The sequence below is a fragment of the Buteo buteo genome, chromosome 6 (assembly GCF_964188355.1).
Source record: "Buteo buteo chromosome 6, bButBut1.hap1.1, whole genome shotgun sequence".
Lineage (NCBI taxonomy): Eukaryota > Metazoa > Chordata > Aves > Accipitriformes > Accipitridae > Buteo > Buteo buteo.
In genome coordinates, this window is record NC_134176.1 from 35,255,721 (window position 1) to 35,388,410 (window position 132,690).

General features: G+C 38.4%; 1 protein-coding gene across 2 annotated transcripts; it reads left to right on the plus strand.

Annotated features, from left to right (window-relative positions):
* The first annotated feature begins 42,826 nt into the window (after positions 1-42,826).
* On the plus strand, positions 42,827-104,435 carry SPRED1 (sprouty related EVH1 domain containing 1). 2 transcript variants are annotated; one of them, XM_075030379.1, is made up of 6 exons: positions 42,827-44,708; positions 79,040-79,214; positions 87,178-87,346; positions 88,661-88,710; positions 97,220-97,378; positions 102,264-104,435. In XM_075030379.1, exons 1-6 carry the CDS (start codon positions 44,677-44,679, stop codon positions 102,921-102,923), a joined length of 1,245 nt encoding a protein of 414 aa, XP_074886480.1. In that variant the 5' UTR covers positions 42,827-44,676; the 3' UTR covers positions 102,924-104,435. The 2 variants fall into 2 exon arrangements, with proteins under 2 accessions (XP_074886480.1, XP_074886481.1); XM_075030380.1 differs by lacking the exon at positions 42,827-44,708 and adding an exon at positions 76,946-77,518.
* Positions 104,436-132,690: the final 28,255 nt, after the last annotated feature.

Consider the following 132,690-nt stretch of genomic DNA (forward strand, 5'->3'; position numbering starts at 1 on the left):
AATATTGGTGAAAACATTTTTAATCATCTAACTGAGCTGATACGTGTGGTCTCCAGCTCTTAGCTATGGCAAACAACATTCCAAGTCTTAGTTCTGAGTCTAGTGCTACAGGTCACTATTTAGCTGAAATCTATTGTCAGAACCCAGGCTAACAGGTGTCAAACCAAACTGATTAAAAGAAAACACCAGTTTGAACTTTCATCCAGAACTTTGACAGACCTGAAGCACTAGCTGTAGGATTAGAGCCCTCAATACATAAAAATAGTAAGTTCAGAGGAAACAGATCAAAAGTGATCCTACATGCAGGAATGTTTTGATGAAAGGTGGTTAAAAAGATGTCAGCATGAAAAGAGGACTGAAATTTCAATCCTTACATTTAGAGCCAAGTATCTGTATTTATATTATATTGCTGTTTGAAATGAAGGTTTGTCCTCTCCATGAATCTTCAACATTTTCCTTCCAGAATTTAAACAAATAGAGACGAAGAGAAACTGTTGTTAGGGCCATTTCTTTTCAGGGCTAGCCATTCTAAAAACAGTTATCTCCACAAGGACCTCAGAAATTAACAATTACTGCTTTAACTGCATCTTCAAAGTAATTATTTTTTATTGTTTTTAAATGTACTTTTTGTCAAGGACACGGCACTCTTGACTAGTTTCCTGACTGCAGTTGACACAGCAGAGATCTAGAACAATATTAGCATGACAAACAAAAATAACATCAAGGGGCCTGATATACAAAATAAATTACTTGCTTTCACCTCGCTGACTGCCCAGAATGTCTTAATAAGTAATAATCTGGCTCCCATTCAACTCCCTACTTGTGGCCCTAATAATACCAGAGACTGTGTTACAATGTATATACTGAAAAAGATAGATACACACTCAAAAAAAAAAAAAAAAAAAAAAAAAGAAGTTGGAGATCAGTATTTAGACAGCTAAACAGAAATAATTTCATTTCTAATCTGGCCTTGGAAAAGAGGTGCAAAAATATCCCTCATCTGGTGTGTACAACACAGTTTAAAAGTAGTATACTCCAGAGGATCAAATTATTCAGGCAGCAGAAAGAGAGGCAAAACAAGCAGCCAAGGATTTTGCATAAATACTACAGCTGTGGGAAATGAGTTGCAGAAATAAAAGGAGGAGGGACCAGCTAGTTTTGAGGGTAATAAGCATATGAAATCTAAAGGAAACAGAGCAAAACTGACTCTGATTTATACCCTAAATAGCTTCATTGAATTCATTTGAGTTCCGTAGGATAGTGAATACATCATCTCAGAAATTGGTTAGTATATGATGGCTGTGAATAAGAAAAGGGAATTCTGCAGAAATACCACTCCTTTTGTCGTAAGATTTTTATATTATACTTTTTTAGAAAACTTGGAAAGTGACAGTCTCAGAGTGGTAGCTAGCGCCAGCAGTATTGCAAGCAGGTGTTACACAACTCCCCAGCTCCCCCAGCTCTAGTGCTTTGCCTTCGTCCACAATTCCTCTAATGCTCTCATTTTGCATCGTTCATGAATAGCTCTAGGCTGTTAATTCTGTGATGAACTGGGTAGTGCTTTTGCTATGCATACAGATGTGGAGCGCTGACTAGAAATAGATCTCAAGATTGTTTCCACTTTAGGTATGTTGACCTTCTTTTGTCTGAGCCTTTCTGCACTTCCATGCTTTCTCGTCCTCTGCGTTTGTAAGGTGAAAACCAAAATGGGCTGAGCCACCCAAAAGTGATTCTTACCTGGGGACTGTTTCTGCTTCTGCAATTCTCTTTTATGCACCCTTCCTTCCAGTTGACTTTGCTGCTTTGGATCTCCCAAGGTAGTTCTCTTATTGCCAGGGAGAGGATTTTGTTGCCCTCCATAATTCTTCCCCCCCCCCCCCATCTCCATATAAGTATATGTTTGGGCATGACTAGGAGATGAGTATTGCTTCACACAGAATCTTGCCTCCTGTCTGTCACAAAAAGAATTCATTTCTCTCTTCAGCCAAAAAGCAGAGAAACAAATAGTTAATCCTGATTCACAAGGAAAGCATGGTTTTTTAAGATATTTTTTGTCTGAAAATATACACACAGCAGCAATTGTGACTTCCTACAGCAGACGTAAATGTCTCTGTGCCTGAGCCATCCATCTGAAGTGGTCCTTTAAAGTTATAATTATTTTAATTATTTCCTATGAGCTTCTACAATTTTTCCTAGCTTTAATGGAGACTGGAAATGGAAATCTGACATAATCCCAAAGAAGAAGGCGCACCTTTCAGAAAGATCAAGAACTGCATAGGCTTATTTTCAGGTGTTCTTTTACCTGATTGTTAAACCAAAAAGGTGGAATCTATGCCAACCTTCCCTCCGCCCCACCCCTGGCCCTTTCTTGTTCAAAGCATCTCTTGGTGCAGCTTCATCACAATCCTGAAGTTCTTAGTAACATTTTATTTGCTTTTTGGTCTTTGTATACAACTCGAGCCAGGTCCAACTCTCCAAGGTTGGTTAAAAACTAAAAATACTTCAGGATAGGACTGTATAGAAATAAAGCTTGTCACTTTTTCAGCCCTTGTCCTAAAGGTTAGGAAATGTTATACAGTTTATTTGAAAGCAACAGTCTTCTAATTAATATTGTAATCTTCAGACTATCTCAGACCAGATACCCACAGAAGTTCCTGTGTTTAGAAATATAAGGCTACTTCAGCCTTATGGTATATATCATTTCAAAGCTCCAGGCAAATTTACAGGGGTATTTTACCAAAACTGAGAACATAAACTTTTTTTTTAAAAAAAAAAAAAGGAATCACTAACAGGGAGCTAATCACTGGGACAACAGACATAATACCTGAAGCATATCCCAATCTGCCTGGATATGGTAAGTCTCCATTGTCATTTGTATTACGAATAGGCTATAAAAATAAAATGTTGAGCTGGAAAGCAGGGACAGGGAGGAAATACAGTGGGAGACATTGTATTGTTGATGAAAGATATAGAAAAAACCCCACGCTAGGTTTGCAGTCCTACTGCTATTCAGTGGCAAAACATTGCTTTTGCTAATTCCCTTGAATTTCAAAAAACATTCAATATTTGCAAAGCAGACATGGGAAGTACATACCTAGGATGCTTTGTTAATGCTGGTGGTCCAGGCATTTTGGCCAAAATCCACTATTGATAAGTCTAAGAAAGGCTTGAAATCAGACATTTATTACTGATTCATGCTGTGGTTGTATTTACCACTTGCTGAATACGACATTTATGAATAGTGCTAGTTGTAAAAATCCTCTTTTCTGTTAGTCTGGCTTTACAACACGTGTAGTAATCAGTGGGGGCAGTAGGAATGGGCTAGTGCATGGAGGGAGACTTCACCACTAACATCAGGCAGTCCTGATAGTCTGCTGAAGCTGTTATTGTTCAGAGTACAGCTAGTCTGTGCAGAAGACTGACTCAGCTTTAAGTACCGAATGTACTGCAAAGAGAACCTAAGTCATGTAATAATGTGCTGACTTTTGCATGCAGTTTCTTCAGAATGGGAATTAACTCCATTTATGACACTCCAGTCCCAGCCATAAACACTCAGAGTCCAATTTGTTTGACACTCAGGGGAAGGGTTAGCACTGTGATGGGTTGACCCTGGCTGGATGCCAGGTGCCCACCAAAGCCACTCTATCACTCCTCTCCTCAGCTGGACAGGGGAGAGAAAATATAACAAAAATGCTCGTGGGTCAAGATAAGGACAGGGAGAGATCACTCAGCAATTACTGTCACAGGCAAAGCAGACTTGACTTGGGGAAATTAGTTTAATTTATTACCAATCAAATCAGAGCAGGGTAACGAGAAATAAAAACTAAAACACCTTCTCCGCACCCCTCCTTCTTCCCAGCCTTAACTTTACTCCTGATTTTCTCTACCTCCTCTCCCCTCAGCAGCACAGGGGGACAGGGAACGGGGCTTTTGGTCAGTTCATCACATGTTGTCTCTGCCGCTTCTTCCTCCTCAGGGGCAGAACTTCTCACTCTTCCCCTGCTCCAGCGTGGGGTCCCTCCCACGGGAGAAGTCATTCACAAAGTTCTCCAGCACGAGTCCTTCTCACGGGCTGCAGTTCTTCACAAATTGCTCCGGCGTGGGTCCCTCCCCCGGGCTGCAGTCCTTCAGGCACAGACTGCTCCAGTGTGGGTCCCCCAAGGGGCCACAAGTCCTGCCAGAAAACCTGCTCCTGCCACAGGTCCTGCCAGGAACTTGCTCCAGCACAGGCTTCCCACAGGGTCACAGCCTCCTTCACATGCAGCCACCTGCTCTGGTGTGGGGTCGTCCGCGGGCTGCAGGTGGATATCTGCTCCACCGTGGACCTCCCTGGGCTGCAGGGGGACAGCCTGCCTCACCGTGGTCTTCCCCACGGGCTGCAGGGGAATCTCTGCTCTGGTGCCTGGAGCATCTCCTCTCCCTCCTTCACTGACCTGGGGGTCTGCAGGGGAATCTCTGCTCTGGTGCCTGGAGCATCTCCTCTCCCTCCTTCACTGACCTGGGGGTCTGCAGGGTTGTTTCTCTCACATATTCTCACTCCTCACAGCTGGCTGCCATTTCTGTGCCCCAGCAACTTTTTTTCCCTTCTTAAATATGTTATCCCAGAGGTGCTACCACTGTTGCTGATGGGCTCAGCCTTGGCCGGCGGCAGGTCCGTCTTAGAGCTGCCTGGTATGGGCTCTGTTGAACACAGGGGAAGCTTCTAGCAGCTTCTCACAGAAGCCACATCTGTAGTCCCCCTGCTACCAAAACCTTGCCACGCAAACCCAATACAAGCACAAAGAACAAATGAAAACAGAGGAAAAGATAAAGCAATAAATGTTTTCTACTTATCACCCACATTTATAGAAGATGAGATTTCAATAAAATGCAGTGAGAACATGATCTGGAAGGAACTTTTTTCCTCACTTGCACTATTTATTTTCTGCAATAAACTGCTGGAGGCAGTATCAGTAGCATTAGGATCCTAGACAGTAGGCAAAAGAAGCAGGTGTAAAGTGAGCTGTTTAGGTGGGAAGATCTTTTCAAGAAGAACCAGCAATCCAAGACTTTTGTCATAAAGGGCAGAAATCAACTTAAGGGCAGGAAAACAGTATTTGGTGAAGTATCCTTGCAAAGCATGTCATTGCAGTGACCTACTCTCATGAAATCAAGATTAAATCCATAGGAACAATGAATATGCAGGACTTTTAGGCCCTTACTTAGATGCTTAAATGCAGAAATACAGCTTTGAATTCTTCATGGTTTTTTACTGTGATTCATTGAAAAATATTATGGATATACTTGGAAAGCTGATGGACGGCCTCATGCCACTGGATTCTTCCACACATCTTGTGACGTGTATCATCTTTAACTAAAGGTCTCTTTATACAGCATTCCATCATGACTTTGGGAGAAGGCCAAGATACCAGTTTTATCTTCTGTTTCTTCCAGGGGCTTTTCTCCCAAAGCTGGATGTGGTCAGTATTTTGGTAGAAGTTGCCAGTTTCTGCCTGGCAGGAAGGAAAGAGGAGCCTGTATCACATGTGTGAAAGGACGTTATAAGAACTTTATTTTTTTAAGAGCAATAAATGTAGGGTTTCTTTTGTTGTTCTTTCTTATGTTGCCATTTTAAATATCTTCTATAGAATTATTCTTAAAGTATATACACATACATACACTGAGAAAATTTACAGTCCACACATGAGAAATTGTTCATGGACCTCAAAAAAAAGGAGAAAAGACTACTCTCACATCTGGCAGTCATTTGTTCATCACAGAACTGTGCATCTGAAAGTATTGCATAATAGATATGCAGGGCCAAAATCATCCTGGGTGTAACAGTACTGACGTCAATGCCCTTACACCACGAATGAATTTTTTGTGCAGAATGCAAACTGTTTTCATGAAAGACAGAGAAACGGTTTAGTATGGACACTTCTTCTCTTTATTTTCTTTAAACAGCTGGCAGCTGGTAGACACTGACATGCTGGCCAAGTGTAATAAATGAGATGGACCATGAAAAAGAACAACTACAAGGAAAAATGAAGAAGGTTGCTCAGATAGGAATGGGACTGTATTGAGTTTTCCTACTTGGAGGGAAAAGGAGAAAAGGGAGGATGGTGTAGAAAAATTATAGCATCTCATCTTTTTTAGGAAGCAATTATAAAATCATGTTTTTCACCATGAACAGAAGCAGATTGTTATAATCCATTGCAGCCCCTTCCAGACTGATCTTTGTCATAGTGTGGTCATACAAATTAGTGCTAATCCCCCATATTGTTTAACATCTTCATTAATGATCTGGATGATGGGGCAGAATGTACCCTCAGAAACTTTGCAGATGATACACCAGATGGCTGTGCTGCCATTAGGAGAGATCTCAGCAGACTGATGGGAATCTCATAAAGTTCAACAAAGGGAAGTGCAAACTCCTGCATCTGGGGAGAAATAACCCCATACACCAGTACAAGCTGGGGAGCAACTGGCTGGAAAGCAATTTAGCAGAAAAACACCTGGGCATGCTGGTGGACAAGAAGTTGAAGACAAGCCAGCAATGTGCCCTTGCAGCAAAGGCGGCCAACAACCAACATCCTGGGCTACATTAGGAAGGTAATTGCCAAAAGGCCAAAGGAGGTGATCCTTCTCTCTTCTAAGCATTTCTGAGGCCATATTTGGAGTGCCAGGTCCAGTTCTAGGCTCCCCAGTACAAGAGACATGGGCTTAGTAGAGCCAGTCCAGCAAAGGGCCATGATAACAATTAAGGGACTGGAGCATCTGCAATACAAGGAAGGGCTGAGAGAACTGGGATTTTTCAGCCTGGAGAAGAGAAGGCTCAAGGGGCATCTTATCAATGTGTATAAATACTTAGGGGCAAGGGGCAGTAAAGAAGACTGAGCTATATTTTTCTTTGTGGTGCTCAGTGAAAGGACAATAGGCAATGGGTAGGAATTGAAGTACAGGAAATTCCATCTACACATAAGAAAAAAAAAATTTTATCAGGGAGCAAGCAGGTTGCACAGAGAGGTCATGGAGTCTTCATCCTTGGAGATACTCAAAACTCACCTTGACAAAGCCCTGAGCAACTGTAATTGTTGCTGTAATTGACCCTGCTTGAGCAGGGAGTTGGACTGGATGATCTCCAGAGGTCTCTTCCCGCCTCAGCCATTCCGTGACTCTACGGGATTCTGCTAAGGTGTATATAAGCCACTGAACAGCACAGGGGATCATTACAAGGTCGTATGGGTATGACCAACACATAATATAGGAAGAAGATTTTATTTATCTTAGATTGAAATGTGGTACAGCTGGATCTGGATGGCTGAGAGGGTATGCATTTTAAGAAGGTCAAATGATACACAGAAGTCAAACGACCATGTTTTCTGATGCTGACATGCTTTGTATCTTCAAATAATCATTAAATCTTTCTGTGCCTTGGTTTACCCAAGTTGTATTATGAGGATAATAATAGCTACCTGTACTTTACAAAGCAGTTTAGGATGATTATTGCAGGTTTGTCTGAAAATACAGAGCACTCTTTTGTCTGGCATGTGGAAAGGTTTATGAATATCTCAGAAGGCAGATTTTTCTCATCTGTACATAATATGGGGTTGACATTTGACATTTTGACATTCAACAGCTGACAATTCTAGTCAATTTATCATCCTCAGTCCTCACTCCTGAGGCCTTGTCCCTCCATTTAATGTAGGTGACTGAGGAAGAGTAGCCCTACATATCCCTAAAGTCAAGATCTGTGAGCATGCCCCATAGTCTTTGCTAAACAGTTGACTGTTTTGATTAGGAGCAGAGATAGATATCCAAAGATCACAGGGTTCATGAGTACCTGAAAGAGGCTAGAGGCATATGGATGAGGAAGAAAAGGTTATGGCATAAATCTGAAACAAATGCAGTGGAACAGCTGTCTAAATTGCATTTTGAAAGAAAGCTGACAAAACAATTCTGATTTGTTTAGAGCTAAAGTTGCTACCAGTAAGTGGCGGGGCCAAAAAGGAGCAGGGATATGGAGAATACAACATTTGAAATACTGTGTGTATTTCAAGGGATACTGTTTCAGACTATCTCTAGACTGGTCCTTTGAATTGAGTACATACTATAAGCTGGAAAACACCAGGTGTGCTCCTGAAATGCCTAGGATCTTCCCATAATTAACATGCTCGGATCTCCTGGAAACATGGATCATTTCCTACTAACAAAGGGTAAAATTTTCAGGAGTACCTATGTGACTTAAACAGCAGACCTGTACTCTTTTGTACTCTTTTGAAAGGGACAGGAGCAATTTGCAATTCTTATGCTGTTAAGTAGATTTTATATCTCCAGATTTTATATCACCACTCTTGTTTTTAAGGTTGCTGGTTCTCACTGCTTGTCAGCGGAGAGGTTCCTTGGAGCACTCCCTAACTCACAATGTTAAAAACAGGCAGACTACTTTAGCTAACACTGGAATTTACCTCCTGGTTTTGCCTGACGTGGATTAGGAAGCATCCCTGTGAACCATTCTACTGGTAGAGAAGCAGAAAGGGGAATTACTTGCAGAGAGCTCATGACGAACTTGGGAAAAATAATACCTGGAAGCACTGACCGATGGCTGTAAAATTAATATTTCTCTAAGTTTTTTGATGTTGAATTCTGTTTTTGAAAGCCAGACGTTTTGTGGGTGATCCTTTGTGTCCTAAGAAAGGTACATGTTTTACACCTTACTAAGAGCAGCCATACTGTTTATCAAAAATCAAAAAAATTACAATAGAAACAAATAAGACATTATATAGGTGTAGGCTCCACACATATAACAAAACTATATAAACACTTATTCATCACACATCTCAGTAAACCTTAGTCACAAAATTTCAGAGTACTTTTGTGGCTTCAATGTAATAAAAGGAATCTTTGATAAAAACAGAACTTTAGCCTTAGCCCAAAATCAATTTAAATTGTTTCACAGCTCACCTCTGCTTTTTGCAAATAATGCCTGTAATTTACTAACTGTATTGTCCTGTGCAGAGGAAACAGCACAATTCAGCTTCCTTCCCTATCCCTCCGTGTCTCTGGGCTTCTGATCCTGTAGAAAAGGAATTCCTGATCTTCCCTGAACAGGGGCTGCAATTGCTGCTGTTACTTACAGTAGCCACAAAACTAAGAGGAGGTTATGGCAGTCACAGCTTAACCAAAATGCTAAATCAGGTTGCAGCTAGGAATACTTCCAATTTTAAAAGATTTTTTTTAAAGCTGTATAGGTCTTTTTTAAAGCCTTATCATTTTAAATGTACCTGCTGAATAACTTTTGTATATGTTTTTCTTAAACTTCTGTTCCTTTAGAGTGTTCTCTGATTCTATTTAGGGGGAACAAGATCAGGACACAGAATCTGAATCTGTATACATATATGTAAAGAATACATTAAGGATATATCCTTAATAAAGGTTATATTGGAGTCAGATGCGAATTTATATTTTTATATTGTTCAGCTAGTTTGCTTCAAGAGAAACTTAACTGAATTACATTGAGCTACAGCAACATAAACTAGTCACCAGAAAGTAAAGGGAAAAATCTGTGTGTGTGTGTGTGTGTGCATATGTACAGCTTTGAATTAAAACTGAGATTATTATTTCTGTAATTGAGCAATTTCAGACTGCAAAAATCAACGTTTGCAACTTCAAACACAAAACAAAAAATAACATCCTCAGTCTAGTCACAGTTAACCACATAGTGACTAAATATAGCATCAGCTAGTCTTCAGGATGTGTCCACAATAACAGATTACTCAAAATGTTCTGCTGCTATTCCCTACCTAATATTATGCCTACAACAAAATGTGGAAGTTTAAAATATCTCTGTAATTATGGTAAACAGACAACAATCACTAAAATTGCAGAGTACTGTCTGCTGTTCCTAACCTACACGCTGTATATAGAAAGCTAAATTAAACAATTCTGCCTACCACGGGTAGTCAAATACATGCTAGATTCCAGGTGTTGGTGAAGCATAGGGAAATCATATTTTGAGTGGGATATAAACTCTAACCCAGATTTTCATGAAGATTTTTAGACAATTTCTAATTCTGAACAATTAGTCTATGTTTCCTTACTGTGTCAAGAATTTTCACAGATATTTTAAAATGTAGGAGTCATTAGATATAACCACACTATTTCCTCTTACTTTCTTACTTTGGAATTGGGATATTACTCAGTGTCCAAAAACATTTATGCTGCACTCAAACTAAATTCTTCTTTGAATTGAATAGAAAAAGAAGCAGGTATCTTTAACTGTCTCTCTGCCTGTGTTTTGAGGAAAGCAGTACTTATTTCCGGGCATAGCTTCCACTCCTCCCTGCCTGTGACCCCACTGATGCCCTTCTGCTTACGTACAGCAGCCTTTGAGTGAGAACAGGAAGAGGCGAATCAAGGAAGCAGCTGTTCTCTGACTCACAATCCTCTCTGGATTTCTCTATAAAAAACTAATAGGAAGATAATGCAGAGCAGAAGTATAATATTCCTTGAAGCTACCTCTGCAGCTGCTACCAAGAAAACTCACCAGCATGGTGGTAAAGATGGATGCAAGTGTCCTCCAAGAAGTTTTGTCTTCACAGATTGAGGGTCTCTTTCACTTTGGCTTGCACAATCTACAGGTCTGGATGGTTACAAATTCATAGAGTCATCTCTATGAATGATCTATTAGAAACTGCCTTAGTTTGGCTCTAGAGGTTTCCCTTCTATCCTTCCCTGAATAAAGACTTTCCAATATGGATTGATGGGAAATTTAACCTAACAATAGATGGAGCAAAAATTCATTATGGATTTCTGCGTTCAGTGATCAAAGTGAAAGTCTGGTTTGGTAGCAATTCATATTCATCTTATATAGGAATAAATGGCCACACTTTACATAATAGAGAAATAAAATCTTGATTCTAGCAGCTTAAGACTGAGCATGCAACATAACGTTGGTAAGACTTTCATATTTACTGACATATTCTGTATTGCTCTGTCTAGCCATTGGTAGGCATTATCAAAAATTATTAGGGTAGGCTTTTATGTGGAGAGACAAATTCCTGGATGTTACATGTGCAGATAGCATCCTGTTTGTGCTTTCTTGTAAAATTTTTGGAATTCTTCAATGAAGTGGTAAACATATGTGACTAAAAGCTAAGTCACAACAATACTTGTTCTATGAAGAGCATATAGGAGACATCAAGGAGCACACAAGTCTGGTTCCCGGAAATCCTTGAGGTGTGTTACATACCCACTGTACTGCAGAATTTTCCCAATACTTCCTTAAGAGGCTCCACTTTTAATATTTTCAAAGTTGGTATTTAAGAACCACCTCTGTCTTAGCTATTCAAATACAAATCCATTCATCAGTCTACTTGCTTCCCTGTTTAAGTGAGCATGTAGAGGTCACAATCTAACATCAACAGCTGTGAACGGTTTTCTGTCAAGACACCTACGAAAAATGTATAGACTTGAATAATCATTCTTTTGCAAATTTAGGAAAATGTGTCCTTTTTCATTTTAGAAGAGACCTGCTTGCACTGTATTCTTCTGGAGGCAGATTATCTGTTTCTTAATTACTTCAGATTCAGAATTTCAGAGTGAACTTTCTTTTGTCTTTCATCTCACAGATGAACTAGACCATTTCTGTAGCAAATACTCTCAAGATATTTGTAAAATAGCCAAAAATCTGAGCCATACGTTCTGAAATGCTTAAAAACAGGACTGCAGCTGTAATCTACAAAAATGGCTCAAGTTTTCTGGCCTAAGACCTGACCTTCTACTCAGGTTTTACTTGGAATTTTATCATCAATTAGAGGTAGCTAGCAAGACCTAAGATAGCAAAATGAATGTAAGCACTCCTACATTATCAGAGTCATAAACAACTGTGTTTTTACATCTTCCTCTGCTAAGTTGTACCAAAAATTGACAAGTACAGTCATTCACAACTGATCAATTCCCATGCAAATTCCTGAAAGCTTCTTAGACTTAATTCCTTCTCTCAGCTGCCATTTCCCTTGTGCTATTTTGAGAAAAAAGCTATTAATGGCTCTCCTTCCTGGCTTATAGTTCCTTCCTTTCTTCCTGCCCTTACTGAGAAATTGTCTTCTGCATGATCCTCTTGAAAACTAGAAACTCAGTCTTTGTATCATTTATGTATAAAGTCAGATGCAGACTCACTTAGATTGAGGGATTTTAATGTTCCCTACCAGTGCCACTTGTTACGTACTTCCACAGCATAGCCCCGTGGTTCTGAAGTTTTACCTACACTCTCTCTCTTTCCCATTTAACTCAAGATTTTTTTTATGGTCTAATATGTTTTCAATAAAGGAATCCAGGAACTCCTTTCAGTGGGTCAATATGAGAAGAACTTCCAGAAAGCACGTACTCAAACTACAGGAGCAAGCTAGTGAACAAAGACATTTAGTATAATATATCCCTCCCACTTAATTTAGCAGCCTCTTCAGTAAAACTACATTTATTGTGCCTTCTTGCAAAATCTTTACATATATTCAATGAAATAATAAATGCATATGACTAATAAAAACAGTTACATTGCAGAGTACTTGCTGTTTTGAGCATACAGAATGGGATTCTTACATGTTGAGGACAAAGTTTGACACTCACATTTTAGTTTTACAGTGTCTGACATGAAACTAGAAAAATGCGACCACAACTTACTTGAAACATGTTCATGGACAGCATGTAAAATACATAGACCTCATTGGATCAGGGAAGTGCCATGTTCCACCATGACCCAGTGAATTAAAAAAGCAGTGATATGTAAAGGATGCTGAAATTGGACACTTGCTCCCTTGTTGCTTATAGTCATTAAAAGTCAGTATGGACCTTTGGAAACCTTTACTCCCAGTCACTGTAGTTTTAAGCATGGATGTTAATAAATTTCATAATATAGAGGACAGTGAAAAACTAAGTCTCTGTTCTGACATTTCTTAAATTGTGCTTTAAATTCCCATGCTGGTAATTTCTGTAGACTTTTTTCCATATATTTTGCATGCAGTACTAATATGGGTAGAAAAAAGTTTAGGTGGTGACCTTAGATGACACTTTACATTTCAGTGTGAAAACAGTCCTAGTTAATTACTTAAAACATTTATTTCCTTGATTAAACATCTTATGAATACATGACTAATTTTCATTGGAACTTAGGCTTCTGAATGGAAGAGTCACTTTTGAAAAAGAGCTTAGATGCCTGACTTGGATATTTTTTGAAAATCATCCTTTGTTAGCTTTAGCATTAAAAAAAAAGCAGCACACATTCCTGTAATATTTCATCAAGTTCTGACTAACAGAGAATCAGAAATGTTCTAAAATGTACAATTACAAACAGGCATAAACTTTGAGACATTTTTGTGGTTTCAGAGAAAACTGACTTGAGTACATACGTCTGGAAAGTCCCACCAAGAAGCCACTTCTGTATTTTCAGGAAATTAAGCAAAAGGCCCTACTGCAATTTTTCTATTGTCCTCTGTTTATTTATTTTAAGCCACATAATAAGCAGAAATTTGTGATCATAGGTGCAATATTTAGACCAAAAGACATTGTTTGAAGATAAAAGGGTTGTTTATATAAACAACTGTTCCTAAAATTTTTGAGACCAATTGTAATGGTCTTATATTCTGTGAGACTGTGAATAGTGGGGGGGGTTTCAAAGCTTTGCAGCTGTGGAACCAAGCCACGATCACAGTCATTCTCCTAAATACTCTGGTTTTACTTCCTTTTTCTGGAATTACCCACAGAGTTTACTTGACAGATGAAAAGTAGTAGGATATGCCAGAAGATGCCTCTGAACAGTCTCGATAGAAAAAGGTGACTGGAAGAGTAGTATCCTGAATTAGATTGCTGTTCTTGAGCATGAGAACAGCCATACTAGATCCGAAGGTCCGTGTAGCCCCACGTCCTGACTCCAGCACTGGTCAACAGCAGGGACCTACAGAAGAATGTAAGAACAGGATGAGTATATTGTCAGCATTCCCTGATACTTGGAAGATCCTGATAACTAGCAGTTTGTAATTCAGAGATTTCTTTACATGAGAACAGAAAAGCCTGGGGTTTGTCTAGCCCCATATTCTATCTCCAACAATGTCTGTAACTAGATGCATAAAATCCAGTAAAAACGCATCAAACGTGTACTCTCTAGCACTCTCCCAGCCTCTTGATTCTTTCAGATTCTTTCAGACTTCCTAAACCTGATACTGTTTGTTCAGTAATCCACCAACAGATCTCTCTCCCAGTTAGCCAACATTTCCCTGAAATCCTGTAAACTTCCTGCAGCCACAGTGTCCTCTGGTAACAAGTTCCACAGATCTACTATTCATTCTGCTTTGAACTTGGCTGCTTAATATCTTCATCTGACAGCCACTACTTGCATTTGAGAGAGACAGTAAACAGTTAGTCTTTGTTAATAAATGTTGGAAGGATTAAAATTACAGTCAGTTGGATTCTGATGTAGCTCAGAATCACATTTCCCCTTTTCAAAAAGCAAATGGCTCTACCAGGTCTACCTTCTGCATTGACAGAAAGAACAGCCTCTTTAAGCGGGCTTTCCAGATCCAAGACTCTTCCCATTCTCTCAGAGTTTCTGGATTTCAGCAGTGCTTTCTGTTTAATGCCCCTGGCAATCCAGAAGCCAGGCTGTCTGCTTGAAAGATTTCAAGCATGAGTAATGAATCTTCTGATCCTGAGAAAACAGATCTGGAAGACTTGGAAACAAGACTTTTTCTAATGATACTGATATCAGACAGAGACTTACCGCTGCCAAACTGAAGTCTGATCATTCAGGATATTTTGACTCTCTCCCAGCTGACCCCTCAGCAATATTGCAAAGCTGTGAGACTTTGAATGAGGCCTAAGTTGCACAATTTGTGATCACGATGGAGGGATCACAAGTTAAAGCATTAAATAGAAAGCATTTGTCTCATATCATTGCTGTGCAATCTTTGCTACTTTGTGGTGAGGAAAATGGGAGTTCTGTAGCACTGATAGAAAATGGAAGGAAACGAGAGTATTCTTCATATTGGCAACAAGTACCACTTTAGTTCTGCCATGTTTCTCCCGCTGAAAGAATGATGTGCTTACATACTTCATACAATCACATGATATGCATATTGTTGAATGTCCAGCAGCAGTTAATGACATTGTTCCTTTGTTCAGCTGGTGCTTTGGTGTTCTGAAAGCAGCTGTCTTCTGGTAATGTAGGATGCTTTTTCATATTAATGCCTTACACTTAGTTCTTACTTTCTGTTTTTAGGAAAAAGAGCCCAATGTCTTACCTTACTAAAGGTAAAAGGTTGCAAAGAGTAGGCATTTTTGTAAGGTTTTAATTCTGAAAAATGTAATCAGTGATGAGGTTTTACAGCAGAACCATCCTGTCATACTCTACCCTGCTACTCCCACATACAGCACAGTGCTGCGTGCAGTGTCATGTCCTCACCTCGCATAAGCCTCCAATCTGGTAAGATATGACAGCTGAGCTTGCACACACTATTATGCTTTACTGAAATATTAGGGTTTGTTGTGCATAGTGACATGCTGATAAACTCTTAATTAGCTGCTGTTTACGAGTGTCTGCTTTTACAGTAGATCCTAATTCATTGGCCTCTGCCTATACTATGTCTCTATATGCCAAATATGGATTATATTGCAACTGGTATCCTCTTGCGTATGCATATACAAAGGATGATTAGCTGTAAAGCCTTCTCTGCAACATTTTGTGTGGAAAACTACTTGCAAAATATATCGGGTTGCACCAGACAGCTGCTTAAATTCTGGACTGAATATCTGCTAACCATTTATATGCCAAGATTGTCATATCTGCTAACCATTTATATGCCAAGATTGTCATTCACAGTTACTTTGCAACTGTATCCAGACCACTAAAGCAAAAATATTATTTAGTAAGTAACATTTTTCTGATCCACAGTTGCGCTGGTACTAAATAGTATACCAGCCTAACACAAGCATGTTATTATGCTTTTTCCTCACTTTACCAATCTCGGTGGTCTACCATGCCCTCACTCGAAATTTCAGATGTCTGTTTCTAATTGGATGCTTCCTTTTGTGATAATAAAGATGATTCATACAGTTTTCTAAACATTATATAGTTTTTTCAGAACACACTGGACACTTCTGCTTTAAAGCCACTCGCTGCTGTTCCATAATTATACATGGTTTTCTCAAAAGGGGGTTGGGAAAGGCTGTACTTTCCTGAGAACTGTGGATAACATGATCTCTAAAGAGATCTATGTGAAAAAGATATAAATATAATTTTGTTCTCTTTGCAGTGGAATCAGTGAAAGCATTTCTGACACAATTCCTTTTGTGACAGTATGTAATATTCTATGGTGTCTTCCCTCTTTCAAAGAAACGTGACTTTCTTTTAGAACACATTCTTCTGTAAAGATGCTGAATAAAATTAGGCTGTACTTAGAAGCTCTTGGCGGCAGATACCTGTTACATTCTGTCTTTGAGCAGCAGTGAACACAGTGGGAGTCTGTGCTTCTGCTGGAGTCCCTTGTCACTCCCACAATAAAAATAACAGTGTCTGTGCTAAGTAGATGTGACCTCCACTTTTATTTATACTGCCTTGTTTTTATTTACACTCATGTTTAAATTTCTCTCTGCTTTAAATTTCTCTGCCTTAGGTCATAATTTATGTTTCCCCACCCTGTCTTTTAATTTGCATCCCAATCATAGCAAAGCTTGTGAAAGAGAACCCTGTAGAGAGAATTAAGAGAGAAACAGTGCACTATTTCACTAGAACAAGGGAATTTTTCCCTCTTCAAATACCAAGAGGCTTTGTCTGTGAAACTAATGGGTGGCCTTATCTCTAAAAATTCACAAAAAAATTCACAAACATTCAAATGAACTCCTAATTCCCTGACACTTTAGCCTTAACAAAGTAGAAAGAGTCACCAAATGATCTTTGTGGCTTGTGACTTAATTTATCTATCCAGTGATTCCTCTCAGCACTTGAAAGGACAGGTAAAAATAATACTCACCCCACCTTACCACCCACCTAAGTTGCCTTTTTTTACCTCTGTGCAGCTTTTCCTTGTCTAATGGACATGGGAGTGATTGCAGAACTTCCTTATTTTGGCTGCCAAACACCCTTTTCTTGTGGGAGTTGGGAGACCTGCTTGTAAAGGTACCTTCTGCATATTCAGATTTGAAGGTCTTTATCTGGCTTTGTGTTCAAGATGTGCAGTAAGCTTAGTGCTGCTAATATAGGATCCTTCTTTGAAGATTTAGCCCAAAAGGACACCATTTCCATTTGGCAGCAGTATCTGATTCACATGTTCACTGAAGTCAGGCTTCCTCTTTTGAGAACTGGAGGAAACTAGATTTGTCATTTGAAATGTCAGCAGCCTTTTACATAGCAAAAAGAAAAGAAAAAAAAAGCATGGGAAGTAAAGCCAGTAGTTTCTGCTGCTATCGTAACAGTGGCAAGATCTCTGAAAACAGGAACAAGAACAGGTCTTGGGATATTTTAAGTGTGGTGCCAACTTAGTTTCAACCTGTACCTATTAAAAACTACACATCATCAGAAACATAAAACACTGTTGATTACGTTCCTTATTCTCCTACCAGTGTCATATTATTCTTATTATACAGTTGGCTTTGCGAGCTCCAACATCAGACTGGCATCACCAAGGACTATGGAAGGCTCTGTATACACACACAAACACACAGAGAAAGGAATGTCTCCTCCCTAAAGAGCAACCTTACCTATTTCACTCAGTGTGAGATTGGAAACTGTAATGTACTCACCATTGCCAAAATATGCTTGAAAAAGAATCAAAATTCAACACAGAACTGTCTTCTATAAACTATTTTGCAAACAACCTGAGGACATCATTATCACGTGGACAGAAAATCAGTTTTTGTCAGAATAAAGTTAATTACAAAATGTAAAGCAGTATTTACATATTTACAAGCACAACTGCTTAATGGCAATGCAAAGAAGTTCTGTGGGGGACAAGCTGTGATCTATTGTCTATTAAAATAGGATTATTTGGCCTGTTCACAGAAAATCTACCTTGAATCAGGTCAGCAGTCTGGTGACTTCACCCATTACAATCACATTTTATCGTATCCACCGCAAGAGTCTGAACACGAGACAGACAGACGTGAAACTGAAGACTCAATAAAAATAAAATCTGTGGAAAATGTAGTCTGAGAGCAGCACTCAAAAAACAAAGGTGAATGAAATGTTTGTAGATATAAGAGTGCCACTTCTTTGACATGGATGGCAGACTGATAAAGGTGTGATTCACAAGCATTTACTGAACAGAGAATTAATCTCAATATTACAAGTGAATTTGTGCTGCAAAGGAAAGTCTGAGAGAGACCATATGGCTTTAAGTCATGAAAATAACAGGTTTGCTGCCTTATAAAAAACAAGTTCGCTTTGTGAGGTATGTGGTTTTGATGGCAGATTTAGAAAATGATTGGCACACTATAATAGATTGTAATTTTAAGAACCACTGAATTATCCTACATTGGTGGTACATGTCTTTTACTGTATGGGCTTAGGTCTCGGCCTGGCTTTAAATGTTTGTGTCTACTCTAAGTGCTCTTTTTTATATTCATTATTCACTTTTTTGTACAACGGATATTTTTGTTTGAAGAGATGTGTAAAATCTCATTCAATTTATCACTGAATTTATTTATTTGGGAGACATTCTCTAAAAACAATTTATTTCCATTTGGAAATGTGAATAGTTAACAGGAAAATTCTGATAGTTTTGCAATTAATTTCTTTTTATGGATGCATAAGTCAAAATTTGAAAAAAATATAAGTTGGACAAATTTTGTCCAATTTTGGAGGTGAGATCACTTTCCTTCACAATATTTGAAAAAAGAAGGTGAGAGAAATCAGTAGTGTGATTCTTCTAAATATGTTCAGTGTATACGTAAGAAAAAAGATCTAAATTGCATCCTGTTAAGTATTCATGGAAACTGGTGGTGACCGCTGTCAAACAGGAATTTTATGGTAGGGGACAGAACATGATGAAGTGGCTTCCAGGAGTCAAAGCTCAGCTGCCCAAGTGAATTTACACTGTGTTTTGACTAGAGAACTACCAGACAAGTGCATTTAGTCCTTTCCATGGAGAACACCCATGTTGCTTCCTTCTGCAGTAACAGTACCCAAAAACTGATGGAGCCCCAGTGGTGAAGGGGGCCCTGTGTCAGCTGGCTAACCCGTGGCGGACCCACAGACAGCAGCATTGTGTGGAAGAGGGGAGGTAGAAGGGTACAGCGTTCAGTGCTCCCCTCCCAGACAGCATTGCCGGTCCCCATGCTGCTACGTTTCCTGCTCAGCTAGGACCCCATCTTTCCTAACCATCCCTACACTAGCAAGACACCTGAGCAAATTACAGGTGTGAAGTCCACCTTTAAGCAGAATCCCTGCAGCGATAGAGACTTAACTTGTGACGCATCTTCTCCGTAATTCACCCGAAAGCAGACCGACCAGCTGAGGAAGAGAAGTGAGCAACAGTAATTCCCCTCAGAACATTTGCATCCTCTTCCCAGTACTTCCTCATGTTCCTCGTTGCCATCTTTTCTTTCTGAATATAGAACTTCAAATATATGCATGCACAACTCAATTCTTTATTACACAGCTTCTTCTGTGATTTTTCCTACTAACCTTTTTCTGCTTTAGCAAGAATCTTTCTGTGTTCCTCGAACATGGGACTAATCAGAGCCCCTTTTTCCAGGAGTATCAAGAAAAAATAAATCTGAAGTACTTCCCAGCAATTTTGGCATTTCCAGGATGATCTTCAGTCTTCTGTGTAGAAGAAGAACCTTTATCTAGTTTCTCAAAATCTCTTTTGACCACTTCTACAAATCTACTAGGGGTACCAACTTGAGCGCATAACAGCAGTCCTAAGTGCCCCTAAATTACCTTCAGAAAATACCTGAGATGCCTCTCTTCCATTTACATGCCTGATTAAGTGCTTATTTGCTATGTAGAGCAAAGCTCTTGCTTTGAAAGTTCTGTTTACTTAACAATTATCTTTTTGAACTAGAGCAATGCTAGAGGTTTCTACTCTGGTATTTCCAAATCCTTCCTTGGCATGGTTAATCAATCCAAAAGCCTTTTTCTTCTTTAAATAGAAGACTGGATTTATGAAGGCCACAAATCACGTTTCTTTACTTGATGTTATAGTTTGAGTAGTCTCTGAATTTCTCATCTGTGATATAAGGACACTGACCCTCAGGCCAGCTTAGCAGCTCTGCACTATTCTAGTGAGACAAAACAGTTTTAACTACTGCTAGGCTTTATGTAAAGAGAATTCCCAGGATGTCAGAGAGTAGCTTCAGTGGCTACAACATCTTCAGCTTTCCCTTTTCCAAAGACTTGGCATAAACAGCTCTCTGGCAGAAAGTGTGTATGTTCCTGTCAGACTCATCTCTGCCTGAAATGTGGTGTTCAAGTAGTGGTCCTTTAACTTCTCTGAATGAAAAGTTTTTTCTTTGTCTACCCTTTGTTCTTTTCCAGAACCACTTCATTTGAAGGAGAATGCAACCTGTCACTTTCTGGTAGGACTGGGTTGTATTCTAGCCCCAAAATTTAGTAAACACAAAGACTTTTTTGTAGCTGTGTTCACCTCCCTCTTAAGCTACCTTCTCTTCCTTGTGATTTCAGGCATGTTTCAGTGTTAGCCAATATATGAGACACAATATGTGTTTTCATTGTTCCAAAAATAGCCTAGTATTAAATAACCATAAATCAGTTAGAGACTGATCTCAGCTGAGATCGCAACTCAAAATTCCAAAACTCAGAGCAGAACCTAATGTTTTAATCTCTTCTATCCAGAATGATATAAATCCCTTGTGAATGTGGCTGAAGTACTGCAACATAGACAGCTTCAGTTGTTTTCTGTCTCTGCTTAGCTGTTTTCATGGCCTCAGTCTCATCACTTTGTCTTTCTCACACTCCAGCTATATTTCTCCAGCTATAAAATGGTGTTAAACTTTACTCCTCTGTAAAGTATTATGAGACAAACCAGTGAAATGTTTCTGTAGTACCTGAGTTTTCTTATAGTGAACGTGATCAGTACTTGATCTTGAAAACATACTACCCTAAAGATTGCACTGAATATAACCAAAAGACTTTTGTTCAGAGATGTTGGTTTAAAAAAACAACCTCCTTTAGACTCAGCCTAGTGACTATTCCAAGCTATTATTTAGGTAGTAAGGCAACAGATTTTTAAAGCTGGATATTTTGTAAGCTTGAGATATGTACGATATTTACTCATCAAGGTAAGTAGTAGGATGCCAACCGTACAAGAAAAGAAGAAACTTTTTTGATGTGCCATTCATCATAGGCACAAAAATAAAGCATTTTTGTGGGTGTCAAAACTGGCTGGACCGCATTTGTTGCCCTCCCAGAAATTACCCATGCATGAGTGACAGACATACTTGCTAGCTAATGTATGGCATAGAGGAGTAGTCTATCTGATGAGTTCCAGCAAAATGGATACCCTTGTTCACCTTTAGTCTGTGATCTGGCATATAAATGAAATGGCAGAGGAGTTAAAAGGTTTCCACATTTGGTATGAATGTTTGTAGGATTAAGACTGGAATTTGTCAAGTAAAGCATTTTTTAACCAAAAAGAACCTCCACTTTAAAAGGCAACATGCAGTTCTGGCAGATGCCTCTCAACACAGGACAGTGAATGAATCGTTTGTAGCTTTGCACAATCGGTCATTGCCAATTATGTGAATAGGGTAGATAAGAAACCAAAGAATCTTAGATTGGGCAGTGCTCTTTACTAGGATAAATAATTCAACAAATACAGAAATAACCAACCTTGGAAAATTAGGCTTACTTTTCAAAAAAAATACCATTTTTGCGGTGAACTCAGTTACCCAGTCCTTGCATCATCTTGCCTTACAAATTGGCCACACAGTCATGCTGACCTAAATTACTGGTTTGTAACTGGACAAAACCTTTGAAAAGTTTCTCATTTAGGACTGAACTTCTTATGACCTGCATAGAAAACTTCTATTTGAGAACAAAAGCCACAATTTCAACTGATGAGTTTTGCTCATATGGAGGCAACAATTGATTTGGGAATTCAATTTACATGGAGGTCATTCTGGAAAGTATTTTACAAATAGGACAATTATAGAATTGTCCTATTACAGAATATATATATAGAATATAGCTTTTCTGTAACTAAAGAGTTAAATTGTCAGGGGTCAGCAGTTAAATCTGGCCCTAAAAAGCATTTAAAACATTTTCTGATCTTCTTCTTTTGGATTTCCTGTCCTTTCATGCTATATGAGATGCATGCTATATGAGATGCATAAGAAGTCCTTTACCTGGCATTTCTGTGCAAAGACAAGATCACCAGCCTAATTACTCAAATTGGTTGATAAGAATAGGCTTTGTCCCAGTGATAAATTAGTGATTTGCTAAATAAAACCATTCTGTGCTGCAGGTTTACTTGCCAATGCTGGGTTTATGTATGTGGACAACAAACCTGAAAATACAGATTTTGTTGTAGCAAGACAAATCTGGATTTGAACATGTCCAGTTTATAACCTGCCAGCTAGGTCCAGACAAGCTGACTGTAGGTAATACGTACTCTCTTCCTGTAAAGTAGGGGTGCAATGGGTGGGAGTTACTTTCCTTACAGCTTTTCTTCAGGATGCTTTCTCAGGATGGCACAGAGAGTCATTAAGATCACAAATCTGCTCAGCAGAGTAAAGGTGACTCATATAAGCAACAGTTTGCTGAATCTTCCATTTTTAAAGTTGAAGGGCTTCACTCATTCTTCTTGCATAGCAATTGCACAAATGCCAGCCTAAACTGGGTACAAAATGCTCCTAAATGTGGAGATGTTATTTCATGCTCTCTGCACCTAGTTAGTTCAAGTGTAAATCATTACTCAAGATAAAGAGCAATGGCAAACCAGACTTCAAGAAGAAAAGTCAGGGGAAGTATTATTCTGCTTATATTACATGCTCTGTGGGATAAAATGTGCAAATTCACACACAAACAAGGGGTTTTTTACTGTTACTTATTTTGCAGCTTCATGATTTGTCATGTTGCTTTGGGTCAAAGATTCTATTAATTAGGGTTTAGAAAGAATTTTATGTTTATGAAAAAAAGAAAATGAATTTATTTGAAATCAGTTACTAGTGCTAATTTTACTTTAGGAAGATCCTGTTTTGAAAAAATTTGAACATGTTTGCTTCATTAATTTTTTGTTAGTAGCAACATTTCTGAGTTGTAAGTGCTCCTGGTAGTCAGTACACAAGTCAGAACTTGGCTTCTTCTTTTTAATTGACTTACAATATAGGTAGAAGGAAATCATGTTTCAAAGTATCAAAGGATCATCATAAAAGTTTCATTACTGAAAGTAACTTCTATCTCCACTATGCCTTTTGCCTAAAAACTTCAAGGGAATTCTAAGAGACTGTACAAATATTCTAAATCAGATCTTACAAGCCTAGCATGAAATACTGATAATAGCGTGGGTACAGGGGTACAGAAAGAACACTGTGAGACACTAGGTTCACTGCTCATTGTTGTCACCAAAGCACCCAGGACTGAGAAGAAAATCGTTTGAAGAGTGCCTTGTATCTGGATGTCAACAAGGAAAACATCAAGGAAGGTGCTGAGTCCAGCTTGGCTGGATTCAAGCTTCCAGCCTTTTCAGAGTTGTAACTCCATGCATCTCAGGAACCATTTTCAGTGCTGGAAATCTTTTGTCATAGGTCAGTGATGCATGTTTGCATTTGTCTATTATGATTATTATTATTATCCACTGTTATTTCCTTCATGTGCAAAATACCAGTTTCTGAGTACCAAGAATACCCAAATGTTTGTGGTCCTAGACCTGAGAAAAGTTGCGTTACTGGACAAAAGCTAACCTGTACTGACTTACAGCAGTGTGGAATCTCACTGGTTACTGTGGTTACAGAATTACCAAAACCTAGCTTGGTTCTTTGACTTTTGCCAGAGGAAAGTACCGTTGCGAGTTTCTGTTTAGAACTAAGCCTGTTACCAGCAGCAGTTTTTGTAGGATGTATTTCTGAACTCTTAAAAATAAAGTTAAGTGCTAATACATTAGCAGCCAAATGCTGCTCTTCAGGAAAGAAGAGTGACTAAGCTGGAGACTCCGGCAGGTATCAGAGTAAGAAAAACTTTTCTCTCTGTATTTATTTTCTTGTGGGGCAATGTAATTGTAAAGCTCCATTTCAGAAATACATAATTGTCCAGGCAATAGCTGACAATATATTTGCGTTCAGTTATAAAATATGACTGTTTGTACTGTGAAACTCCAAAATGGCTTTTGTTTTTTTGATATATTACCGGCCTGAAATTGTTTTCATTCATGAATAAATAAAATCAGTTAACCTATTTTCCATCCTTTAACCAAAACTAAGCACTTCCTGAAACTCTTGGTAACTGGGCTACCTTCAGTGCTTTATTACCTGTGCCTAAGTGGGGAAGGCTGCTATTCCAAACTTGATAAAATTACATTGATTCTCTTTTCCTCAGCACTAAAAATAGCTAATTCAGGTTAACAGTGAGCATAAAATCTCCACAGCATACAAACTCCATCAATGACCTTGCCTAAATCTACCTTAAGGGGGCTTATTTGAACATACCTATCCTCATTGTAAAAAATATAGTCAACACAGCCTCCTCCATTATGGCAAACCTATAGATAAAGCTTTTGCAGTGTCCTTAAGGTAATATTCTCTTTGTATGCACATGTCTTATGAAGTTACTTACAACATTCCTCTCCATCTTCTACTGTGTATAGATGCATGTGTGTATGTGTACAGAAACACATGCATACATTAAGATGAAAACTGGTAAATATGCACAGATATGCAATCTGCAAATGGCTCCCTAAATTTCTAACACTTCAGTCTTAACAGTACAACCAGTCTGACTGATCCGTGCTAGTAATCAGAAGTTCCAGATTAATAGTATGACACACAAGCAGAGTTATTCCCTGCTTGCTGCATGAAATGTGGATTTAAAACTTAGGAAATCTTTACTCTATATTTTAATATACTCAAATGTAGTTAAAGTCTTTTATACAGCAAGATAATTGTTAATTAAATGATTGGGTTTCAGTTCATTTAACATGTAATATTTGCTTGATAAGGTGTTACGCATTTCATTGACATTCTTATACTTAGCCAGAGAATATGCCATGCAGAATTAATGAAAGAAATTACATTATTTTCTTTGTAGTGTTTATTCACTGTATTACCACCATATGATTTAATTATTCTCATCAATGTAGATCTGATTCTCATTACACTCATGCAGAGGAAGGGCAAACTTTCAGAACTATAATGGTAATACTTGAACCACTTTCCATGAAGTTATAGACAATATTTAAATTTCCCCGCAAACTTAGAATATTTTCAGCCTGGCAACACATTTGTTACTTCAGGTTTTCATGGCTTGTGGTTTGCTTATTTTCCTAGTAAGCAAAGTTATTTCTAAGTTATTTGAGTTCCTTAAAAAAATAGACTTTTGCATGCATATAGATTTGTTCTTGAATGTCTAATAAACAGTTTTAATTCGAAAACTAAAAATTGGCAATTTATTAGACTGTTCTAGAGCACAGGATAGCTCCCTGCACTGATCAGAGCTATTCATATTGTTTTTTACTGAAGTAAGGAGGTGCAAATTCCAGCTTGTATACAAGCACCTTTCTTAGAGGGCTAAATGACAGACACTTGCCCTTTCATGGACTTGAACTTATCTGCAACCAGTAACACAGAAGAGATAAAAATCTGGGTAGTAAAAGTGTATTTGCTTAGATTTCCAAGGGGTTGTTTGAGAGCTAATTTGGATCTTGTTGAATTTGCTGGTAAAATCCATGTAAACTTCAGCTGGATGTTTAATCCTTTTGTGGACTAAAATGTTCTTGCCCATAAGTGGAGATGTCAGCTATTGGCCCACCTAAAAAAAATTCCATATAACAATACATTAACAACCTGAGTATGAATTAGATGGCTCCTTTGATACTCATACTTGTAGCTTAGCAGAGGGGGAGGCTGTCTGTCACAAGACACAGTAGCCAATTATTGCTTTATACTTACTAAATAATTTACTAAAAAATTAATAGTGGAAGTGTGCTTAATGCTTTACTCAGTTCTGAAAGTTTGATTAAAATGTGTGACTGAACCAAGCAGAAGCTTGGCACTGAATCTGCTTATTAGCACTGGTAGTAGATATGGCTCTTCTAAGAGGAAGAAGCTCAGAAGAGCAGGAGTATTTTGATTTGAAAATTGGCAATTGTGATTGCCTGGGGGGGTGGACAGAGGTAGAAACTGTTTTATTGAGCAGATGAGAATTCTGAACACAGCAGGAAACATAACCTACAAAGTTTTCAAAAAATGCCAGCGCTGATATTAAACATGCATGCCTCACCCCATTTGAGTAATAAGAGTACTGCGAGTTAAATTTACTTCTCGTAGTGGGGAAAAACACGTCCCACGCAGATGTGACAAAGTACCAGAAGAACAATGAGACAACCTGGAGGGCAAACACTTTGCTGTTCACAGTGCAGCTGGCCCGTGCTGTGCTACCAGGCAGTCAGGTCCCATGGCCCCTCCATCCTCCATCCCCCACTCCTGTGCCAAATTAGAATCCCAAGGAAAAGACTGGCGGTAATGTCTCCGGGCTGCACGACTCTCAAGCTGAAGTTGTAGCTCGTGAGAACTAATCGCAATGGTATCAACTATTTAAGCACTATTTGAAAGCTAAAACCACAAAATCTAGGTTGTTTCGTACCTCCTGCTCACTTTTCCTTCCTACTCCCAGGGGAACTGTATCAAAGGGGCTGCCCCTGTGTTTCACAATCCTTATTTCATAATCCAAGAGAATTTGGGATACTGTAAACAGTTACAGTCAGTGGAAAAATATCTCATCAGTCCCTCCGTAACTGCAAGGTCCATTTTCTAGAGCTCACCTGGCCCAGCTCCCTAAACACGGGAACTCCTACCACTTCCCCAGGGCAAGCTCAGCACAGCCCTGTGCGTGTGTCCCGTCAGCAGGAAGCTTACCCTGACCCAAGGGCTCTCGCAAGGACAATGTGGTTTTATTACTGAATCTTTGCCAGGATCAAAAGAAGAATTATGTTGCTTAAAGCACCCCTCTAGGTCCCACAGGCAAGCAGACCATCCTGCACAGTAAGAAACACCCCATGCTCTCTTGTCCTTCTCTCCATAGACTCTATATTAAGCTATAATTGGAGGGGACTGGAGGCACAGCCTTTCCTTGAGTAAGAAGAAAACATTTTTATGCAGTAGTCCTTGGTGATTTATCACTCTTTAAACAGAAATATGGGCAAAGCAACCATCAGAAAGTTCAGCCAGGACAACATACTTCCAGTTGCATTTCCCTGTGCTTGGCCGATGACAAAGGCATTGAACATCAATAATTAGACCATATGGACTAAATTTTTTACCGACTCCACTCCCAGCTCCATACTTTTTCTTGTGGCAAAGTACAGTTTTGGCATTTGATCTGTTCTAGTCGCCCCTCCCATCCCTTTGATTAAATTAGTTGCATATGTAGATTTGGTTTTGTGTGTTTTCTAACCTCAGATAGCATCTAATACTGCATTTTAAATGAGAAAGAAGAATGGGCACACATTACTTTTTATCAGTGTGTTTCACTGCTAACTTCTCACAGACTGGTCTCCTCAGACTTCTCGGGTTTTTGCCACTTTTTCATATATCTTGAATAGCTTTTTGTGTGTTGGTTTCTGGTAGCTCACCCTCCTCTATGGAAAATACAAGGATTGTAAATGAAAAAAAAAAAACCAAACCCTGAAAAAAAACCCCAAACGACATTAAGAAAATAGCAACAGGCAAATATGATCCCACACCATTTCCTAACTTGTGGTGTATGAGGAGGCAGTGATGGACTTCATGCTGTGAGTGTTTTATAACTACACTAAAAAAATAGCATTTTATTGTAGGGTTGTTTCAGACCTCAAAAGCCTAATGATGGTCATGCCAAAATAGCGCAACATGGAAGTGGTAAAATAAACCCCCGGCAGATGCCTCATAGGAATATTTTGCACTGTATGATTGCATGGCTTTACTGGAGACGGTTTTCTCATGCAAATAGTCTGATAGAAGTCTAAGGGACCATCAGTGTACCTGCCAGTCTTACTGGACATTTCTGTTCTCTGTGAAGATATAATTCCTCTTTCTAATTGCTAGGAACTTGTTCATTCATGTATTTTTTCATTACAAAACCTGACAGATTTATATATCATACTTAATATACTAAATCACTAATATATTGCAAAGGAAGTGTGTCTAAAGTAGAAATTAAGATCTTCAGTGAAACCATTAAGAAAATGACAAAAATTTGTAGCTTTTTCAGGAGCATTACTCCAATTTTCACCAATTCTAGTTTTCATGTAAGAGTTAGCGGCCACATTTGTTTGGATGAAAGGATGTGTAGTATACATGGAAGAATGATTCACAGAAGAAAAGGGCAGAACAAGAAGAGAGAAAAAACTAAAACTGCGAAATGGATGAGATGGGAAGAACAGAATACAAAATCAGAAAAGTATGAAGCCAAGTCAGGGACAGTTTTGAAATCTAGAAAGAGAGCTTTCAAGTGGATACAAAGAGGAGTAGAAGAAGTCATATCCTGTATAGGGGATCTCTCCTTAAAATAATTTTTGCAGACAAGCCGATGAGGAAAGGGATTTTACTTTAAATGCTGATCACACTTTGTAAGGTGCAGCCTGAGAACCGTGATTTATGTAAGGATCCTCCACATGAATAACTAACTTTACACTTACTCAGTCTCATGTTAAAAATGTAATATTAAAAATAAAGATAATTATTTGAAGCTAGAGAAAAATATTGCAGCTCAGTTCTTCATCACATTGGCTGATGAATATTGACTCTCCTGCCTTTTGTGTATTGCCTGATACCAGCTACTGTTTTTTCCAGCTGGTGATTATTCAGTTAGCAATAAGAAGAGAGAACATCATTTCTATTATCTGGGTGGTAGTTATGTGATAGTAACAATCTTGCTCAAAAAGATACAGTGATTCATCCAAAATCATGGAATGGGGTATCCTGATCAATCTGAAGGTGGCACAGAAAAGGCTTCTGAGTTTCCGTGGGTTTTCAGATGAAGTAAGATTTATTTGTGATCATACAGCAAAAGAAATGTTCTCAGAACTGTTTCTAAGAATAGCAGGATGACTTCTTTAGCAATCCTGTGAGTAACTTGAGAGCAGCATATATTCTGTGTTTCTGTATACCATGAGACCATTTTAATCATAAACATATATAATTTTACATCAGCTTTTTTTGCATCTGATTTTTTTTCATTTACAATAGCTTGACTTGCCTAAGAAATTTGCTGTGGTCTACAGCGTTTGAAGAATCTTTGTGGGATTTGGAAAGCAACAACATGTACCAGCTCTCGGACTTCACATTTCCTTGCCTTATCTTTGAGCAAATGACAAAAGTCTGTGGAAAACTAAGTGGTAGATTTGAAAATGAAAGATCCGGGAGCTACAGCAAGGCAGCTGAACCACAAGCGAATCACTCTCAGCAGATTCATTAAGATGCTGGCAAAGCTCCTTCCATGTGTTTCATTTAATATAAGTAATCACCATACAGTAGCTAGCAAATATATAAGCAGTGAAATATGGTCATGGCCAACATAGGAGACAGTAATGGTCTGACAGTTTGGGGTAATCCCAAAGCAAATGTCAGCTGCTCACCAATCCTGAAAGCCATTGATTATGACTCTGTTACTAATAGAAAATAAAATAAAAAACAACAGCATTGACATTATTTGAGGAAAAAGAATTGTGGAAAGATTGAAGGACAACGGAAAAACACTCTGATCTAGCTGAGCCTAGCTGAATGCAGTTTTTAATGTTCAGAGGATTAGTAGTGGCAAGATGCTGCTCCTTTTACATTCCCCAAGTCTTGAAGTTGTTGGTCCCAAGGTCAGATCTCTTCAGGGCTGCCTTAACTTATAACTCAATCACAAGATCAAGAGAGTGTTTTGCTAGAAAATTATTGCAAAACTATACATTCCCAGTAACAACCTCTTTCCTCCGGAAATGTCCCTTGCACTGCTGGACTGGCAGAAGAAGATATCAAAGGGCATATTTTCTGTAATCTAGAAGAATATGTTTTCTTTACATTTCACATACACTTACGGTTGCCATAAGCTAATGTTTGTCCAGTAATATAATTTTACATTCTCACACCAGGCAGAAATTTAATGCCAAACCTGTTGCAAGCCGTACAAATCACAATAACATTTCTAAAAGTGAAATTAAAAATGTACATGTAAACATATGCATATTTGGCAGTCTGAATATTTGTATTATTTGTTAGAAAAGTAATACAGTGGAGGACAGAAAATTCCTGCCAGTAGGAGTCATACGACATAGCACTTGAAAACACATACAGGAATAGTAGGCCATACACAATTATTGCCTGAAAGTCTAGCTGACTGTTACAGTCCATGTTAACTACATAAATGCTAAACTAATAAAAACCAGCAAAAACTGATTGCTAGGTATTGTATCCAAGTCCTCCACTGCAAAATACAGAAGCTGATCTTTGAAGGCTTGTAAGTACTAAGAGATTTAGCTCCAGACCAAGAAAAATGCCCTCCTTGGTTCTTTCTACTATGTCTTTGTCCCAGTTTGTCTATTCCTGGGCTTCTGAAAACTTTTTAACAAATACCATTTATCCTATTGGACTGTTAACATCATGAAACACACCACAGCAAAATCTTTCTGATGGTTTCAGAAGATCAGGGGCCATAAAAAGAGACACATGTGCTGAATGACTGTTTTGCTTGATGACTCCTCATTCCTGAAGATAAATGTACTTCCTTTTTCTGTTTTGAAACCTGGACTGTGGTTATAGGAGTGCTGCTCAGATGGTATTTGCTGTTTTAGTAGAGGTAATTACTACATTTATTCAGCAGGGCATATCAGCAAAGAGATGATACCTTGAGACTTCACTGACAGGAATCTAAAAAGATAAAGAGTCCAAAGAACATCCTCAGAATGTATTTTCTGCTGGATGACCCTTTGCAGCTCTCCCTGTAGTCTGTGTCCTGTGAACAGCAAGTTTCTTTCTAGTCAAGTGACTGAAAAAACAAAGATTATTTGCTTTTACATTAACAATTGCTGTTGCACACTAGGTGGATTTGAGTTCTCTATAAAATACACGTCAATCAGCTGCTCTCTCCATTGACTTCCAAGAAAGTTTTGCTCTTCGATTCTGTCTTGGGGCTTTTAAAATTTCTTAATTTCCCAAAATGCTTTACTAGTCCACTTTTAGTATGCCCACTCTTATTGTTCTAAACTGATTCATAGCCAGTCAAGCCAAATAACAGTTCCCAGCAATCTTAGATACACAGCATTTTCAGGTATGTATTTTCTAGTAACAGTGGGACAATAATGTGTGGTTAACATATTAGACCGAAATCAAGAGATCTGGAATCAATTCATGCTCTTACCACAGAGACTCAGTACAACCTTGGGCAAATCACGGCAGAAAAAATATACAACACACATAAACAGGCATATGATCTAGGTGCCTCGCTTACAGTCTAGTCTCCATTTCCATCTCCAGGCAATGGACAGATAACAGTTGTAGGTGCCCCCCATTTCTGTCTGCAAACACTATTGGGCTTCCACTCTTTACTGGATTATTCTTCTCTGTGTGCACACTCAACGGCTAGTGCAATGAAGCCCAGATCATTGAGCCCCGTAGACACACTGACACCAGCAGCATCAAAGCCTGCCGAGTAGGTATAATATCATGGAAGAAAAATAGCTGAAAAGGTTTATTAATTTATAAATGCTTCATTTTTCAGGAACAACTGAGATATGTGTTGACGCATATGTATGCATATCTGTGCACACACATGTATGTGTGCATGGCTATACATGCATGTGTGTCTGAATGTGTTTGTGTATAAAAGACAGCTTAAAAACAAGCGCACTTCACAGACATTTAGGAGAAGATTGATTTAGCGATGGAAGAATTCTACCAAAAACCCAGAGCACATTTCCAACCATGTGTTCTGCATTGTACTTGTCTGCATTTCCCATCTAGAATGAATAACTGGAAACACTCCGTCAGTACCCCAGATCACAAGAGGAGCAGGATGCTTCTTGACTACCACACATTTCATAAAGGAGAAAAGGCTGTTTGCTGCAGTGTAAGTCAGATCAGGCTGAAGAGAAGCAATTCTGTCTCTTCCTCCCACACACAGACAATTTACACCTGCACAATTCAGCTGTGCTGAAGCATTTTAATCAATCTCAGAAAATCAAGAATAGGGTTTAAAATCCCTTTCTCCTCTTATACAGATCAGAGATGTAGGAATATCATATCATGTGTGTTGCAGCTTGTGTGTACAGTGGAAAGAATTAAAAATAGTTTCTAAAACCTGACTAAATGTTTTGTATATTTGTGAATTGGATTTAGTCATTACATTAACCAAACACTGCTCTTTGTACAGCAAATATATGTACTTTGTTATTTACAGTGGAAGCTTTTTGTGTTGGTTTTTTTTTTTTAATCTTTACAGAATGTGGAGGCTAAGAGGAAATATGTAAAGCATTACTATTATCCATGATTCATTGACAACAGGGCAGTTTTTGTCCATACTTCTTCAGAAATCGTGTTTCCTACAATAGTGCCAACTAAGAATAAGAGCCCATTTTTCTAAGCACTATGGAAACAGAATAATCTTAAAACTAGCCCTACCTCAAACAGTTTACAATCTAAGAAATGAGAGAAAGCAGATAGTAGGTGGTAGTTTACTCTTTATGTCTTGCCTTGTATATCGAAACTGTAAAGAATTATATAAATTGTTGCTAGTTCTGATGCAGCTTTGTGATTTGCAGATTAAACTGAAGCAGTTAGTATGGTTTCTGCCTTACTGTTCCAAGATGCATTTGAATTTCTGGATCTGAATGAACCTGACAACCTTCTTTCTCACAAAGGCTTTTAGTTTTACTGTCATAGTCTTTATTCAAAGTTGGATGAAAGGGGAGACAAGCTGTAGGCTTTCTGATGCCTTCTAATCTGAGTTCTAAATCAGATGAAGCATCAACATTAGATTATACTTCTTTATACTTAATCTGAATATTAATATTGTTTATTTGCCCTTAATTGTTCTGAAGGAACTGCAGGAGCAGTGGTCTCCATGTCACCTTACAAAGCGCAGATGTTTCTCATCAAATGTTGAAAGAAAAGCATCAAGCTAGAGAGAGGCAGCTAGTGGACTTCAAGCACTGCTCTTGGGATCAGTCTTATTTGCATCTGGATTAATGTAGATGTCACAGAAAACATCTGTGGTTACGAGATGGACTGACAAAGCAAAGTGATCACAACAGAGGAGGACATGGCACTAGAAAAAAATGGATAACTTTGAGGACTGGAGTAACAGAAATGAACTGAAATTCAAAGGCCAAAATCAAGCATTTAGAAACTAAGAACAAAAGTTTTACTATAAAATCTGAGCTCCTCAGCTAGAGACAACTCAGGAGGAGAATGACATGTATACATTAACTGGACACAAAACTATTTGAGCTACCAATCTGCTATAAACAAAGAAAAAGAGTAATGCATTCATAGGCTATATCAGACATGGAAGGATTAATACCATTAGTGCAGAGCCCTGGCAATACCTCATATAAACTGTTCTGCACAATTCCTGTCTTTCATGTTCAAGAAGGATGAATTCAAGATAAAGCAGTTGCAGAGATGGGCTATTCAACTGGTCATGGAAATGGAGAGCCTGGCACGTGAGAAAATTGAAGATCGTGGTCTGGTTCATCCAGAGTATGGGGACTGATATTGTGATGGACTATAAATGTATCAAGGGAGAAAATAACTGTTTAAGCTAGCAGACAGTGTTGTCATGAGAATATGTGGATATAATCTGATCATGAATAAATTTAGGCTGGAAATTATGATGTTTTCTCCCAGTTAGGGAATGAAGACAGAGATCAGCTTCCCACTGTGAGTACGGAGGAGAAACAAGTTGGGTTGTTCTAAACGTTTGGTCACTACAGAAGAAAAATTATGTAACATAGATTAAATTAATGTCTTGCTCCTTATTACTTTATAGAATACTTTTAGCTTATCTAGTGCAAAACTCCATTTTTAAATTGAAGTGGTGTTTCCCCAGATAGACTGAAACCTTTAAAAGTTATCAATACACCCAACCCCCATTGAATTCATGCAATTAAAATATATGGGTTAAAACATTGAGAACTCAAGTACTTTTTTCCCAAAATGATTTATGTGAGCCACGCTATGCTGTGGAAGATAGGAAGAAAACTTTTTAGTCAGTCATCCAAAAAAGTTGTGATATTATTTTTAATGATAGTGCTTTCCAGGGCCTCCCAAAGGACAACAGCTTAGTTCTTTCCTACTTGGTATGTTCACCATCCATTGTATAAAGATCATCCATGTAAATGCTACTGAATAAAGAAATTTGTTAGTTTTACTGTTTACACCCTGGAGATGTCACATATTCCTAGACAGCTGGTGAGCAGTCCTTTTACTGAGAAATAAATAACACTGAAATACACTGAAAGTAACGAAGAAATAATTTTAGCCCATTTGCCCCTAAACCCATGTATCTGTGATCTTTGCACTGACAGGTACTGCCTTACCATCTGATAGTCTACAGCCAGTTTCAATATCTTTTTCATTTGTAGCTGCCTGCGACATCTCAAAATAATTAATTTCATCACTGATAACTAATTTCTTTCTTGAGAAAGTAGTGAGAATGATGCAAAAATACTTTTTGAGTCTGCTCTTTTTCAGATGGATTTAGTGTGTCCTTTTTCTTTATAATTCAGCACTCTGAGATCTGAAACTACCTTTTTATGGTTCACAAGTTGTTGTTGTAATCAACTTGGCTGCAGGCCCAAAGCAAGCTGTGTGACTCAGTGACAGTTGCAATCAGTGCAACCAGGAAAAAGACAAAGAGCCGATACATTTGGAACCCACAGAGATGGATGAAAATGTTTGGAGAGCTTTTCATGAAGTCTATTGGTTGGAGAGCTTCAGATTAATCTGATGTGTAAAATATTAAATATCATTACCAATGAACATGTATACAGCATCTAATGCTGCCAATTTTTTATTTAGAGCATTACATTTCAGTTAGATACGGCATTGTTAATGTCCCACAATAAAATGTTTCACTGTGTTGCTGTGCACTACAAGACTTTTGTTTAGGAAACGCTTAGATCTGTTTTAATACAGGCAGCAAGTTACACTATACTACAGCCGCAAAGCGGTCAAGAATGTGCTTAGCTTTATGTACGTGTTTAATTCTCAGAAACATCAGTGAGATTTAAATATGGGCTAGAAAGAAAATACTTTGATTTAAACATAACCTTTTACCATCCCAGAGCCTAATACACTCTCATGAAAAATAACAGGTTTCCTATCTAGGGTTTGAAGAATGCTTTGAAATCAAAGATGTTACTTCAATAGAAGGTATCTAAAATTTTTCTTCCTACAAATGATAAAATCCCCTGATACAGGTCTCTTGTGTAAATTCTTTCACAAGCATTTTGGTAGCATTTGTGTGATCTGCTTGTGAGAGCAATCACGAATCCATACTGACTAAACTCTGTAGGGAGGAGCTGAATCTAGGGTGAGATATGGCCGATGTTAAATAGTTACACCTGTTCTGCCCATTCTGAGAAGAAAGGAAAAATGCACAAAGCATATGAGAATGAGTTAAAGATATCCTGGATAGCTCCAACTTATGTAATAGTACTCCCACTTTCTCTGCTAGCAATTCATTGCTTCTTCATGAACAGAAATGTACTTAAAAGTCACCCACAATCACACATATGAATACAGTCCCACTCGTTTGCACATTTGTATAGCGATTCCTACAATATTACCTTGTATCAAGCAGCTTAAAAATGAACTTTTAAGGAAGAACATACAATACACATTTTAAATAGCCCTGGGAACTCGGCAGATACATCAGTGAGAACTATGACTCGTCCTCCTGTCACAAAGAGCCTTCGGTTACATAAAAATTGCCAGATTGGCTCAGATTAGTTGTCCATCGAGTCTTGAATCCTGTTTTTGAAGGTGACAAGTACCAGATGCTTCAGAGGCAGGTGCAAGAAACCCCCATACTGAACAGTTATGTAATAGAGAGGGTTCTTCCTAAAATCAGGCAGTTGGTGGGTGGCTTATGCTTCACAGCAGGAGAGTTTATAATGCCGTGAAATGTTTATCTTCGTTATGTAACCGTGGATGTGATTACCCATCTATAGTCAGCTCGGGCAAAAAGTGCCACAGGGTTTTTAATAATGCTACTGCTAATCAGAACCTTGTTTTATTTCTCAGCTGAGAGACATCAGAGCAATTCAGGATCTGAAAGACCCTAAAGTATTATACCAATTTGCTAGACTGATCATTTTTTAAAGTATAGAAAGCGCTCGTATGTAGGGTTCGTTTAACGATCTACAAGTTGGGTGTCTGGTCTACGCTAGTCACTAAACCAGAGCTACATCCTAGTCCGCGTGCTGATACCTAGAAGCAGTGAGTTTCTAGAGTTACACATCATAAGCTTGAATTGGGGAAGTAAGCAAGAGGACTTTTTGCTTCCAGACCTTCTTGGGCAAAAGAAAAATCTCTTAGGCAATCGGAATTAAAAATAGCTCAGATCTCAAGTACACTACAATTCTAAAATAATATTCATAATCTCCATTACTTAAGAAGAAAGACAGCGATTTTTTTTAAATAAAGGATGAATTTGCTTCATTGTAAAGAAGGAGGAATGGAAACATGCAGTATAAATACCAAAAAACCTTTTATACTGGATGCTTGACTTTTAAATTAGTTTATATTGCTGTTTTAAATGTTTGTTCTCCTTCCCTGAGTTAAAGCTTTTCTACAAGAGGCAGCACGCACGTATAACAATTTAATTGAATCTGTTTGATGGTATAATCATGCCATTAGTTAATTTAGCACAACTCTGTGTGGCTCCTAGAAATAATGGCACATGCAGCTTAGGTGTCACACCGGCTTGCGGCACAAGCCCATTTGTAGGAAAAGAAACAAGCACAACACAGAAAGTCTCAGGTTTTAACATTCTTTTAAATTAAACAATTTCAATAAAATGGCAATAATAAGCATAGTGGAAGAAGATATTGGAGTAACTGGGCACCCAAAGTGGTGCAAGGCAAGTTCTCTCCTTGCAATCCTGGTACTGCGCAGTCTATTTTCTAAAGCAAAGACTATGGGCAACGTTGACTTGTGCTTGAGCTAACACTCCTTTCAGACCTTGCCCATCCATTTCTGATTCCTTTCTGCTTCTATTGGAATGGAAAAGCTTGAGAGTTATGTATCCATTTGAATCTCTGAGGCACCTTTAAAAATATAGTGGATATTTCCATTCTCATTTCTAGAAGTGAGGGAAACCAGGGTGGAGTAAGAATTGTCCTCCCATGGAAGCTGAGTGATGTAGGAACCTACTTCCTCATGGCTGAACATATTAAACGGTTGTGTAAATGCTCCTTGTTCATTTTACTGCAGAAGAAACAGGTTTGCTTTAACTCCCTGCAGTGGTAGGTTAAAACTAATCTCCCAGCTGTGCCCTGAAATGAATTAAAAGTCTGCATGCAATTGACCACAGCGTCTCTGCTGAAATCTCTTCAAGTACGTTGCAAGCTCCTGTTCAATCCTGCCATACCCCACAGATTTTTAAATGAATTGCCAAAGATCGCACAACACAGAGGTGGCAAGGCTGGGAGGAGAATCAGAATTGCTGACGGGTCATTCTGTGTTCGGTGCATTAGACCACAGTTTCCCCTAGACAATACATTTCTGCATATGGAACAGAACTGTGTCTCCGGTTCCTATTTTATATAGACTGAAATGACTGCAATGAATCTGTCCCAGTTGCTGGCCAGCAGGCACCACTGTAATTTCCGAATATATTTGGGACTTTCCCTTTGGAGGATCCTGGGGCCTGATTTTCTAGGTGACTATTGATACTAACAGGCCAAAAAGTCCAAAAAAAGAAACATATGAAAGATTAAATAAGATTTTTGCATGTTCTTCACAGAATATTCACTTCTTAACATAACCATTAGCAAACAAATGGGATTTTAGTCACTTTCAGTGTACTTAGATTGTCTGTTTTCTTCCTTTTATTTGCTCAAATTTTGCAGTATTTTACCAAGCCACACTTCAGGTTGGCACAAATCACCATGCCCCCATAAAGAGCCGTTTTGCACTGCCACCATTTTCTTGCTCCACCCTCCATGTTATCCATTCTTGGGCAAGCATGGGTTTTTATCTAGTTGCATGGTTAACTGGTAATACTGAAAGACTACTCAGTTTTTATTTCCCACACTAGTTTCAATCTGGGTGAATTTCCCAGTGCAGTTCATTGCTCAACACACAAATATTTGGGCCACCTAAGGTGCAAGATAGGGAAGGGAGCAGAGTAGGAGGAAGGTGAGGCTGCTTCTTTCAGTGTCAATGCTGTCCCAGCTGGCTGTACCTTAAAGCATATAAGGAAGGTATGACAAAAACCGAACATATGCTTAACCCAAAACATCCTGTAAGCATGCTCAAAAAGGACAGAATAAAGTTACTGAACAACTGATATCACAGATCACCACTGCAACTGCTGTGCACGCCAGCCACATCGGCCACATCAAAGGTGCAACAGCTGATACATCTGAAAACACACAAGATGTCCCCCCATCCTCCCACCTGGGTCTCCATTTTTCCAACACGTAGCAGCAATCGCTAGCATTTTTCTATCTAGTATAAATACTACTAGGTTTTTACAAATCAGTAACTGGAATAATTTATGAAACTCTGATATTCTGATGAGTTAGAGCCATCTCAAATACATTAGAATTGGTACAGATTTGACTCTAACATGGTTATCTTGCTGGAAAACATTTTTTGAGACAGTAGCATCAAGAACAAACAACTTTTTTATCCTGCATGCAATAACAGGATTCCTGGTTAGAACTTAACAAAATCTGACTTTGCTGAAATACTAATATAGATTTAATCAGCTCAGTTTAGCTAAATCCTTATTAAGATATGTGTAATGACCACCCAGTGTTTAACTCACACTAGGATTCTGAATGAAGGCTATTACAGAAGAAATTCCCAAATGACCTCTAGTAATTTTCCTCAAAATGGCAGAACATCTATCCAACCTCCATTTTTTGTAAATTTATCATTAGCATCTGGATATGAATATAAGCATCACTCTGTTTTGTGGAGGCAGAGTTCAAAACTTTCATATTTAGGAGTTAAAACCTCAACTAAGAATTGGTCACAAGTTCTGCAACGACTGACTAATCTGGATGGTGTTACTTAACTTCCACTGATCCTATTATGGATTTTAAGATGTGAATGCCATGCCGACCAGAATTATGCAACCTAACCCCCCTAATACATGTTCTATGTATAATTCTTCTGCCACAGACTCAGAGTCCTGCTACGCTCCACGGCCACTCCTGACCTCCTCTTTCATCAGAGACCTTCAGACACATATGGAACCATTTCAAGGAATGGTGAATAAGCATATTGGGCCAAATGTACACTGGCTCTACATTCAGTAGTAGTATATGAGAAATGCTTTAGTCCCACTTAGTCAAGTAAGTATGTTTTGTAACATAGAGCAGACTGCCACCCCATCATAATTACTCCTGATTAACTAAGCATTTTTAAGAATAGCCTTAGTCACAGAAGGACCAACACTGATGAGTTTGGGATGCATACATGCGTGAAAATTATATAAATTATATAAAAATACAGAAAATCAGAATACAGATTATTATTTTGCTTACATAGATTTCTCCTTGTATGTTATGTGGCTTCCTAATTACAACCATTGCCTTCATTTTCCCTCAGCAGTAACTATCGCCTCCCCATTTCTCATTTAAAAGGGTCTCTGGAAGCAAGACCAGAGAATACTTGCACCTCAGAGATCCACAGCTATCAAAATGCTACAGCAGAGCAATGGCATTGAGGTGTAAGTTAGTTTTTGTAAAGTGCAACTAAAGTAGGCATTGGGTGTAGGAAAACATCAAAAGCAATGTAAAAAAATCACAGTTTTTGACCACATTTGTCCCATTCCATACTGGGCATATCTTGTCTCTAGCTAGGGAGTCATCCCTGTATTTACACCAAAGATCGAGTGAGTACATCTCAGCAGCTCTAGTGAAAAGCACTAGAAGCTTTCCTTTTTAGAGATATCTTTTCCAGGACACACACAGGAAGGCCAGATTTCAACTCAGGATATTTAAATTGTAAAGTCTGGAACACCACAAAGCAAAGAGGCACAGAACGTACAAAGAAAGACAAGACCCCAAAACATGTGGTGCTTGGGACATGAAGTGGCCGTTTGAGGTTTCCGAACGGCGTCGCCCGTGCCCAGCCCGCTTCTGCCTTGTTTGCACAGGGAGGGCTCACACATACTTCCGAAATAAGCCACTTATATTGAAAACACCTGATCTCTTATTTCTCTCCAAAAAAACGAACCTGGAAGGCCCTGAAACCAACTGCTGTTCAGCAAAAGGACCCAATCCTCTGGGATTGTGTCCTCTGATCTTTCCAACCTGGGCAGAGGTAAACAAACAGGATTTCAAATTCAAGACACAGACTAGTGCAAATTTTCTGTCTTCTTTATAGTATTCAGGTAAAGGGAGAGAAACTGCTTGCAAGGCCTCTGCTACACAGACTGCAGCATGAGACTGCTTGCAGAAGCTGAAGAGCCGCCACAGGTGAAGAACCAGTGGGCCCTTCTCCCCTTACCTCCTCCACACAGACAACCACAGGTCACAGGACGAGTCTCTCATTTTCAGCTGACAACTGGATACATGTTTTATTCTTAATAAAAACACTCACAAAAACCTTCGGGAGACTGAAATGATTTGAAATTATCTCTGGTATATTACAAAACAGTTCCTTTTATTGAATCTCCGTGACGAAAATCATTTTTACATCAAACATATTTAAGGAATTTAAAATAAAACCCCAGATTAATGCTTGCTCTTGTCATCATCATGTCTTTTTCTTCAGGTGCATCTGAACAGCTATACCACCATCTGACAAACTGAGCTGATTCTTGAGTATTCTTGTACAGGATCAGATTAATCAAATTATCTTAATAAAACCAGTAGCTTACAGAACATTAAGTATTTCAACTTTGAAGCCAGTAGAAAATGAGAATTAAATTGGCAGGAAGTCACACTATCTGCCAGTCACAAGACAGGAAGTTCTCTGAAAGGATTCTTATTGCTAAGTAGAATAATACTACATCCCCACAGCTGAGTTTCAAAACACTTGAGGGGAGTCCCATCAAATAATCAATTTGACTCATGTGAATCGTAAAATTTTATAAAAAATGGGTTTGTAATGTATTTTTAGTATTTGGGTGAGGTTGTGCCATGAATAACTTATCCATTTTTGAGTGTACTCTTTTAGGAAAAAAAAAAAAAAAAAAAGCTTTTACAAAACGATTGGAAATTTGCCTCCGAAAACCTCCCAGATCCAAGGAAGCAAGCATATTACAGCAGGTTTGAGATGTGTGCTGCTTGAAACATGTTATAGGCCCTTTATCAGAGAGAGCATGACAGCAGTTTACTAGAATTGTTCCATTATGCTTATGGTAGAACCCTCTTACAGAAACATGGAATTTCGATCCATAGGAATATTGCAATGAACATAAACTATCTTTTGTTTTTGCCTGCCGTAAGATAAAAATACATTTATGTTTAAAATGCTTTAACTAACCATCCCTCAAAATAAAAACCTGACCGAAACTGTATACGCTTTTTCCCCGCTGCAACATTTTCTTATAGTTTTTAGTCACACAGAAAAAGGGAAAGTCTTGAAAAAAAAACTTTGGACATCGTTAAGACCCACAGACAAACTGTACTTTGAACCTTAAGTGAAAAGGAAGAATTTCCTTAACAAATACCCTTGATAAAGGCAATACTGCCCTGCTTCTGTGCATTCAAACAGATGCTGCAAGTTTGTAGTCTGGCCTATGATGGTGATGTGAGGCACTCCAGGTTCCCCTGAAACGGTGAAAACTCCTTCTCCCGATTTCCCATGTTCCAGTCTCTCCCTTCCTTGGGAACAGCAGCCAACCACTGGTAGTGTGGGAATCAGACTCGTTATTATCGCCAAGGGAGCTCGCCCCATCTTTTTCAAACAGGAAGAGAGAACAGCTCATCGCTGCTCCTATGACACCACCAGGGTTGGGAAGAAATCCCGCAGTTACAGGAAAAACTGAAACGGGACTAGAGTTGACAGCGAAGGCTCTCGGAGCGCTGCTGCGAAAAAGTGAGGAAGTACACGAGAAGCCACGGATAATGAACGTGCGTCAGGGAAGCGATGTCTCTTACAGTAGCACCACAGTATTTTACTCCCTAAATTTCGGGCAATGAGATGTATCGGTTGGCAGGCACGCACGCAAAGACTAGGCAGGAAGAGATCAAAATCCAGCCGGCAGACAAACCCACAACATAATCTTTTATTATAACCCAATTTACTTGATGGTCTGACTCATGGGTTTTGAGTCCTCGGGGTTTGCAGCGCTGCTCCACTTCTCCCTCAGACCAAGCGGCGCGCTCACCACCCAAGTTCCTGAGGAGGGACCTGGGCTCGGCCGCTGCTGCTTCCCGCTTTCACCGCTTACCTGGAGCAGCTCCAAGCGCTTCCATTTCAGCGGGCGTGGAGAAAGAGAGGGAGACGGGGGGGGAGAGAGGCCGAGCCGGCGCTCCGTGCGCCCTCCTCCCGCGTCTGCGGAGTCACGGAGCCCGTTACCGGCGGGCTCCCCCCGCAACGGCAGAGGGCAACCCCCGCGCCGCACCCCGGCGGCGGCCTCGGACGGCGTCACCTGAAGCGGAGCAGATCCAGGTGAACCTGACCGCGTTTCTCGGCTCGCCGGTCCGTCCTGCCGGCCGGCGCGTTGCTGTGGAACGCGGAGGCTAACGGCGGGCTGCGAGGCGGCCGGTACCGGCGCCGCCGGCGGGGAACGGGACGCCAGCCCCCCGCGCTCGCCAGAGGCGGGCTGCCGCGCACTTCGCGGTCACGTTCACTTCGGCCTAAGGGAGCAGGGAAGGAGCGGAAACCCAGCCCGCAGGCGGAGGCGCCCGGGCACAGCCCCGCGGGGACCCGACGGCGCTCAGCCGCGCCCGCCAGAGCCCCCCCGGACCGGACCGGGCCGGGCCGGGCCGGGCCGGGCCCCCTCTCTCCCGCCGCCCGCCCCGGGTCCTGCGCAGCCCCACGCCGAGCTGGGGCCGAGGGCAGGAGCGGCTCCCGCGGCGCCCCGCGAGCCGCCTGCCCCGCGCCCCCGGAGCAGGAAGGAGGGCGACGCCGGGGCCGCTCTCGTATCCCTCCGCGGCGGCGGCGGCGGCGCCGTGCGTGCGTGCGTGAGTGTGTGTGTGCGGCGGAGGCTCCTCGGGAAGCGCGTGAGGCAGCGCCGGGGGGGAGGGAACTACTTTCAGGAAACTCGAGCGCAGGGCGGCGGCGCGGGCCCGTCCGGCGGCGGGCGCGGGCCCGAGGGGATTGCTTTCTTCCCCTCGCTCTTCCCTCTCCTCCCTCCTCCCTCTCCCCCGCGGTTATTTTGGATCAAGCTGTGGCGGCGGAAGGAGCTTGAAGTCAACGCTTCCGCCCAGTTTTCCTGTGAGGAGGAGGCGGAGGCGGCGGCCGTGAGGAGCCGAGGCGGCGGCGGCGGCCGCTAATGGAGTTGCTGCCGGGCGGGGAGCGCTGCCGCTGAACTTCCCCGCGGGCTTTCTCCCTCCTCTCCCCCTCGTCCTGCGGCCGGGGGCTCGTCTCTCGCCCCGGCAGCTCCTCTTCCCCTCCCTCCGCGCTCCTCTCCTCACACAAACAGCCGTGACGCATCCTCTCTCTCCTCCGTCCCCCCCCTTCCCACCCCCAGGCTGGTTTAAAACGCCTCCCTCCCCCCGTCACCAGCCTTCTCCTTGGGGCCGGCTCGTCCTCCCTCCGCAGTGCTCGGCGTCGCTTTGGAGGGGGTGGGAGAGCCCAGCCGAGCCGCTCTGCCCCCCTTACCCCCCCCTCTCCCGCCCCGGCCTGTGGCGGCTCCGGTGTCTGGAGGAATTTCTGCCGCCGCCGCCTGCCCCGGCTGGGCGCGGGAGGCGGGCGGGCAGGGAGGCGGCCGAGCAGGAGGAGGAGAAGGGCAGCAGCAGCGAAGGCGGCTGCAGCGGGAGATGAGCTGCAGCGGGAGGACGGTGCGGTGCAGCTTTTTGCGGCGGGGAGCCCTCCCTTGTCTCCGGCACTCTGTTCCCCTTTAACCGGGAGCAGCTCGAGAGCAGAAGACCTCTGGTTGTTGCCGCTGTTTCCACCGCTACCTTCATCATCATCTCTACAGGCACGGGAAATACGCTCCAGCGCCGGACAACGGGATTTCGTGTTTCCAGGATAAAGATCGCTCGCCACCCCCACCCCCCCCTTTCCCCTCCCTCTCCCTCACTTCACAGCGCTGCCCGTGCCCTGGCCGGGGGCGGCGGACCGGGGGGGTAACAATGGTGAAGTTTCTGGTGAGTTCTGGCTGCGCCCTGGCTGCGTCGGTGCTGCTCCGTCTCCCTGTCGGATCGCGGTGAGGAGAAAATGAGCGAAGAGACGGCGACTTCTAACAACGAGTAAGCGGCCGTTCTCCCCTCCGCCCCGGGGTCGGGCTGGGGCCGGGGCTTGGCGGGTCCGTGTCCGTCCGTCCGTCGTCGTGTCTCCCACCCCCCCCCGCCCCGGCTCCGCGCCCCGCGGGGGCCTCTGCCCGCGCACGTACGTGTCCTGGCCTCCCCGTCCGCGTACTGCGCATTTCTGCTCGCGTACATGGAAGCCCAGAAGCTCCCTCTTTGTGAAGGAGCTTGGTTCAGAAGGGCTGCGAGCCAGCGGCCAGAAAAGCGTGGTTTAATTACAGCCCGGTAGAAAACGGTGCAGGTAACGATGGTGTCTTGGAGGGGGAGGATGGGGTTTGAATGCCCAGAGAGGTATCGGCACGTACCACCTCTGATAATATCCTATTACTTGTAGATATTTCACATGGAAACTAATGTGTGGGAGCTTCATCCTGCAGGAAACTGCTCCTGAATTTTAATTGGATGAGTCAGTCAGTGTAAATACAGCTTAAACCTACCCTAGAGCCTTTTTTTTTTTCCTTTTAATGAGCACTTGAGACTTTTTTTTCTTCTTTTTTTTTTGAGAGAGAGAGAGAAAGAGAAAGGAAGGGGCCAGTTCAAGAATCTCTTAATATTTTTAATGTGACTGGTTTGGAGGAAATCCAGAGGAGGAGAATGTGCGTGTGTGCAGCTGTATCCCCCCTGCATGTAATCTGTCTTTGAAATACATTTTGGGTCGGAGGAGAAAAATATTTGTCAGAAAACATCCGGCTTCTTTACGGCATTGAAAGCCAAACATAAAGTATTTTGAAACTTTTTCTGTTGCCGGGAAGTTTAAGGTTGATGGCTCCAGCCTCCGAGCTTTAGCGTTACCGTCTGCGATGTCGGTATTTGCTGGGGCTGATTTTATGAATGATGCGGGCGCCGGCCGCGGCCATGGCGATGGGGAGGGAGCGTTGCGCCCATTGTACGGGTAGGCAGCGGTGGGTGGGTGAAGAGCAGCCCGGCTGGCGGGGTGCGGACGGGTCTCCTCCGGCAGGAAAGACCGATTTCCCATTTCGCTGCCTTCCCCTGAGCAAAGCCTGCGCACCTTCGCGTGCGCGCCCCAAAACACGGCGTTCCGGTCCCCGAGGAGCGGGGCGGGCAGAGCCCCGCGGGGGAGCGGAGCCCGGGTTGCTCCGCGGTGCCGGCCGCGGCGCTGAGCGCGGAGCGGAGCCGCCGGGCCGGGCCGGGCCGGGCGGGAGCCGCTGCGGCGCCCGCGGGGCCGGCAGCCGGGGCCGCCGCCATGTTTCCTTTTTTGTGAATCGCTCTCATTTGCATACCACAATCTCCATTCATAAAAAAAAAAAAAACCAACCAAAAAATTTGCTGTCATCACCGCTGACCTGCGGCAAAACCTGCCCTGCTGAGCGCCCAAAGCTGCTGCTCCTGTGATAAGGAGCAGGCTGCAGCCGGCGGCTGGCGGAGGAAGGTCTCCAGGACCTGCTGTATTAATATGTGCTGTTCGCTGCTTGTTGACACAGTTATGTGGGAAATATCAGCTCGGGGAGGTGCTGGGAGCACGTGATCCGCTCCATTCATAAAATACCTGGCTGTCCATTCACAGTGCAGTACAGTGTCTGCATTCAGCAGCCTCGCAGATCAGACCTGCATGGGAAGGGAGAGGCGGCCAGGCCGGCAGGTTTATCAGAGAGGGCAGCAGAAAGAGGGCTTATGGCTGCCAGCATGGGAAGTTACTGTAAAGATGGGGGGCGGGAGGGCGAGTTGTTTCTACGGTTTGTGTTTGTCCTTTTCCTGTAGAGGAACATTAGTTCAGAAGTACCTTCTGGCTGTACCACCCAACATTTAAGCAGGGAAGTGTTTTATTCAGAAAACGTTGAAATATTTTCCTCTCCAGAAATACTGACTCAAAAATAAAATACCGAAAATTAAATTCATTATTATGAGCGTGTTTTCAAGACAGTATGTTAATAAATTTTGGGTAATTTACATTTTATTGAACAATACTGTCTTACATCTGCAAGATAATCAGCCTAGCATAAAAGGAAGTCGGTCATACCTAATAAGACATCTGAAAATGTTGCCTATTATAAAATACAGGTAACAGCGAAGACAACTAAATTGATAGAAGCCAGCAGTGCAGTTCATTTTTTGTCTGTTTACTTTGAGAATTTTATAGCAGATTAGCTATCATCATTTCTCCTTAATCTATGCCATGGCTGGAGAGATCTCTGAAATAGCAGAATAACAGAGAAATATTTTTAATATGGCATAAACTGTTTAGAGGTCAGTGTATTAACTTTGATTTTTAAAAATTTTGAAATCTTTCAAAAAATAAAATCAAATGAAACTTAGTGATGAAGGATCCCTGAAGCAGACAATGTACTTGTTTGATGTAACTGTTTTGTGGTTGCCAGCGTTAAAATGGTGATGTTCACTGCTCATGAATACACTATTTCATTATCTTAACAAATTACACTTAAGTGATCCTTAATTATACATTTGTGGAGCAGTGGAGGCTTTGTTGTTAGTGCAACCTAAGAGAATACCTGAAAGATTACTAATCTTTACTTAAAATGAGAAAGAAAAGCTCACATACAGTATTTGGTTTGAGTTTATTCAGTGTTGTTACAGAGCTAAATGTGTATAACCTTACAAAGCACCATAAATGGTGTTTTTTCTCAAATGATAGATTTTTTTTTTTACGTTGGTTATTAGAATATCAGAAGAAAAATAAGAAAAAAATATTCCTCCTCTTGGTTTCATTTGCTTTTTTTTTTGACAGCATTTTTGGTGAGGCCAGAGTCATTGTTCCTCTTTGGTTGATTTTGCACATAACACAAGTGTGTCACTTTAAATGATTGGGAAATATGATTGAAGCTCCAAATAAACTGTTTGTGAAAATAGGGCAGATCTACAAATTGAAATTCATCATATATTAGAAGTACACTGTGTTTAATTTTATCAGTATAATTGATGACATCAGTGGCCTTGAATTCATTAACAAATTTCTTGGCATATAAGGGCGAATACGGGTACTTTGCAATGCATTTTGTGTCATTGTGGCTACCAGGAATATTCTGGTAATTGAGCATTATTCTTTGTTTATAAACCTTCATTTTATGGAATAAGATACAAATATTTGCAGTGTCTAGAGTTTGACCTCAGTTAATAATGTTAAATTCTCAGTGGTGGGGGGGAAGATTAATTAAAAAGCTGCATTAAGGACTACTAGGTTTCTTGTCAGTCATGAACATATGGTAGGCAGCCTTATAAAATTTTGATAGCCACGGATGAATCTTTGTTGGTGATTTTTACGTTGTTCTTGTAATGATGTTACTTTATTTGTCAGTTAGGTATTAGTTAAATGAAAGTATTTCTATAGCTCCAGATAATTTTATTCCCCCCCCCCCCCCCCCGGTGGTGTTTTGCAATCAGCGTGGTCAGCATGAACACAGTGTTCACAAATACTATCACTTTTTAAATGAAGGAATTAGTAGGATTTGTGGACTTGCGGGTCAATTTGCTGTTCATGCAACTTAACATAATAATGTCAAAGCAGGCAGGTCAGCAAGCACTGTACCAAATTCCTGTTTTGGTGGCAGATTTTATTGCTGTCTACAAATGCTACTGAATTTCAGTGTTGGGTAAAACAAAATAATTGTTACGTTATGTAGTCCCCATTCAGCAGGGATGAATGATGACAGGCTTAAGATGGAGTCTGAGTTGCTGCTATTGAAAAGTAGGAGCACTGCTTTATTGGCTTGTTTATTTTCCTCTGTATTGCAGGTAGTCTCTCAGGGAATGCTTGTGCTCTTGAATTATTTTCAGAGTTGGTTTACATACTGTATTTTTACAGATTCAGACTGTCATTTACTAATAGTTTTGCTACATAAATATAGGTAATCTTATACTCATTGTCCTAGATAATTCAAGAGAATATAAGTTAAAGAAACATGGAGTGTGTACTAATGCTGTGTGCTTAACAGCCTCTAGATTATGATGTTATAAACATCGTCAAGTGTTGATTTGGAACAGTAAAGCTGAACTAAATTTTTAAAATAAAATACTTACTTGGTATGTTCATGTCTTCAGTATTTATGGAAATACTGTCTATACTTCATTTGTGCTTCAGAACTCCTTGTATTACAAGCCCAAATACTGAAAGATGAACATGAAATTGTATCGCAGAAACCAAAGCCAATTAGTTTGGTTTTATTAGTTCTCGGAGGATTTTAACACTTTTCAGCAGGCTAGTTTTCTTTCTGCTATCTAAGGCATGTATAGACTTTGGAATTCTTCATCCCTTAATGTAAGGACTTTGTAAAAAGAAGTAAGAATTTTTAATTTATTTTTTTTTTTAGGAAAGCATCCTCTGAACCAATTGATTATATGAAATCATTGCAATTCTGATATATTTTCTTTTAGGGCAGTGGCTCTTTATAGAGTTCTGGGGAGGCTTTTCCAGTCTTACGAACTGCTTCTTGCTGTCTCTTCAGCTTTATGTTACATGACGCTATTTTGAAGGTGAAACTGAATTTGCATGTTACATAATCTGGGAATCAGGGGGGGTTGGTTTGTTTGTTTTATTATAAAAAAAAAAAAGGTTCACCTTAGCAACATTTCTTGATTACTGTGGTATTGCAGAAAAATGCTTTTTGGATGTTTCAGCATAACTGGAGCCAGTGATAATATTTGAATTAAAAAATGATGAGTGTTTCCCTTGTTTGTTCATTTAAAATTTAATGTTCTTGAAGTGTTAAAGTGGCAGTGAGGGCATCAGCGTATGTTTCGAAAGTAAAGACATTTCTCGAAAGGAATATATCTTGACAGGATCAGAAGTCACAGGATTAAAGCTGAGGGCATTTCTGGATTTTAGGCTAAACACTGGCACTTTTGTTTGTTATTTACCCATTCTTGTGTACATCTGAAGAAATCATATGCACTGGTGATGACTCAATGGGATATGACAAACACCAGAAACAAAAAATACTTTTCAGAATATTGACACAAGTTTAGAAAGGAGACAAAGGAAATACTTTTGTCTTTTTTTGGTTTCTACTTCCCTGATTCAAAAAAAGTAACTATGAAACAGTATACAGTGTATGTTGTCTTAAATGGTCGTGTTCTAATGTTTAACTCTCTGGTTTCTCCCTCTTACTCTTCTTTCTCTATTGGAACATATTGCAGTTTCCTTAAAGGAATTTGAAAGATGGCTGGGAGTTGCCATGTTGTTGAGGATCCCAGTTTCTTTATGGATATATTAAAAAAGGAACTATCTTTGTCATTTTCCTCTCTGTTTTAATGTGCAACAACAATTAAGCAAGCAAATTTTAACTATCACATTTTGCACAGTTACTGAATGGCTGGAATTGGTTGTAAAGAAAAATAGTTCTTGATAATAAAAAATTTGTTGCTTCTTTCTCTCCCTCGAAAATACACATTCTTCTTTCTGACAGCACTTCCAATTGTGAAGTATTTATTCAATTTTTGACGACTAATGTGGTACAAATATTCCAATTAAAATTCAATAAGATGTAAACATATTTGCAATATTTTTTTTTTTGTACTTTCTAATACTTTGTTAGGCGTGTCTTCTAACCAGTCTTGGTATTCAGCAGAAATAATCTTCAGTGATGCTTGGTTTTTGAGGGAAGGAAGGTGACTGGATGCTCTTTTGGTATGCTCTATTAACATACATTTCTAGGCTTAAGACAATAGCAATACTTACTTTCCTTGCACTTACTTTTCCTGTACACTGCAAGAGAAGAATTTTTTTTTGCTAGTGCTTAAGACTATGATCTGGTGAAATCTGTTGGCTGGCACTACTCCCTGTGGTTTGCCTCATACATGAGGTGGTATCATGTTGTATCTGGTAACATATTTTATGGTATATGGTATCAGGGTTAGCATGGTATCTCTCCTACTTTAAAAATATCTGTAATGGGAACCAGTCTCTAAGACTATGGTGGTATTGAACAGCACTTAACTTGTAGGAAGTCAGCAGACATTTTAAGTGCATGTTTTCACAACTTTTTCAAGCTTATCTTTTACATAGTGTTCATGCTGATATCTGTAATACCAGTTTGTTAAAAGAATATTCATTTGTTTATATTCACTGCTTTATAGTCACTGTTTTTCTCCTACATATGACACAAAAAGAATTAAAAAAAAGGGGGGACACACCGACAAATCTTTAGATATGCCAAGGGACAAAAAATGTGCATTTAAGTGCTTTGAGTACTAAAATTGTTCATAAATGTGGCTCTGATTAAATAATAGCTGACTTGCTACACACAGTTGCAGGCCCTAATTCCCGATGCTCCAAATAAGGTGGGGAAAATAAATAATAGTAATAAAGTACCAATATAATGATGATAAATGCATCTATATATGCAAGGAGATCACAAGCATTTTTTCTCGTAAGAAGTCATTGTCATATGACAGTAAATACTTAAATTCAAACAGGGAAAATAGGCCGTAGAAACTTCAGCAGTTACTGTGTTCCATTCTGCATTGCTGCCTGATACCAAACTTCCATTCAGAAGAAAATATTTTTCATGTGTGTGCTACAGAAGAATTCCCCAAATGTGTGCTGTTGAAAATGAGGTGGTGAAGATTTTTATTTTTTTCTTCTCCCCCCACCCCGATCTATTCATTCTTGTCTTTGAAGATTTTGACTATTGCTGTTTGTGATATTTTAGTTAGTTGAGGAAGTTTTGTAATCTGTACTTCTGCTACAGCAAGTCAAACACTCACCTGTTCAGAACCCCTAAAGAAATTCTGTGAGCCAATGTTTGGCTTGAATGGTTTGCAAGAGCAGGCGGCATTTAAGTCTATGGAAGAGTTGTCTTTTCTCCCCCCCCGCCTCCTCCCCCCCCCCCCCCCCCCCCAAAAAAAAGAAACTCCAGAAAAACAGTACCAAATAAATAGGGTTTCCCCAAGATGATCTGACAACTGTTGACAGTTACCCTTTTTCTGTGACTTGCACTGATGAGTTGCGACACTAACTGAAGTTTGTCAAAGCAAAAATGAAACTCATTTATTTCAGTTTTAGTAAAGTCTAATGCTGTGAGTGAACAAGCGTAGCAACAAGAAGCATCAAGAATTTCATTAATAAAACAAGTAATTACTGAAAACTGGTGTCAGGGTTATTAGAAATTGTTACTGGACTGACTGCCTTCCCTAAATAAACCCAGAACTGGTAAGATACAACTCTCAGTGAGGCTTCCTGCCTGGGATTTTTTTCTTTCAGAAATTGTGCAGACCTGTTCTGGTGAAGTGGTATAAACCTTGAGGGCAGAAGTGATTTCTCTCTCTTTACCCTTACTTAATCCTTTCAAAAGGTTAGTGAAAGGTGGGAGTACAGAGCCTGCTGTGATTTAGGAATTTTTATGTAGCTTCCTAGAAACTTTTCAGCCTCTCGGACATGAAGTACTCTATGCCCTACGTATTTCTTTCTGTGCATGGTGTGCTTACTCTGGATCCCAATACAGCATGCCTTAATATGAAGCCTGTGATTGAGGCCGATTCATCTTGAGCCTTGAACAGGAACATGTTTTTGAAAGGTGTAAAGAAGCCGATTCAGGATTTAGAGTTGAGGCCTATACATTTAAAATGGGAAATCCTGTTTTTTAATCTATGTAAGTGGCTGATCTTATGTACCAAACCTGTATGTTTTTAAGCACTAGTTACAGTTGCTAATCACTGGTCTTTGTTTCCTTTGGGACCAAGAATAGATTAGAAGTTTCTTAGTAGGGTAGACTTAGGATAGGTATGTTTGTGCCCACTTCAGGGGGCAATTATCTATCTCATTGAAAGTTCCACTTATAGTTCAAATGGTACTTATCTGTGCTACTGATGTTATGCAAAAAAATTTGGGGGTTGCTGCCTCTTACTTTAATTTTGCAAGATTTTAAGAAGAAAAAACTGTAGACGAAATTATGATTGCTGCTACCAGTGGTAGATAATGAGCGTGCCAAGGGAATGCAAAGTTGAAAATTAAATGCTTGAGAATTGTCAGACTTGAGAACTGAAATTGTTTGTGCAAATACAATCCATGTGGCCAGGGGGTATGAATTTTGATGATTTTGATAATGAGACAGAGCCAGGAATATAATCAGATTGCCTGGGTTCTGCTCTCAAACCTTCAATACTAGGAAATGCCCATTTTCTTTTTTTCAGCCCCTTGCTTCATTTGCTGCTCATCCTGTGCCAGAGAGGAGGACTGCACCTTCTGATCATGCAAAGGCCGTGCTGTAATAATTGAAGACTGCACCTTAAGCATTACAATTCTATAAATACTAATATTGAAAAGTAAAGCAGTGTTCTAACAAGTTTGTTAGGGGTTGGTTTGTTTCTGCAGTTTAGTCTGGTTTTAGTCTTTAATTTTCAGATTTCAACTATGAGAGTATTTCAGATGTTGGTAATATTGCTGTAATTCTATCCAGACTTGTAGCGTGCCATTTCTTATATTCTTTCTGCTGGCATTATTTTCTTAATCCTTATCTGAAACTTGGGGGTTTGGTGTTGGGGTTTCCCTTCACCTCACCCCAATTTGGAAGCTCTCTCTAGTGTTGTATGAGAAGTTATTTGAGGGAATAATACATTTGTTATGTTGAACTTGCTTTTGGTTTGGTTCTTTTAAGGTGATAATGACATCTGTTATGAGAAGTCATGCCACTACGGGATATCTGCATCTAGCATGCTAGTCGCAGAGTTAGGCTGTTGACATGTGTGGGCATATTTGCTGTGGAGGCACCTAATGTATGGATTACCATTAAGCCGGGGTTTTGTGGTGTCACTCATGTATCCTACAGGAATAGTGTCATACTTCAGGCATGGAAGTGCAAAGTACTTGCAACTCTCATTGAAACGAAAATGCCAGTTGCTTGTCGTTTGTTAATTGGGAAATACGTTTTTCTAATTAGTTTTTTTATACCGGTTTTTTTTCTGGCAATGGGTAGGTAAAGTGTATTGTTCTTAAGATTTTTTTACTGTATTCTGCTCTGTGGTTCCTGAAGAAGTTAGAGAGAGTGTCTAAAATCAGGCTGTTATTGCACAGCTGGTTTTATGCATTAAGGCCCATAAATGTCCTGACAGAATCTTGCTTCATCATCTACTTCTTTCAGCCTCCAGAAGACTTTTTAATGGATGTGTAACCACTGCTTAAGCAGTCCTGTGAAGATATCTAGCACAGTACTTTCTTGCTTTCTGTATTTGTACTGAACGGGTCTAGCTTAAAATATCTTATATTGTCTTAGCTGTATTCAACTTGACACATCCTCTAGAAGAGCCCCCATATGCACCTTAAAATGTACGTGCTTTGTTACTATGGTGATGGAAAAGAATCGTGCATGTTAACAACCCCGCGTTAGGTAATGGAGGATTTGCAGAAATCAGTTAAGGATTTGCCTGGGGCACTGAAAATTGAGTCCGTGACCATACCTCCACCCCAGCCTCTTGGCTACAGGCAGGCTGATGGAATCTTGTTACGGGATTAGACACTCCTCTGTTTTCAGGTTGTTTAGGGGATGAAGAGGACTTTTTGGAAATGCTTTCAGGAGAAGCTGAAGTAGCGTTGTTTTATCACATGCTTTTAAGTATCTTACATCATATGCTTGGGGTGCTCTGCACAGTGCAAAGGAGATGCTTGTGCAAGCATGTTGTATGTTTGTCACTGATACAAAACCAGTTCTGGTTTTCTTTGAACTCCCTGGGTTGACAGTGCAGGAATTCACTACCTTTCATTTCTCTGTTATGGCTGCCTGCAAATCCTGCAAAGGGAGAATATGTCCACGTTTGTTCCCCTCAAGCAAGGTAGAAAACATGAGCTGCTCTTCATCTGTTAGTTGAATTCTGGATGAAGAACAGGTCTATTCAAGGAAGCTAGAACAAGACATGAATTTAGAGTGCTATAGTTTAGTATAGTGTAATTTCCTGTGGGGGCCTTTTATTCTCCTCCTTCTGAAGTAAGTTGTGGTTAACTAGGTGAAAACTGATAAGCTTAGCTGTCTAATTAGAGGAGTTTTTCAGGTTGTCCCCTCTCTTTCCTTCTCTGCTGTACCTTTTTAAAACTGTAGTTTTCTTGCATTAGTTATTTTGTTATTTGTTTGCTTTTTGTGGTTTGGGGTTTTTGGGGGTTTTTTTACTGTTGAAAGTGGCATATCTTTGTGTATTGAAGTATGTTGACTTTTAGAGATACCCATCCTTGTAGGTTTTGTTTTCATTTTAGCATTTTAGGAAGCATTTTTCTGAGCATCTCTGTATTAGTGTTCTCGTACAGCTTATCCTGAAAAGCTTCTCTGGAAAATAAGACACTGGTTAGAGTCTCTTTGAGACATTTTGACTGGCCCGCTGAGCACCCTTGCAGGTCTTAATACCAGGGTTTTACCCTTGAGCAATGCTAGCAAGAAGCCTGGTTTTTGCCACTCTGGGACAACAAAAACATAACCCAAATGAAAACATGTGTTTCCTTTGCTGTAGAAAGACAGAATGCTTCCCACAGGCTATGAGTTCATCCTTCTTTCAGCAGTGAAAGGAGAAGACATTACAGAAGTGTTGAAAATCAATGTTGAGTGACTTCTCCACTACAGAAAAGTCAACTTTTTTGAGGTTTGTGAACAAATCTTCCTGAAGTAGAACTACAATTATATGTATAGCTTCTTTTTTGAACAAAATAAAAATGTATGGATTAGACTTGTGAAAAAACTGGAAGTAAGTTTACCTCATCTGTTACTTCAGCTGTTTTTTTTAAGCCTGAGCAGCTACTGGGAGGTATAGGATTGGCTTTTCTATCTTTTGTCAAGCTATCTATCTGTGCTGTGTGAGCTTGATCCCCACAACTGAAGCTCAATGGATGAAGTAAAACCTTTAAGTAAGCTTTAAGGTCCTCATGCTTCTTTCAGCTGGAGAGTGCAAACGATAAGCTTTGATCAATGTATCATCCCAAGTAAGGCATGATGATCCGAATCTCTGCCATGTGCTTCAGGAAAAGATCGTTTCAGTGGAGAGTAAGAGATATCCTAATTAACTTTCACATGTCAAAGGAAGGAACAAGTGTCACTTTTCAAAGGCAAGAGTAATTTTGGCCAGCTTTTCTGAGGTTGCTTCACGGTTTGTTTCCAAGGCAGTTACAATCAGATAGTGCAGAAATCATAGTAACCTACAATAGAAAGGATCTGCTTTCTGTATTTTTTGTTTCTTGTCTAACTTATAGTTAGGTATTTTACAGTGGAGAAGGCATAACTGTCATTTCCCAGTTACAGCATTAATATCTATGATCTAGGGTGTATTTGGTGAGGGGATTTTTTGCAGTTCTGGTATTCCTTGGCTGAGACAAATATTCCCTTATTTTGTCTATATAATTAAATGGTACATTTGATTCCTGAGAAATGCAGTCTTAACAATTAAGTTGAAAGATGCTGTTCAAGCTTTTATCGTTAACCAAGAAAATCAGTTTGGTTGTATCATGTTTTCAGTAGGATGCAATTTCTGTTGTCTTTATTTACACTGGAAAATGGTGTTCTCCAAAGGACTATTTTTGCACTCCTCCACAATGAGTTCTTATTACAGCTCAGCAAATAATTTTGTCAGGAATTGCTTCTGTTTGACTTTGGGATATGTCCTTTGGCAATAACAGAGCTGGTCAATAAGTAGGAAGTTCTCTTGGTCTAACCCCTTCTTTGTCCATTATTCTAGTAGATTACAAGAAGCTCAGATTGATACTTCCCAAGGTTTAAATAGCCAGGTAGTATTTGTATGCCTTTAACTTCCATAGGGAGCATGATCAGAAATCAATCTAATATCTGACAGTAGAAGTAGGGAGGATTATGCATTACTTCTGTCTATCATTTTTTTAAGGTTTGTTTTTTCTAATGATAAAACTTCTGTTCGTTCATCTTCAGTCTCTTGAGCTCCATTATACCACTTCCTTAACAAAGGAAAATGTTTTGTGTGTGGTTTATTCATTTCAATACATAGCCTTGCAGCAGCAGTTACCCAGTCTGGTGGTTAAGGCTGCTACCAAGCGAGGTTCCAAGATCCACAGGAATTAAGTTGAATTTGGAATTAATGATACTGTTTGGGATTGCATGAAATTATCTGTCTGTAGCTCTGAAGGTCTGGAAGTTGATGCTCCTTTGTAAAACTATGCAGAAAAGGGTACTTACAAGCAAATCTTTATAATTCTGTGGGTGTTTTTAAGAGATGTAAATCTGAACTTCTTTTCGAATGCCCCCTCCCCCAAATGGTATGAAGTTTTGTAGTGGTAGTGCTATGGGTGCATTTGTTTTAATGGTTTTTGGTAGACTATTTACTTAATTTGAAATACTTAACTCTTCAGAATGGGGTTGGGGTTGGGGTTTTTTTCAGATCCTGTCTGTTAACCTGTGAAGTATTTCAGAATAAGCTGAAGTTGCATAAGTACACAAGCCATTTAAAATACAAGTGAAAAGAATTCCATTAATGGCCTGCATTTTACCAACACTGACAAATCCAGTTTCACTAAATAAATAGCACTGGTGCTGTCATTTTGACACACAAAATAACTTTGTCTCTATGTAGTTAATAGCCACCTCTTAAAGCATCTAAAGCAAATTTACAGTCGAGATCAGTTAATGAGGGAGAGTGGGAGTAGATTTATTTAAAATCCACTGAACTTAACTGCTCACTTGTTTGCTTTTTAATGGTAAAGCAGATCTGTGGTTTGAAATCATTTGGGGAAGCTTTTGTGACAAGGCAGATGATGGCTCAGAACGGCTTGAAAACTACAGAGGGGTCAGCTACAGTTTCTCCTTTCTGGGAGATTGGAAATCTCTCTGAAAATGTTCAAGAAACTTGATACCTGAGATACTGAAGATCTTCAGAGATGCAGTTAATATCTGCACAAAGTGTTCCAAGGGCATCACAAATTAATAATGATTTAGTACTATATTTTATTATCTTAAGGTGTTAATGGTGCTATTACTTTAAGATATTAATGCTTTACATAAAAACATAAGAATTGCCATAAAGGATTTGGCAAAAATTCTTGTTGACATCCTTTCTCTGACTTTTCCACTTGCTATCCTTGGTTAAATTCCATATGCATCTGTTTCCTCATCAGGAAGTTTGAGCTGAAATATATTATTTGTTTCTTTGGTTGAAAACTTTACCATGTGGTTGTTTCATAGGACTTCATTTTAGTTTAGTTTTGGATGGCTTATCTGTTATTAATACAAGTGTTGTGTTTTCAGGCATTCAGAAGTTGAAGCAAACTGAAATTGCTATGCCAGATTATTCAATTTTAATCTTTTGGTATAGTTAGCTGTTCATGTTTGCATTTTAGAATGTGAAATTAGTCTTGGTATCTAAACGGAGTATTTCAGAGCATTGTGTATTGTATGGGTATTTCTTTTCTTGAAATGGTTTGTCTCACAAGAACTATGTGAATAAGGTGATGAGATCAAACGGTAAGCATGATGTTTTAGGGAAAAACTTAGCACTTCAGTTTTGTTGGGAAATGCATTGAATTTATGGTCATGTCAACTGCTTGCTTTCTGATGCTGAAGCAATGTTTTAGCAGAAGGATAAAGGGGACTGGGAAGTGCTGGTGCTCTTGGGCTTTGGCCTTGAACAAGGACCTCATGAAGTGGGGAGGGGATGGCCTGTGTCACCTTCCTTTAGTCTCCGTTCAGTCAGGGCAGGCTCATTAATACTTAGAAACTGCTTTTTTTTTTTTTTAAAGAACACTGCTTTACACTAGATACATCTGAGGTGCAAACAAAGGATTTATTGATTAAAAGTTAGGTAAATACTTAAAAAATCATCCGTCTGTTCCATTTACCTGTAGGTCTATCTTGTAATTTTTGTACACAAAACAAAATGGGCTTAGTAGAAACTAATTGAATGCAGGAAATTTCTAACTGGTTATTTGGGCCAAGGCAATACAAACTGTAAATGTGAAATCATGTGAGTATGAGAGCTGCTGAGTATTTTAAATTACTTTTTTTCCCCTCATTGCTGTTCATGTTGTTGGACTTCTTGTAGACAATTTCTTAGAAGTAAATTATACCAGGGCTGTTCTTGTTGCATGCAACACTTTGTCAGCTGTAAAATCTTGATGATGTACCATCAGTGAAACTGTCTTATTTTTTCAAGGTGGGATTAGAGAAATGAAGGTATCAAATGAAAATAAGGGGGAGTGGGGAATGGAACAGCAAAAGTAATCCTGCTGTAAGAGCTTCCTATGTCTACAAAATACATTAATTCTTTTCTCCTTATTGGACCTGGGCCTTCTGCCAAGAGAGATCTGCTGTTCCAGCTGGGGCTCGCAGAAGCAGTAGTGACTGCAGGAGGTGATACACACCATTCTTTTAATTCTCAATGGCATTGATAGTTACCAAAGTTCCCTTTCTTCGCTCAAGAGTATCCTTGCTAGAAGTTAAAGTGAAAGGCAATAGAGCCAGTAAGAATATTAAAAAGATAAGGACGACTGACAAGGAGAGAAATCTAAGGCCCAGTTTTAGGTATGCATTTAAAAGTCAATTAGGCAAACTACTGGCATTAAGTTTCTAAAATTATTTCAGATGCTTGTCTTGCTATTTGAGAGCTCTTCTTGTAGCAGAGTTTTAAGCCTTTTCATTGTAGTATAGTACAGTGAACATTAGAGTCCTTCATTAAGACTGCTTCTCATATTGAGTTATTGCCCTGTCACCCAGTGCGTTGAGTTCTGCAAAAATACCTAGTAAACTCCACAGCCTAATTGATGTACTGTTTGGAAGTGTTGGAAGCTATAGATAGTTTGTCTAAGAATTGCTTCCAGTCCTGCCAGTGGTATCTATGGCACTAGTAGGAAAGCATTTCTAGGCAATTTTTATTGGCTTCACTTGTTAGCTTTCTTGCTACTTTTAAAGAATGCCTAAACACTATTCTGCAACTTTAAAGAAAATGCAAAGAGAAGTTTAAATGTCTCTGTGGGCTATGCAGCTGCCACTCTTTACATGAAGAATGACAGGCTTCACCAGAATGCCTGGTTCTCAAGGCAGGAGACCATGATGCTGAAACACATTAGAGCAATGTTATTTATATTCTGCCAAAAGCAATTATCCTGCAAGACTTATAAATATGTGTTAGCTTTTATGTGTGTGATAAACTCTACAGACTTCCACAGAGATCTGTAGGTCTACTCAGAGTGATATATTTAAATTTTTGCAGGACTGAAGCCCAAGTGCTTGCATAAAAAGATGTTTCTAGTTGCAGGCATATGCTGATTATTCAGTAGTGTGGCAGAAGTGTTTCTTTGGGATTGGTCTGTTATGATTAGGATTGTTTTATGCCAAGGTAGAGTTTTTACATTTAATAGTATTTGATAAGAGTTGTTTTAAGAAACCTGTTTTGATCCACCAGTGTTTCTTTCCAACAACTTCTTATAAGCTCCCAATGGCTCTTAGCTGTCCAAGAACCCTACTTTTAATTTCTGTGAATCCTTTACTTTTCCTCCCCATGAAGATTTATTACTCCTTAGAAGTATCTTCAGTTAGCTACTTTAAGCCCTAAAAGTAGCCTTGTTCTGTGCTGTGTCTTTTCGTCACCATGTGACAGAAAATGAGCTCCACTGTTTGAGGGGAAAGGCCTGTACTTTGGATCTTGGCTACCAAATAGAGCAGCTTTTCTGTTCGCCCCACAGCTGCTGTTAATGTTTCATTCTGCAACTGCTAGAGGATGGGCAAGTAACCATCCTCATATGAGACAAAAATATAACTCCATTAGTCAGCTGGCGTGGGTTGTTGAAGCAGAAATACAGGCAGTATTTTCTCCTGGTGGAGAAAAATCCATCACATCCTATTAAAGTTGCCATTAGCTGACTATGGGGGAATGTACATTTCCTGAATCCATGATTGCCTGTTCTCCTTACTTTGATGGCTGTCTACTTTAAAACTTGTAATTTAGTCATAACTATTATAAGATCATGTTACATCTCTGGGGTTAAATCTATTTGACATATAATCTGTCTGAGAAAAGCCCTTAAGAAATAATGGTGCTTGACACTAACTGAACCTTAAATTATTGTGGCGTGAATTAGAAAACCTTGTTTCTAAAGAGGTTCTGTGAGCTTTCTGGAATCTGTATCGCCCTGTAGCACTTCTGAGATTTAGTATTTTAACTTTTAAGACTATTTAGTATTTTAACACGTTGTTAAACATGGATTTTGAAGTTTCTTTGAAAGGTGGGTTTATTTGTTTTTTTGTGATTTTTTTTCATTTTGTTTTTTTTTTTTTTACAGCTGTCTTCTGAAGGTTGAAAATGTCATGGGCTGCTGAAATCTTTGATATCCTCTTGTCAGTGTTCATTGTAAGGTTTAAGTGAGGGAGAGTTGTAACCCTTCAACTTTTTCATGCTAACATTTGAACCCTAAAGGTTTTTGGATGTTTAATCTTCATAACATGCAATTATGACATAAAGCAGAACCAAGAAAATACAAAGGTGCCTTCTTTTCATAGCTGCTTATCAATGAAAAGAAAATTGTTTTTCTTTGTTATTCTGTAAGTGGCAATTTTTAGTCATGTCTAGAGCAGTGTTTCAGTAAAGGATGAGTTTTTCTCTCTAAGGCAAATACAGATGTGGTCAGACTTCTGCTTAGCTTAGTTTAATTTAGTGCTTAGAGACTTTGTTAAAAATCTCTTGGCCATCTCATTCTTTATTTCTTTAATTGCTTATGTTTTGGGTTTGGCTTTTTTTTTTTATGAAGTGTGGACAGAGAAAAATGCTCAAATCTCTTAAATTGAGCAGGATGAATAATTAACCTTAACATGAGGACTAAATGGTTCTGTACAGTAACACTTCTGGTATAGGTATATCAAATGTCATGGATCTCTGATTGCATATTACAGGTGCATTAACACCTTTAAATCAAAGGGAGAATATTATTCAGTCTTACCCTGTATGGCCCATGTCTGTCTCCACATTGTGTACAATATTAAAGCTGAAGAAGAAATGATGCAGTGGCAAACTGTGGTCTAGTTTTGATTTTTATTGTAGTTACGTTTTAATATAGGCAGATCCTGGGTGTATCTCCAGCTAGCTGGCAGTTGTCTATCTCTGGTGATTTTCGTGTTTCGTTAGGGCAGGTAATGGGCAAGCCTTATGCTGCTTTCGGTTTGCTCCCTTCTTCCTCTGACATAGTTGCTGCTTGTTATTCTCAATAATAAGCTATCTATGTGGTAGTAAAGAACTTCAGATCATAGTAGTGAACAGTAAAGTTAAAATAATTAGGTTACTGTGTTATACAAATACAATTTAGTTACATACTTAATGACTCTACTAGTTGAATTAAACTGAAAGGTAAAAATTATGCAGCTCCAGCTGAGGGAGCTATTTTCTGTCAAGTCAGTTCCTTGCATATTCATTGAAGTTGTATTCCCTAAAACTTGGTATGGAAACGTAGACAAAATTTGTACTGTTTTACACAAGAACTTGGTTGCTGGCCTAAAAGCTGTTGTAAAATGCAATGATTATTTTGTAAGATTGGAAAATAAAGTCTCTTTAAAAACCTGTTTTAACTTTCCAGAAAAGGAAATGAGCAAGATCCTATTCCAGTGTATTTGATCAGACAATCCTAGTTTTACCAAAGAGCTAAATACAACTTCATGTATCCAAAGGTTGGGCCCTTGTGAGAAGCTTATCTGCTCTTTGCTGAGAGTGAGTAGTGGAATTTCTCCTGAGGTGCTGTGTCTGGGGGTTGTTTTCCTATTGGATTTTTGCACTTTGGTGTTCAATAAAACTTTAATGTTTTCCCCTCACGAAAGGAAAATCCATCTCTGCTACATTTCTGGTTGGCCTGCCTCTTCCTGGCAGCTTCCAGGCAGCTACGGAGGTTTCTTTTCAGCTTTCAACCTTTCTCCTTTTCAGTTTCACTCTCCTGCGAGTAGGCTTATCCTCTGTATGCGTTGCTTATTAAATGGGCACTGTTTTTCCTTCAATACAGTACTTTTCTTTATGTCAAAGCCTTCCTGCATGCTGAATAACACATCTAAGTCTTTGTTTTTTCTCCAAACTACTCAAAGTTGCATGTAGGCAGCTGGCTAGTTCTGTGTATGGTGCAGAGAGGAACTGGAACATGCTGTAAATGCTTGTGTGAGTATGGACAGGGCTGCTCTTACCCTTGAAGCAACATTTTCTATAGTTCCTACCTATTACTTTAATATATGGCAGAATTTAGTAACTGGTCTCTGTGAACACGGAGGTGTGAACACTGGTATCTGTAGGCTTTCTCTCTTACCTGGATCTCTTCGGATTGGGTTGGTAGGGAGCTTGTTTTGCCTCTTAAGAATTGAAAGAGATTGCCATATGGTCCGATATAGTTCATGTATACAACCGTGATCCAGTAGAGGAAAGGCAAAATCCCAACCCCCCTACTGCTGTTTCAGAAAGGAACAGACAGGAGGAAGTAGGAGTGAGAACAGATTTCTGGTTAGATTGGTAGGCAGTGGGGTGAATTCTTAGCACTTCCCACCAGAAGTTTATTCTAATAGGCATCGGGTTTTAACCATGTAACTGCTGCTCAGGAAGCTGGAACATGAGGATCAAGAATAAATGCATAAATAGACTTATAGGGCTAATTTCAAATTAAAATGATAAAAGTATTTATTTCATATCTGAAACAGGGCTGTGATGCTCTCAGCCTCTAGTTGTGTGAAGTTAATCATGCCTTGATTTTTTTTGTTTTTAATTTCTGTGGTTTTTCAAACTTTATGTACAACTGAATGTAAGCACTGCTGGCTGTATCTGGAAAACCCTACTGTAGCAGTATCCTGACTGAATGCGACTTTCCAAAGATTCACACCTGGTGGAGGAAGTGTGTGTATAATAGATCAGTGACTGAAATATGTCAAGTGCAACAGAAGATTTTTCTTGGTTTCTAGGTCTCTTAAAGCAAAGGGGCAATTTTGTCTATTTGTTCCTCCTGTACGGCATGGAAACAAGTGGAGTTTTATGTTGGACAAATGGCTACACTATTGGTCATCAGTTTCAGACTGATTTAAACCAGAGTTAAAGCAGTAAACAAAACAAACAAACAAAAAAGCAAACTATTTAGAATTAAAATTTGTGTATGGACTAGAGAACCTTTTATGGATTTCCTCTGGATTAAAGATGAAATTATATATAAATGCCCCATCCCCTTCACCCCCCCAATGAATAGTCTCTAAATAATTGTGAATGATGAAGTATAGTTTTGGACTGCCACTGAAAGGGATAGTTTACATTCATCTACACAGCCTTGGCCTTAGATCTAAGGGGCACATGACTGCAGGTGACTTGGGGTACTGGTCTGTCAGAATGATCTTTTGGGGATGATGGATTTTGTGTTTCAGTTGCACAACCAGCTCACTTCACAGTTGCATACTGATTTGAGTTAACTCAAAGGAAGTAGCAGAATTGTGCCCCAAGTCTGGAGGAGGAGAAGGGGGTAGGAATTCAGTCTGGATTTAGGTAAATAGATTTAGTTGCCTTCCCATTATCCCACAAAATCAAATCATTTTGCTGCAGACCTACAGATGCTGAATCACTGGTAGAACTCTACATGTATGACTGTTCAGACATCTCCTATAAATAAAGCCTTGCAATTAGTAAGGAGCTCACAAAATGAGAGATCTATGTAGCACTTATGTGCTATGCATAGTATACTGTACTCGTATAACTGTTCAATGGAGCATTGCCCTTTAATTTGTCTTGTGGAGATATATCGTCTGCCTGTGGCAAAATGCTTGCATGAGTGTAATCTGGAAGCTGTTTTTCTTCTGAGTGCCAGTGTACTGGAACCCAGTGTTTAAAGCTTGAAATTAATGGATTTTGCATTTCCTTGCATTCTCAACAAATACTGAATAACCTTCTGTAAATAATGATCCTTATTAAAGGATGAATAGCTGCAAAACTTGAAGGGTTTTAATGTAATTTTTTTTTCTTCTTCATCTTTTGAAGAGGGGAGATTTGTATTTCCTCTCACTTGTGTGCTTGGCATAATAATGCAGGAGCACAAACAAAAAAAAAAGTGGTAACAAGCAACAGTGGTTCATGATGCCAGTAGTACTGCAGTTTGGAAAATGTGTTGTACCAGTAAATTGACTAATCTCAATTAAAATTTAAAGAGTCTCCATTACAAGTAGTTAGTTAATGGTATGGTCATGTCATCAATTTTTGTTATTCCTTAAAATGAATAAATGTTTTCTAGCAGAAAAGGTTCAGTTGTCAAATGAATTTTTCTAGGTTGTTCTTAAAGGCTACTTTTCTATTTTAAAACTTTTTTTGCGTGATATTTCCTTGAATATTCGTGGCTGCATCAATGAAGATGAGCTGATGAATCACTTCAGACAAATCACATTTGTTTGGTATATATTAAACTTATTCCAAATACAGGTTGCTATAACTCCTTTCCAATAAAAAGATCCAGACTGAATACTCTTAACCCTTGCTGAGTCTTTGCATTCAGACTTCTAAATTCATACAGTTGGACTACAATCTTTAGCATTACTTTATTGTAAAATTACTGTTTTGTGAGTATAAAAGTTTGGCGAGATATGCTGTATCAATGTTTTAATCTGCAGCAATATAGTACTAATTTCTTTTATCTCCGTGTTGAAAATACTAGGTTTTATGTGGATTAATGATATCAAAATTAAAAGCTACGTGTAGGTTACATGTGCTTATAATTCATTCTCATATTGTGATGTATTTTCAGTTATATTTCTTGAAAACTGTGGTTTCTCTGCATCTCAGCTTTCACCACATTATGGGATAAACTTTTTGCAGTGTTCAGAATATCGGGTTTCTATGCAATCAGAGTTAATGTCCTTGCATCTTCTGGAATCGAAGGCTTTCCCTTTGTGTATTCAGTCATTACATAAAACAAATTCAGTTTGTTTTGTTAGTACATAAACTGGGCTTTACTAAATACAAAGAGGGCCAAAACCTATCACAGTAAGAATTAGAGAAAGAAAATGTATGTTTCTTGGGAGGAAGAAAACTATTCACAACTTCGTTACACATTTGGTGCTCATCATTCCACATGCATGAAGCAAAAAAAAAAAAAAAAGGGAAATTTAAGACTTAAGTTATGTTGATACTGCAGAAAGAGATCAAATGTGCCAAATTTTGTGACTTAAATTCTAGGTGCTCATACTGCTAATTGTGGCTTGATCTCAAGATACATATATAATGTGGAGAAGCAGTCAAGCTCAAGCTGGGCTGCAATGTGACTGACCCCTTTTTCTGGTACGTACAGACTTACGTGAATGAGAGTTTGGCAACAGTTGCTGACAGTGAAGCAAACACTCATACACGTGTTCAGACACTGCTCTGGAACTTGTGTTGAAGTATTGTACCTACAGAACCACTTGGAGCAGTTATGAGATAGCCATGTGACCAAAATCAATCATTTACTGATTTAGGTTGGATAATTGTTCTGGGTTGAAATTAACCTTTCTTCTGGATTACTCTTGATTCATATCAGCTTCCCAATGTTGACCACTGCAAAGTTGCAGAAGCAGTGGAGAGAGTGCATGGCAGGAATAAATGATGAGGGCAAGAGAAGGATGGAGAGTGCTTCTAGCAACAGTGCCAAATCACATTACTTTAAAGTGCTTATAACAATAATGCTAGTGCAGGTATGAAAGATACCTTGGACTTGTTAGTAGAAGATAGTGTAGAACTGTCAGTAGTTTTGTATTCTCTCACCAGTTTCCGTTAAAGGACCTCCTGAAATCAGGCTGCAGAAAGTGGTTACAGGCAAGATAAGAAGAAATCTGAGTGCTATGCATTTTCATCTGTCTCTGCTTACTCACTGTAGAAATGCTCCTTAGAACCTTTCTTTCCACTGCTTCGTGATCCATAGCAGTTTTCCACCTGTGTTACTTAAAACTATTAATATGATATAGATGTAATAGAATAGCTTGTATTTGTTGGAAATTACTTAATCCATATATAGTTAAAAATAAAAAAAAATCAGTATTTTACTGTGTTTGGTTTTTTTATTGGAACCAATCTAACCAAATCTTTACTAGTTTAGATTTAGCTGCAAGATTTTATACTTCCCTTTTAATGCAGAAAACAGTGTAGTATAGAAAGCCATAGCATAAGAATTGCATGCTGAACAGTGATATGGTTTGTGATTATGCTTCTGTCATACAGTTAAAACCAAATACTTTGTGTTTGTGCTGCACACATTGAAGAAGGGCACCCAGTTTTTCTTCATGTGCTGTATTGTTTGGGAAAAGGAGATGCTGTTTCTTCTCTCCTATTCCTCTCCCATCTCCTACCCCTCCCCTTTTTTTTTCTTTTTTTTTTTTATGTTATTTACTTGGTAGGGAAGAATTTATGCAAGCTGTATTCCCCCCGTCCCCTGTCCCCTCGCCCCGATCTTTTCATGTCACTGGCTTTTGAAACATCTATTACTTCATTTTTGTTACTTGAGTTCTGGCATTTTTAGCTCTCCTTTCTTCCCCTTAAATAACTCTTGGGCAATCTTTTCTTTTTTGTGTTTCCTAAAGAAACAACTGTGTCAGCTGTTTTTCTTCAAACATCAGCTTTTTATGCGGAATAGTCAATATCGGTTTTTTACTCAGTCTTTTGTGAAAATGCCTCAAATAGATGGTTGCATTGAGTACCGGTCATACAACACTTCCCAGTCAATAGATGGGTGAAGAAAACAAGGATAAGCTACTTTAGTCATCAAGTAGTTAAAATTGCAGAGTGATGGTTCTAGAATCATTGGACTCAATCATTTCTCTCTTGATTTTTCTTTTAGTCATAAAGTTTTTAAAAATAATAATAAGTCTTTAGTAACTGGGAGGAATGGATTAAAAACTACAGGCAAATGCATTCTGTCTAGGAATTACTGCATGACTAGGGAATGTTCTTTCTTCCCTTCAAACACAATAACTTTTTGATGTTTGAGCACCCAAATTCAAGAAGCAGAGCCCTCAAAAACACTATTGTACATCCTTTATGTAAAGCTATATGTGATGAATGCATTCCCAATGTTGGGTTGTGAACAAAGTCTACAGAATTCTGTCAGATGAACTTTTACGATACAGCCAGTACTTTAGGCTTAAATTCCTAAATAGTGAAAATTTTGGCTCAAAAATTAGAGATTATTTGTTAGCATCACTAAAGAAGTTACTTGTAATATGTTACTGGTCTTTAGACCTTGCTTGTCAGGATGCATAATAAAATGCTGATTGCTTTTCTTTAGCTAGTAAAGCAGTTAATGACTTCTGGGTTTGGGGGATTAGTTGGACAGTCTCATTGCAGATAAAAGTACTCAAAAATTAATTTTTATTTATCATAAGGGAAAATTATTTGTAATTCACACTCTTTTAATAGTAGACACTGTGCTTGGGATATGAATAGAGAAGGCCCTTCTATTACTGGAATAAGAGCAAAATTCCGTAACAAAACACATGGGTACAAATGAAACAGCCAAATTTAGATTCCTGTTTCTTAAGTTTGATCTTCACCATCTACACCTATTTGTCCATTCCACTAGTTTAATTTCTCCTTGTATTTCTGTCTGTCTAAGCAGAGATACTTAATTTTCTGTTTATATTTCTTCAATTATGCAGTAGGGATTCATTTTCAGTGCTGTTAAATAGAACACCACAAATATTTGTGGAACAGCTTAGTGTATATCTCATTGATTTAGTAAGATTTTTCAATTTTGTACTTTATATTTTATAAACTATTTTATTATACTATATTCTGTGTAGTAGAAGTGGTAAGTAGCCACTTAAAATATTTGTAGGGTGGATAGCAATCTGTTTTGTCTAGTAAAACTGTGCAACATAGGTGTCAGAGCTGCACCAAAACAAAATCTGCCTAATTGTTCCTACATGACATTTTTGTCTTGACTGGGGCAGAAAGACCTTTCTTTTAGTCCTTGCTTAGATTCAACTATCTAAAAACTGTTTTGAGCTTGCATTGTGTCATGTTGCACTTGCTTTCTTGATACTCTAATAATGTATTTTGTGTAGTTTGACTTAGCTGTCTCCAGCACCCTTTTCAGAACTTCATCCTTATGGTGAGGTCCCAGCCCAGACCCATAACTTCTAATGGTATTAATGGTTTTGAAAAGTCCAAAGAGGAAGCAACGAGATATAATCATAACACTAAATCATCTCATGATTTCAGTGTTGTAACCCTTTGTTTAGGACTTTGTCATTTCCAAAACAAGGAAAATAGTTTTGTTACATATTGGGGGGGGTGGGAGTGGTGCATGTATACTTTTTGTTCTTTTTCTGTGCAGTTGGCTACAAGTTTCTAAACATCTCTGGAACAGCAGCAAATAGTACAACTTAAATAATCTTACTTTTGAACTGAGAGGCCTTTCAGTGTGCTGTTTTGCTCTATGTTATGTTCATGCATGACCCATGTACTCATTACATACAGCTTTTTGTAAGAACTTGTGAAAAGTATTACTTTAGCAGTAGTTGGAGCAGGGAATGTAGTTACACAAGGCTGAGTTACAGTTTTTTGATGCACTGTTAACATTGCTGTGTTCTCTGACCTTAGGACTTGTGAATCACTTATTTCTATGCTTGGGACTGCTGGCTAGGATGCTAATTATTACTGAGATTGTCAAACATAGATCATAGAGTTATATATTGGCTATGTAAGTCACATTGTTCGTGCTGACATATAGCAAATATGAAGGGCATACCATTAAAACAGTTTGTATAATCTTGTGTAATCTTTTGTTTCTTCTCCTTTGGTGGATTATTGCAATAGAAGTCTTTGCATTTGTCTCTCACGTGTCTGTCTCAGTTTATTTCCTCTATCCCAAATATACATGGTTTGTTAAAACTACAAAAAGACTGATTCAAACCACAAAGGGTGGTGCTGCATAGCAAGGGAATGGTAGCTTCCTTTTGGTCACTGAACACAGACCTTTAAGTTCACAAGCTGTCTTTAAGGCTTGTTCAGATTTTCTTTTTACTCTGATTTTGGTGCTATTTGTTAAGCAATTTGCAGTTTGGCTTGTAGGCTTTCCCTTTTGTTAGTGTGGACATTTATGATTTGTCCATTCGTGTGTGTTTGAAACATCCTTTTGGATGTTTGTTGTTTTGTTATTACATTAAAAAGAGCAATTTAGCATTAGGGATTTTCTTAGAATATAATTTACTTTGCAAGATCACTTTTGTATGGGCAGGTTAAAGTCCCTGAAAAGCCACATCAACGTAAATGTTGAGACATGCTTTAGATTTAACAGTATCAACAAATGATACTACAGTTTTAATTCACATAGTTTTAAAACACTATTTCTTACACAACTTTCATTAGCAATCTCACAGCTCGGCAAGACAGTTAAAGGAAGGTTATTTTTGTAAGTGTGGATATGCTTTATTTGGTTTCAGGTTCTGTTCCTTTTCTATGCAGGCTGAGTGGGAAATGCATGCCAGGAATGATCTGGACCTTTTATAAATTTGTTTTAATGTGACAAGATAAAAATTTAAATTTTGTGGTTGCCTACCTAATATCAAGCATTGCTTGAGGTGAGTAAACTCAGTGGAGCCGATGCTTTTTTCTTCTATAAATCTATTGCCAAAAGATTAGGAGTATGTAGCAGCCCACCAGCTAAGCTCTGTACACTGTATAACACATACACTCAGGTCATTATTGAATTATGCTCATTACAGATGGTCCCTGTGCCAAAGGGTGTATAGTCCAGGACAAGCTGAAAGAAATTCAGATGTAGTAAACATAAAATCTAAGACAATGTTTTCTGATGTGTTAGAGAAAGTATAGCAGGGTCAACTTGGTTTGTCCTTTATTTTTGCTAAATAAGTTCTTAGGTGTGTTAGGAGGAGAATAATAGCTTTATGGACATTTCTGGAGCACTATTCTTAAGTGCAAGGAGCAGTGGAATAAAAAGTACACAGGTGCTTGTTTGAAAATAACACGCTCAGTACAGTCTGTCATACCTTCTTAGAGTAGCTAAAATTGTTCATAAGGAATCTTACTGTGGTCTTCTTTCAATGTATTAGTTACCCTCATCTTATTTTAGTGGTCAAGAACTTTATTACAAAATGACTTGTTGATTAATGCATTCACGTCTCCTGCTAACAGGGTCTCCAGAGTCCTGCCATCTTTAATCTTGATGGCTTAGATGACTAATAGCTTTGACCATGAGGGTGATCTAATTGTACTTGCATACTTGAGTGAAGCTCAGAGACCAGTATGTAAGACTGGGGGAAAATGGCCCTGAGAGAAGAGAGAATTCTGACATGTTCAGATGTAACTATTACGTGGAAAACTTTCCTTAAATTACATATCATAAACTGTAATAATCATTGCTATTCCAAGGAAACTAAAAGGCATAACAAACTGTAAGCTTCATTTAAAAAAAAAAAAAATTCCTTCTAGACTAGATGGATGTTGTCTGACGACATTTACTGGAAGTGTCAAGTTTTCTTAGTTTCAGTGGAATCTGCCCTAGGCTACAAACTTGAGCTTGTCCTAAGTTTGCTGAAGTGCCGGAGCAAATTAAAAGCTTGTCTTCCATGGTTTCTTTACATGTTCCTCTTTTTTTGCAAGGTTGGAAAGAAATGGTAACTTTTCTTATCTAAAAAATTAACTTTCTCTTGTTTTATTTGTGGGCTTTTTCATCTTTTTCTGTATGTTTCCATTGTAAGCAAGTCACAGTTAATACATGGCATCAGTACCCAACAGCTTGATTGCTACTTGATAAGAAACAAGTAGTGATTTTGCAAAATTAGAAGAGGTACAGACAGTTCTGTGCTATAAATGGAGTGAAGAGATTTCTCTGGATCTTCAGAAATTCTGGGGTAAGGAAGGAAAAAAACCTATGAGAATAGAGAGAGAGGAGAAGCCAGGCTGGCATGAAGAGTGGATATTTCTGGAGTTCATGGCTGTCAGCTTGTAAAAATTAGGCAAATTTAGTGTTTTCTGGATGAAGCCCATTAAACTTGGGGGGCATATGAGTAGCAGGATCTGACGACTCAAGTTCTGTTATCCCATCCGCCTAAAACTGGATGGAATTTAATCCCAGAGTCCCTGGTACCAGCAGTCCTCTGTTGTTAAGCAGGCAGGTGTGGAAGTCATTAAAAAGCATCTTCTATGTCCAGCTCATCTCAGCAACTCTTACAAAGGGGAACTACATACTATGTACTATTCTTTTAGTTCTGCTACATGTGTCCAAAACCTGTGGACCCATCTTTGAATGTTACTTCCGTTCTTTTTAACTTCAGTGGGGAAGAGTAGAAAGAAAAATAAGTTTGTTTGGGTTTTTTATTTGCTTGCATTTGATATCGGATACAGTTTTCTAAGTAATATGCTTTGACCAGACAATGTTACAGAATCTATACTATTATGAAAACTTAGGCCTCTGGAAGGCAGTTTCTTTAAAAGAGGTGGAACCCAAGTATGTGTTGTGGTCTCCTTTAATCTGCTAAGATACTACTTCATTTAACCAATCCTCATGGATGACAAATAGTAATAGAAACTAACTACAATTATTAAACAAGAGGAGGTGCCGGGGAGCTGGTCTAAAATGTTATTCACGGAAATGTCAAATATCTACTTTGTACGTAGTTGTCATGGTTTTCAAATCTTTTTAACAGCTTCTCCATTCTTCATGTGCTTTTGTGCTTTGCAAGAGTTCTTTTGGTAGTAGCCATTCTTCCTTGCAGAATCGGTTACTTTACAGGGTCACAAATCTTAAGTTGTCTGTATTCAAATGGGAATGTGCTTCTAGTGCTGCTATTTTGTAATTTTTTTTTTTTTTTTTTCTGACATTATGTCCAAGAGAGCACTTCATAACAGCAATATACTGTTTTGACAGTTTCCCGTTCTGGACACTTGTTCATTTGTGTCTCACTTTCCCTTTTATATTGTAGGTACACCTTCAAACACCTTGCTTTACAAGCCTCTCCTGCTAAATATGAATTGTGTAATCAAGTATTTTTGACTCTTTCAGGTTACCAGTTATCCCCTCCTTATGTAATACAGTTTCCCACATAGCTTTTTCCTTCTGCCATTTTGAGTTCAAGCCATTTTGCTTGGTAGTTCAGGTTTCTGTAGGTAGATTTTTGTTGTTACTGTTGTTTGAGCAGGAATGTCCCATTCAGGTTTTTTTGGCAAAGTCCAAAGCTCTTCAGTAAATCAGTGTGGCTACCAGTATCCTAAATGTAACAGCATTTGTCTATAGTTCCTTCTGGAAATCCATGTCTTTTCTTGCTAAGCTCCTAACAAAAATAAATTTCCTAGGCATAGTAACCACACACGGTTGCTGTACCTCCTGTCTTTACTGTGAAGAATACCTTTTGCCTCTCTCAAAGGAGAATAAAGTTTTGACTTCTACCAGCATAATAGTTTGGTGTATATTCTGATTTGCTGGTATAATTTTGAGAGGAGAAAGGTAAATCATGTCAGGCAGAGCCTCATATAGTAGTTGTTATTAAGGCAAAAAATATATATACAGCAGTTTCCTTCTCATAAAAATTAATAGGATATGCTGTCATATGTTTTCTTGATGTAAATTATGTCATCTTTAGTATTCGTGCTGCATTTGCATCTCCTTCTGTTGTAGATAAGTCATTAATGTTTTCTGCCAGTGGCAGTCATTCTCTAAACCTTTAGTAACAAAGGGCTTTATATCCTCAGCAGTGTACTGATATGTTCATGTGATACTGGTGAAATTAATTTTTTTTTTCTAAATTGAGTCAATACTCAACAAATGTTATCTGCAAGTAAAATAAACTTTAGCTCAGTACCTTTTGGTACTCTGGGCATGCACGTACTCATGAGCGCTTCTCTAGCTGGGAATCATAAAATCTTCTGCTAAGCTGTTTGGATAATAAGAACCATAAAAAGCCAAGTGTGGTTCATGTATGCTCTTTGGGTGAGGCTACAAACACAAAAGTATATTGCACCAGAAGTTGGAGGGGTTAAAGTACATGTGTGAAGTGCCAGTCAAAGGTAAAGAGCCTTGATCCATGACCAGTTCACTTTGGAGATCAGCCTGGAGCTGTTACCTGGGTGCCAGCAAAGATAGTGTAATTTCATAACAGAGTGTGTCACGATTTTTCAGAATGCCTTTTTTTTTTCCCTTAGCCTTGTCAGAAGTGTTTAAATAGCAGTTGTGCACAATGTCAACTCTTACTTCAAAGTATCATGAATTCTCATAAATTAACCCATATTAGTTATATTTCTAAAGTTGTGTTTTATTGAAATTGCTGTGCTTTGAAATATGACATTAAATAAAAGAAAGAATCACAGAATAATTGAGGTTGGAAGGGACCTCTGGAGGTCGTCTTGTCCACCCCCCCCTGCTCAAGGAGGGCCACCTAAAGCAGGTTACCCAGGACTATGTCCAGGCAGCTTTTGAGTATCTCCAAGGATGGAGACTGCACAACTTCTCTGGGCAACCTGTGCCAGCGCTCAGGCACCCTCACAGTGAAAAAGTATTTCCTAATGTTCAAGTGGAACCTCCTGTGCTTCAGTTTGTGCCCATTGCCTCTGGTCCTGTCACTGGGCGTCACTGAAAAGAACCTGGCTCCATCCTTATGTACGTTGATAAGATACCCCTGAGTCTTCTACAGGCTGAACAGCCCCAGCTCTCTCAGCCTTCCTTCATATGATATGCTCCGGTCCCATAATCATCTTGGTGGCCTTCGCTGGACTCCTTCCAGCAGCTCCATATCGCTCTTGTCCTGAGGAGCCCAGCACCGGACCCAGCACTCCAGCTGTGGCCTCACCAGTGCTGAGTAGAGGGGAAGGATCACCTCCCTCAGCCTACTGGCAATGCTTCTCCTAATGCAGGCCAGGACACCGTTGGCTGCCTTTGTCCCAAGGGCACATTTCTGGATTATGTTCAACTTGGTGTCCACCTGAAACCCAAGGTCATTTTCTGCAAATCCACCTTCCTGCTTTGAAAGAAACCATAATGCTAAATATTTTTACTGAAGCTAAGAGGGTCAGGTTCTCATATGGTTCAGTTTATAACTCCATTTGAAGATCCAGGTTTCTTGATGGTGATGGTACTAGCTTTATAGTATTAAAAACCAATTTGCAATTGCAGTTCAATTGTCTTAACAACATTTCTGAGATCACTTATTATCTTTCAGTCCTATATTAAAATAGAACTGTGCAAGATGCAACACAAATAAAAGAATGGTAATGCTTAATATGAATCTAGGAGAGGGAAGATTTGCATACCGTTGAAACTGGGTTAAAATAAATGTAATGCAACAAGGTAGCTGTTTTTTGGTTTTGGTTCTCTTTCCTCCTTCAACATCTCTTCCCTTCTTTCTTTGGGAAAAATATTTTGGCAGAAAATTCTTAACCTTCATTCTCTTTTGGATTACTAATGGAAGAAAGGACAAATGTTGTAATAACATTTGGTATCTTTAATTGGCTTGATATTACACATAAGAAATACTCCAAATTATCAAAATAATTAATATTTTACGAAAAAGCCATAGTGATGAAATTACAATTGCATTCCTCCCTCTGGCCACCAGCAGGATTGCTCATTAGTTGCTGTGCTGAAGGTCCCAGCCAGTCGAGGTCAGTGGAGTGCTTCCTGGGCTTGAACGACGGTTTGGTCATCCAGGTCATAAGTCATTACGGGCCCGAGAGCATTACAATGATATATATACACAGCTTTTGGAGGGAGGAGAGAGCCTTTAAAATCCGTGGTCAGATTTTAATGCTTGATGCTCTTAAAATAAAGTCGATGGCAGGCAAGGACTGTAAGTCTTATATCTTACCTGTCCACTTATGGTTTGTAGCCCTTTGTTTCTGCCCCCTAATGCTTTCTCGGGCTTCTTGGTTCACCCCACATTTGCTAATATTTTTAGAATGCAACTTTACACAATCTGCTATGCTATCTTAAAATTATTTTGTTTCGAGTTTAGTAGGTATACTGTTCAGACACATGCTGTACTCTTCAATAGCTCTTAACTACTAGGGGAAAATAACACTGTAGATAACTTTTTTTTTTTTCCCCCTTTTCTCCTACTTCATCATGATTTATAACACTGAAATCACATAAGAATAGTGTACTCTCATCTCCTTGCCTGAGGCACTTAGCTGTTAGAGAGAGGATCTGTTTCCATAGTTTTTAGGAATTGATCCTGGATTCCAGTGTGGTTGTCCCCAGTCTTCACTGATACTCAGCACTGACTCTTGGGAAACAGCATGCTCCTATAGACAGAATCCCATTTGACTTTTCCTGTAAACCTTGCTCTGCCTCAAGAGTTTTCAGTGGCCACAACCAAAATCAGGGGGTCTCAAGAAAGGTTGGATGTGATACAGTAAGTTTGGGCCTGCTGTTGGAATGCTGCTTTTCATCCTACATTTCACATGCTTGTGGTAGCTCTAGTAAAAGGTTTCATAAGAGCAATGCTCAGCTAATTGCCCTGTTTGTTTGATTTTCTTTTGTTTAGTTATTCCTGATAGAGCTGTTAAACATGCAAGAGTAGGTAAAAATCGTAGGCTGCAGGGGTGGTGCTGCAAAACACTGGAGCCTTGTCTGCCCTTTTTCCCCACAGCTAAGCTACACCAGCAGTTTAGCAATTTGTTCTGAAATTCCCAAAAGTAGATGGGACTATAACACTTAGAGATACAAGGCATCTGGGTGGTTTCAGTAGCACCAGTAGTGTGACAGGCAGATGCTGTTTTGTTTGCAGAGGATTCTGGAAATGGAAATCACTGGAAGTCCTGCTGCTGCTTTGTGGTTAATTGCAAGCCAGCTTATATTGTTACTAAAAATAACTATTGTTACCAACAGTGACTTCCTTTAAAGTATAAAAAAAAAAATAATATTAAAAACCAAACCACAAAAACACAAAACTAAACCATCTCTTCATAGTTCTTGGCATTGTTGCAAGTACAGTAATGAATTTGTCCAGTTAATTTACAGGGTGGTTGTCTGGAAAAACTGTTTTGTTTCAATTTAAGGGCTTATTAATTAAATATTACCTATTGCAGAATTTTATTTTGGCTCTTGCACTAATGCAGTGGATTTGTCAATAGTTTCTAAAATATTTGAAAGGATAAATGTTGTTTAAAACAGTTTAGAAAATATGGAAGCAAAACACAAGATTGTTAACTAGACCAAACTAGGCGTCTCAGTATAGGGAAGGGGGAAAAAAACCCAACACTGACAGAAAACTTCTAGCAAATAGAAGTAGCTAAGCCACTGAGGTATGATATGTATCCTCCATCTTTGCTTCTCCTTAGCAATTCTTGAAAAGAAAATGGATGCAGAGTGTAAATTTTAATTAAAAAAAAAAAATCTGTTGTAGTTCCAGTTTTCTCATGTAGCCTAAGGGAAGTTCTGTGATACCCCTAAAAGATGCTTAACTGAACTCTTGCTGCAGTCTGTTGGTATACAAAAGAAAGCTCTAATATGCAGATTACAACCAAATTTATGGACCAAATAACTTTAAAGCTAAATTTGTGGTTCACTTGGATGGAGAATAGCAAAGAGAGTGTGTAGGTTTAACCAATTGGAGCATCCTATTTCTTACCGTTTCAGGGGAAAGTCCCGGTGTCCTCAGTTTATGTCAGAAGAGGGTCTTCACCTGAGAGAAATAAGACAAAAGACTACCTGTATCTGAAGTGTACAACTACAATCTGAACTTACCTTTGAGTGAAGTATAGCGACAGAGACCAATGAATGATTCAATTTTCAGTAATATTACTAAGCATCAAGATACAGCCATTTTTATTTGCAGATATTAGAATTGATAGATGCATACAATGAAGGATTGGATTTTTCTTGATTATATTTGTCTACTGTGTGGGAGGAGTTACTAAAAGATGTTGGTACAGAAATGGTGAGAAACATTGACTGAACTGTCATTTTAACTATGAGGTTTAGGGGGAGGAGGAGGCTGGTTTTTTGCTTGGAGGGGGCAAACAAAGTCTCTATAACAAATTCATTTGCCTATAAGCTAAAATTGGATAGTCTTGTTTTATTTCCCATTTTGCAAACCGTTATGTATTTAAGCTTTAGATGCTTGCAGCAAAATTCTCTTTTATATATATAAATGAATCATATGTGTGAATCATATGTGTGTGTGTGAGAACATAATATATTAATTAGGCAAAAAAGCCTACCTTCAGTTATTTTGGGACATCTGGGGGAAAAAGAAAAAAACAAAGCAGTGATCCCTTTAAAATACAACATTTTGGTGAATGGTTATATCGCAAGTAATTTTGTACAGAAGGAACAACTTTGTTCTCTTCTAGTATTTCCTTTTCAGTCCTTAAATTTGACATCACTAATGCTAACTGGCATAACTACTTAAAACCTCAATCAGAAATATGTTGCAAAAGATATCATGAAGCTTATTTCTTTTAAAGTGTTGGAACATTCATTCATGGACTATTACATTCATGTAGTAAACCATACTTCGAATGTAGAATCTTATAATATCCTTGGTAAACCATGGGGTTTTCCAACTGATGTAGCAGGAAATTCATAACTAAAACTAAAATGTGTCATTTAATTTAAAAGAAATAAGTAAAAGCTGAGAGAGAGAGATCGCCAAAAACACTTTTTCCAAGACTCTGAAAAAGGAATTTGGCTTTTTAAGTAATGAGGTGATAACCATTTGTTTATTTTATAAAAATGCTAAATGATGGAAAAAGCTGTTAAATTGTAAAATGCAAGTAATTTTCCACATACTGCGAGTACAGGAGAGAACCAGCAAGTAGACACTGCACATATTAGGTTTTAAGTAGCCGTAACTGGTTCTGTTGTCGAACCCCACAGCCTCTGTGTCCTGACCTACCCTTGCAAAGGACGGGTTATGTGCGTGGGGAGGAGAGAGGGAGGGAGGGACGAAGGGAAGCGGGGTTTTCTGGCTAGAAGCCTGTTCTTGTTTAGATTTCAGTGGCAGAAGGCCTGACCTCTTTCTGCTTGCTTGTTCTCTTTTCTGTGCAATTTCATGGTGGCTGACTGGCTTCATGATTAGTCTAAAATAAATTGGGAGTTGATTCTTACTCCCTTCCCACCCCTGGCCCTCTCTAGCTAGATCACTGACTGTAAAGTTTTAGAAGCGTATCAGTTTTGACTCTGAGGAGCTATATTGTCTGGTTAAGTTTCTTTACAAGGAATCGCATGTAAGCTCCAAGAAGTCCTAATGAAGGCATAAAAGTACAGAGGAACATTTTTTAGAGGGTCTTCTTAAACTGGTTTCTTCTAGGTGACTGTTCTGGAAGGACTGAACCTCCACAATGTTAATTATCATGATCTTGGTTGTGGGTTTGTTGTTTTGTTTTGGTTTTTTTTAACTAGACTTAGCTGGTTTGCATTTATGGAAAACTAATTTCTTCTTTTGCATCTCTTCCAGTAATAGTTATGCACGAGTGCGAGCTGTGGTGATGACCCGGGATGACTCAAGTGGTGGATGGTTACCACTTGGAGGGGGTGGACTAAGCTGTGTCACAGTCTTCAAAGTCATTCCCCAGGAAGAGAATAGCTGTGCTGATTTTCTTATCCATGGAGAACGACTCAGGGATAAAACGGTAAAAATTTACATCTGTTTAACGTTCCTATTAAAACTACATAGGACCTAAGAATAGATGTTTGGTTATTGTTGCTTGTAGACTAGGAAGTAAATTTATAGTCTCAGTCTAATGCTATTGCTGAGCTTTTATCCGTATCAATGATTATATACCTAAAGAGCCAATTATTTGTTTCAGGAGTAGTACTATCCATTTCTAGAAGTAAGCATGTTGATCTTTAAAACATTTTTTTTTTTTTCATTGCAGATTTCCATCCATTTGGGGAAACATTTTGCTATTCAGGTTTTTTTCCAATGGAGGGTTAAAGTTAAATCTTCTTGTTAACCTGTTTATACACCAATGATACTGTGTTTAATAGGAGTGTTGGAAAATAAGATAACTTCTTAAAAAACAAAATCTGAAGGAATTCCTCAGTAATGATTCAGTTAGTTGTGGAATTTGACTGTGACAAAAAGTAGCCATTTTACATGAAAACAACTTTTGTATTGGAAGAAAGCCTGAAGCTGGCAGGTCAAAGAATTAATCTGGTTTGATGAACACATAGACAGTATTCATTTATCAGCTACAACAAATAAAATGCCAGTAATAAAACTAGTCTTAAATAGTGTCATGAAAGTCAGCCTCACAAAAGGAAAACGGGTGTAGGTTCTCAGCCATTTCTACATGCAGACCTATGGAAGACAAAATTGGCTTACTAAAGCTTGCTTGGTTACTTGTATGCCAAATAGGTTTCTGAGGGGGGAGGGGTGTCTTACTGTGGAAACAAAGGGAAGTGGGGAAAGCAGAAAACCTCCATCTTAATGAGTTTTATCAAGAACTTACTCTTTTCTGCCAATAATTTCTGATTCCTGTGTAAGCTTAAAGGTAGAATTGCATCTTATACCATACTGCTGATTCTTTCTCAAGTATACCAGTTTCTCCCTTGAGGCAGGACTGCTGAGTTTTCTGCCTTGACTGTGACTGTTGTAGGAAGAGAGCATATAAATAGAAATTCTGCTGACTCAGTTGTTTCAGCGAGGCGTAGTGCTATTAGCAGAGTACCCTGTGTTCCTGCACAGCTATGTGCACCTGCAGTTCCTTCCTCACTTTGCAGTAGTTCCCTTTAGAACTTTTTTTAGCCTTATTGAGGCTGTTTTTGAGGACCTTAATTGCATTTAGAGATACTTGACAATTTTCTCTTAGTTATTACTTTCGACATTCACAGCTTGCCTTCAGAATCTGAGGGTAATAAAGTGCTCAGAACTGAAGGCTGGTTTAATGTTTCTCCTGTATGCATATGAAAATGTTGCAGCCATCAGCATCCTGATCTGTGTGCTCTCTCTCCTGCTTCCCCCGGGCAAGCCTTGTTTCGCTTCCACTTCTGGTAGAAAGCTTTATATGTCTCTGCTCCTCTTCCTGTCCAAAATGGAGCTCATGTTAGTATGTTTTCCAAACCTTTATTGTCCTGAACAGGTTTTTTTTGTTTGGGGTTTTTTTTTTTTTCCAGGTTTTTTGTGTGTGTCCCATCCTGTGTCTGTCTGTCCCTCCCCTACTGCCCCCAAATGTGACCTACTAGTCTGTCAGGCAGTTTTGATCTTACAGCAGTTTTAGGAAGCGACTGTTGGAAGTCAGCCCCTCAAAACCACAGGATAAAAGATGGAGGAAATGCAGTTAAGAAGAACACCTATCCAGTGTGTATTGAAGAAAGCTCAGGGAACTAACAAATACAGGTTTAGGCTGTGGGGAGGAAGACTGTAGAGCCAGTGATGCTTAGGTAACTGAGTAAAAGGAAGCTATGTATGCATGTATTAACTCAGACTTCAAATAATGCACTTACAAGCAACAGCTAATGTGTAATGAATTAACAACAAAGTTGCACAGTATGCAACAAGACCCCTGTTGGCATGAAAGAAACAAGATCCTACACCAAGGTATGTGAGGACATTGTTAGGTCATGACACTTTTTCAGAAAGACTGTAGCAGGGACTGGAAGAGAAATTCTGTTGGACAGGGATCCGGTCACTGATTCTAAAACTGTTCTGATCCTTATGCTTTAAATATAGTTAATGATTTTACATTTGTTCTTAGGATGTTCCTGTGGATTTACTGTTCAAGCACAATTTTTAACCTTTTCTTTAATGAAGCCAAACAATTGGGTTTTTTAAGTCCAAGTAGAATTGACAGGTGACTATTGTATTTCCTAATACAAAGAAAAGACCGAGAAAAACAACACCAAGAAGTTGAAATGTAATTGTTCCAACTTGAAAGAGTGAAGAAGGCTTTGTTCTCAGAGGCAACCCTGAAAAGGACTGTTGAAGATTACGTCAGTGGCATAAAATGCTATTTATTTTTTTTTCTTTAAAAATAAAGTAAAAGTGGAAGTTGCTATGGGTTCATCAGGTTTGTTATTGAGTAGGGACCAAATATTTTGATGATCTTCTCATTTTGAGTAAGAGTTATACTGAATCTGCTGTTTCTGTGCTCCACCATTGCTCTAATCTCATTTTAGAATGGCCTTGGTGTGGAAATCTGTATACCTGAATAATCTTTGAAGTTAGTTGTGTGCTGTTTAGTTGGTTGCTCTGCCATTGTATTTGCAAAGAGGAAGTAGCAATATTTTTAAAAGCAATAGTTTCAAAAAAGCTTCCTAAACCATTTTGAACATTTCAGTTATTCAGATTTTGAGCACATGTGTCTTCAGGCATGTTTAATCTATTGTAGTATCTAGAAGTAATTACAGCTAGGTCAATTGGACCATGATTTCCAGTTCACTCACTTTTTTGCAGAGTACATGCAGACATTTCTGAAAATACTTCTATGGATTAAAAAAGAAAGTAATCCTTACAAATGGAGTCTTCCCCCTCACCCCTTTGCCTCAAGTCACATTACACACTGTTAAAATACCTCTGTAGCTAGATTATATTTTTATTTCCTATGGCCAATAAGTCTTTCTATTGTGAACTGGCTCAGCTGCCAGGAAAGATGCAGAAATTCCCTTATCCTGGAATACCTATAGTGTGGAATTTGGGCCACTTTTCTGGGACACAGGGAAGCATGGGTTTTGAAATAACCTCAGGTTAGAGAGCAAATGGAATCAGATCTATGGCTTTTACTTTAGAAATATGGGAATCATAATGTTAGTATTACTGTTCAACCTATGTGTCAGCAGAAAGGTGGAATTTATTCCAAAGCAACTTGAAATCCATAGGTGAGGTATTTGATGGAGGTATCTTCTAGATGCCTCTTAAATGGTTATACTCAAAAAGAATGAGAGATCTTTTATCTCTTCTCTTATTGTTTCTTATAAACTAGCTTTAGTTGCTGCTTCTCCAAGTACTGCTTCTGACACTGCATTGCAATTCATTCCAGTGTGCTGGATCTCCCCATATATTTTATAGGATATGCAGGCATTTAATTTTGACTATAGACCTCAGTCTGTAAGTCAGCTGTATAAATTAAACACTTTGGGACTGAACATCAAAATTTGAAGTTCCTTTTTAGAGGCGTTTCTTTTCATTTCTGTATATACCTGAGAGTTAGGTTGCTATAAGCCCTTTTACAAACCAGCTTCAGGCTACATGTAGAGTTTCCAAAGTTTCTGTGCAGTACCGAGCTATTTAAGACATCTCATGGGGTTCACAAAAAGCATCCTAGTTATCTGAGAAGAAAATCAAAGTGGTGGCACCACTGAATTAATTTAGGAGAGGCATTGCTCCCCGCTAGTTTGCTCAGGTTGTTTAGATCTGCGTTGGAATGTAAGGGTATTTTGTGAAGACTTTGACGTAATTACACGTTTCCTCATTTATTATATTCCCCTACCTAGATCTGGCTCCAGCTAGTCTGCTTGGAACAATTGCACTCCCTCCTAACCTGGTCAGGTCTGCTGCTCTCTTTTACTGTGTTTACAGTAGCTCTCTTCTATCTTAATAGCACTGGTGTTAAACATACATTAGGCTCAAGCTTACGGGTTTCTAGGCTTTGGTGAATTTTACATTCTTGAATGCAAATAATAGACTTCTCTGTTCCATTTTATTTTCTTTTCCAGTCCATTGCTATGCAAGTTTTTAGTTGAAGGAGAGAAAAAAAAGTGACTATTATCTTTTGGATCGTGAGTCAGGAGTGACAAATCAAAGTTTTAAATCTTTCTTTTGAAGAACAGGTAATTGTGTAAAGGAAGAGGTACGAAGCTGAAACTGAGTATAAATACTGTTCTCTTCTAAAAATCTGCTATTCAAAAAATTTATAATTTACTTTTTAAATTGGCTTTAAAGTTTGAGAAAAGACTGATTCTAACAGGCTGTAATACAGCCTTTACATAATCTTACTTTTTGTATTGGGGGGGATGGGAAGCATGCACAGAATAATAATCATATCACAGTGGCACTGGGGCCACATGCTCTGAAGCAAGAATATACTCAGGTCATGCTGCTTGGTCCCAAGACTAGAGAAAAGCCTTTGATTCTATTTAGCAGAAAAGACATTCAAAGGTTTCATCAAAAACTATATGCTTATATGTTTGTAGATTTGGGCTGGGAATGAGAAATGGCAAAACTATCTATCTACATGTAATGTCATAAGCTGTTGAAAGTACAGCTAGAAATGAGTAAAATAGTATCCAGTATCTAGAAATGTTCAATTATGGGTCTGTTATCAAAATAGAAATTTATATCAAATGCGATAAGGGTTTTTTCATATTTGTTTCTGAAACAAGCCCTAGATAATGATGCTAATATCTTAAATACTCATTTTTGTTCAAAAATATTTGGAGTGTTGAAAGTCTAAAATTTCTGACTTTAGGGATTCATCTTGTCTACACAAGCCAAATAGTTTCTGATATCTTTAAAGAATGTATCTTGTAGAGGTGAAGAAAGAAACATGTGGAAAGCAAATATTTTTACGAGTAGCTGTGAACTCATTAGCGTTGCACTTAATGACATCCGGATATTAAAAGGATTTTTTCGTTAAATAGTAGTAAGTAGACATACAACCCTATTTATGCTCTGAGAATTTAGATTTGGATTGTGTGGATCTGGAGCTCTTTTGTCTTGAGTCTGAGAACTCTGCAACTTTTCCCATTATGTGCTAAGATGGCTGCTTCATATTGGCATGGAAGTCTTATATTGAGTCTCCAAATAAAGAAAACCTTCAGAACAGTAACCTATGTTCATTAAACAATGCAATTTTGTTAAGCCGTAGTCACTTAATTTACAGTCTTGCAGGTTTTTGTTGTGCTTATCACTGGAGAGCTTAGGGAAGGTCTACCTAAAAAGGTTTGGTGAGGTAGATTTTTGGTAACCATGTGGGAGAGCGTGATATCACCTTCACATATGAGGTAGAGAGTTCCGAACCATAGCAAAGTGCAGTAAAAAATTATTGGAGTTGCGGATATTTGAAGACTTGAAAAAAATACCTGTCTTGCTAAAAGCTTGGTTTCATTTCCAGGCTTTGGAGATATGTGTATTAGGATACCTTCTCCCCAGTCCCAATGGTAGTTTGCATGCTTCAGCATAAAGAAGCCTTTGACAGCATTATGTTTAACAGGGAAAAAATACGTTGTTGCTACAAAGCATCAGAGTGTTTTGGGGAGAAAAAAAATATGCTTTAGCAGAAGGTTGGTATGTTTTTTATTTGGTTTGGGTTTTTAGTATTTCTGGATGCAACAAAAACTATTGAAGGCTGGATGTTTATAGATTTGTGTCCCACTGCTACTTCTGACTTACAGGTTTTGAGTTTTCTCTCAAGTGGGGCAGACAGGGTCTCACCTATATGGATTCTTATGTCTGATAACACGTACAATTTTGATGCAACTAATTTTTCCCCTTTCAATGCCCTTAACCACTTACATCTACTCTGTTAACTGGTCTGTTTCCATACAGTTTTAGATCTTAAAAATCAGTGTCGTCCTGTCAAATTTGTTGTTTCCTTAAAAGTCAAGCTGAAAACAATTAAGGTGTTGGCGAGGATGTTTGCTTGTTTGTTAATGATTGCTTGTCTTATAAAATGTTGTGAGGGTTGGAAGTGGGGGCCAGGTTGTAGTAGTGTTGCTTTTTGGGTTGGGGGGGTTGGTTTGGGGGTTTTCTGGTTTGGTTTGGATTTCTTTGAAAATCATAGCTTCTACTCAGTGAAGTTTTAATGCAGTAGTTTAACTCCAGTGGTACCATCTTTTAAAAAGATTTGTCATCCAGGTATGAATTTTCAGTATAACATAATCTGGATTAACCCCTTTGGGAGCAGGTGTTCATTGAGATGCTATGAAATCGGTCTTGCAGAACTTCTTGTTGATGTTTTGGGTGAAACTGCACGCAAAATATAGTGTGAAAATAGTTGGTGTTTAATATAGTAGAGATCCCCCAAAAGTGCTCACACACCTAGAAAATGCAGTGATGTGAGAAATCTTCATTTTTAACTCCGCTTTTTTAGGAGGAAGCAAGTTTAAAATCATCAAAAGGAACAAAGAACAATCATTTAATACACCTTAGAACTGCAGAATTAAACTTTTTTTTTTCTGCTGCAGCACCTTTTCCTGCACACATACAGCAAACAGTTAGATTCCCTCCTATGCTTTCTTGCAGGCAGTTGTACCTACATATTGTTGACCATTTAGGGAATTCAGAGTGGAGTAACAAAAATTATTTTAATGCTGAAAGAGTTCGTATGTGCAGAAAGAATGTCATCCTTCTAGAGACAGAGCTAAAAGGCAGTAAAACTTGAGAAAAGATGATCAGTGGTGAGGTGTAGGATAGGGGGAATAAATAATGAAGAGCAGGAGAAAAAAACCTATTTGGCTATGTAATAATTAGACAAGCAAAGGAGAGGAAGAACACAAAGGATATTTAAAAATAATCCAAGTACAGACTTTTTTTTTAAAATTTGGAGATTTTTCTCAGTTATATTTATAATTAACCTCATTTTTCCACATGCTGTAAGAAATTTTGTGGTTTTCTCTCAAGAAGCTGCATATGTAACAAAATTAAAAATGAAAATTCTGAAAATACATTAATGCTGAAATGACAAAATATTAAAATTCCACATTCACCTCTCAGTGTAGGTTTTTAGAGTCTAGTAGTAATACAGAGATACAGGTTGTCTTGCTGTGCATTTTATTATACCTAGTGCTACAGGAGCAGATTGGTGCATGTCCCCCCGTACTTTCTTGTTCACCCTGGAATTTTTAATCAAGAAACATTCAATGTCACAATGTTGCATAAAAATAATTTTTGCAGGTAAATTAAATATGCAAATATATTTTAAAAACCAACCAGTTTAAAGTGGGAAAATGATGTGAAGACTGCAACTTTACTTCATAACTGAATGTGCATGTATACCTGTAATGGTTTTGTAGCCAAATAATTCTGTTAATAGTTCCTAATTACTGTTTTCATTATAGTTGAACATGAGCCATAAATATATTTGTGTCTAGGTATAGGCAGTAATACATTCAAAAATATTTTAGTTTTGATTAATTTCAGATTTTAAAACAATTTTCCTGTATTATTTTCTCTTCTCTAGTAGCTTTTCTGCGAGAAAACTGATATGGCCTGAAAGCAGCATGAAGTTAGTCTAGTGCTCAAAAATTTTATAGAATAAGTATACAAACAAAATTCCCAGTGATACAGTAATACTTGATATCAGCACAGTAATGGTTTTCTGGTGTGCAGCCTATTTAATTTGCTGAACATGTAGCAAGCCTGTACTGACAGAAGTGCTTGCTGCAGGTATGAGATACTTTTAAGGCTGGGAAAATTCACTTGGTATACAAATAGTGTCCTTAACCTGTAACACCTTTCAGCAACTGTTAGTGAATAATTTGGCCATAATGGAAATGAAGTTAAAAATACATCCTTGTATCAGGAAGAAATTTAAACAGAGACTTTAATCTGCTCTTATGATGTATGTTTTCAGGTAATTCATGAAGACTACATTTTGTTCTCAAATTTGATATATTGGTCAGTGATATCTTTTCCTCCTGTCTTCTTTCTGGAAGGTGGTCTTGGAATGCACATTAAAGAAGGACCTAGTTTACAACAAAGTTACTCCTACTTTTTACCACTGGAAGATTGATGACAAAAAGTTTGGCCTCACATTTCAGAGTCCTGCTGATGCAAGAGCATTTGACAGAGGTATTCGGAGAGCAGTAGAGGATATTTCTCAAGGTATGTATTTCAGATGAAAGGGTTGGGGGGGAGGGGGGCTTAAGTGTTTAGTAAATGAGATAAGTCAAAGCAATTTGCATAACATCAGTGCTGACAGTATTTAAGGATGTGGATTGATCTATAGCATATTGAGATTTTAACAGTTCTTAAATAGTATTTCTGACGTTTCTAAAGTGCCGTTCATCCAAGTGTCTTAAATTGTTTCACAAACACTAATAAGGTAATTCCATGAAACGTTCCTACATAATAAAGCATTGCCTCTGGTTTTTTAGAGGTGAAAAAATGGAGGAAGCTGGAGTGTTCTACTGTCTTTCTTGAAACTTCTTCTCAGAAGCTTGTTACAGCTTCTGTATTCTTAGAGCATAACCTATGAAGTTGAATGATTTGAGACCCATTGAGTTCTCTTTTTATCTGCACATACTTTCAGTTAATAGTTTTATTTGTTTAGTAACAGCTGACACAGAGTAGTTCTGAGGACAGGTTTATATGGGACAGTAGAATTTACTTTAATAGTAATATGGCTGACTGGTTCCAGACCTCATGGAAACTAGTGAGCAAACTGAAGAAGATCACCAAGCCTCGATTCTGAGCTGAAAATATGATAAATGTATTGCTGGATGGGGAGAGGGAGGGAGGGAAGAGAACAGGTATCTATTGAATGGAAAGAACATATCTTTCAGGCTTGTAAGAAGTAACTCAAAGGGAGAAATTCAAACAAAGTATTCTGTGCTGTGATGTGCTGTAAATTCAGGGATTTAATGTGTGTTATCGTATTAGCAAAGGGAGAAACATGTTTCTGAAGGGAAATGCTTTTTGACATACTAAATGACTTCTTTTGAATTGTGCTGATATCATCCATATCCCTGCAAGAGAAATAATTAGAGAACATATGAGTCCTTTTCTCTCTTAGGGTCTCACAGTTCCAATTTCTGCTGATTTATAGCAAAATACAGCACAGCATGCATTCATGCCAACTGAATGTATTCTGCCTTTAATTTTCAAAATGCTGCATTAACAAGAATATACCCCCTTGCTTCTGACTTCTGATGGCACTTTGAAAATGTTGTTAGAAGGAAGGTGTGAACAAGAGAGAAGAGTGTGGTTAGGAATACTCAGTATACAAAATATAGAATGTAGAAATGAATGGTACTTATTAAAATCAACCTGAAATACAGTAATCTACTGGTTAAAAAAGTAAACAAGCATACTCATCATAGCTGGATATTGAAGGATGGTGTGGACTACGGGAAGCAGTAAACTGTAAATAAAATGAAAATAAGCTTGTCTATTTTGGTTTTTTTACTTTTTCTGTAGGTTATCCACCCTCCCAAAATGATGTTGAAGTGGCAGAAGACTGCTTTCAAGTGAGTATTTAAATTTTTAAATTAATTGTGCAGTTATTTGCTGAAGAAATTCACTGAACAATTGTTGTTTTCATTAGTGAGAATAAGCAAAATAAGAGCAATAGCAAATTTCAGTTTAATGAAATAAGTTCCAGAACAGTTATCTAGAAGACTTAAAATATTGTCTGTCCTAAACTAAGTAGTCAATATTTAATCAATAGGATGATTAACCATCCTGAGTTTAATTTTTAAGTTTACAGTGTCTGTTCTAGGTTATGTGTCCTCTTTGAACTCATGGGAACATGAAATATTCTTCTGGGGGAAAAAAAATAGAGGGGTCAGGAGTAGTCGTCTTTTACACGCACATCCTATTTGTTTTCCTAGATTTCACGCTGCAGTGAATAGACACTACTAACATTGTATGGTTCGAATTGAAAAGATGCTGACATAACAGTTAAAAGAATCTAGCCCAAACAAGGGTGGAAGTTCAGATCATTTTTAAAAACCCACTGAAGATAAAGCAGTCACTTGCTGAGGTTCAAATTTTTACTGATCCTTATTTGCACCATTCAACTTCTATAGGTCATAATGGCATAAGAGGTAAAAACTTATCTTCTACTATGCTTCAGAGTTATAATGCTTTACACAAATACCATATCAAGTACTGTAACACTGATGTGTAGCACTATGTGGTAATATCCAAGAATCCATGTAATTAAAAAGCTAGTATAAACAAATATTATGGATACATACATACAGTAAATAGCTGTAATATAACTGAGTAAAAACCTACTTGTGTCTATGTGTGCTTGTCATCTCTTCTTTCCTATTTACAGTTTCAGGGAAAGTCTTGGCTTTATTCACGCACACGTTCAGTTTTCAGAGTGCAGATATTTAAATAATATGAAGCTGGTATAGAAACAAGTTGACTCAGGGGTCTTAGTGACTATTCAGAAAACTGATAGTATTCCTAAGTGGTTTCTTGAGGGAAAGAGTTTTGTCATTTGTGCAGTATTAACTTCTTTATCAGTGTAGATAGATGCAGTGTAGAACCTCTGCAACACAAAATCAAGAAAATTAGCAGCCTACTTTGAAGATATGTGTAAGAATAAAATTATGATAGGAGTCCGAGAGTCAAGTATTTAGAAAGGATACTGCAATGCAGTGGCAATGCAGAAGAGTCTCTTGATTTCCTTCCATTTTATGGTAGAAAAAATGTATCTCTGTATAAGTGTTGGCTGTGTAACCACCTGTTGTTCTTTATTTGCAGTGCTTTATTTTAAGGCACTTTAAAGTAAAATTGCTATAAATATTAGATATTTTGAATTTAAAATAGGAATGAGATTTTGACAGGGTGGAGGAAATGTGTGCCAAAGTTAATGCAATCCTTAATCAGCTTTTAAAAGACTTGTTTAAACATGCTTTGTTGCAAGTATTAATAATTGAGCAATTTCTACAGGCCTAATGAGATTAAAGGAAACTAATTAGCTCTTGATTATGCTGCTTAGTTATTAGGTTTCTATATAAGGATGCCAAAATTGAAGCAAATATCTGTGATTCTTTATATTTACAAAATTTGTTATTGGAAAAGTGGAGAAAAGTGTATTTACATCATCTATTCTATATAGATGTAAATATAGATATTTAGATATGTAAATAGATGGTGTAGATTTACTTTTTATATATTTTTTTAAAAAAACATATCTTTTTAAAAGTATCTATATATAACTTACAGGTACAAACAATCCTGTTTGGTGCAAACTGCTGCTAGAATTATTCATTACATTCCAGACAGGAAGGCATATTTCATTACTTCACCACAACATACGTTGCTTAATTGTGGATTTGTGCTGTGGATAGATGGCAAGAATTACCTGTTTTCTAGAGGCAGAAAAGCTAGCCAATATTTCTTACCATATCTCTGCATACCAGAGTAAAATAAATGATACTAGACTTGCCTATCGATAACAATGCCAGAAGGGCGGGGAGATGCAGAAAAGGCTGAACCCACCCTGGTTTAGCTATGCTTCATCTAAATCAGGTTTATGTATCAATAACGAAACAATAATTGCAGCATTACGAATGTCAGTGTAGAAAGGCTAGAGCATTTTAGTTACAGGCACTAGGTCTAGTCACCACAAATATCTTGGAAATACCAAATAGTGCACATTCTCCTCCAAGTCATTAATTCCTTCCCCCTTCCAAGATTGATACTGTTCAAAGTGGAACTTGATACCCCAGGGTTTTTTTAACTTGAAAGACTGCTAAGACCATTTTGTTTAAAGGTATCATATTATGTGTTACGTATTTGAAGAGTCATGTTGACTCGTCCCCCCACTTCTTCCCACCCCACTATAGTTTAAAAGGCCTAATGATTTTTTTTTTTCCCCCTGTTTATTCTATAAGCTGTTTTCCCAAGACTCTAGTAATACTTTTTAGTAAGTTTTGGAGTGTATCTATGCAAGGGCATTTTAGAGTGTGGATACAATGTTATAGCAGGTTGACACTTGGATATGAGGGCAATGGGATGTTTGGTGTTTCATCAGAACAATCTTCCAGAATTGTAATTTGTAACCTTTAAGGAATGAAGTACAAAAGATCAAGCAGTGGAGCTCCTCCATTTAATTAAAAATATTAAGTAGTCATAAGTTGCTTGTAAAATAGCAGAATATCAAAAAGAGAAAAGGGTTAGTTCACACTTACTTTTCAGAGCATGTTTGTTAAATACACTTAGATATTTTTTTTCTATACCCTGTAGTAACTATCATGTGTATTGGTATTCTTCGGTTTCATTTCTTTCTTAGTTAGTATTGTAGGTAAAGTCCCCAGGATGTCATCATCCAACGTATATTGGAAAATGCTAATTTTAATAGGTCTTTTGTCAGTTACATCGTCTGCTGTCAAGGTGTTTTGCCTCTGCTGTTGTAGTCATCTTACACAGCAGGAATCCTATATTTAGTGCCTATTTGAAGTATGAATGTAGTATGTAGTTTGTACATAAATTTCATTAACAGTGTTTTTTTAAAAAGTGAAGGTAATTAGTGATGAAGAAAGCAAAACATGCTTCATAAGTTATTTTACTGGCTGGTTATATTTGGTACTACAGAGAGCAAATGAAATGATGCGAATAAGATCAAAACACACAGCCTTCTGATCTAGTCGGTGGGACTGCTGTTAAGCCTCAATGCCTACTTGTAATGAGTATTGTATCACATTTTATAGATGTAGCAAGCAGAAACAGGGGTTGTGCAAAACTTGTACATGCAACTCTTAAATGCAAATCCAAAACCTGAACTCTTCTCTTGTGCTTTCTAGGCTAGCATTTTGCATGCTATATTGTATCTTGGGTCACTAGATTTTTTTTAATATTCTTTAAATGAAATCTCACAGAGAAAGCATTCTTCTTACTGAAGATCAAATTTATCATTTTAAGAAGACATAGTTTCATTATAGCTTTTTTAGATGCTCTGTTGTTCACAAATAATGTTAAAATCTTAGTATTAAAAAAATACCATCAGTTAAGGGTGTTCATACTTGCTTATTATGGTTGCTTAAATGATTACAATTACTATTAGTTGTTTAATGAACACTTTATATGCAAATTGTTTATATCATTAAATAAGCCTTAGTCCTACTAAATTAATTTCAAATAGAAATACACAAAGGAGTTAATGCAGAGCTATCTGACTTCCTGTAATGTTTGCAAATGGATCCTGGGAATGTATATATACTTACAGATATATTCATTAGGAATTTGTTTTGGTAGGAGGTTTGGATTTTTTGGTATAAAACCAGGCATTTTGAATGCAGTAGACAAGCAACTTGTTTAAGTCTGTTTGTTTGTGCAAAGATTAGCTCAGATTCTTTTCTTCTACCAAATATAAACTTCTTGCTCTAACTTGCTTAACTGAAAAAATGTAAAAATCAGAATTCTTTTTTTTTCTTAGAAATAAATCTTAACTAAATGAAATCTAGAGCTCATGCATTTAAAAGTATCTTTATGTGGGTTTTGGATACTGAAATGTGTAAGTCTTGCTTTTGAGAACTGAAGAGTAGAGCAGTTGAGTCTTAATTTCTTTCAGGTTTTGTTGATTCAGCCATACTGGTGTTATTTGTAGGCTACCAACACATTTTAACAGTTTTGAAGTAATAGGAAATTGAGCACTTACGCTTTTGAGTTTCTTACTACTGTCAGAAGATAACTGTAGACTGATAAATTACAAGCAATAAAAAAAAAAAAGTTTGGCTTATCCCTTCAGAAATAGGTACATTGGGCTTTTTGTCAATATGAAGGGGAAAAGGCCCGCAACTTATATGCATCTTAAGTGGTTTTGGTGCAGGCAGACATAAATGGTTAATGTGCCTCTTCGCAAATACCCTATTCGGTGACCTCTTTCTAAATGCACTATTTAGTGACCATTCAATTTATTTTGTCTGTAACAAAAGGTTTGCAGAAGTTTTATTTTACAAAAATAACTTGACATTATGACTTGTAAGGAAATGTGAAATAATTTACCCTTGACACTGTATTGTTTTGCTGGAGAAGAAAATACTACATGATGAAACACTGAAAATTAGCAATATTTAGTGCACTTAATAAATTGGCTAGGTGTAGTTCCTAGAACTAGAAGTAATACTAGTTTATATTATCCATTTAAAATAAAACTAATAATGTATTGTGCTAAAATTATTTGGGTTTATTAAGCTTTTTTGTGGAGTAGTATTTAAAAACAGGAGGATTTTTTTTTTTCTCACCAGTATCCCTAACAGCTTTTTACATCTCCATCTCTCTTATTTCCTCAGAGTTATGCTTTGTGTTTTTGTTTATTAGTTGCTTCCTTGGAATCCCTAAAAACCTCTAGTATGCTTTATATATTCAGATAGAACAGTCTCGGAAGAAAAAGGCATGTCAAATGCCTTGGTTTTTTACTTTAAACTGTACAAAACATTCAGAGTAATCTAGGTAATATTTCAGTCCATGTCAGAGATACTTACCTGATTATAATAGAGTTTCTTTGCCAAATATGAAAATAGTTGCTCCATCAAGTCTTAGAAATAGCAAAAGCAAAAGGAAGTTATTCAAATGTTTTTGAAACCTGTATCATTTATTCACAATTTAAAAATTAAGGAAAAAGAACATTTAAACTCTTCTTGTGTTGGTTAGCATCAAACAGCAGATTTTTAGGCCTCATGGGAGGTAAATAAAGAACTGGGATGCAACGGAAATGTGGTGTCTCATCCATCCTTCTGTGTAATCATTAAACTTACTTAGAGCAGAACATTTTTAACAATGTTTGCAGAACAATGTTGAATTCTCTCCCAGACTTAACTCTGGCAAACTGGGAGAAGTAAGGAGAGAAAATTCGAAGAAGAGAAGCTCAGTCTGGTTTTCATTTTCTCTACAGCTGTCATCTGGCTTTGAATTCTGCTGGAGAGCTACAGCTGGAGTCATTTTATTGCTTTACCCAGCATCCTTTTGCCTGCGCGCACAGAAATGTTTTAGTAGTCTTGGAAAAAAAATCAGAGTATCTCTTAGCAACCATAGGACAGTAATTATTATACCAGCAGCTGGGAGCAAACCAGATTTCCGTTGTGCATTAAAAACTGGCGTAGGTTACTTTACAGATGATACTGAATAACCTATGCCAGTACTGTACTTTGCAGGCTGTGGTTAAAGGATATTGAATGTGGGCGGTGTAATTGCTTTGGACAGTAGAAAAGGGGAATGTGTGCATCTGTGTTTGTGTGTAATATTCTGTATATTTAATATACCAAGCTCAGTTCTTGTGGAAAACTTTACATGTTTGCTTTTTACTTAAATGCATTTTCAATACAATAGCATTTTTGTTTCTAGAGCCTCTCCCATCAGGTTGTCAGCATTTCCATTCTAAATGTGGGGTTTCAGGTGTTTATGACCTTGTCATAAAACGTCACATTTGGAGCAGGAAATGTCATCCAAAGAAAGCCTTTTTGATCCTAATAAGTGTGGTTTGGCTGCATCAAAACTATCAGTTTAATTAAATATACAGAGTTCAGGTTATTCATCTGGCATTTCTGTAGTTCTGCATAGTGAATATTTATAAGCTAAATAAAATCATAACTGACCTGATCACTTTTCATTTTTCATAAATACCAGAAGTTAGACTGTGTCCACTTACCTGTACTATCTAGATTGGTAGGCTGAGCGTTGTGGTTTCCGAACAGCTGTCTCGTGAGTTCTTGCCTTACAAAGGTCAGATGCCTTTCTCTGTGTCCTGCCACCCCAAAATTTGTTCTTGAAGTCAATTAGCTTGATATAAAAGCATTCCTTTATAATTGCTGCGTATAGGGCACAAAGGCTTGCTTGAAGATTAAGGATTGTATTTCATACATCAGTGTCTGGCACTGCTAGTTAGCACTGTAATAGATGATCGGTGCCTGTATCCTTTATTAGATGGAGCCCTTCTTGACTGCCAAGGGGAGCATGTGTGTCTGTGTGAGCACGTGCATGTGTCAGTTTTGCTCTATAGTGTAGGTAGTTTATTTCTGAAGAAAAAAGGTGTGAATCACCTGCAGGGACAGGAAATAATGCAGGCTGTTGCAGATCTTACCCAGGGATAAAGACTGGCTTGTGGGTAGTATGTGTTTTTTCCCTGGGAGGGAAGGAGTAGTAGTTTTTGCAGCTCTCATCCTTCTCCCTAGACCACTCAAATTGGTAATATCTGGGGGGGTAGAGGAGTTAGTGCTTATCACTGCGGTTTCTGTAAAATGGCCTTTAGCTGTTAAGTGTGTTCCTAACTTAAATAGTTTCTGCTTGTAAGCATTTACAACATTGCTCAAACCAAAAATAGTTGTAGACATTTCTTCCTCATTCTGAATGCAGCTCTCCTGTGGTTTGAACCAGTGTTTTGGAAGCTTTTTATGTCATTGGGCAATGTACCTGCAGGAGTACCTCCTGCTAGGAAGATATTTGATATTGCACTAATATTTTATGCTTTTTGCTCTTAAAATAAGTATACATCCATGAAATCTAACTCTTGCCAGTCATTTCAACATTGCTTTTGTACTCCTTTCCCAAAAGTGTTTGACCAGAAAATGTAATTTTGACAACAGGGTCGATTGCTTAGTGGTGTTGTCATGCTCAAGGATCTGCAAAAAGTACTTCTTTCTGGAGTTTTGCCTGTGTTCAAAATTTTTCAGTGGAACTTTCACCTGATGGAGCTATTGTCTTTCATGGGGTATATGCTCTCTAGTATTAATTAAAGCTGATCATTAATTAATTTCTGATTTTAATGTTTTTCCACTCAGAGTCCTTCTGAACAATATATAAATTCTTAGTGGCGTGATGATTTTCTTTCTCCTAAAGATCAGCTACAGAACAGCTGCTTCCACTTTATCTAGAAGCCTTCAAACTTGATACATTAGGCTTTTATGTACATGAGGTGCTAATGTAATCACAGAATAAGTTCCTTAAATATTTTGATAAATGAAAACTAACGATTCGGTGTTAGTACTTAACCTGCCAAAACTTCAGGTTTGCCTCTGCCTCAGTAGTTTCCTGCAGTATTTTTATTTTTTCCTCCTTAATGTTTTCTTGATATATACAAATCCTTACAATAAAGCTGAAACATTTTCATTGACGGAAGTTGGATGATGCCAGAATTTTCTCAGTGCTATCAGATGATGACAGCCAGTTAACTTTACAGCGTGTCTCAATACAAACAAAACATTGTACAGTACATTTTTGGCAGCCCAATGGGATTTGTATCAATATGCTCTACTGTATCCTAAGTATATCCCAGTCAGTTAAGCTTAAAGAATGAGAACTGTTTGGTTTTTCTATTCTTTTCAGAAATTGGATCATCTGACAAGCCAATATTCCACCCAAACATACTTCCTCTTCCTTATTCTGAGTGGCACACATCCTGTAGATATCTCATGATATGTTGCCACATAGTCTCATTTTTGTATCATTGCCTGATACAACCTTAATTTCAAAAAGACAGTCATTAGTTGTTCAATACACGCTTGCTGTAATTAGATATTTTAATTGAGCCAGTATATGTTAAAACTGACTTTTTGTTTCTTTCTAGCTGATCTTGCTTTTAATTTTTTAAAAGGTCTGACTAGCTTTTGCCTCAGAATTTTTTTTTCCTCCAATTGGATATTTGTAAATACTGGCAGCCTTGTGGGTAGTTAGAGTAAGCATAATCTTGGAGACTGGTCTAATCTCTGCTTCCTTAAAGTAAGTTCCTCAGGATGATTTGGCAACTGGGTTACAAAGGCACGTATCTCTAATGCCCAAGTTGTGTATGGTCTGCAGAGAAGGAACTCTTATTTTCCAAGGGTGACTCATAGTAAAGAAAATACTTGCCTACTTACAAGTACTTGAAAAATGTGTGTTTAAAAATACTTGTGTTTATAGATGCCTCTAACACGTTATGTAGAATATGAATGCATTTATGTATGAATTTGGTGGTTTTGCTGTGGTTTTTGTGTGGGTTCTGTGTAAATGCAAAATCATTTCAAGGGCGTTCTTTATGTATTCTAGACTACTCAAGAAAATACATCAGGTTCATTAATGAAAGATCACCTTTTCCAACACGAAACTGTAGTAACCAGTGAACCTTACAACAGTGCAAATTTAAGGCCTTCAGCATTTGAGGATTTCAACACCAGGAGAGCTTGTTTTCCTAGCCAACCTAACCAGGTAAGACTATCAACAAGTGAAGCGGTTCTTACTTTGCTTGCTGCATTAATGGCATAGTATGTAGTTTCTGACAAGAAAGCACCTTCATTCTAAGTCCCTGTATGTAGCATTATACTCTCAGCTTCTTGAAATGATCAATATAATCTTTGCAGCTGAAATATTACAGCATTATTATGGCAGAGGTAAAGCTTTGTGAAGTTACTTACCTACGCTTGTAGTGCAGCAGACTACGTTAATAAATCTTTTACTTTCTTTGAAGTCAGATTTCTGTATTACAGACTTCTGTATCTGCAGCCTTGAAAAGCTGTTTAAATTTGTACAGAAAATGCTAACTGGCCATGAGCTCAATCTTGGTTACACGTATACTAATACTGGTTTCATTAGAAATACTGAAAAGTATCTTTAAAATGGATATCCTGGGTGCATTACACAGTGGGGCACTTTTGCTAAATACTTTCAGTGAAACATTGTTTATGAATTCTAACTGCCTATTTAAACTAAAATACTCTATTTTGGTACAGAAAGGAAAACAATATATCAGTTATGCATGAAAAGTAATAAGCTATTGGTAAGCAGATTCTTAGAAGAAAAAAACACTAACATGAGGAAGGCTCATGTACAGACATTTTTTAAAAGAGGTCATATTTATACAACATTAGATTGGAATGAAAATGTTACAGATTTTCCTTTAACAGTATACATTTTGCTTTTTTCTAAGCCTCAAACTGACAGGTTTTGTAGACTGTAGAGGTAGACTTAATAGTGAGTTGGGTAATAATTAATTTGAAGGTCTTATGCTTAGAAGCAAACACATGGGAAGTTTTTTAGAATAAGCTTAATAACAGAAGTCAAAACAGAATGAAGTTCAAGTAGCTGTGAACACTTCATCAGAAAATATTTCTGCTCTTTGAAATAAAGCTTTTTAATACCCTTGGTCATTCTTGGAAAGAAAGATAGGATTGTATTAAAGTCTTGTATCAGCTGTTTTCTAAATGCTTTATTGGGCAAAAGAAGCAAACAGTGTTATCTGGAGAACTGACTAAAGAGTTTGAAACTATTAACTTCTGATTTTTAATCATTGATCTGCTCCAATTATCTCTTTGTATAAATCACCTCATATTTTTGTTTGTTCTGTTCATCAAGAGGTACATAGTTTCCCCTCTTTCCATTTACTTGCGAAGAGAATTTTAAAATTTCTTAGAATAGAATAGATGGGTGATTAGGTTATTGCAGCTAATGCTTAACAGCTATAGTAATCAGCGATGTATGTGCTGTTAGTCTTCACTGAGTTGTAAAGTGCAGTAGTCTAAAGTACCTGTGTGTTTTAAGAGCACATATAGAGTTGGCTACTGAGAAAATGATAATTTAAGCTGTGGTATGCTGGGTAGTGCCTGTCTGATAGAAATTAAATAGGAATTTCTTTGAAATGACAATGCTAGAATTCAGTTCTTGTAGACTGAAGTTATGGGAGGCTCCATGGAAATTTTAGTAGATATTCTTTAAAATATTTTTCTCATATTGTAGCACCACCTGCATCCGACATTCCATGCTTTTTGCATGGTCCTGGGGTGCACACATTTAGAACATAGGCAAGTCAACAAAATCACACATTCAGTATGTGTGCACACTGCACTGTCTCTGCTGACCTCCATGCATGTGACCGTGTGGCACAGCAGATCTTGAGGTAAATGCCTGTTTTGTTTCGATTTTGTGTAAGTTTGAACACTCTTACTATGCTCGTAAGTTGAATAGCTCAAGAAGTACATGCTCTAAAGAAGTGATTAATGACAGTTCAAGTCTTTACCTGTAATACTTTGACTGTTACTAAAAATACCCAAGTCCCTCAGCTCTTCAGCTTCTGATACGCTGATGTGTGTTTAACTTTAAATTTAGTGTTTTGCGATGATATATTCAGCTGCTGGTGTCCTCATACTGTGGAGTTGCAAGCTGAGCAAAGTCAGATATATCTGTTTTGAGGAGAGACAGGGAAGGCTACAGTACCAAGCAAGTGTCCATGCCTTGTTTAAAGGTGCACCCCTTCAAGTAGGGTGTAATACTAGTGAGTTCAGTCGTGGCAACAAATATTTTCTGCCTAATATCCAGTTGGCTAATTATGTTCATAATGAGATACTCTGTGGAATTTCAGTTTGCTGTAATATTCTTCCACCCTTCCTGCCTCAGCTTTTACACAGAGACGGCACTTGTACTGAGTTGTAATTTTGAATGGCTAGAGGACTATGTGCATTATTCTCATTGAATTTTGCTGGTATTTGTACCTAACTGAGTCTGGATTGTGTATTGTTCTTAAGGTTTCATGTACCTCAGGCTTTCATGTAGGTCCCATTGAACACCCAATATGTAAGCACTTTATAAATAAAGCTTTTCCAACGTTTCTCCTGTTCACTTCTTTTTCAGCATTTCCCACTCGCTTTCTTAAAAAATGATTTCTTAATATCAGTTGCGTAAAGCATGTAATGCTGCCTTGTTGTAACATATCAGACCTTAAGCATTTTAGTAGGTGTTTGGCTGGGGACTTGAGAAAAAGAAACAAGTTCTATGTATGTGGTGTGTTCTGCTCAAACAAATAAAAAGCCTTTAAAGACTGAGGAGAGGTCAGATTTTACAGTTGTTAGTGATCTTTAATAGCTATTAGCTGTCTGGGGAATGGGAGGTTAAGGGTGAGTTTTTTGGTTTTGAGGTTTTTTTCCTTTTAAACAATGGGGGTTTATTTAATGTCTTAAATGCATGAGTAATATTCTGTGTGGACAGTGGGGTTAGGATCCTTTATGCCTGTAACATACGGAATTGTAATGACATTTTTGATGCTTTTTCCCTTAAATAAATTTATGCTGTTAACTGTTCAAAAAAGCCAATTAGCCATAGCTAGTAATTGGTGCTAAAACAATAGGCTCTTTCTGTTGTTTGAAAAAAGGATAGAGTTGAGAAGCACTCTGCTTTTCTAAGCAAAGGGGAGGCCTAACTGCTTGCTTTGGAGCCTGGGGAAGTATGGAAGAGCAGTGATGTTAGCTAAATAGGATATAACCTTTCTTCACCCTGTATCCTCGAGACCATGTGGAAGTCCAACTGTATGGCTTGGAGCCAAGAAAAAAAAATTACTCTTGTTAGCATACTCCAGCTGAAACTCCCAGGGCAAAGCAGCTCCAATTACAGTTCTGTACTTAAAATATATCACACAAGGATTATCAAGCAGGGAAGTGATGGTTAGAGCAGGCTACAGATATTCTTACATAATCAGAAGCTGGCATATTTTAAGAAGCTATTCCTTCCTCTTTCCCAGCTGCCTTTTCTCTTCCCTCCTCTGCCTCCTACTCCAAAACCAGGGCACGCAGACTTCAGTGTAGTAGGAGCATAGACACCTGCAAAGTGAACTAGAAGTGTGTTAAATTAAAAAGTCACCTTCAGTAGTTTGTTGTTACACACTGCAACAGATTAGGAATATGCAGTTCAACTGTTGTCCTAGACTATGGAATGATGACACATTAATTCTCACTAATGTGATCAGTGCTAACAAGGTAAACACTCTCAAAGCAATGATACTGATGCCAAAGATGCATTCCCAAATAATTCAAGATTCTGGAAAAATTTGTAAGGCTAATGGGTTAGGGTGTGAATTTTTTTTTTTTTTTTCAGTCTTTTCTGTGAGATGGTTTGCAGGCAGTGCATTTGACAGGAGAAGAAGGTGGAATTTGACTTGAAGCTAGCTTATATTCTTGCTCAGATTATAATAGGCCTACAGTGTAGGAAAATAACTGCCTGTCTGTAAAGCAGGAATACTGGGACATACCAAGACTTTTGCTTTTTTGCAGCACTATCTGCTAGTTTCGGGAGCTCCTTCCATACACAAGTCCTAAATTTTTATCCTGTCGTTATTTGCACCTTTTCTTGAAAGTCACTTGTAATGTGATTTCAGTAACATTTAGTGGCAGTCCAATATCTTACACTTTTATTTAAGGTATGCAGTATTTGAATTTGGATGATTCAAATTTGCCACCTTCAACAACTTTTTCATGCCCCCATGCCCTTTCATCATAAGGCAGAATAAACAAGAACTCCCTTATCTCTCTGGTGTTTGTTTTGTATGTGTTTAGCCCGTTCCTTCCTACTTTCCTTTTGAGGTAAAAGGTCTTTAATTATGGTCAGTTCATTACAAGTTGAGAATTTAAAAAGTACTTAGGTGTTTGCCTGCTGGTGTCCTAAACCGATTGATTTAAGTACTGTATATTAGCTAAGGGGAGATGCATTTAGCAGCCACTGTTATTGATTGATCATGCTACTGAATATTATTATTCATATGGCAAAATCCTTATCTAGAATACAGCTTTGAGAATAAGTAAGCAGTATTCAATACTCTTGTTGCAGAAGTGGAGGGAGTTTGAAAACTTAGAGCAGAAATAAAGGAAAGCTTCTCCTAGATAACACAAGTAACTCAAAGTGAATGTATCAGGGAGTTAATCCTGAAGCAGCGGATCATCACTGACGTGAAATCGGCAAGTTCGCTTAAGGCATAATTGATCTGTGGAATTAATTAGTTGCCACTGTAAGATGTTAAAACCTGAATTTTGAGCATAATTCAAAGAACAATATCAAGTTTTATGCAGATACCAAAACATCCAAAGCTCTTATGAGATACTAAAAAGTCAGGAAAGAATACTAAAGCTCATGGTCCTAACATCATGAAAAAGGCTCAATTATTGTGGAAAAGTCTGTAAATTGTACTAGTAAGAAAATAAGCTGAAATTTTTATCTTCAAGCAGCAAGGAAAAAAAAAATCCTGTTTTTAATTTTCTAATCGAAGTTTTACATTGTAGGTGGACAGAAATTTGGGACTTCACTGTAGTAAACTTACCTTGCTTTGCCATTTCAGGTCCCACTGAAGTCAAGCAGACATGTTAGTTTTCAGGATGAAGATGAAATCGTTAGAATAAACCCTCGTGACATTTTGATACGTCGTTATGCAGACTACAGGCATCCTGACATGTGGAAGAACGACCTGGAGAGGGATGATGGAGACTCAAATATACCATTTTCTAAATCAGACAGTAAAAAATCTGACTATTTATACCCGTGTGGGGATGGAACTAAGTTGAATTCCCTGAAGGACTCAAAGAGTTCTGTGGTATTTAAAACTCAGCCTTCCTCATCAAAATTTAAAAACTCAAAAAGAAGAAAAGAGGATGGTGAGCGTTCCCGCTGTATATACTGCCAGGAAAGGTTTAATCATGAAGATAATGGCAGAGGAAAATGTCAAGATGCGCCAGATCCTATTAAAAGATGTATCTACCAAGTTAGTTGCATGCTTTGCGCAGAGAGCATGCTGTATCACTGCATGTCAGACTCTGAAGGAGATTTCTCTGATCCTTGCTCGTGTGACACTAGTGATGACAAGTTCTGCTTACGCTGGTTAGCACTGGTGGCACTCTCATTCATTGCTCCATGTATGTGCTGCTACCTCCCCTTGAGAGCATGCCATCACTGTGGTGAGGTATGTGGGTGCTGTGGAGGAAAGCATAAAGCTGCGGGATGAATCAGTCTTGTGCCAAACAGAGCTGAAAAATCTTTGTTTCCAGGAAGCATCTAACTTGGATTTGTGGAAGCTTTTTGGCAAGCTGAAGGGAATCTTCTTTCATGTAAGAGATGCTTGATGTGGAGGAAGCAACAAGACTTGTCAGACCTTGGCATTTTACAAGTGCTAGCCATGCCTAACTATTTCCTTTGAGCGCGTGGCATTTGTTGCGAGTTGTGAAGGAGATTTTGCAGAGGAAAGCCTATTCTTATTATTGGCTATAAAATGAGTATATAAACTATGATTATACTAAAAGGGATTAACTTTTGCCACTTTGTACATTCATGGTTTAGGCGAGGGGGCTCTTTTAAAAGGATTAAAACTTACCTGAGGGGAAATCTTAACTAAAAGTGCACTAGCGACAGTTGATTTAAGATTAAGAAAAGTTAATACTCGGCAAATGAGAAATGAAACTGATTTTAAGTGCAACTAAATCACTTATTAATAGTTTTTTGGAAGCGACTTTATGTATAAATAACAAATGTTTATATTTAACTAAATGTGTAAGGTACGAATTATTACATGTTAAACTTTCCTTCCCTCTGATATAGTAGGTATGGACCATATCTACTGTCACATTCCATGGTAGTATTTTAAATATTTAATTAGTTAATTTAGTCGCATTTTTATTCCAGATGGACAAATTGATATTTTCAGTCCTGTTTCCCTTCAGCTACAGTTTGTGTTGAGTTGTATCCATACATTCTGATAATCCTAAAACCTTTAAAATATTAATTATTCTAGTCTTGAGTGACCAATATTTTTTTGTTAAGCACAGATGTAATTGTCTAAAATGTTCTTGTTAGAACATAACATTTATTTTTATATATAAATGACTTTGATTTCAACATAATAGCAAAAAGGAAGTTGTTTCTGTTGCTCAACCAGCAAGTTGTTTTCTTTTGGGGTGTCCTCCAAAAATACTTTATTGCATATTCAAATGTTCATTAAGCAAAAGGTACATTAAGGCAGTTGTAACAAATTGTCATCAGTGTTCTTGTTTATCCTTCTGTTAAACTAGGATCCTGTTCAGCTGTTTATCGAGTACTATGATTAAAACAAAAGATTAATAACAAAAGTGAAATTGTTTTCATTATTTTGAACTGCAACTTTTTCTTATTTGAACGGGCAAGAACAAAAGTACTGTGTGTTTTGTACAAAAACAACAACAAAAGACTTAGCTTGAGAAATAAATTACAGCCCAGGCAAAATTGGAGTGAACTTCTTAATTAAGGAAATTTGGAGGGAGGATGGGGGGAGGGAGTGAGAGAGAGAGAGTGTGTGTATGTATCTGTATGCGTGGTGGTATATTGTGTATGGTATTTGTTATGGCTTTGTACTTACTAAGTGTTTAACTTTCAGATAAGAATTAACTGATTAACCCATTGAGAATTTTTTAAAACATTACATGCTTTGCTCAGTTGTGAAGTAAGAAACATTTGCTTCTTATTAAAGATATGTAAAACACTAAAACCAGTCATAATTCATTAGCGAAGGTACCTATTTGATATCCTGGCTGGAGTGGGACAGGCTATCCTCAGTATACCCTTCTTATTAAACAAACAAAAAAACCTAATTGATTTTAAAAGATGCACATGACTTACTTTTCTCACTTCCTATGCATTTCTTCAGTATATTTTTGTGTAATTTTTCTTTCTGCATGTATCGGTGCCCTTAATTTTCCTTTGTAGCCCAGAAGTAAAATGAGCAAATGTATATAACATTATGTGTCTGTAAAATACTTTTTAAATGAAAACATTTATATTTATATTATGGCTTGAATTGACCACCTTGTGTACATAGATCATCTCAAAGTATTATTTCACATTGAAAAGAAGACAAATATATTGATAACTGTAGAAGTTACGGAAGAGCTTCTAGTTTTGTATTAAGAGTAGATTGGATGAATTAAGTCCAAGAATATGACATGGTAGCAGCAGTCTTGGTTTTTACTGTTTATATATTTGAAAGCTGCTACTCTGGTTGATTTTCATGCTTCGCACATTTTCAGCTAAACTTGGTTGCCTAGTATAGACTGTTAACTTTAAAAACAACTTTGATTAAAAAATGGTGATGTTTTTCTAGTGAATGAGAGGAATTTAATATTTGTAAGTGCTAGGTTCCTAATTCAAGGTGGAGAGGTATGAACAACCTAAGAAAAGAACTTGCTGGCTGTATAGGAAAATGCTATAGAATCATATTGTGTATATACTTCAGAAAGAAATGAGTTTAACAGTTTCCTCTCAGCACTATACAACATAGTGAAACTCCTGGTCCTGTACTGTATTTTGTATGAAACATATATGCTTTAATATTTCTATTGAATGTGTGCATTAATATTTTTCACCTTGCATTTAACCACTTTGCTGCTAAAATGTTTTCACCTTTTGCTTTCCTCTTTGAAGACTTGATCCATCTAAAAAGGGTTACTGAACTGACATATGTTCCCTTTTTCTTCTTGTGCTGGAAGTGTCAGCCTGCACGCCCAGTTTGAGAGGGACTAAAAGAGAGACGTGGTTACGTAAGGGTTGGTTTGAGTAGGATGCACACGTACTTTTTCCTCTGGTGTTAGGGATCTTACCCACTCTTCCAGTTGGGAGATGAGTAGTGGAAGGTGGACATACAGCAAACCCACTCCAGAATGGGCTGTTACATCCGTGCATCTTTTGGTTTTGGCAGCATGTAACATTTATTCTGTCTCTTCTGAAATACTTTCTTTAGCATTTGGGAAAAGAGAAGTTTCTTCCCCAATCCTTACTCCTCCCCTTGCCCTTAGCATCAGAACTGTAGTTTGTCAGGCATGTAGTGGCAGAGCTTTGTGTTGCTTGGAGGGGAGACTCGAGCCTTGAGAAACCATCACTGGATATTAAGTCCCTCACTTGTTGAAAACCTCCTTACCGTGAAAATTAAGTATATCCCCTTGAAAGTGGGGGAAGAAGTTAAATGATAGCAGCACTCGTGCACCATCTACTGGGGGAAGAACACTCAGCTGCATTCAGGCACAGTATTTGATTACATAGTCACTTAACTGGCTATCGGTGCACTCCTTAAGCTACAAAAATATGTTAAGCTTTAGTTATGAATTTACAAAATAGTAATTTGGACTCTTACTGTGATTCTTTATCTCATCGTGCATCTTAAAATTCATTATTAATATTGATTTAAAGTAAAAATGCTTTAAGCATATATTTTGTTAGGTTTAAAATAGTTACAATGGCCTATTACACAAAAGCATAAAAATCAGGAATGAAATGAAAATTCTTTTGATTTTGTCATTGGATTCATAAGAAGGATTCCCCCCTCCCCCTTCTTGAAGTTCTTTCCCACAGCAAAGTGATGGAGTTTTAATGTTCATGCAGAGGGAATCGAGCCTTTTAGTTTGTGATAGGAATCGAGTTTTGAGTATGCGCAGGTGGGTCTGTGTGCTCGCACATGCGATTCAGTAGTTGCGAAGGGTATTCCTACAGCTGTGTGCAAGATTAAAGCAATATTCTGATAATAATCTACAATTACTATGGTAACTGTTTAGTAAACGGCAGCCAATGGTGGCATAAAACTCGGATGCCTTTCCAGAGCTTATGTAAGGGATGTTCCAAACAGTCTAAACCAATGCAGTTTCCTCTAGAGGAACAAAGGTATTTTGAAGAATGTCTTAATTTTGCATGTTGGAATATAACATTCCCATTTCAGATGTGTTCTCTTCAGAATGATCTGTTCATGTGTACCTGGAGGATAATGTTGAACTCCCGTGTAAATAATGCACAGGTTTAAATTAGACTTTAAATCTTTTCAGAGCTTATGGCACAGTATGCAGCTAGTACAGTGATACATTCATATTAATAAAATGAAGAGCAAGGGTGGTGGCTGGCAACAAAACAGTAACTTTAAAAAGATGCCTTATGGTACTGTTAGTCCAGCAGCTGGGTGGATAAAACTTCCATTTTCTTCGGTGCACTGACAAATACAAGGAGGGGCTAGGAGGGGTTGTTTGGGCTTGATTTGGGTTTTTTTTTCCTGAAAGCTTCTCTTAATTGCAAAAGTTATGGTTCATTTAAGAAATCAAAGCATTCAGTGAAGAAGAAGCCTTCATGTTCAAAGCTGCATTATAAGCTGTACATAGTTTTCCTTCTTTCGCTTGGTGCCATTTGCTTTCCACCCTAATGACCTCAAAGTGCCTCATGTGTATATTGTTTCCATTAAACCTCAACTGCTATTTCTTTCTACTAAATGATGTATAATTTAGTTAACTCATCCCATAGGTGTTTCCTTTATGAATATGAATATAGCTTGTTACTTCGAGTATATAATGTAAATATGCCTTTAAGTTTGTAACTGGTTTGTTACATCATATCCTTGTAAGTTGACATAGCAGATAACACCATAAAGATTGTTTAAATGTTTTTTCCTGTAATTACCTGATTAAAACTATCTTGAAATGAAACAACTGACATGTTTTTCCATTCTGTGTTGGGATTACTCGGAACAGTGCATATGAAATTAAATGTTGCAGTTCAAGAACAGAATAAAAAGATGTAAATACAGGTAATCATTTTGCCATAGTATTCTGCTTACTGGTTAAACAAAATGTTAGTCAGATCATTTTATGGTTTTAAGACTGGTCAAACAAACATTGTATTACTTTCAAGCTCCAGCATCTTTCATCGTAAGAACCATTTTTAAGAGTTGCTATAATGTTTTAAACAAAAATGTGCCTGTATGAGCTTGCTTTGTATCTACAGTAGTACTTGTCCTTGACATCATGCTGTGGAGGTCAAGATTCCTTCATATGAATCATGTTTGAGTTCCCACTCGACCCCACCACAAAAATGTGTATCTCTGAATAGAATTCTAAGCTTTGTGCAAGTTTAAGGATAAGATAAGAAAAGGAAGGAGAACTAACCAGTCCCTGAAGAAAAATGAAGATGAACACGTAGCAATCTGTGAGACTGTAATTTTGAAAGCTCAGTGGTCAGGGTTGAGGATGGATTATTCTAAACTGAATTGTATTTGCCTCTAGCTTTTGCAAGTGTTTTCTTATTGGTTACAACTGATAAAGTAATTCTCGCTGCTCATCTGATCAGTTTCTAACTTGAAGAATTTTTTTTATTGCCAGGTGTAATCATTACATGGACTATTAACTGTTGATACTTGAGCTTTTAACTGGTGATTTGAAAATGCAGCTCTATCAGAGGAAGGAAACAGGCAAATGAATTAAGTGACTAACAAGGTAAAGAGTTAATAGAGGATATTATAGGACTCTGTGGAGACCACATATGAGAAAGTGACTCAGCATTAAACATGGTTTCATAAAACTGAAAAAAACCTAGTGTTAGATCTTGGACAAATCTACCTTAACATCATGGATAATGCATCATCTTCTTGTTTTGAAAAAAAAAGGATAGGTAAGAGGATCTTTTTCTTTCCTTTCCTTTTTCCTTTCTTTTCCTTTCCTTTTTCCTTTCTTTTCCTTTCCTTTTTCCTTTCTTTTCCTTTCCTTTTTCCTTTCTTTTCCTTTCCTTTTTCCTTTCTTTTCCTTTCCTTTTTCCTTTCTTTTCCTTTCCTTTTTCCTTTCTTTTCCTTTTTCCTTTCTTTTCCTTTTTCCTTTCTTTTCCTTTTTCCTTTCTTTTCCTTTTTCCTTTCTTTTCCTTTTTCCTTTCTTTTCCTTTTTCCTTTTTCCTTTCCTTTCTTTTCCTTTTTCCTTTTTCCTTTCCTTTCTTTTCCTTTTTCCTTTTTCCTTTCCTTTCTTTTCCTTTTTCCTTTTTCCTTTTTCCTTTCCAACAGGTAAGTCAAACTCAATCGCTGGAGTTTATAAATTAGATCAAAAACTGAAGTTAATCCACAGACTATAGTCTGTAGACCACAGACCTAGTGGCCAGTTTCTAAAGAGAGTTCATAAATATATCTCAATTAGTCCTTGCCATATAGCAATTAATAATCAGTATTTCGTATCACTGTTTCTTGAACCTTTTGGCTTACTGTCATGGATCACTATGCACTCCTGTACCAGAACGAAAAGACTTTTAGTCTGTAGGGTTATATCATCACTTCCACCATTTGGCAATGCTGAGCTGAGTAATGTAATAACTTAGAAAAAGACATAACAAGTAAATGGATGAGAATAAAAAATAATCCCACATTTCATACCTTTCACTTGAGGTTGGAGAGTGCGTGTGTGCGCACTTGATGGGATCTGACTAAATTATGCTTTGAGTACTGTATAATGTGAATGACTAGCAATATTTGGGTTTACCTAGAAGGAAAAGAAAGAAGGAGGTAAGTCAGTTCTTCAGGAAGCTTGTAGCTATACATACCCATTTCCTGACTTCAGAAATTTGGGAGTATTTGAGAAGATAATGACTTTCACTGACAGAATAAGCCTCTCAGATGAATTGTGATTTCAGCTAAGTGGTGATTTGGCAGACTTCAGGCACATCTCAGTACCCACCAAATTATATCTGATGTGTTTTTAGCAATGTACGGTTATTTATGTCAGTTTGAAGTAATGCACAGGAACAATAATCTCATGTTTGGCATTCACTGCCTTTTTTTTTTTTTTTTTTTTTAAACCACCAACAAAAAAAACTCTTCTGCATTCTCATTTTGAGTAATACGTATCAGGGTACAGTAAGCTAACCAAAACATTTAGTGCTTGGTGGGAGGGTGGTTGGAGAGGAAAAAAAAAAAAAACATGACCGGGAAAGTTCTTCTTAGTTCCTACCCAGGCCCACATGCTACATAATGAAACAACTCCTAGATGAAAGCTGTTGTGATATGACCTACTGTCTAAAAATGGAGACTTTCTAGAAAGACAACTCTAGCTGCTTTCCATGATAATGAGCAAGAGAGAGTTCAGATTTCACCATGGACAATGTGCAGATGTTAATGAGCTTGCTAACAATGGAAGATACTGGGGGGGGTTGTGATGGTAGAACCATATTTAGTGGGATCAACAATACTGGTTTGAAAGAAAAGGAATTATCCTTTTAAACATAGATCCAGTATTGATCGGTGAAGTCTGTTTCTTTAGTCAATGCTACAATTAGCTGTAAGAAAGCCTTGTTAAGATGATTAAACTTCCTGTTGCATGCAAAACTGGCCTTGAATTATGGGCTAATCTCCCCTACTACTCCAATATTGCAACCTGCCAAACTATTCCTGTATGAGATCTCTCCTTCCACTACTATGTTTGTAGAAAACAAATCCATTGACATGTTTTAAAGATCTAGCCCCCAGTGTAGGTAACTTGCCAGTTTGTGTCCCATGTAAACAGCAAGTAGTGTAGTGAACTATTTCTTTCAAGCTCAGGATACGAGACTATTTTCGTTATTTCTGAATAAAAGGGAGTTGTGAAAACATACTACTGCTGTCAGCAGCTATCGCTGTCCCTTTGCCAGAGCTGACTGTTCCTTTGTCCCTGCTAATATGCTTAGGTGCTTTTCTGTTGCTGCTTTATATTGCCTGTGAGGGAAGTGTTACAGTGACTTGATCTTTCCTGTTTTTTCTGTAACTCGTTCCTTTTTCCTTTTATGTTGTCTGAAGTCGTCTTCAGCTTTCTCTGCCAGCACATGGAGTTTTTACAGGCTGTGTGCGCATCTGATGACTTCAGCTGCTGATTACTGAATGCCCATTATAATTAGTATTTAAAAGTTGGATTGCAAGGGCCAAAAGAGTGTGAAACACTGCATCTCTGTTGACTATGGTGATGCTGAGTTTTCTGTTATATGGGCATCCAGCCACAGGCTGACCAATCCAAAAGATTGGTTTCTGAGTCTGATACGGCTTTACCTGAATTTCCACTTGTCTCTTGCCTATTTGCATATAGCTGTCTATAAGATAAGTAATGGGATGAACTCTCCAGCACATTATTGGGGAACTCTTTCCAAGGGGAGAGGGGAAACCAAACCCTGAAGCTCTAAACAGCTCTTGGATTGCTCTCTTGCCCTAACAGTCACATCAGTAATACAGTTAAATAATTCTAACAGTTGTTGAAACTATGTTGAAACCAACATGGTGCAACAAATTAGTTTGGGAGGGTTGTCACTGTTGGCCTTCACCAGTCTAGAAATGCTGTTGAGTCACTAGCTGTGCAGGATCCACTGCTCCTGTTTTCCGTGATGTTACAAACGTTAAAAGTGTTAAAAATGCTGCTTATGAAAGAGAGAGTTCTTTTTCTTTCAGGGCTACTTCTGTCATGAGAATGATGAAATGACTATTCCTTCTTCCTTGGGCTTGGTGGTCTTCAGTGAGTTCTTAGGAGCCTGGAAATCGGTGGAGGTGAGATGTGAGAATGGCAATCCCCGAGCTGAAGAGGTACAGTGTGGGACAGAGGTTAAATTTTGTGTGTGTGGAATAATGGGAATGGAGAGGAAGAGGAGCATTGTCTGGGCCCTGTTCACAAAATTAACTTCTTCAGGCTGAGTTGACAAGTGGTACAGTATTCACAAGAGATTTCAAACTTTCTGAATACAGCTATGGGGCTTCTGACATCCTGAGGGCCTTTAAGCCTCATTGTGTACCTGAATAAATATGTCCAGGTCCTGGCTCTTCCATAATAGGCACTGTCTCTGAAATCCACCAAGTCATAGTACAAACACTTATCTTCATGAATAGTGCTTGTCTGGGATTTGCACAGATGAATAGCTAATTGATCGATATTGAAGGTTGACTGGTCTCCAGGCATTTCAGTTAACACCCTGTTCTAAAGTGGTGGTAGTATTCAGACTTCTGAATAATTTTAGCTTGTGGCAGACTTGCATAGACATCTCTGTCTTAGCTATGTTAGTAAAGTAAACTTACATTTCTGAAGTCTTGGTTGTGAAGGAATATCCAGAAGGCTTTAGTGCATTTGGAGCTGGTTGCCCAGAGAGGTGGACGAGTGTCCATCCTTGGAGACATTCAGAACTCACCTAGGCATGTCTCTGAGTAACCTGCTCAACCTGACCCTGCTTTGAGCAGGTGGGGTTGGACTAGGCAATCTCCAGAAGTCACTTACAGCACCAGTGGTTCTGTGGCGTATTTTTCAAGAAAATGAAGATTTCGGAGAAGCAAGAGAGCAGTCTCAGAAAAGTGATGTGATTTTGTGCCTGCTAAATCTGGTCCCTGGTTTGGAGGCAAATCCTCCTGTTAATGCTTGAATATTTCAAGTACCGTAGAAGGTTTGTCATTTTAGTCATGTCATCATTATACCTCAATATTTTTCACTGACAGAATTATTAAAATATGAATATATTTCATGAACAAAGGCTTCAATATAAGGAATAGGTATTAGCATAGTATTGAGGTGAGGGGGAAAGCTATTCCAACTGTTAGTAAGCTTTAAAAATATGCACAGGTGTTTGCATAAGTACTGAACAGCTGCTTCACGTGCTCTTTTGGCATAGAAAATGTTTTCCCAGAGTTGCTAACTTTAAGATCATTTAGTAAAATAAATAAATAAATAAATTGGGCCCTCCAAACCTTTTCCAGATTAACAATCTAGCTTAACAGCATCTCTAAAACCTGACTGGAATCTGAGGCAAGTTTGCTGAGCAAAGCCAGGCAAAAATGCCCGAGCAGAGTGTACTTGGAAGGCACACGCACATGCTCAGACTGAAGCTTCAGTGAGAGACTGGACATGGGTGTCCTAACACACGCAGAGCTAGCAGCTAGCAACGGCTGTGGCTCTGGAACCCTGCACCTACTACAAAATTTATACTGTAGTCAGTAGCCAGAGCCAAAGGATGGGTGGGGAGTTAAGAAGACTGAGTCATTCCCCTTCATCCCTCTCCTAAAAAATCAAAGTAATGTTACTGCATACAAACATCCATCCCATTTTTAGACAGGCATTTGTCTCAAGTGGTTACTAGAATAGATTTTAACTATAGAATTGCCAGTTCACATTTCTTAGTCCTGTTTCTCTCTTACAAAGTTTAGAATAATGAAGTATTCTAAAAACCTTGGCCCCTTTTGTGTTTCTAGAAGATTCAAAAGTACCTGAACTGTATTGCTTGCCTGTCAGGTGTCTTGTTGTCTATGGATGCCTGCTAGCTTACCTCCAGTGAGTTCTGAAGAGGTAGCTCTGGCTCATCAGCTTACTCAGTAACATGCTGATCATGACTCAAATCCTTCCTGCACTATCCTTGATGACTTCATGCTCTCTGTAGCTTTTTTCTCCATTATCTACCAGTCTTTCCAAAAAATGCTTAATTGTTTCCTGAAGTCTCTCTTCCCTTTAGACCTGTCACTCTTTGTTTTCTTCTCTGTCCTTATTTGTTCAGCCTGATACCTCTGCACTGACTCAAACATTCACAAGTGCAGTGGCAGTTCTGACTACTGACAGTATTGTCTTCCTATATTTATTAATTGCAGATATCATTTCTTGGTAAACACTGCCTTGAGGCCTTACAGCAGTGTAAGCAGAAGGGGTTTGCCCCAGGATCAACAAAAATAAAAAAAACCCAAAACATAAAGAAACTCGGTCTCTCCTTCCCGCAAGTTGGCACGTAAGCTGAGGGAAGGTGGGAATGGATATGTTGGTTGTACTTTCTGTGCTATTGCTCCCCAGTCTAGCAGTAGGGCAGGAAGAAAGGTCACACAGGCACCAGAGTTATGATTGTCAGCCACTGGAGCTGTAAGACTCGCTCTCACTTCACATCCTGATCGTGTGGCCCATATGTACCTACTGAAATTCCTTCACTGCAACAGTTATTTCTGTTCTTTCTTCAGCTTCTCTGCTTCTACCTTTCAATTTCTTTAACATTTTCATTTAGAGGGAAAAGCAGGGTGAGAACGCTAGCAGATTTGTATTGTAACAGTATGTTAGGACAGTTACTATTATTTAGAAGAATTTAGAAAACAGGCTCATCCAGTTGAGCTTTATATTTCTAGCTGACTTAAAGTAGTTTCAGATCTTCCAAACTAACCTTTACAATGTGCTTTGTCCAGTGCAGGTATTTCTAATTGGCTATATATCTGCTGAAGCATGATCTAGAAGTTACCTGTAACACACCCGTAGGGTTTAGGCTTCAGTTACATCTCAAGTGCAAAGCTACCCTGCACTTGGCAACTGCTTTTTTTTCAAGTCCCTGATCCATTGATTTGTATTTTCTCACTCTCTTCCTTAGCACCTGCACTTGAAAACCTACTTTTAATCTTTTGAGGATGATATAGAAGCCTTCCCCTTCATGGAGCAGGCAATCTTTAGGTAATACAGTGGAGTCTTTTTGTAGACCTGGACAGAACGCTGTATGGACTTGCTCTTCAATTCAAAAGTAGCATCTACTAAATCAGTGATGGTTTGTGTTACCATATTTTATCCACAAATGAACCTTTAACAAATGCAGGCTTCCTTATCAGGCTGTTGGTTAAAGAACTGTGCTTTGCAAGATATCAAAGTGATACAGATTTGTAAACGGTCAAACTAGATCCTGCTATATGTGCAGACCTCTTCTGCGATTATATGCCTTCTCAAAATTTTGCGTGTGTGAAAAATCTCACTTTGTGTAATTAACGATGATATTGTAGAAAAGATCTTTAAACATGCCCAGTTCAAAACTGTGTGTGTGGCAACTGGATGTAAGAACATTTAAATGAAACTGCTCCCATGTGTTGCTAAGGTCATTTAGGAAAGGTTGACATCATGAGTGATTCATGTCTGCAAAAACAGAGCGACTGACATATTATCACAACATCACTTGAGATGAAAGTCTTGGCTGTCGGAGCATTTGGTGAACACGCTGCCAGGACTTGGTGGAACTTTGATATCTGTGATGCAGCCCAAGTGCAATTTCAGCTTGCATATTTACATGGATGATCAGATGGCACCTCATCAGCTGCAGTCCATCTTGCAATGAATTTTTTTTTTCTATTTCCACTACATGGTGTAGTTAGGGCTTAACTATCTCTCTGACTTGGAAGATCAACTCTACTTGCAGTAATCTCACCAGCTGCTGACATGTTTGGATAGTCAGCTACCAGACTTTAAACAGCTTCTGAAATGTGGCTGGTAACAACATGTTAATATAATTTTTCAGTGAGTTCTTTGCTTCCTTTTTTGGACAGTAAGTATCTTGTCAATAACACATCCACAGCAATAGTTTAAAGAAGATCATGAAAGATTGTCAGTTCACTCTTGATTTATTATAAAAGTAGAGAAAGCTAATCAAGAGGAGGTAGGTATTAACAGGTGCTTCTTAGTGTCAGTGGACATAGCTAGAATGCAGAAGTATTGAAAAGCTGCCATGTTGTTGTGTATCATCACAATACCTGAAAAATTAGTGTCTTACCTTTCCCTGTTTATGATACTGACATATGATACATGACAGTCGACAGTAATTTGTGATGTCAGATCAGCACTGAAGCAAATGAGGTTTTTTGGGTATCATCTGTGAGAGACTGGATGGAGTTAATGCCTCAAACACCCATCGTGATGGACAGAGACTGGGACCTGCAGAGACCAGGGCCTGGCTTTTGCGGTTGAGGGAAGGAATGGAACTTGCAAGGCTGCATAGCAACACCACGTGAGGAACTGAAAAAGTTAATGTCTCAAACATTGTGGCTGGGCAAGTTCTGCCTCAACAACAAACCACAGGAGAGGAGCTGAAGTGTGGAGGCCACGCCATGCCAGAGGGTGCGCAGTTCCCTGTTCTGATACGCTGAGCAAGGCAGGAAAGGAGAATTTACTCCCCAAACGACCCCCAAGCCCATCAACCCATTTCCTGAACGTTCTGAAAGCACAAACTGCCCATGACATCTAATTAGCCCGATGAGTTCAAGTGCCCACCCGAAGGAGGGGCAAGGAGATTATAAAAAGACACTAATTGAAGCCCCACGTATGCGTGCCCTCTGGAACTGGACGTCTAGACTGTCTGGACCAACGCTGTACCAGGGCTGGTGAAATCTTTCTCTTTTTTCCATCACCCACTGCACCTCATCCCTTTAGACACAAAATCATTGACCAAGTCTGGGACTAGGAGTGGATCCAGCCGCCCCTAGGCTCCTCTCTGAGAAGGAGTCTAGAAAGCAAAGGGGTCCGCTCTGAACCTTGTGACTCAACCGGAGGGCTCTCCTTACTGTCTTCCCTGAATTGATACATATGGTTAGCACGTGTTACACCGTTTACTGACGTAGTTTCATGCTAATTCCTGTTGTGAGAAGCCACACCGCCTACTGTTACGCCTTCCAAGTTCAGTTAGCTTCTGCCATAAATAAAACGTTCAACTGATTGATTGATGTCCCTTCGCCTTAATTTAGTCCAAGGGAATTCCAAACTCACCATGACCCCTCCCTGGTCTGTCCAGTATGGGCTGTGACAGCATCCTCCAAATGAATTACATGTTGGAATATAGCAACTTGCAATGGTCATCATAGATATTGGGCATTCAGGCTGTAAAATTGCGTAAAAAGTTAACTGGGCTCATATCCAATGTCGTGAGTTGCTGAGTGCACAGTCTTGGTTTCTTCCACAAACTTTACCTTGCTGAAGACTTTTACATCCTGTAGCTATGTCAGCGAGCAAGCAGCAGTTTATGAGTCAGCTAGATAACACTGCAGACAATGTCTGAAAATGGCTTATTGACAGTTGTCTTCAGGTGAAATAGCTCCTGAGGAGTTATTGAGAACTGATGCTAAACATCAACTGTATAAGGTTGCTTCAATTTTTTCAAGTTATTAATGGACTAGAATGAGAAAGCTGAGATGGGGTTTACCTTGGCAACTTGGTATTCAACCTTGTTCAACCCCTGCATTAGTTCTGCTCTTGTGTTCAACTCAATCACAGCCATTCCATCTCTTCTACCAACACAAAAATCTCATGCAGCACTTTGCAGAGACATGGCATGAAAAGTTTCTTTTCAGTGGGGCAGAGCTTAGTGAAGCACAGCACATCCCCAGGAATGGTAAAAATATCCGCTCCCGTATTGAAACAGAATGTGGTATCTCAAGCAAAATCTCCACAGCCAGGTGATTCTGCTCCTCTCCCATCACCAAGTACATCCCAGAAAAGTGCTTTTTTTTTTTTTTTTTTTGTTCTCTGTCACTTGTTTGCTTACATACAGTGTTCCCTGAGTAGCAAATGTACATGCTTAGGCTCTTACGCTATTTGCCACCTGTAGCATTAGAAGGACATCAACTTTGGGAACATTTGTAGAAGTGCCTCGTCTATATGCATGCTGCTTTAGAGTCCTTTTGACAGGGTCATGGCCAGCTCTTTAGGAGATCTGTTATGAGCTTGAATCTTTGACAACAAACATCAGACAAGAACATGATCAATATCACTTGCAGTCTTACAGGCTCCTGTGGTGTGACTTGAGGCCTCCTGATGCTTTTTGTTAGTCTAGCAGTGACAGCGTTACATTTCACCAGGCACCCCAACAATGAAATTGCAATCTTGTGCTAAGACGTACAGACCATGACAGTTTTCTATCGATCATCCCCTAGGAACAAAGCAAAAAAAAAGCATCTTGTAAACAACATTTCAGGAAAGAGAAAGCATATATCAAGATTTCCAACAATAATATCACAAAATTCTGTAGTTACCAGGTTAGAGTGCAGTGTACCTTCAGCTTGAGGTCCCAGCAGAGGAAATTGATCCATTCCTTTTGAAATGATGAAGTCTGATTAGATGGGCTCCCTGATCTCATATTCTTTTTTTACACCAGCTTTTCCGCTTGCCTCAGAACTTCCATTGTGACCCCACTCTATTGCCTTTTAGTGTTTTCATTATTTAAGTACGTTATTAAACACTACGTCCACAGCTTCAAATGCTGCAAGGCTAATCTAGCCTTCTCCTGCTCCCCCTACATGTCCTGACAGGCCAGGTGGGAACCCCTCCCCCTGCTTCCTATACCACCAAAGCTCCCAAATACCTAGTTTAATCTTTATAAATTGCATCACTGCATAACAACCTGGAAAGTGGCACTGTCAATGTGTGACCCTGCTGTGTGTTGTGTTCCGGTGGCCTTGTTGTGCTCTGTTTTCAGCTCACTCTCAGACTGTGGTTGTCCCAATTCCACTTGCCCTCTTTGTTTGCTCCAGTACATCCATTCCAGCTGGTAACAGGCCTCCGAGTTTCTCATTGCTCAATGAATGAACCACATTGATAATGTTTTTGTAAGTTGCATGGAGAAACCCTGTTGTGCTTTTCCTCCTTTACTCCCTCTGCTGTAAGAAGCTTGCATAAATTTTAGTGTCACTTAGTCACACATGAATAAGACTCTTTCAGTGCCGTGAAAAAAAAAGTCATTGAAAGGCCAGTTATGAAAACAACTTTAATTTCCCTTAAATCCAGTAGAAGCTCTATATATTCATTTTATCTCTGGATCAGCCCTTTAGCTAGTAGAGCTTCTTATTTAGGTGCTGTTATTGTGCCATACGTTTTCAGTGAATACTTTTTTCAAGCAAAACTGCATGGATTTCAATGTATGGATTGAAGAATGTCAACAGAGAAACACACTGAATATTTCCAAAATTGTTTTAACACATAAGTGGTTAATGTTAACATTTGTCTAGTGCCAATAAAGTTAAATTTTTGTGGCACGTAATTTAGGAAATTGAGTAGGCAGAGAGCTAGTGGATGCCTTCTTAGCTAAAAAAAAAAATGTTCACTTTCCGTTAAATGCTCACACACATTTGTCATAGCAACCTTGAAGGTGGCCATAATGCTAAGCAAAATAAACAGTCCTAGCATAATGTTCACTGTAATAACATGTCTCATGAGCTAGTTCAGTACTGCTTTTTATTACCTTATTTTCATTGCTTATTCACTGTGTTGGAGTTCTGTTTTGTGGTTTAATCATTATTACATCATTTTCCTTTCTTAATTTAAAGCTGCTGCCCTTTTCCTGTCATTCCATGCCACCTCTTTACTACGTGCACGTATCCCTCAACTTGCTTTATTTCTTAATAGTGAGTTCTCTATTAGTTCCCAATAAAGACTAATAGTTGGATAAATTTTATACAAATCTAACTAGACAGTGCTTTGTCATTAGGAGAAAAAAAGAAACATGAAGAATTAACAGGAAAAGGGCAATACAGTTTAACAAAGTATGACAACACAAAATGCATAGAAAGGTTACTCAAAGTCCATCATAGTCACATCTATGCAAAACAAAACAAAATTCTGAAGTTTATAGCTAATGCTCATTCAATTTTATAAATCATGGTCAAAGCACTCAAGATTTTGGACAAATCCTGAGTTTAATGTAGAAAAAAGTGTTCTCTATCGAGTCATCGTCTACCCCCTCTTCCTTTTGCAGATGAAGAAACCTAGGTAAAATTGAGCATGTTTACAGAACAATGTATCAGAGGTTTCCAGCAGATGGACAATTGCTACTCTATGTGCCTTCCCAGTCACTCCTAAGATATATATGGGAAAATCCCTGCTGACTCTCCCTGGGAAAGGCCACCTGCCAGGTCAGGACTGAAGAGGGACAAGAATTCAGGGCTGGCACCCTAATTTACTCCTTTTAGCCTTTAAAAATTGACACAATGAAATAACTGAACTGCTTACTCTTAAGCAGCATATATGTACTGTATGAACAGAAAAAAAATGAAAATGCTCTACTACCCTTTTCCCTAGGAAAAACATGCTAGTTCATCCTACTGGTAGCTATTTTTATCTGGTAATCCTCCTCATCTGAGAGATGAAACTCTGTTCACCTCAGATGGCTCGTGTAGAGGAAAAGAAATACTTTCCAAAAACCCTTCAGAGTCCCATTCACTCAATTCTATGTAAATTTGGGAAAATAGGCAGTTTTAAAAAGGTTTCATATTGTCCATCCTCTGATATTCTGTCCAAGTCTCTGCGTTTAAATGTAGAAAGAAATGACTCTTGTCACATCCAAAGTACATCTCATAATGTTTATCCACAGTGCTATATTCATGGAAAGACCATCTACAAGTGATGTAGAGTCCTCCAGGTTTTAATGAACAGCAGAAGGAACCAACAGGATGACAAGAAATCAAATTTAATGAAACATTATGTATATTTGCTTTATAAAACCTCAAAGAAAATGTCACAAATCCTTCCCCCCAACCAAAAATATAATCCACAGAAAATATACTTGTTTTCAGGAGCTTTTCCCAGGTGCTGATGCTTCACCTTCAATGATTACTGATGCAAATGGTGAAATGCACCTAAAGCAGCAAAGTTGCTCTCATTTAACTGTCTGCACTGAAATGTGATATCATTATTATTGAAATGGTTGTGTGGTTTTGCTCTTTTCTCACTAATCCTTCTCTCCCTGTGCAATGCTCGTCTGCCAGAATAATGGGGAGGAAATGCCATTAGGCAAAACTCATTTCCAAAGGGCTATCTGCATGAGTAAGGACTAGCCTGCAAGAGTGCAGATTGAAAGTCTGGGTCAAATTTGGCTGAAGCATGATAGCTTCATTTAAAACCAAAACAAACAAAAAACACCCTTTCTTATTCCAAATGAAAAGGAAATCTATATAAGCAACATTCTATAAATGGAACAAAAGGTCTTTACTGATATTTTTTCAGCAGTACAATGTGACAACTCATTTATGGAATGGGGTTTATTTGAGTGTATATGCCCTAACCCTTTCATGCAATGGTATTCTGAAGAAAATAATAGATTAGCCAAGAGCCGGTAGGCTAATGCTCTTTGTTTTATGATGTTAATTAGGTTTACTTGATTGTCTGCCATTTACCTCAGACCACAGGATTAACTGAGTGCCCTTCATATTAACTCTCTCTTCAGATAATTATCATTGCTTTTTCCATGCAGTATTATTACATACAACATTTACTTTAATTTCCTCCAAATATTGAATAAAAAGTGTATTCATTATATAATGTATTTACTCTTAGAGTCATGAAGTCATGAACTCATTTTAAGGACTGAGGAAAAGAAGCAAATACAAGATGATTATGGGCAAGACATGCTGTCTGCCTCAGCAGTCAGTTTAATGTCTATCATGGAGAAATGTATTTTCCAAGGCCAATTGTGGCACAAGTATTTTTAACTTGCCCTTGCTTACACTGGTTTAAATCTGGAGTAACTTACTAAAGTTAGAGAGTAGAAGCCTGGATGAATTCCACAAAGTGAGAAAAGAATTTGGCTGCTAGCGTATAAAACTAAAGCTGTTAATCTTCCTTTTGATTCTAGAGTTGGTCATTTCTTTATAAATGTTTACTACGCTTGTAGTATCTAGGAGGAGGCTTATTTAACATCGTCAGCTGAAAATATGATTTCTCCTTCTGAAATCTGTATCTCAAGAAAGTGTCTTATTCTATCAGGTACCTTAAGCTCCCTCCCTTTCTGTACAGCTGCACTGCCTCTACGCTTCTCAATCTTACCAAATGCTTTCCTTTACAATACTTCCAGGAAGTAAGGATGTTGTAGTATTCCCATTTCATGGACAGCCAGCTGAGTCTCAGAGGGATTGTGAGCTAAATTCAGAGCAAGGATTTCTTCCTCAGGTGTCTCTGTAGGCACTTACAGACACATTCAGTTGACTTACCTACTCAACACGGAAAGAAACCTAAAGTCACTCAATACCTAGTGTTTCATGTGTGAAGTTATATTATCTGTTGGACAGACACACAGGTTCATCAAGTTGCAACCATATCAAACAGCTAGCTGCTGGGCAGCTCCGGAGCTCGGCCAGGATTCACAAAACAGAGGTTCCTCATCCTTTTTTATCCATGATTCTTGATTTACTACCTAAATCTGGGGTATAAATTCTCCAGTAAGACGGGCATGTGAGGTGGTCCCACTAGTTCAGCCTGAGTAACCCCTTGGGCTGTGGGTCCCAGGCTTGGTCCCCATCAGCGCTGGTGTGATTGCTCCTAGGTGATTGCTCCATCCACCAGGTGCTCTGACAAATTTCTTTAGTGGAGTTTGCTTTCTATAAAACACATATTTGCCAGGCCAAAAAGGCACATGCAGCTGGGCAGGAGAGGACTGGGCTTTAGGAATTTCTCTGTGAAACCAATTTATTCATAACTGATGATCTTCAAGGAGAGAGCTTGCCTGAGAAAGCCTTAGCCTGTTGGCTACACAGTAGAGGTTTGAATTTGGATCTCCCACAATACACAAAATGCTGGACTAATGAGTTGAAGTGTACCACCTCCAACCCTCTTTTCTCAGCTATTAAAAAAAGAATTTGACTGTTATTTAGAAGAACAGCGACACTTAGACCCTTGCCTGCCCCTCGATGTGTCCTACTGGATAACCAAGCTTTCTCCTGCTCAGATCACTCAAGTCTTATGAACTTCACCCTTCAACATCTAAGTCTTTTAATGCTTCATGGAGTATAGGCTAGGCACTTACATCAGGGCATGCATTACAGCTGCTGGCATGCAAAACCAAGCTGAAGATTTGAGCACCTCCATTAACTTGACTGCAAGAAGACTGACAGAGCTGAGAACTGACCCGGAATCTCTGCTCCAGCATGTTATCCTGATTCCTCCTTTCTATCCACTATATTTTTCTTCTTGAAACACAGCAATGTCTCAGTGGAATCACAAACTAAAACCATTTTTTTTCCACCTAGAAATACTTTTTCAATACCTTTATTTTATCTTTATGTTTAGAAAGACAGCAAGGAGCACCAACCCTGTATGAGAAAGGAGTGATGAAAAGATCCTTGGGTCCCCACATGGTGTAATCAATGCCTCTTAGAGTAAAGGAGCTTTTTCCATTGACATCATGGGACTAGAGTGGGCCATTGACAACTTGTATACTTTGTACAGAGTGTGATTTGTTAACCGTTCCCAAACAAAGAGCTTCCTGTCTTGCAAGATGCTGAACTCTTCATCTTAGTAAAGCCAATAGGAAACAGCAAACCTCAAGGTTTGGTTGTGTCTCAACAATACTTATTTTTTTATTCATATTTATGATTGGAAATTTTCTAGGTAATCCAGTGTCTGAATGGATGTCTATATTGTAAAAAATAAAACAAGAATGAGCAGAAGCTCCTACAAGAGAGCTCTTAAATAATACTAACATGTGTATAGGTGTCACCTAATGATGGGAACAAATAAGGGGAATGATAATTTGTGAAGACCAGCAGCAAGAGCTAACATAAAATGTATTAAAAGTAAGTTTATTGCTAAAATGGAGGTTTTGAAAGACTATTAAGGAATATCATTCTCAGATAAGGACCTAAATGGATCTACATATAGAGCTACATGTAGCTGTGTGTATGGGGGTTACAATGAAAATCAGTTAAGCTGTGAAGCAAACTTATTTACTAGGGTGGTTTTTTTTTATTTACTATCTTATATGCTGATGCAGAAACCAGAAGATCTACTGAAGCAAAAACTCTCTAAGAATACACCTGAACAGAAAGACAAGTTAGAAAAAAATAAGAGGCAAAAAGTATATCTTTAAGTTAATATAACTAAAATTATAAATAACTTTAATTTAATATGCTTTTTCTCCCCAGAAGTCCTTTCCATTCCACTAAGAGAAGGCTACATGATAATGCTTGTCTATAAAAGCACTCTGTGTACATATGTTGTGTATGTAGATAGTATACAAAGCACTGTCTATTGACATACAAAGAGCATGAAATATTCTTCCTTCCTAAATCATCTTCATTACAGCTCATAACTCTTGGTGATTTTAGTTGTGTTACACCCCACAATCTGTCCTTCACTTAGCTATGTCTTCCAATTCTAATTCACACTATAACGTGTAAAAGGACTATAGGGCAAATAAAAATATGTTGGGAAGTAATCAGGCTAAGGACTTGCTCTTCCTATGTCTCCAGCCAGCACATGTCCTGAATGTGATGATTTCTGTGAGTAATCACATCATGTATATAGTAATAAAAATGTGAATTTAAAAAAAAAAAATAAATCTTCTGGCATTGGCAGGGAGTAAAACATGCATTTGCATTTGCATTGATTTACACCAAATCCCAGCTTGGATGGATTAATCTTTCATGACAGTAGTCTTAACTTCACTTGCTTGTGGGAAGAAACGGTAGAAAGTAATATATTACAGGGATCACTGTATCTGCCTTTCCTGTTAAGCTGAGTTTAAAGGTTTTAGTAGACTACTTGAGAGCTGTTGATTAAGTACCACTGTACTTACTGCCCTCAAACAAGAGGAAGTGGTGTATTTCACAGTTCCTATTCCTCTGGCTTCCACCAGACACACTGAAGTTGAAATTTCAAGACTCCTTGTAGTTTTACTGCTGTCAGCCTCCAGATATGAGCCTGTGTCCCTGAAGTGGCTCAGATAACAATAGTTTGCTGATACAAGATAGTGCAGCTATGTCAGAGGTGTATAGAGCTCTGTGGGCTAAATATTTCTAATGTAGATTTTTTTCCCCTCTGCTTTTGTAGAAATGAAATGCAGCTCCACAGAAAGAAGGTATGAATGACAAAAGATGTTTTGGAAATAAAAAGTAAGTTGAGTCTTCCTTACTTCTCTGTTCCATAGTATATTAAATTCTTAAAAAAATCAAATAAAAAAGCCAATAAAGGGAGCAAGAAATCCAGATACTTTTCCCTATCTATGTAGTTTAGCCACTAGTTATTTGGTGTATGAATTAGCAATGCAAATAGTGAGAGAAGAGTATTTACAGAGTAGCTGGAGGATTTGTGGAAGCCGTCACACATGCGTGATGACAGTGTCTTGGTTTCACCCACATTACTCCCTCTTCTCAGTTACAGAGCCCCCAACTCTTTGAGGAGCAGCCATATGGTTAGGGAGAGGGGAACTGATGCTTCACAGACAGGATTTTGGGTTTTTTCTGTGCTCTCAGACAGAGAGCTCCTTGGGGACAAGCTGGGCTTAGGTGGTTGCATAATTTCGCTATATTTCCTAAGCAATTTTTTGCAAGATCCTTTTCAAAGGCTTGCACAATTCTGCTTTTCTTGGTTTATAATCTTATCCTTTGGTTTCTGTCTTAATAACGCATGTGAAGGTATGCTATTGGCGAAAATCCATCATTTAACAAAGGTAGTCCTTCACAGCATAGCCAATATTTTAAAGGATTATACTAATATTAAGAGGATGCACAAAAATCCTGCCAGATTCTTTCTGAAAGAATTGAAAAATTTCTGAGCTTCCTGAGTATTCCCCAAAGGCATTTAAAAAAGAAAGTCTTTTGTGGATGACCTTTCTGATTTCATCTCACTAACAGTATGTTGAGGTCATCCGAGATTTATGCAACATAGACAGCCGGGGAAAGGGAGAGGAGACTATTCTTAAAGAGCTTCAAGGGTCCTAACAATTATTGTCATTATTTGTTACCAGTAAGCTCAGAAATATATTAGAAGCCTTCTAAGAGCATCAGCCATGATGTTATCATTTGAAATCGGACCCCCAAAAAGGAAAACATAAGCAATAAATATGCTGGAAGGTCAGAGGAAGAATTTGGCACTGTCAGAATGGACTGGGTCTAAGCATTTTTCTTGATGGGGAAAAATAGCCATTAGAAAAATGATTGTTGCTATTTATGAACACCAGGTTGCTAAGTGACATCATGTGATGTTCACTGCTTCATCGGCCACCCACAGTTCTCAAGGAATAGCAACAGAGAGGGTGAAAGGGGTGAAAGAAAACCAAAAGGCTGAGTTACTATTAAAAAAACCAAGACCTACAGTCCAAGGCAAAGCAAAATAAGCTTTTGAAAAATACCTTCTTTCTTTTTCTAGGAGAATCCAATAGAATTAGGTCAAGAACTTTTTACAAATGCAGCACGTAGGTGAATAATTTGAAAGAGAGAGCCTAAGAACCAAAACCTACCCTCAATCTCAAATATAAGTTAGTGACCTGCTTTTATATATACATACATATATGTATGTATGTGTGTTTGTATTCAGTTTTCCATGAGAGGAAGACTGTATGCATTAAAGTCCAAGTCATACATTTTTTAATTCCTTCTAATGTTGTCAGACTTCAATCATTTGCGTTCAAATGCTTCATGCTCCTTCAGTTTACTTAATTTTTATTACTTCAGCCATGTCGGCTCAGCTGCTTCCCGTAGATTAGATTATTTAAGCAACCATTTCACTGAACCTTTAGCACTTTCCATGCTTTTCAGTCTCTTGAAATTCATGAGGGGAACTGGGACAAGGACAAGACTGAGATGGAAAGGAGAAAAAGTCTGAATCAAACACCCCAGGAAAGCATGCATGAGAAACTGATGAGCTTGGATGTAGAAACAGAGAAGATGAAGAAGAGACAACAGACTGGACATTTTTTTCTGTTGTCTCATAAGAAAACCTGTAATGGTATGAGTTGGAGGCCAGCATCCAAATCCTCACCACTTCCTATTTTGGATATTCCTCGCACTCAGGACTTGAGAGGCATCAGGCATAAAGCAAGCATGCTCAGCCTTTCTACCCAGTATAGATTTTTAGCTATTAATGTTTAGTAATTTTTTAATCCTTTTTTTTTTAATCACCTCTCCCATTATGATTTCTCTTTGATGGTTTTTGAATGCTTTACTCTGGACCACAAGCCTTCATCTTAACTTTATTGATGCTTTGCTTTAACCTTTAATACTAATATATAAAAGATCAAAACTATATATATATACACACACATATATATACACACCCCCTAAATGTCCCGTTCTCCACCCTCTCACAGCCTCCTGTTGCCTCTCTCCTCTTCAGATTCTTTCACTCACGTTATCTACAAACTCTGTACAGTTTTCATTTTTAATGAGCATAAGTACAACAGGTTATTAATTTGATGTCTATTGTTCAGAGAAAACCATTTAGGTTATTGAATTAATTTTCTCTATTCTCACATACAGTGATTAGAAGGGAAAGGCAATTTGGCAGTAGTGCGTGCTGGGACAAATGTGTTAGCCAGGTAAGTTAGGGGGAACGTTTGTTGGTTTTTCCCTCACAACATGATTATCAGTAAGTACCCATTATTGATACATCATTATTAACTTTCCGAGTTAGTACACACAGAGGTGAGTAGCCTGTTTACAGTTTCAGAATCACAAGTTTATGCTGATTTACATTCAGGTCACACTTCAATTTGGAGCTTAATTCCCTACCTAGAAGGGAATTTCTGTCAGAGAATGCAAAACATTGGGTTCTAATCTTGCTTGTTGAAACCTTTCCATTACCAGGCTCCCTGAAAACTGCTTGTGTAGCACTACTGAAGCCTTTAAATTATAAGTGCGTCTTCTTTTAGAGAGGGAAAAGCAAGAATTTCATTTCATGCACACTTCTTTGTTGACATTCTCATTTGTGCTGTTGAAAAAAAAAAAACACAACAAAAAGGCAAATATGCCCTCAGTTCATTTTCCCATGCTAACAGAGTAGCTTTTTTTTCTGTGGCAAACACACCTTCCAGACAGGGAGTTGCTTTCGGACTTTAGTGGTTCACTCCCTTCCTGTTTGAGACCAATTACGTCTCATTTGCAATACCATTAGTCAAGGAAGTGGCTATCCTGAGGTCACTTCTCAGCCCTCCCTTCCTAAATGGCACTGGTATGCCTTTCTTCCAAGCCACTGGGCCGTAAGGTTGGGCCCCCTCTGTGGTGTAAGCTCCTCCAAACGTACAAGCAATGTAAACCTTTCAGGACTGGCCACAACGAGTGCAAGTTGAAATCCTCCAAACTCATTTGAAAGCTGTGGTTTGAAAAATGATGCTGGCTATTTATTAAAACAGCAAGCATGATCAGACCAAGCCAGCTTGCTGGTTTAACAGATGGAAGCTTGTTAAAAATCTTTATTCCAATATGTTAAGAATCCAGTTTTGCTACAAATTGTGAAGTATGACTTGTGAGTCAAGCCCCAGTGGAATGGATGTCTCATACTTTGAAAGTCTCAGCTTTACATTCAAGACCCAACATTTGCCACTTTATGATGTTTTGATTTGGATTTTTTTTAGAAGTAAACTATTCCCATCATTTAATAATATCGCATGTTTCCTATCTTTTATTTTAACTAGGACAGATATTCTGATACTTCACATTTTATCAGTTGAGGAGAGTATGATGATTATTATTATTTCTTAAATTTATTAAGTTCTGGCCTACTCTCTTTAGTACCCAGATAACACTGTTTTTTACACCTGAAGCACAAAGAGTTTTAAAGGGATTTCCCAAGGTCACACTGTGTACATGACTAGCAGGGTAATAATTTTGTCTCGGTATTTGCAAAAGATCTTCCTTTCTCTGGCTTCTGTTCTCCTCATCAGAAAGAAGCTAATAGGAAAAAAACCCACAGAAAATTCACTTAACTGTGGCAAATCCATGGAATAAAGAAACAGGTAACTGCTAAAAAAAAAAAAAGACTTGTGAGCTGAAAGAGGAAGCTTTTGCAAATCTATATGCCTGGTTTCCCTATGAAGGCAGCATAGCATCTGTGGTGCCCTCGCACACACGCTTTCCTGGAGAACTCTGCAGCCTTCTAGTGTTAGTGACATAGATTGTGGGGACTCGGTAGTAGGTTTCTGACCCCAGATAATCCCTCTCAGACAACTCACACACCTGGTCACATACCTTCTTTGCCATTTGAATATTCAGCATATTTTAATTAAATTGGTATTTGCATAAGAACTATCATAAGACTTTTCTTTGTTGTACTTTCTTAAAATTAAAACAGAGTAAGTATCAAACAGGCACCTATGACTACATCACACATGAGTATAAAAGCTTAAAATAAAAGTTTGTGTACATTTATCAGGAGATTCATTTTCAACCAAAAAAACCTAAAAGCAGGAACACTTTGTACTTGGTTTTTCACTCCTGTAACTCTAGTTTTGAGTTGAGATTAATAAAGTTACCTTTCAGTGAAACAAGTGAAAGCGAACAGAGAACGGCTGTAATACATGAAGCTCCTCACAGTGAAGCCCCACCACTTAACTTCTAAGAAATAATGTCAGTGCAAATCATGATGTGATGAATGCTTCACCGAAATGATTCATGCCATATGGTCTGAAGAGCAAAACGGGCACAGTTTATTTTTAAAAGAATGAGAAATATGAACTTGGAATATTCATTGCTTTGTCCTGCCAGGCTGAACATTTGCTGTAGCAGGGGCCAGACTTACTGCGGGCCTGTCTTTTTTTGCTCACTTAATATGTTGCACTAGTTTGAGGCTTCAGTCTCATTCATAATGGAATAATGTCCACAAAATTATGTCCAGTATTGAGCAGCCTCTTCTGCAGACAAATGCTCACTGCGCACCTACAGACTAAATCATCTTCTCACTTTGTCTTTAAAAAAATCCATGAGAAACTGCAGAAGTAAATAGGTGTAACGATTATCTTGGTAGTGAGAAGACAATTAAATTGAGTCCCCTGACAGAGGTGAAAGGTGCTGGCAATTCCACGAGTCGCTCAGCCTCCCCTTTTGTAAAGCTGCTCACGGTCAACGCCTTTTTTGCTATATTGTTGTGTATTAATATATTCAGTGTGAGACTCCACTTAAGCAAAAAGAAATCTAGGTTCTTTCAATAGTCATAACACTTCTCTTGTAATGCACCACTAGAAAAAACAGAAGCAAATAAATGTAAATGCCTGGTCTGCGAGGATTTATTTATTTTTATCAGTGATGCTAAAAGGTACGAGCACATCTCACTGAAATATTTAGATTCCACACCTACTCCTTCTAAAGTAAATGACAAAAATCTCAGTAACTTCAACTATGTGCAATGAAGTCCATAACATTACAGAGCTACACTGTGCCTTATTGATTTTATTCCAACGCAAGGACAGTGAGAAGCCGCTGTCTCCTTAGGCAAGTACTGGAAAAAGAGGACTAGTCAGTATGTTGCAGTCATTGCGCAAGCTGTTGATGACTGCCTGGTTGTGACCTCTCCCCCACCATCTGTGCAGAGACATGAGCCCCAAGAAAGTAGTTTGAGAGCAGTCCATTTTCAAGAAATCGAAATTTTCATTCTGCAGAATTTATCACTCTGCATAATTTCTCAAAATAATTCATTTTGGATTGAAAAATTTGATGTCATTACTTCAGATGGCTTGGTTTGGCCTGGGAGATGTTAGAAGGGTGATTTCTAAATCAAATGTTTATGATGGGAGGTCAGCTTCAATTTCTGTGGGGTAGCCCTTAAATTCATGGGCAGGATTCTTGTAGCTGGTATAAATCCATTCAGGTTCAGTGAAGTTAGTATACCCATCATTCATATCTACTTTATTTGCAAGATTGATGTAATTTATGTATAGATCAATTTTAACTTGCAGTCCCGTTCCACAGTGATGTAACTAAGTTGATACTGCCTGGGGTGGGTACTCCCAAAGTGTCCTTAACGATAAGAAGGAGTTTACAGAAGGATTAAAAGCAATCTAACATTAGTTTTTAAACAAGCAAGCTACACTTGTTTAAATGTCAGCAAGACTGAAAAACAGTGCCTATTCTTTTTTAATAGATTAAAAGAACAGCTAATACTTTTTTTACAGATGGAAGCTGAACAGGTCTAACCTGTTAATTTAAACTGATGAAAAAAAATCTGTGTAAAGAAGTTATTTCATTTTAACAATTAAACCTGTTATTGATCTGCTTTAAACTCAATTAATATAAGCTTCTTATATTGACTTAAGCATGCATAAAGTGCTGTCTTTTCTCAATCGTTTTTAAACTGTGCACAAACAGTACAACATTGCATATAGGCAAGTTTGTGCTGGAGGAAAGCATTTATGTAGCATATTCAAGTTCTTCTCCACTCCTATGAGCCCCTCTAGTGGTCAATAATTGCCTGCTAAACGTTTCTTAGTAGTACAAATTATTTGTACCTCTTCTGCATTAAAAAAGAGTCTGTCTCCTCTTCATTTGAATTCAAAGGATCTGGGTTTTTATTCCTGTGCTGAGGAGGACAAAGCAACTGAATCTTTTGAAACGTGCAGCTAGCGTATCTGTGGGCAGTTTTACTTTCCCTACTAGGAGCAGACAGATTGTACACACCACGTACAACCGAAAGCCTGCCCGGTTGGCAGTGCAGACCAGGAGGTGACCGCTCTGCTGCAGCCGTAAGCAGGACCCTTCCACCCCACCCTTGCCATTAGGCAGTGTGAGAATGCCCGGTGCCCATCTGCACGCCCGGCAGTAGGAACACTTCTCGAGCAATTTTGAATAGCGTAACAGTCCGATTCATACAAGTAGTTCGGTGAGTACTTGAGATTTACCTTAGTGTAACATCAATAGAAAATTGAGTTATGTGGTTTTGTTTTACAGTAAGATTACAGGCAACTTGTAGAGATTTAATATGAATTGTCAGAAAACCTATCCCCCAAATTCCTATCTTCATCTTGCTTTCGACGCGGGGTACTTTCCAATGTGTTTAAGAGAGGTGTAGACAGCCGCAGCTGCATGCTCAGTCAAGATGCCATTTCACATTGATTCAAGTCAGTGCTGACCCAGTGCTATCTTCATTTTCTAACCTTGGCTATGCATTTCTACTCCTTCCTCGTGCAGGACTTACCTGACTGCTGAGGGAGATGGCTAACTGGAAGACTAGTGAAAAAGAAATCCTGGCAAAACCCAAAAAGCTCTAGAGTGCTGATGACCTAGTTGAAGCCATATACACCGTTCATGTGAAAGTAATGGCTGCATGCTGAGACCTCATCCTTTGGTGTTCTTGTTTGCATATTACAAAGGGCATGGGGCAATGGCAAAGTCCACTCCTGTGGGAGTAGGCTGCTACAACATATTTTTTAGCCAGCTTTATCACAATTTTTGTTCCTCCCCCAGGAATGGGAAACTCAGGAATGGACATGGAGAAAGTTGTGGACTGAATGAATGGCAAAGTTGTGAGAAGGTGTTAGGCAACCTAAGTATATGATCACAACCAAAAATGTCTTTCCCTTGGGGGTCTCAAGACACAATTTGTGAAATTCAGACTTGTATTTCCTCATATGTAATATCTCTACTATACAGAAAAGTTAGGATTTTTCCAAAAAATCTTGTGGAATTAAAACAGTGATTGATGCATGTGCTTGGCTATCATATATATGCAATGTTATCAAAAGACAGTAGGAGAAATTACTGGTTTATCTATTGTCCTGTAACATAAATTAGCAAAATACATTTACGGCATGTAGGAAAATTTACAGAGACCCAGGGAATAATGCTGCCACCTGCTTGTACCACACAGTACCTCTTAAATTACCAGATTACTTTTTAGTTTTGATAGATTATGTTATGCTAGTTTCACTTCCAGTTGTTCCCAGTTCTTTTTCTTAGCATGCACTGTTGGGTGATATGAAAACTACTCAGTTTCTCAGAACAACTGTACAGTGATGATTCACTATGGGTAGCATAAATGTACAACTTTAGAAAAGAAAGGGAAAGAAAACTGGCTATTTCTGTCTTTTTCTGCATGTCTTGTTTTCTTACTCTATTAATTGGATGCTCTATTAATTAGACATCAATGCTGTTTAAACAGGAGTAAGAGTTCTTACTTTCAGAATCTCTGCTCTCAGATGCCTGCTCCTTCATTTAGAGAAATTATTATGTTAACCCCTTTGTAATAAAAGCCCTCTTAAAGCTCAGTCATATGTTGCCAGACACGGTTGACAGTCGTGAAAGAGACCAGTGAGCTACTGGCACTGATATACATCATATGGTCAACATAAGCCTGTCAGATTTTAAGATGCTCTTCTTTTTCCCCCAACTGCCATAAATATTTTTTTTAATTTCTAGATTTCTGTCTCTGTGTGTGGGAAGATGTCATGGCTGTCCTGATTCCCATTTTTTTTAAAGCTTAGTACTCAGTAAAGCCAAGTCTATATGCTAAACGGAAATAATTCAAAATAGTTGCTTCAAAAATTGTGGAGATTTC

Bases quoted from the DNA above. Each gene is read 5' to 3' on its own strand.
- SPRED1 (XM_075030379.1), top strand. From the start codon at position 44,677: ATGAGCGAAGAGACGGCGACTTCTAACAACGA. The intron at 44,709-79,039 runs GTAAGCGGCCGT...CATCTCTTCCAG, and splicing joins ACGGCGACTTCTAACAACGA to TAATAGTTATGCACGAGTGC. The intron at 97,379-102,263 runs GTAAGACTATCA...TTGCCATTTCAG, and splicing joins TTCCTAGCCAACCTAACCAG to GTCCCACTGAAGTCAAGCAG.